Source organism: Hippopotamus amphibius, chromosome 5 (assembly GCF_030028045.1).
Source record: "Hippopotamus amphibius kiboko isolate mHipAmp2 chromosome 5, mHipAmp2.hap2, whole genome shotgun sequence".
Taxonomy (NCBI): Eukaryota; Metazoa; Chordata; class Mammalia; order Artiodactyla; family Hippopotamidae; genus Hippopotamus; species Hippopotamus amphibius.
The window spans coordinates 58,647,832-58,792,010 of NC_080190.1; positions in this window are offsets into that span (position 1 = coordinate 58,647,832).

Consider the following 144,179-nt stretch of genomic DNA (forward strand, 5'->3'; position numbering starts at 1 on the left):
CCCTCTCAAAGAACCTTGCGCGCCTTCTCCGCCTTTCTCATCCCTTTGGAATAATCATTTTAAGAAAACCACGCTGCTTCCTCTCTTCAGCCCCATGGAGGTCTGCGCGCTCACCGCCCCTGGCGTATTTGATGAGTGCCCCTCCCCTCCTGCCTACCTTCAGGGACATTGGAATCATACTCCAACCCGTAACAAGATTAATGTTGTAAAGACACGCGTGCGCCTCAGAGTGGGATTGGGGCTGCTGGTCTTTGATAATCTATTCAACTCATTTGGTTCCATCGCTAATAGACAGCCAAGGATTCTGTGATGACTACAATATACATTAATCAAAGGCACGTTATGCTCAGAGTTGAAAATAACACTTCCCTTTCTTCCCCTTTGCAGAAAAAAAAAAAGAAAATAAAAAATGTTCTTCTATTCAACAACTAGGAGAAAGGTATTTAGATCTTCAGGAAGCAAGCCGTGAGCCTCCTTTTGAGAGCCTGAGCGCTGGTTCTGGAAACAATGAGAAATTATCATTAAAACGCCTTGGTGGTCAGATAAGAACAAGGCTGGGGATCAGGGTGACCTGGGTTTGGAAGACAGCGTCCGTCCATAACATGCACCAGATTCTCGGAAGAGACTCTGACCACACCGGCCACTCCCCTCCCCCCTGCCAAAAAAAAAAAAAAAACTGTCAGAAATTCCTGGATCAACAATCTCCAATGATCTCAGCATTGACAAGGTCTGATGGTACATATAACCAGCTCTAGAGGATCTCCAGCCATACATTCAAAAAAGGCCAACTGGACCCTTAGCCAATTAGGAATCAAATGAAATGTACCAAGTACTGATTCTTTCTACTCCCCTCCAAGGCCTGGAGCCGTTCACAGTGACAGGCAAACGTGAGCCAGGAGGGAAGGATTCAGGCCACGAGGGAAGAAGCCCTTTAAGACTTGGGCTCAGAGGACTTGATTTGGGTGCCAGCTTGGCCTCTGAGGCACAGAACTGCATCACCTTTCTGAGGATCAGTACTGTCATCTCAGCAATGGGAAAAACAGTGCTTACTAACCAAAGTCATGGCAGCAAGGAGTGTAAAATACTCTGTAGAGTGGAACATGCCATATAAACCCAAGGCATTGTTCCACTGAGAGGACAGGAGTGTGGATTCCAGGTCTGAGCAAAGTGCCTGGAATCAGAGGGCTAGGCTTCGGCTGTTGACTCTGTCTCTTGCCAGCACTTTGACCTTGAGCCAGTTATTTTACTCAGTTTTTTCATATTTAGGCTGAGATAATAATAGTACCTACCTCCTAAGGTCATGAGGGCCGTTAAATGAGTTAATATACCTAAACCAGTGAGACGATGCACAGACTCAGCAAGCTCTGAGTAAGTGTTTGCCATCAGCACTTTAAAATCTGCAGTAGGATTAAAAAAAAAGAGTACACACACTCACACACACAAACCTGGGGTCATAAAGCCACTTTGTTACAGCAGGAACCACATCTGCCTGGCTCAGTCTCCATCCCCAGCGCTTAGCGTGATGTTAGAACACAGGTGCCGAATAAAAACTGTGGAATACACAAACATCACATGTGACTCAGAACTTCCTGGCAGCTAGGGCAAGGAGGGAAACATCTTGAGTCATACAATTTTCACCTATTGAGAAAAGGAAAGACCCACATCTCATCTTTAATGGATACTAACTCTTTCCTAGCACTGATTTTTAAAAAGGATGTATTACATGGGTGTTGGGTTGAGGACTGCCAAGCACTCTCAGGGACCGTGCCTTCCATCCCAGTTAACTGGAGGATGCAGAAATGTCCTTCACCTGACTTTGGCTGACAGCTGGACCACAATATTAAAGTATATCTTAGAGCAAGATCTAAATAAGTAAGGTTGAGAGAGGCAGCTTCTTTGGCCATTTTCTTAACATAAGAATCAAACTTAAGCATTCTTAGAGTCTGCTACCTCCTTAAATAATCTGATAAAAAATAACTAAGGCCCACTCCCCAGCAAAAGGTACCTGCACCCAACATTTTGCACACAGCTATGGGGTAGTTCATGGGGCTCCTAGATTTCTCCAATCTATTAACCCTCTAGGCATCTATGAAGTGTAGACAAGAATCACTTAGAAGAGTTGTTGGAGAGACGGCCCTCGAGATACCATGTGTGAAAATGGCCTTTCAGCTGCACAACGATCAGAAGTACAGGCCATTGTTCTCCATTGTTTCAGCTGGGCTCTGAGCCAGGAGTTGGCTCCAGGCTGAGCTCTTTGGCAAGAGCCTGGAGTGTGGATAGCTTCTATTGTTGATTGAAGGAGAATCCAAATAGTTTAGATCTAAACAGGGAAGTAGTTTAGACACCCCCTTTCTACCACCTACTCAGGGAGTCAGGTCAGGGGCGTAACAACCTGACGGCACAGGCATCTTCAAAAAGCAGTGCTGGGTGGTTGTCTCCAGCTGCTGGCACCAGGAAGCAAGGCAAAGCCTCTTCCAGAGCAAGACTACCTCACTGTCATGGGCCTCAGCCGGAGAGCCATGCCTCAGAGGAACCAGGGCTTTCCGATAGCTATGACTTTTTTTACTGTTTAAATTTTATTGGAGTATAGTCGATTTACAATGTGTTACTTTCTGCTGTGCCACAAAGTGAATTGATTACACATATGCACATATCCACTCTTTTTTAGATTCTTTTCCCATATAGGTCATTACAGAGTATTGAGGAGATTTCCCTGTGCTATACAGGAGGTCCTTATTAGTTATCTATTTTATATATAGTAGTGTGTATATGTCAGTCCCAATCTCCCAATTTATCCCTCCCCCCTACTCTCCCCAGTAACCATGTTTGTTTTCTACATCTGTGACTTTATTTCTGTTTTGTAAATAAGTTCATTTGTACCCTTTTTTTAAGATTCCACATATAAGCAATATCATATGATATTTGTCCTCTGTCTGACTTACTTCACTCATTTGACAAGCTCTATGTCCATCCATATTGCTGCAAATGGCAGCAATTATTTTGTTCTTTTTTTATGGCTGAGTAATGTTCCATTGTATGTGGTGTATACACACATACACACAGTGGAATATTACTCAGCAGTGACTTCTGATATCTTGGCCAGATAAAGAGTTGAAGCTGCTTCCAGATCCCTGGGTAGATTTTCCTGATGAGATAACTGCTACCTTTCCCTGTGGATGTGGGTCCTGCAGCTACCAAAAATGAGGGTCAGCTTGGATATGGTATATGTTTCCTGCCACTTTTTCTGACCAAAGTGAGATCAAACAAGAAACCTGCTTTGGATCCTCTCTGGAACACTGGGGGATACTGGCAACCAGCAACAAGGAGCCCATGTGAAGGTGCAGAATACCTTTCTGGCCTCAGCACTGCCCTTCTCCCCAGCAGGTACACACACTCCTGCTGTGCTCCAACTACACACGCCGCCCACACTGCCACTCTGTGCCTTTGCACGTGAAGCTGCTTCCGCCACGTTCATTTGCCATCTCCCTTCTCAGATGGATCGCATCCTTCTCACCTTTACATCTGACCTGCTCTGGGAAGCCTGCAGGGGGTGTCCCTGCCTGGAGTCCCAAAGCATACCCTGCCTCGCTCGCCAAGGGGGATCACATTGTTCCCTTAGAGTTGGTTCCTCATCTAGAATGTGGGGACACACGACAGCCCCCATGAGGAGTTGTGCTGAGGACTATACCCATCAGCACAGGCTAGACGGTCAGGGCGGCATCCTGCACAGACGCCAGGAGTGGCGCTTACCATGACCCCAGCAGATGTAAATTCTCCCGGCACTTTCCCATCCTTTATCTTAGTTCATCACCATCTCAGTTCTTGAGAATGACGTTTGTGTAATATTGAAGCTGAGTCATCTAAAGGGAAGCAACATGCCCAAGGTCACAGGGAGAAGAAGCAGCAGTACCAAAGCCCCCAACCCAGCTGATCGCACGGCTCCTCGTCTGTTACCCCTGCACCTAGTCCTGGACATTGGACCAGGGACCCTGAAAGATTGAATGGGAAGAGGCAGGCTCCTAAGCGGGAGTGTTTGCATTTTCCAACTGCCTGCATGTTACCAGAGGGAGATTTTGTGACAGCCTCATTAACACCCTTCCTCCTTACAAATAGCGTTGCCACAGCGAATCTCAAATGAGTACACAACGATCAGCCCTACCATGGAGGTGTGACTGGGCCCACCAGCCAGTGACAGTGTTATGACATGAACCCCCTCACGGGACACATCCCCATCCCACATAAGGGGCTGAATACAGTGGAGCCCATTGAAGGACCCTGGGAATGTCCACCAGATAAGAGAAAGCACAAAGCTTGCCAGGACACAGTTGCCTTACAGAATGAATGGGTGCAGAGGGTAAAGGACCACTTAGACCTCTGTGCCTGTTAAAAAAATCCCAACCTCATTTAGGAAAGCCAGAGCAAACCTATATGGCCACCTACAGAGGTCTTTGCTCTGCCGAGAGGCTGCTGGTTTCTTTATGAACCTGAGCAGGTTGACTTTGGCATCAGTGTCTGGAGCAACAGGAACTCAGCTTTGGGTTGGAGGGTCAATGTTTATCTATCAACCTATATTGGGTTCAAAGCGAAAGTCTTTATTATATACCACCTTGGTCGATGTTTAACAAGGCATGTGTTGGATCTGGGAACCAAGTTAAACCACCTCTAACGTTTTGGCCCAGACCTATATTTAAGAATGATGATGGGATAGGACTAAACATTACATTGCAATTCCTTACATGTGTTAGGAAGTTTCAAACTACACACCATTTTCATATCCATGTTCTCTTTTGAATCTGAAGGCAACCCTGTGTGAATCAGAGCATGGATTGTACTTGTCGAAAGGATGAGAAAACAAAGGTGCAGAAAGAGAAATGATGTGTCAAAAGTCACAGAATAACTGGAAGAACTAACAGAACTTCCACATCCAAGACTTTCTTTGCAAATTGTCCTTCCACTGAAGGTCTGTCCAGTGATAAACAACACCTAGAGTCAAGCTGGAGCAGGACAGTCCCAGGGGAGGTGTGGAGGGATGAGGGTGACTGCGTCCAGCCTGGCCCTGCCCTCGGACCCCAGAAGTGCTGACGGCAGTGTGGAGATGAGTACCCCTTAAGTCTCCTAGCACCAGCAAGTGGTCCAGTGCCCTCTCCTTTGCTCAGACTCCCTACCCAGCCTAGAGCCTGGCTTGGGCTGGGGGTGCTGACCGGTGCTCCCCCCTTAGGAAGTCTGCCTCTGAGAGCAAAGGTGTGCGGACAGCTTGAAGAAGTCCAGCAGCCTAATATCGCCCCAGTTATCTTTCACACACATACAGTATGCGTCCTAGTGTTCCAAATATTACGTGTGTGTTCATTCTGGAGCTGCACAATTGCCTTGTGAAGGCAGCAGTGTAGTGATTCTAATTCCCACGGGGGCAAGTAACCTGGCCAGCCACAGATAGGGTGCAAATAGCCAGGTCTTATCCTGTATCCCCCTGCCAGTCATGGTTTATATTTGGCCAGTTGCCTCCCTGCCTGCCCCTCTATCCAGCAAGCATTTACTTCTGAACATAACTAATCACCTTTGATCACCAGGAGAGAAAACAGAAACTGGTAATGAGGCTTTCTGATTTGCTGATATGATACGTGTCTTATCCCCCAAGTCCTCCCACTCACTCCCCTTCCCAGGGGCTCTGGCAGGCTGTACACATGCAAGATACAAAATGGACAGCAGCAGGTCTGAGGGGAAGCCTCCTTTATTTGAACCAGCACGCCTCTCTGCCTCACTGCAGCCTTCCGCACCGCTCTTCTCTAACCACCTGGCTGGACTATGCCGCTTAGACCAGGGGACCAATGTGAGCAGTCCTACTTCCTTTCCCTTGAACCAAAGATGGACACGTCTGTAGTCCATCACCCCTTGTGACCACCCCATGGGCTGGAAAGCAGGGACAGAGAACAAGAATAGTGACTGGGCCTTCTCTGTGTTGACACTGTGTCAACGAGCAAAGTAGCCACTCTATGGGGCAAGAGAGGAAAAGACGACATGCCCCACAAGGTCCTAACTGTTAATACACATGACCCTGCACACTAGAAAGCACACTAGAAAACATGGCCCAGTGATTGTCATGGGCTGAAGCCCATCATCAGAGCAACCCTTCCACCCACCATCATTTCCCCTCCCTCACCATCGGTGAGAAGCTTGAGGGATAAAGTGAGTGCGGAAGTTCCCCTCTCCAACAGCTGAGAGCCCAGAGTACATACAATTAAACACTGATGGCACAGACCAGCTGTCTAGAGAATCTAAGGCTTCCCGGGGCAGGAGCCAGTATCCTCAGCCAAAGGAATATGGTGCGCACGGTTTAGGAACTGCTGGGCAATTGCTCCTAGCAGGTATAGCCTATTGACTTGCCTTTCTTGTTTATCACATCTGGGTTTGGAGAAATAATAGCCAGATGTTCAGAAAGCAGTTTTCCTCATTCTTTATAAAGTAAAACAATGTACTGTGGTCAGATGTGAATTTGTGTGTGTTTAAAAGCTGATGCTGTTGGTTCCATAAATGTTTAAAAGATGTTACATCCTATATGATTACACTCAGGACCATAAACAGAGCCCAAAGCAGTAAAGGATGGAAGAGGAATTTCATTCCCCACCTAGCACTTCATTTTCCCTGCTTACTCCACTCTCCTCTCCCCCTGCCTGCTCTATCTTGGTCCGCATATTGTTTCTGCCTCTCTTCCCAAGCTGCATTATATGAAATCTTTTCAACAAACAGGCTACTTTGAGTTTCAGTCTCAGCTCAGCCATCAAGCGGCTGGGTGACCTTGGACAAGTCACTGGCCACCATCAGACTCTCCTTTGTTTCCAAGGTAAAAAGCAAAATGCTGCCCACAGCACTGGCTTTCCAGGTCATTCGAAGGACATCATACCCCAAATTTCTACTCACTAGAAGATTCCATACATTGATTCAGTGGTTCAACAAACATTTATTAAGCACTTATTTGCAATGGGTATTATTCTGAGATGAAGGGGACACCATCCAAGCAACACGGTCATGAGAAAATTTTTTGATTTCTTTTTCCAGAAATAAGAGCTCCCTGGGAATGTCATTCCTCTGCCTAAGACCCTAAAGTGGCTTCTTGCTGCCCAAGGGCAAAGTCCCCGAGGGCTGGAGATGGAGGCAGGAGCCATTTTCAGGAAGTCACCTGCTTTCTCTTCCAGTCCTACCTTGAGCTGGGTTTTTTCTCCCCCATTGCGCACCAGCTGTCCCCTGATGACCTCCTCCGGGCACCACGCTTCTCTGTGCCTGTACTTTGGGCTCTCCATGCTGGCTGCTCCTCTGCTGTCAGCTTATATGTCAGGCCTTCTCCTCTACTGGGTGAGAGAGCCTGACTGCAGAGCTTAAACACCAGGAGGGCAGGAGCTGCATCTGTCATGCCTGCCTCCATTTCCCCATCACACAGTAGGTCCTTGTGCATCCTTCCATGCAATGACACCTGGTTCCTATTATCTCCCCTAGGTCTCCTTCATTTGGGAGAAAGAGTTTCACGTGCAGAGTCCCAGAGCAGGAAGGGCCATGTGGCCCCCAGCCCAGGGGAAAGACTCATCTCCGCAGCTTAGAGAAGTGCCCGCACCACCCGCCGGAGCACAATCCTTGAACTCGGGCTGAACCCTGCTCGGGAGCATCATCCTGGGAAAAGAAACTGCATTTGCATCGATTCTCTGCACAGCCATTCTCTTTAGGGCTATACATTGTTCCTTCGTGACACGCGGCCTAGGGAGCAGCGGCAGCCCCCCTTGCTCTCTATGTAAATACAGGCTCCTTGAAGGATATTTATTGGCCCGCAGAAAAGATGCGGGGGAATTTTGTTCTCTAGGTGAGTGATAAAAAAGAGCAGCGAGCGGATATGTTCGCCAGCTTATTTACCACAAATCTCTTATTTATGGCCTCATAACCTCCTGATGGCCTGGTACTCTCCCCCCACACCTGGTTTTCTTCCCAGACGGAGAAAGTGCTGAGCTGAGGACTATTTGTCCAAGGTTCCTCTCTGCTTCTAGTTTCAACAGCTGGAGCCGGACCAATTGATCTCCCCATGACTGCATGGATGATGAGGGCTGCAGGATGAATCCTGTCCTGCAAATCGTGTTGAGCTTATGATGGCCGTGGTCGTGGTGACTGGGGTCTAGCCCATAGTTCCACTCGATGAGCATTCTCTGAACACCTATTGTGCCCAGCACTGTGGATGCTGCCAGGAATGGCAAGGAAAACAGGCTCTGCTTCCCTCCCTTGGGGCCCTTTCTCCAGTCTCCTCCCAGCCAGTCACTTCAACAGGCGCTTTGCATGTATTACACGAAGTCGATCCTCTGAGCAACCCTATGAGGATGCGACGTGTCCCCAGTCCAAACCTCACAGCCTCCCGAGGGCCCGTCTTCCACCGTCCCTCCGTGGAACTACACCACCACCCAGACCCCTGATGGAGTGCCTGCCCAGAGGCCTCCCCCACAGGCAGCCCGGGCTCTGGAGGTGATGCCTCCTCCCCACGTGTCCTCCCACTTCTGGGCTCCAGGCCTGCTTGCCTGTGGCTTGGTCCAGCTCCCACCATGCCAGGCTGGCACTGCTGCCACACAGGCCTCCTGGCTCAGGCACTCCGCTCCTGATTGGCTCTTCCCTTGGGGTCCCTGAGTGGTCTTTTCAAAGCACACACTGACCAGGTCACTCCCTTGCTAAAATCCTTAGATGAGTCCCTGTTACCCATAGGACAACATCCAAACGCTTGGGGTAAATCCCAGCAGACTTCTGATGAGCAGGCCCACCTTTGGCGTGGCCGTTTGTGGTTCCTAAGCTCTGGGCCTACCGGATCACTTGGGTTCTCTGCCCCTGTCTCGCCTCTTCTCGCCTCTTTGCCCCTGCCGAGCTGGGCCTTGTTCCTGAACACCACTCCTCCCCTCCCCCAGCCCAGCTATCTTCTACTCTGAGGTCAGGACCCGTTTTCAATGCCACCTCCTTCAGGAGCCTTCTCAGACAACCTCCCTGCAGATGGTCAAGTGCCTGTGTTCATTTCCTGGGGCTGCTGTAACAAAGTGCCACAAGCCAGGTGGCTTAACACAGCAGAATGGTCTCCTTTCACAGCTCAGGAGGCCGGAAGTCCACGATCAAGGGGTGGACAGGATTGGCTCCTGCTGGAGGCTCTGAAGAAGAATCCGTCCCATGCCTCTCTCTAGTTTCTAGTGGCCGCCAGCAATCCATGATGTTCCTTGGCTCGTAGACCCATCCCTCCAGTCTCTGCCTCTGTTATCACATGGCCTCCTTCTCTGTGCTCATGTCTGCTTTCCTTCTCTCTCTCTTAAGGACGTGTCATGAGATTTAGGACACACCCAGATAATCCAGGGTGATCTCAAGAATTTTAAGCTAATTACATCTGCAAACAACCTCTTTCCAAATAAGTTCACATTCCTGGCACAGGAGTTAGGATCTGGTCATGACTTTTGAGGGCCACTATTCAACACATTACAGTTCCTCTCCTCTGAATTCCCCCAATACCTGAGCAACACTCCTCCTGGGCTTTCACCTCACTTGGGGTGGAGTCTGTAGTCTAGTTTCACGGCAGAGGTGAGCTGGCCTGTGGGCAGAGACTTTCATTTCTGCCTCCCTAGCACGTGGCTCCTGGCTGGCAGCAAGGACACGCATAAACAATGAATGGGTAAATGATGCACTGGGTTTGGTCTCCCCATGGTGCTGATGAGAGCAACAGAGGCTCACAGCAGGGAATAAGACGCGCCTAAGACCATGGAATGAATTATGGCAAAGCCAGGAATATGTTACCAGGACCTTGGTCTGGAACTATTTCCTTGGCACCAACTTGGACCAGAGCCACCCTTAGAAAATCTCGTGTCCCCATTGCTTAGGAAACGCAAAAGATCTCCACATCCCCCTCCTGTCAACAGGCTTCCTCCCCCCCCCGCCCCTTTGATCTCCCCCCCTCCCCACTCCATGTGCCCACTCCTCCCCCAATCAGAAACACATGCTTCATTTGACCTCAGCTATTTGTGAAGGAAAGTGACTCCCCAACTGGTGGATTTCCTGAAGGTCGAGGGTCTTAGGGCCCCCACTGATCTGGAGTCCTGTGGGAACAGTTTCTAGGGTCCAGGCTGTGCCCAGACCAGCAAGCTGGGAGGCCAGTATTGTGTGAGACTGGAGTCTCCCATGGAAATAGCTCCTGGAAGGGGCAGGAGACCCCAAAGGGGCTGAATCTCCACCAGGCACCTCTAAATCCCAAAGAGGGGGACTTTCTTCACTGCTCATGAACTCTGCAGACAGGGACAATGAGTGCATTTCACAGGTGAGGAGCCTGGGGTACAGAAATGCGAGCAAGGATGAGGCAGAAGCAGATTAGACCCCCAGGCAGCCCCACTCGAACAACTCCCACCCCGCTTCCCACGGGGCCCCTCCACTACCCTGTGCCCACCCAGAAGCCCTTCTGATGTGAAGAAACAGGTCTGTTTGAGAGGCCCCTGGCTAGGTCATCAGCTCAGACATCACCCCCAAAGGGAGGAGAGATTCCCTCCAAACACACCCACTCTAGCTTTCCTTTCTGACCCATCATGGCCCAAGGAAGTCCCCCGTCTGCTCTGCAAGCATAATAAACGTTCCCCATGGCACAACGAGTGCTCGTCCTTCCCCAGCCCACCCCTACCACAGGGTTTTCTCTGGTTTGCTGGAAGCCTCCAGGTCAGCTGAGGAGCAACGGAGAGGTGCCCTGACCAGCTTGGCTCCATCACTTGGCTGCATGCCCCTGGGGAGACCACTCAACCTCTTTCAACAGTTTCCTTAACAGGGAACAACAGGATAACAGTACCTACTCCGCAGGAGTGTTAGGGCAAGCAAATGGAATAATGTATGCAAACGGGTGGGTCCCACTGTGTGCCTGAGTACCAAGCCAGCTGACCTCGGAGGCACTCAGCAAGCACCATCTCCGCTAATCCTCCAGCAACCCTCTGATGAGGTGCTTCTCTATCGCCCCATTTTCCAGGTGATGAAACAGAGTCACAGACAGGTTCGGGACTTGTCTGTGAGAGCATAGCCCTTCGGTAGAAAGGCGGGAACCATACTGCTATCTTGCCTCGCTGTCCAGTGTACATCTCTTGCTTTTCTCTTAAGCAGGTGCCTAGCACTGCCCTTATTGAGCATAAACCATTTTTTCAAGTGCACAGTCTGGGTCAAGTACAGAGAATGCAAAGATGAATATGACATGGCTGTATATTCTCCTGACAGTGAGGGGCATGGACACGAATGGGTAATTACAAAACTGTATAGGATGTGTGTGTGTGTGAGAGAGAGAAAGAGAGAGAGAGAGAAGAGAGGAGTGTGCACAGAACGGGAGAGCTGTCTCCACATTGGGAGGTCTGCATGCAGCAGTAGGGAGGAGGAGTTTCTTGCAGCAGGTAATGCCTGGTCTGAGAGGGGAAGAACCAGGAGAGATGAGCTGGGTGACAAGCCTGGGGGACAAAATTAGGATATTCCAGGCAGAGGGCCCTGAGTAAGCAGAGAAACTGAGCCATTCATTAAACAGCCTGCTGAGTGCACAGAATGACAAGGAGCTAGGTGTGCCTGGAATACAGAGTGCCAGGCAGAGACTGAGGGTGCTGTGGGTGGAGGTGCAGGCAGCTGGGCACCAGCCACGGAGGGGTTGCAGGACAGGCCTGGGGGTGTCAATCACGTGCTGTGGGCAAGAAGGAACCGCAGAAAGTTTTAAGCCGGGAGGAATGTGGTTATATTTGCATTTCTGGGGATTATTCTGGCAGTTCTGTGTGGATCAGGGAGACTTGATGGGAGGTGAGAGGTGGGAAGTCTGGGAGCAGTGACAGAAATGGAGGGATCAGCTTGGAAATTAGTGAGGAGGTGAAAGTGAGCAGGCACTGCCGGATTAGGGGAGGGAAGCTGGGGAGGGGATGATGCTAGGACAGTGTCCAGCTTCCTTGCTGGGGGTCCTGGCAGAACATTCATGAGCTGGGACCCAAGGAGAGCTGCTGATCTGGGCAATGAGGTAGTGAGTTTCAGACGCACTGATCCTAGAGGCCCGGAGCTGCCCAAGGTCAGGGATGGCGGTGGGGTGGGCGGGGCGGGAGGCTGGTTCTCGGTTCAGGAGTTGGCTGTAGGTGTGGACTGGGGGGCTCGCCAGCTTGTAGATAGAGGCTGATGTCTTGGGCAAGTTGCAGAGCAACAAGAGGAGACAAAGGGAAGGGAAGACCCTGCAGAAGACTAGCTTTCAAGAGGAAGTCTGTGGAAAGAGAACCCAGGAAGGGGGCTAGACTAGAGGAGAGAGATGAGGGGAAGTCAGGAGGAGAGGATGTCAACAGGTCAACTCTGCAGAAACCCTGCTAGGTAAGGACTGGGAAGTGTCCACTGGACTTGGCACTGCAGAGTCACTGGATTGAGGCCAAAAATGGATTTACTAGAGGTTGGGAGCAGATATCAGAGCAGGGGAGAGGCAGATACAGGAGACAGGAAAGTAGAGAACCACAGTACAGGTTCTTTTTCACCACTGGGGCAGGCGGGCAAAAAGAGAGTACCATCTGAAGAGGAGCATGAGGTCAAGCAGGGGCTGTTTTTCTCAGGATGGGACTTGCTCTTTGGCATGTCCATTGCATTAAGAGGAAGAAACCCACATAAGAGATGGGTTGACTACGTAAGGCAGACAAGAGATCATCGACAACAGCGGTCCCTGACCTTTTTGGTACCAGGGAGCAGTTCCGTGCAAGACAATTTTTTCCACTTTATTTCTATTATTATTACATCAACTCTACCTCAGATTATCAGGCATTAGATCCTGGAGGTTGGGGACTCCTGATCAACAAGACAAAGTTTGGTAGAGACAAGAGAGGCCAGATTCCATGAGGAATACAAAAACAGGGTACCACCCCTCACAGAGCACCTCCCCGGATGCCTGCCTGGCCATTCTTAGCAAGCTGGAACCCTTGTTACCCTCTCCTTGCTTTCATTTTCTCCAATCACTTTTGCTATATACCATTTACACTTCTATTCATTTGATGATTATTTTCCACCAGACGTCTGTTCCAGGAGAACAGGGATGTTGTCTGTCTTTTCCAAAGCTGTATCCTCAGCACACAGAACAGTCCCTGGCACACAGGAGGAGCTCAGCTAATGTCTGCTGTTGGATGGATGTATTGATGGAGTGGAGAAGGCATCCCACGCACAGCTGACTTTAGATCAAGGAGAAACAGGTCTAAATTTTGACAGGCGAAGAAGGTGTTAGGAGGGCAAGAGCAAGAAACCACAAAGGAACTGATGAGCATGGGCAGTTGGGGAAAGGCAAGAGGCCCAGTATTAATCAGTCCCATCCCTTCTTCCTTCCACATTTGTACAGCTCATACGATGGACCAAGAACTGCAGATGCAAAGGTGAGTGACACAGACTCTCCCTCTATAAGGAACTTATAGGTCAGTGAGGGACTGTCAGGTGAAGGTAAGATGCACGTCATATGGGTCACACATCTGATTTTAAAAAAAAAGAGTGAGGCCAAATTAAAAAGGTCTTCAATGCTGAGCTACAGACTTTGAATTTTATCTTACAAACAATGGGGAGCCATTGATGGTTTATAACCAGGGAAGCACTACAGTCATTCCTGTATTTCAGAAGAACTTTCAGGAATGGAAGAGGGTTAAGAACAAGGAAAAGGAGGCCCAAGGAAATATTCCTCAGTGGTGTGCTGGAGGCCCTTACAATCAGAACTGGCAGAACTGAATACTCCCATCTCTCCCCAGCTCCTCCTTCAGGGACATTACCACTGACACCCTGAAACTGGCCACAGTGGGAGGATTTACACCATGGAAACTGGCAAACAGTACACTCAGAGCTTTTTTTCCTGGAGTCCCGGTTTACCCACCCATCCCCCGTTAGTGCGGGTGCTAAGGAGGAAAGGCAGATGCACAGCACAGCACGGAACTTCCTGACAAGCTGGGGTTCTCTGTTCAAACCCCTCTAGGACTTTATCAACTCTGGCTTTCATCTCAGCTTCATCTTTTTTCTTCAGAAACAGACTACATTTTGCCTTCCCAACTTGGACCATTATGTTTGGTCCTGTCCTCTGGGTGGAACTGACAAAATCAAGGCAAAGTAAGAGGTTGAAAGGACTCGGCAGCCTTGAGATGGGCTCTGTTTTGTTTTGTTTTGTTTTGTTTTCATAGCTTAGAGACCTCTGGAGCCTGGGGAATGAGCCACTGAGCAGTGAGGGAACAACATGTTTCATCTTTGTGCAGTGTTTGCGGCCAAATTACCTGACCCAGAAGCGAGAGAACTGGAAGGGATAAAGCCACTGCATCAAATTGCCTCCCCCAGCCTCCCAGAGCTCCTGTCCTCCTGCATCCGACGACAGGGAACCGCACGCCAGCTAAGCCACCGAGGGCTGCCGACCACGCTCCAGCTGGGAGGTGGGTCACCAGGAAAACAGGCTTGGAGAGAGATTATCTCCCAGCTCTCTCCTCACATGTCTACCCTGGGGGTGCGGCTGCTTTGTTTCTGGGTAAAACACAACTGTGTCTCTCCAGGGTGGCAGAAAGAGGGAAGGGATTTGCAGGGATTCCCTAAAGCTATTGACTTACGATGTCAGTTACAATCTGAGAGTGGAAACAGGCAAGATGGATGAGTTATCACAATTTTGTGGAAATGCTGACTGTGAGCAGGAGATCCCATGCCATGTTTCACAGTGTTCGGACAAAAATTGCCTGTTCCTGCATGTGCAGTGTGTCAGAACCTTGTCCAGGTGTCTACATCCAAAAATAAAGCGCTTCCTGCTTTCACATACCTTCTCGCATTTCACCCTCTCATCCAGGCTGCAAGGGAGGCTCATTTCTGTGTTGTATGCTCTAGAAATTAACCAACAGATGCATGCATGTCCATTACTCCATCTTCATTGGTATCCCTACTTACTTTGTATTCTCTCTGGCTAGCTCCCCTCCCTTCTAATTTTTACCAACTTGTCTCTGCTTTAAATCTCTCCTCTTGTCCTGGGTCTGCCTGTCTCCTCCTCCTCACTGCCCCCACTCTGTCTCCTTTCCTTCCTCTCCCTTTTTCTTTGTGGCTCCTGAGCCCTTTTCTGACTCCTCTTTCTCCTCTCCTCTCTCTTTTCATTTTCTTTCTCTCTCATTCAGCCGTCCCTACCTCCCAAGGTCAACAAGCAACTCTGCGGAGATCTTCACTCGAAAGAGCTCACTTGGCTTTAATTAGGATCCTTTCAGAAACCCTGACCTCAGAGAAAAAACCCTGCACTCAAGCTGCAGATTTCCTCTGCTCCATCTTATCATCTTCCTCCTCCATGCCTTTAAGAGCAAAAATGCAATAAAAGAGATTTAGAATAGACATCTGGAGGAGGAAAGGACTGAAGGCATCCCACCTCCTCTTCCTCAGTTGAATAGATGGGAAAACTGAGGCTCCATGAGGGAGCATGGCACTCCAAGTCATGCAGCCAGTTAGAGGCAGAGCTAGCACCCCGGCTCCCCAGGCACCACCTGCATAGACATCCCCCTGGACCTGGACACAGAGGGACTCCAGAGAGCACGAAGAGAACACCTCCCAGGACCAGAATCTGCTTAGCAACAAGCGCTGACATTTTTCCAGACATGCTCCAAGGCATCCTGGGAAGAAGCTACAAAGTTAAACAAAAACAAACGGTGAACTTGGTAATTGCACACACTCCTATTTTCTTAACAAACCGACTGGATCTCATTAAGGGAGGCTTCTGAATGTAGACAGAGAGAACCTTGTCGTCACCCGTTAAATATGTCTAATTTCACACACTGTCATGTAGCTTTCCATCCAGCTGGCTCTCTGCTGAAAAGGAGTAAAAGATTGCGTCTTGGCCTGTTTCTTAGCACGTAGGTATCTTTCACAGGGAATATGAGGGACCCTGGTGTAATTGTTTAACACTGGTAATCTTGCATATTTGGCATCCTTGGCAGACTTTTAATTTATCTAAAACAGAGACCTGGCTGTTTCAAATAATGTCACCTGGCCAATGCAGACATGGCAGTTTATCTTACCTGAGTCCTGCCCCATCTCCTGTCCTCAGTTTCCCCAACTGTAACACGAGAAAGGACTAGAGTCTCCAAGGGCCCTTCCAGTGCTAAAGCTTTGTTGTTGCCCAGACTCACTCTACACTTGCCAAGATCTTGATTGCATAAAAATGTGGAGCAAAGTCTGGTTTTTGTTATGGCCTTTGCTTGCAGAGCCGTCTTCCAAATCAAGGACCTTCCTGATGCCTCTTAATACGCTTATACCTTAAAGAAAAATGGAAATTAAAATATTGAACCTCTGGGTGCACTCTGCTCCCTGTAATGAAATGTGCTTGGAGGACACGCATCCGGTTCAAGGACTTCATACAAAGTTATAATAACGTAACAGTAATAAGCTAATAGTCAAATGGAATTAATAACAGCAATGTGGCCATTTAAGCAGTGAGATGGCCCCATGTCGTGGAATTTTTGAAGCTAAACCCTCTTGAGTTTCTATAAGCTAATAGCAATTAGCTCCTGAGTTAATGGCAGCTGTGGTCATAATGAGATTGGAATTGATCATTTAGAAGCGGGCTCCCATAAGCTGGTCTTATGAGGCATTTCAGTCGTAAAGCACTGCCTTGACCCTTTCTTCTCATACCTTTCATCATGACCCCATCTTCTTTGAGGCTTTATGGACTCAGCATGCTCCTTTCCCCATGCAGCACACAGCTCACCAGGGCTCCAGGGATGAGGCATCAAGGTGGGTTGTGCAGCCTGAAGATCAAGAATTCTGAGCCTTCGAAGGACAGAATCCACTCCTGCTATACAAACCTTCCCTTGGCAGGTACCCTCTTAGCAGGTTAGGTCCATCTTAGCTTCAGATTCTATTCCTGGCCCCACTACTTCTCTGAACTGGCCAGTGGATTAACTTCTCTGAGCCTCAGTTTCCTCAACTGTAAAATGGGGAGCATATTACCTACCCCATATTATGTCAGTAATAATGTAATAAGGAAATCTATAGAAAAGGTCTGTGTAGTACCTTTCATAGAGAGAGCCTCAATGAATGGCTTCTCTTCTGTATTGGTTAGCTTGTGCTGTGTAACAAATCATCCCCAAAACTAATGGCTTAATATAACAATTATTTTATGTAGCTTATGATTAGATGGGTCTGCTGGGTACCTTTTCTGGTCTGGGCTGATATAGCTGATCTCAGCTGGGCTTTCTCATGTGACTGTGATCTGTCAATGGGTTGGCTGGTGGCTAGATGGTCCACACATGCTGGTGGTTGTCAGGCTGTCAGTGTGGGTCAGAGGGGTAATTGGGCCACATGAATCTCATCCTCCAGCAGGCTAGGCTGTGCTTATTCACATGGTGGTCTCCGGGATCCAAGCACAAAATGAGAATGCAAGTCCCAATGCTCAAGCAAGTGTTTTATAAGTCTCTGCTTAAGTCAGTTACTACTGTCCGCTTGGCCAAAGAAGTCACATGACCAAGCCTAGAAACACTCTACCTCTTGATGTAAAGAGAATTCATTCAGAGATGGAAAGAATCTATGGTCATTTTTCCAGTCTCCTATACTTTATTTTCCTTTCATTAGTACTATTTACCTACATATTGTGACTGGTATGTAGTAGGTATTTAGTAAGTGGTTATTGAATGAATGTATTAATAAATGAATAAGTAGGTGAAACCAGCCTTCTAACAGTAAAACTCAGACTGCAAGATGTGACATGGCTTGCCGAAGACATCCTTGCAGTTTGGTGGTAGCAGTAGTACTCAGACCCCACTCTCCTGACCTCCAGCCAGACAATTGTTTTCTTTACGTGGGTGAGGAAATCAGTTAAAATAAGAGATATGAACATGCTTTATAAAACATAAAATGCACCAGCACTTCAAGATATTTTTGGTATGTGACTTTTCTGAGCATCAGTTTTCCTCATATATTCATAGGCATGGGCTGGTATCAGTGATCCTCCCACTCTGTTGTCTGGGGTGATTTGGAAGGTGCTGTGGTCCAGAAGTAGCTCTCTGTCTCATGTTTCTCCTGGGGGGGGGGGGGCAGGTAGTGACAATAAAGCTCCCTACGTCCCTCTTTCTTTGGATATTGCTGGAAATTCAGTACCTGAGTCAATATGTAGATCCTCCTTGAGCTAGCTCTGAAGAGTCTGAATAAAAGGTGATTAAATCACTTAGGAATCAATTTCAAAGCTGTTTCCCTTTCCTATTTAAAGAACACAAGTTATTTTCTCCTGAGGATGAAAGTCAGTATTTGAGTAAACTTTGGGCCTTATACCATCCCTATCAGAGCCCTCAAAATATGGCTGGGGGAAATGTGGCGATATTGAGGCAAATGCTAACCTTACCTTCTCATTGTAAGTCAGCGAAGGCTGCGAAGGGGGAAATGAAACATGCCTGTCTCTGGGTTTACCTGCAGGTACTTCCTCCCTCTTCCCATACGTCCTGGGATATTTAATCTGAAGGCACCTCGGGGCAACACACCATCTCCTGCTATGCCTGGTGCATCAGTCAGCGTAGTCTAAGTTATGCTGCAATAATAAATATCTCCCAACTCTCAGTGGCCTATGGCAACAAAGGTTTACTTCTCACTTACATTTTATGTCCTTTAAGACCAGCTGCAACTAAGTTCTACGCCATCTTTCCAGGCTAAGAGAGCAGCCCCTATCCAGGGCATTGTTAGTCACAGGTTTGGGGGAGTACAGAGTAGAACTCAATAGCTCTTAACGCTTCTTTTCAGAAGTGGCACAATCCACTTCTGTTCACATTTCATTGGCTAAATCAAATCAAATGGCCAAGCCTAATGGGGTAAGGAGGAATAATCTTCCATGAAAAAGACCAGCGAATATTTTAAACAATAATATAATCTAACACATATGGCCTCTGCATGGGTCTGCTTGGTGCTGGTGTTTAGACAAGGGTTTGTGTTTTCCAGGGCTGGGTGGGATAGAGGGAGAATGAGCCCCAGGAGGAGCATGGGGAGGTGGGAGGCCCACTGGCTTTTGCTCTGTCTCCTTCGGTCTCAGCAGAGGAAATTTTAACAGGCGCTTCCATGAAGCCATTTGCTCATGAACTCCACACATTTCCAGACATTTCTTCTTGAAGCAGCCCCAAGAATTGCTGGAGGAAAGCCAGCAGCCTGGGCTGTCTGGCCATATTCTGAAGAAAAAAAAATGTCTCCTCCTCCAAAGGTCACACAGGGTGGAGGCTGAGTGCTGTTTGGAAAAGGTGTGATGGGGCCACGTTCCATGTCTGGCTGTAGATCATCCCAGAACTCCCCTGCAACTGACCTCTGAGCCCCACACAGCATCAGAGAGCCTCAGACTGGAGGGCAATCACTTAAACATCTCAGCTCGGCCTCCTCAACTTGTCAGTCATGTGGTTTTTGACAGTCAGTTCCCACTCTGTACTTTTAATCAATAAAATGAAGATGGTAGTGCTCTTTTCATGGAAGAGAGTGGACAGCAGTTTGCTTTATGGTCCCGAGAGATGTGAGAAAGGTGCTGCATTTCAAGGCTGCTGTCATCATGTATCTCACAAGGACTCAGAATGGGAAAGCCTTCACCTCTAAGATCTCTTTAAAGGTTGGTTGTGGGGTGGGGAGAGTGGGTGCAGCCCCAGGGAGGCAGAGGTTGTAGCTCACATGAGGAACAGTGTCTAATAAGGCCAGAGCCACAGGGAGAGGGAACGGGCAGACATGGGAGATGGTGGTTCTCCATCATAAGACGTGAAGGTAGGGCTAGTGTCTGCTTCCCAAGGGTACTCTAAATGGTGGTAAGTGTCGGATGGATGTGGAGACAGAATGCCTGAGGATCACAGACGAAATGCAGGGCTTGAGGCAAAAATAGCAAGGCAGGGGCTGAGCAGTGCAGCCCCTCCTAGGAATGCATCTTAGGTGGGGCACAGGAAGATGAGGGAAAAAAGCAAGGCTTTGCTCCACTCCAGCATTTAATTTGCTATGTGAACTTCAGCAAGTTCTTTCCCCTCTCTAGGCCTCAGTTTCCTCATCTATAAAATTAGGGTTTGAAAGGCTGTAGGCTAGAGTTCCCTAAGCTGGAAATATCTGAACATATTCCCCATTCCCCCAGCCCCAAAAGGAGCAATCACTGGGGAGAAATGAATGTTGTCAGCCTTGCTCAGTCTCCTTTGGTGTCTCCAGTTGCTCTGAGCCTCCTCCTTGGTAATAATGGCATCTATCTTCAACTGTCCTCAGGCATTGTGTTAAGTACTTTATATACTTGGCTATATTTAATCCTCAACCACCATGTGGGAAAGGTAGTATACTCCCATTTTATAGCTCAGAATACTGAGGCTCAGCAAGGTGAAGTGATCTGCCCAAGGTCACACAGCTGGGAAGTAGCAGGGCTGGAATTTGAACCCAGGGCAGTGATGGGCTGTGTATCCTGCCTCGAGCCAGCACTGCTGCTTTGGTGTCCCAGCTAATCGTGGACAGGTTCCTCCCTGAGGACGGGTACAGCCAAGCTGCCTCTCTCCTCCTTTCTTCTGAGCTGCCATGAATCAGGAGAGACAGAGCAACAAAATAAACAGAGACGGATTGGAGCAGAGGGTTTCCAGTGGAATCATTTTGCAAAACTGCCTTTTTCTGCAAGCTGCACCTCTTAGGAGCTTCAAAGAGAAACCTGCTCCCAAGCAGGATCTTTTGCCTGAGCCAAAAGCCATTTATCTGGAATATTAATATGCCAGCAGCTGCCTGTGATGGTGCCTGCCGCTGAGCACACACTCCCAGCAAAGATTCCTCCTGGGAATGCTCCGGGAGGCTCCAGGAAGCTAATGGGCCCCCTGTGGCACATTCTAGTTACCTTTTGTTTGGCTTTCCCAGAGCCTCAGATGGGACCTCTGGGTAAGACTGGGCCTCTGGCAGCATAACCACGCCCACTGCACCGCAGGTGATGGGCCCACCTTTCTCATGACATCATGCTTGGAAAAGACGAGCAGAAAGACCCTGGAAATCTGACTCCCACGCTGCCTCTAGCACCAGAAAGAGTCAGGCTGGGGATCAGCCTCATCTTTCAGTAAGGGGCCGTGAATTTAGAGGAGGAGACCCAGCTTCCAGCCGTAGCTCAGCCACGCCAATGCTAGACAACCTTACACCAGCCACAGGGCCCTTGGACCACAGTCTCCTCACCGTAAATTGAGCAGGTTGGACTTGATGCTCTCTAAGAGTCTTCCAGATGGAACACATGCTAATGATGAGCTAGGAGCACAAGGAAGAGATTGAAGTCTTGGGTTCGAATCCCAACTCTGCCACAGGGCAACTTTGTTAATTTGCTGAGGCTCCTATGTCATTGTTGTGACACAAACGGAAATGAGATGATTGCTGCAAGGGCCAGAGGAGGTCCTGATCTGTAAAATCAGAAGGCATTTGCTGAAGCTGAAGCTGAGATTTCATTTACTACCTAAAGCCAATGTAGAAAATCCAGCTGGAATGATTCTACTTCCTCTGAGCTCCTCACTTCACAAGACCAGTGGTTCTTAATTAATCACCATGAACAATAATAAAAAGATGTTTCCTGGAATGTCACAGTGCAAAACATCTCCTCCCATGGGAATGTCTTGTATTCTGTAAGGTCGAGATCAGATGGCAAAATTTTATGACACCAACTCACATATCCACCCCTGCCAACTATGTGACCCAACCCCTGTCACAGTAGATCTCAGTAACTGTTGCCCTACTTTGCCCTTTTCGTGGAAATTCAGAGAAACTGCTCAGTAATGGTAATGATAGCAAACACTCACTGGCAATTAATACATTGCATTACTGTTCCAAGTGCTTTATATATTTAAATTCACTTAATGCTTACGACAACCTTGTGAGATGGGTACTCTTTCACAGAAAGAGTTTAAGAAATGCACCCAAGGTCACCAAGGTGCTAAGTAGCAGAGGTGGAATTTAAATCCAGGGAATGTGGCTTGAGTGTTTCTTACTCAACAGGTCAGTGGTTCTCAAACTCAACCATGCATTAGAATCACCTGGGTGTTGTTAAAATACAGAGTGCCGAACCCCAACCCCAGGTCTCTGATTCACAGGGCTAGGTGGGAACTGAGAACTTGCAATTCCAAGAATCTCCAGATGATGCTGGTCTGGGGACCACACTGAGAGCTAGTGCTTTAGGCCGTGCTGCCCCAGGGTTAAAGGGAAACTGAACTCCATGTGAACCTCAAGGTCTCAGGGGGCTCCTGGATTCCAGTCTTTCCCGAAGCGTTATCCATAGAAAATCCTCCCACAGGTTGCTGATCAGCATTATTTGGTAAAAAAGGGGATGAGACCAACAGTCAAGCATGTTTGAGAAATTTAGGTTCAATAGATTTAAAAAGGTTTCTTTGCTGTCTTTCTGCTTTGTGTTTGTTTGTAACATCTGAATGTACACTGACATAGTTCGGCAAGTCTTCTAAATATATTTGACCTTGGTGTCTTTTTTGCACAAAGTAGCTCATGGGAACAATGCCTAGCAGGACAGCCTTGGAACAACGCTGGCCCAAACTGATGTTCACCATCCCCGGTAGGGGATGTCTTGGAGGCCTTCTGTGGGAGGCCTAGAGTCCAAGCTGACTATTTTGGGTCTACTAAGATGGTCTTCCGGATAGACTCCTAGAAGTGGGTCAGAACCAATATGGATTATACAAGACAAAGACTCTACCCCTCTTCTCCAGCCCAGTGGATCCCACCTTATACCTACTGCAAGTCCCTGAAGCAAATGCTCTAACTGCAGGAGAATCCAGGCAAGAGAGTAGAGATGTTTAGGCACAACTCCATCTCAACTTCCACTTATTTCAAGTGCAAATGCCTTCAGGACTCAAGGTTGGCACACAGGTACCATTCTCTATGAAAGGGGAAGGACAGTGTTTTACTCAAATCACCAGGAAGAAAAGATGAGCTCCATTTCCCAAGTCTCTAATGAAGACGTACGCTCTTCCAGGAACTGGGAGAACACAGCATGGTAGGGAAGGCCTCCCAAAGACCAAATAACCCATATCAAGGTAGGCTGCAATCAGAGATCATGAATACTTGGAGGATGGGGAGCCACTTCTCACCAGGGATCAAGGAGACAGATGGTATTCTGGGAAGGAAGTGGATTCCCTCCCCATGTCATCCAACCACAACTCCTTCAGAGGTAATGAGTGCTAGGGTCAGTAAGCAGCAGGATCTGCAAACTGGGAGCAAATTCCCAAGGTCTGACAGTGAGCACAGAATTTCATTTTCTCTCTGGTCCAGGCAAGAGTTTGGGTCTCAGGGGCTGAGAACACCGAGGAAAAGATCAGAGCAATAGAAAGTCCTAGAGAGATCTCAACCTTTGGAGATGTCAGAAGACCCTCATAGGCCAGGCTGAGTGTTCCTGACAGTATCTGCTGGTCTTCCTGGCCACCTGAACTGGTGGACTGGGTCCTCACAATTCCTGTGGCTAAGGAGATAACAGGAGGATGAAGACAATTCCCCTGGGTGCCTCAACATGGGGTCTGCAATTTGGGAGCTGCAGTCGTCTGAAGACTTGACTAGGACTGACTGGGGGCCTGTTTTAAGATGACTTGCTCCCACTGCTGATGGCAAGAGAACTCCATTTCTCACTATGCAGATGTCTCTATAGGGCTGCTTGACAGTCCTCACAATAAGGCAGTGGCTTCCTCCAAGCTAGTGATCCAAAAGAGACAGCAAGAAGGAAGCCACGATGCTTTTTATGGCTTAGTCACAGAAGCCACAGTGTCCCTTTTTATATTCTACTCATTAGAAGCAAGTCCAGCCCCACACAAGGGAGGGACTGAAGCTCCACCTCATGAAGGGAAGGGTATCAGAGGATTTTTGGACTTATTTTAAAACTACCACATCATCTAAGGACAACAATTAGGGAAGGATTCAGAACATAAAAATGAATCAAAACAGAGGCTGTGGGAGACTGCAAAAGAGGTAGAGAGAGAGGGAGAGAAACAGCAGTGAGTAATTAACCCGTATATAGTTAAATTTAAATGGATAATTATAGAATTTCTTGGAATGTGTAATGAAAGTGCTAAATAAAGATCTTGAAACAGAAATGACACAATATTAGAGGAAAACCTAATAACTATCTGAAACTAATTATAATAGAACTATCTTGGGAAAAACTAGGACTTGGTGAGGGAGGCAAAGGGAATGAAGGTACAAGAAAAAGGGTTCTGCAGTTCTCATCTGTAGGAACAGTAGAGAATTAAAGGCCATACAATATTGGAGTGTGGAGAAAAGCAGTAGGGGAAATATTTGGCATTCTGTTTTCATAGAATAGAGAAGTGTGTATTTAATTATGAGTGTGGGGAAACAGAAGGAAACCATTAGTAGAACAGAAAAAATTGAGCTAAAGTTACAAAGGGGAAAGAAGAATGAAGAATAAGAAAAACTAAAAAAAAAAAAATAAGAAAAGAAAAAGAGAAGAAACAAAGTAAAATAAGTAGTAAACATAAAGCCAACTGAAGGAATAAAATTATGTAAAAGTATTGCTACACTAAATGTGAATGGACAAAATCTTCCTATTAAAAGATAGGGACACTCCAGTTAGTTTTTAAAAATCAACAGAAGGAAATTTAAAAGTTTTCTATGTGACAGGAAGACTTTGAATAAAGGTAAAGATGAAGAAAAACAGGACAAAGGTGGGGGCAGTCTCTATGGCACATTTGGGGACCTGAAAACCTGTCACTACTTTTGCCAGTACTGTTTCTTCAATAGTTCCTTGTCCTACTGCTGCCGTTAGTGTCAGAAGTGAACAGGTAACCAGGAAAGAACTCTGACTACTTACAAAAGGCTCACAGTTGTTAAAAACATCACAGAAATCAATACAACAGAAAAGTTGCAGAAAATTGCTTATTTCATTTCTTTCAACCCTAGCTGTGGTTGAGGATTGCTTCATTTTTAAATTTTCTAGCTCATCAAAAAGAACTGGAAGTTCAACATCACAGAATATAGCTATTCATTCATAGATATTTGTTACACAACTGCCAAGTGCTAGGCACTAGAGCAATCTTTTGTGGACACAGAAGTCAACAAAACAGAGAAAGCCACTGCTCTTGTGAGGCTTACATTCTAGTAAAGGTAACAGATAATATAATAATAATATAATAATAATAACAATAATAATATAATATAATAATGAAATACTGGTGGTGGTCAGTGCCATAAAGAAAATAAAAGCAGGGCAGAGACTGTATATTATTTTAACCCATCAAACCATAGGCTCATTAAGGGTAAAGTTTGTTCATCTCCATGCTTATAAGGCCTCAGTCCAGACAGAGATGGTGTGTGATAATTGAAGAGAAAGCAGATGTAGATAAAGAGCAAAGGTAGTTTTAGATTTCTGCTTATTCTTTATGTGACAGATAACAGGTAAGAGAGATCAATAAATGTTTTGGACTGGTGTGATCGATCTGAGCCTCCAGGAGGTTTGATTCATCTTCAGTGTACAGGATGAGTGAGAGTTGGGGGATGAGGAGTAGGAGGGGGTCCACACCAGAAGTGAGGACACCAGCATTCTTGAGCAACATCATCTAATAGAACTTTATGCAATGATGAAAACGCTCTATGCCCTGATGTCCAATACAGTAAAGACCCATAGTTCTGAAGCACTTGAAATAAAGTGACTGAGGTGTTAAATGTTTTATTTTAGTAAATGTAAATGTAAATATCCATATGTAGCTACTTGCTGCCACATTGGACAGATGGTTCTAGGGTGATACAAGCTAGATCCCGGGTGCTCATGGTATGACTAGAACGGGGAGCCAGTAGCGAGGTTAGATTAAGTTTAAGATCGTGGGAAAGTCACTCAACCTCTCTGAGCCTCAGTTTCCTTCTGAGAAAATGGAGATAATTAGACTTGTCTTCCATCTATGGAAACTTACAAACTACAAAGACTGTCAACTATTAAATGATGCCTTGTGATCAGCGTTTGAGTCTATATTGCACTAGAATTATAATTGTACAATCTTCTTAGGGGGCAATTTGGAGATGGATGGATAGATAGATGATAGATAGAGATAGACAAATACATTTATTTATTAATCTATTTATTTACTTTATATTGTCTCCTATATATGCATTAAAAATGTTCATGGCCTTTGACACAGTAAGCCTCCTTATTCAAATACTGTATATCCTACAGAAATAATCAGAAACTTAGGCAAAGATGTAGGCAGAAAGATGTTTATTAAAGTGTTATATATAGTAGCAAAGTTGGATGGAACCTAAATCTTCAACTATAGATTACCTCAAGAAGTAAAACTTCATCCATATATTAGAATACATACACTAACAAAATGGTGATGTCAAATAATATTTAGTAAGATGCTTGTGGAATATTATTGCTAATATTATAGCTCTATGTATTGACAAAAGGCTGAGAGGAAAGCCATTGAACTACTAGCAGTAGTGGCTATCATTAGGTGATGGGATTACAATTCATGTTTTATTTTTTCCTGTATCTTTTCATATTTTCCAAGCTCTCCACAATGAGCTTGCATTGTTTTCTTTTGTAATGAAACAGCAGAGGTGAGAAAAGATTATTTTTAAAAGAGGAAAAGCAACATTTTATTTTTAAAGAGATATTTCTTTTTGAAATAAATAGCACCACCAAAAGTGCCCAGATCTTGACATCACGAAGAAGACAACTTCCCAAAGTTATAGGCCAAGTGATCCTGGGCCTAAAACCTCTGTAGTTTCCAGAGGTCCAGAAATTTATTGTGGCCAGTAGCCTGGCATGAGTCACCTCTCTCCCTTCTCCCCAGCTGGGCCAGCAGCTGGGCTTCCGGGCAGGAGACCTGTCTGCAGGATGCAGGTGGCCTAAGGGAGGGTGAGAGTGACAGGAGACAAATCGCTTGGCATGTCCATCTCCACCTGTCTCCATCTGCCACCCCCTCTGACTTCCTGTGTCCCTGTGCCTCGCTATCCACGACTGCCTCATTCCCCTGTCTCTGTTCTCTGCACCTTCTAATTCCACCTCTCTCTTTAGCCCCCATCCCCAGGCAGCCTCTGCCTCCCCACTCTCCACCCCCTCCCACCTAAGGATGCTGCTGAGCTTGGCAGGGTGCTGAAGGTTCTGGGCTGGGACCTGTCGAAGGCCCGGGAGCTGTTACTATTACTGGGAGCTGCTTCTGTCAAAAGAGCGTTCTCACATGTCATGAATCAGAAGAGGGTGTCTTGCTTCCTTCTGCCTGATCTCAACAAATTCTACATATAGTCCCCACCCAGCTCCCCCCACCCCCACGTGCAAGGAGCAAGGCAGGAGGCATTCTGAAAGCTGTCCTAGAACATGTAAAGTCACTGAGCAGATAGAGTGGGGGTGTCACATCTGAATTCTGATGAGTGGAGAGGTCTGCCCTCACCAGCCCTCACCCACCCTTGCAGGGATGTCTGCACTGAGCGTTCTCTGCTGAAAACGTCTCCCTGGGCCAAGAACAGCAGGCCTTGGTCCGGAAGCTGAGCCACTCACAAGCACTCCCTAGAAGACCTGATGCTGGGAAGGAAGCTGCCAGGGCACAGGGCACAGCTGGGCTTGGAGGAGGGGAGGGATCTCACATCTGGGCTGGGCAACCTCCTCTTCTGCTGGTAAAAACTCAACCCCACCCACCTAGGGACCCCAGGAGCACATCTGCAGCTCCCCTGCTCCCCAAGAGCCGACTGACAGAGGGCCAGCATCAAGCTGGGGCTGCTCTATTTGGCAATTTGGGAAAAGAGGGGAGTTGCTGCGGAAATGGGGGAGTGGGGTGGTGAAGGGAGGGTGGCCCAGTGGGCAGACCCTTGTCTGGGGCAATGACAGGGTGGAGGCAGGTGGAGCAGGCCTCTTAGGTCCCAGGGGTTCTTCAAAGAACTGCTCCCCTGTGAACACAGTGCCACGTTCTGTTTTACTGGATATTATTTTGCTTTTCCTCTGAGGCATCTCTCCTCACCCCTTACCTTGCCTCCTGCCCATGAACTTGCAGTGATTCTGGACAAAGAGCTCCCCTCTCTTGGACCTTTAGTGTCCCCACCTGTAGGGTGATGGAATTAGAGCTTCATCGTCCTGGCCCCACAGTGAGGGCACGTCCCTGCCCTGGTCCCCAGGCCTTGCATTGCAAACACTGGGCTTCTGCACTTTGTTGGAGAAAATCTCCTGCTGGAGTGTTAGACTAGACGGTTCTTCAGTCTCCAAAGCTTCACCTTGCCCTTATTCTGATGAGCCTCCTCTGTGTCTCACCACAGTGCGTCTTGGGGGCAAAGGACCCCACTCTCTAGAAGGAGTTGTCATCTGTTTTAACCTTTGTTACTCCAACTGTGAAATGAAAGCAGCCTGGGCTAGAGGATCAAAGCAGGACTGAAGGTGGAGGGTTTGCCCCAGGGCAGAAAGCCACTGACTGTCAGCTGACTTGAATTCGAAAGTGCTGGGGCGAGTGACTTCTGGGTTTCCTTTCAAACAAAGTGAGGTGGTTCTGTGGCCCTGTGCGCTGGTGTGGGCGGGGGCGCAAACTGACTCAGGGAATCCTTCGGGAGGCTGTGCAGTGAAATGAAATTGCTCAAATCAGCTTTCACGCTGTTAAGTGGGTACCTTAAACATTTACTTCTCTGAGAATGGAGTGCAATAGCAGACACAGAGAAGCTATTTGTTGGATGAATTGAATGAATGAAACGATCACTGAATCAGTGAATCCACAAGCAGTACTAGGCATGGGGCTGTCATATCAAATCATCCAGGACTTGGGACAAATTTTGAACTGGAAGAAGATCTAGAGGAGGCCCAAGGCAGTCTCCCTGTCACAGACCAGCAAACTGTGGCTATGTGAAGCGGAACCTCTGGCCCGGCAGTCACACGCCTAGCAGATATCAGCACCAAAATATGAGGCCAGTATCTTTTCTCTTACTTGCTATCTTCAAGAGAGAACACGTTAACAAGACTCATTGTGTTGAGTTTTTCCAAATTTGCCTTAGAATTACCAGGACCAACACCTAGGAGAAGGTGATAGTCTTATGCCCCAGGGAGTTGGTAGCAACCTGGCACTGGATAGAGAGTTTTTAAGTTCTTTCTGGTCCTCTGGACTCACAAAACTCATCAATGAGGGCTTGGAACCAGACCCCTGGGGTGAGTCCTGGCATTACCCATTTAGAACCTGTGTGACCTTGGAAAGGTTCTGGAACCTCTCTGAGTCTCCAACTTCTTATCTGAAAAATGGAGAAAAATAATACACTGAGCTGTTGCAAAGATTCACTGATATAATTTGTAAGACCCTCAGAACAGTCCCTGAGTGAGAGGAAGTCCTCAATTACCACTGACAGCTAGAGCAGTGCTGCTCTGGCCCTGCGTGGAGCTCTGAACAATCGGTATGCTAAGAATCACCTGGAGAGCATTTCAAAGCAGAGCTCCCTGGTTCTCTGCAAGGGAACAATGGGGTCAAGCATCTGGATTTTTAACAAACACCTGTGTCTAGGTATCTAGACATCTCATGTTTCACACGAATCTGATGTAGGCACTCTCTGTGCCCACAGCTGAAAAACTCAGGTCCACACCTACACTCTGTATTGTGGTACGTGTTGCCTTCCCTGCTGGATGGAATTCCAGGAGGGCACAGACCAGGTGCACAGCTACATGGTTCTCACAGCACATGCATTATATGGTCGTCAGTCAGTTGAAAGGTAACATTCAGTCCCAAAGACTGTCACTAATTTCAGGGACCAGAGCCCCTGGAAACCAGGTTTTTAGCTTTCTAAGGATATAACACCCTGAGCTGTTTCTGCATCTTCTTCAAACTGGCTCTTGATGACATTGTCTGTTTCAATCAATGTGCAATGACTGTTCTCTAGAAGAGATGCCACATAATTCATCTTATAAGTTCAGTGCTAGAAAAATGTCATTCCTCCTGACAAATGTACATGCCTCCTTTTATCCTGCTGTGGTGGATTATTTTTCCTAAGTTGGTCACAAAAATATCTCCCATTCCACACGCTCTTCGGCAATGTGACCTGGCCCTCCAGCTCAGTTAGGATATTGAGTCAACTTCTTGAATCTGGGCAGGTCCTCTGGCTGCTCTGACCAAGAGAATCTGGTAGAAGTGAGGTTGTGCCAGTTCTGGGCGTGGCCCTTACTGGTCTTGCCGCTTCTTCTTCCTATCTCTGAGAAACCAGTTGCCATGTTAAAAGTGTAACTACTTTAAGACCCTCATGAGGTGAGAAGTCCAAATCCCATGGAGAGGCCCTGGAGGATGAGATGCACGGAGAGAGAAGCCAAGGAGCAATGATGTAGCAACACAGGACTAAAGAAGCCGTTCTTGGAAGTCAATCCTACAGTTCCAGCCACCCCACTTGAGGCTGTGCATCTCAGAGATGAACTGCTCAGCTAAGATGCTCCCCAAATTCCTAACCCATAAAATCTTGAGCAAAGTAAAATGATTATTTCAGGCCACTAAGTTTTGAGGCAGTTTGTTACGCAACAATAGAATCCCAAAGCATATGCTATGAGAATAGGTAACCATCATGTTTTCCTTTTTTCCTTGGCTGCCAGGAAGCTCAGAGCTAGATTTCTGACTCAACTATAGCAATCTCCCTTAGCTGTATGTATATAACATTTGATATTTTAACCCTATGATAATTAGGTTAGATTTGTATGTTTTATTATAAAACCCTCCAGCAGTCTTTTGATAAAGAAATGGGAGGATGTTGGGAATTTCATTGCTTCCTCCACCCTTTCTATATATTTAAAACCTCCCATGTGTCAAAGCTCTATTTAATTTCCAGAGCCGGCCCTGAGTATGAACTAGTGTTACTGTCCAGTGGGTCACATTTTCACCTCTGATTCCCTGTCTTGCCCCCATCCTTCTCTGGCTCTGGTTTATGAATACCTCTCACTCTCAACATTCAATCAACCAGTTTTCAATTTTCATCTTTACAAGTGGTCTCTCAAGGGCCAAAGAGCTTGAAATATCTAAAGAAATGGATTTCTTTTGAGGAGGTTCAAGTTGAATAGTCAAAGAGATATTTTTGGTCAAGGTCATGGTTATGGAATAAATAATACCTGAGGACAGTGCCATATGCAAACAAGACTCTGTGTGTCCTTGGGCAAATCCCTGAAGCAGAACTGATGATGGCTCTCAAGTACTGAGCAGTTAACACAGCCAGATCCTCTACAGGTCCACAATCCTTTGCACGAAATCTTTAGAGCCATACATATTTTGGAAATCAAACCATTATAGATTTTAGAAAGGTCACAGGGTATCTACAGATGTAGCTTATGTTACCTAACACTCCCAGTGGATATTGAGGTGTTATCCTATGATCAAACACATCAATAATTCTGCAGCAAAGAATACTCACAATAACAACTCTAAATAGTTTTACACAAGTTCAACTCAGGTTTTATTGCCAAGTGAGTTCAAGTGAGATCAGATTTTACTGCCAAATGAGTTATAAAAAATGCTTTCAGTCCTCAAAACTTTCTAATTTTGGCATTGTGGATGGAGTTTGTGGTTTCATGCTAAACATTTGCTTGTATTGATCTACTATCTCATCAAATTGCCAAATGATTAATACTAGTATTATCCCCATTGTATAGACAAGAAAATGGAGACTCAGAGACATTGTCACTTGGTAGAGGTCAAACAGCTCATAAATGGCAAGGCTGGGTTTAAGCCCAGACGTATCTGACTTTTAAACCTGGATTCTTAATTATTATCCTACCCTGTCTCCTTTGCTCTGTGCCCCCAGTCACACGAGAAGACACCTTCCGATAGAGGTCTCTGGGAAGCTAATTTATTAGGCTGAGGGATTGCTAGAGAAGAAGAAGGGAACAGGGAGAGAGCAATATCCTTTTACAAAGTAAATAAAATGTAACCTCTCCTCTCCAACCCCAGTCCTCAAGGGAAAAGCTGAGCAACTGGAACCAACATAGAAAAGAAGAAAGTCTTCCAGAAATGCTCCAGTTATTTTCCCCAAATTCTTTTGGCTTGTGGACATTGGACTTTTATCCCACTGCTGCCACCACATGTAAAGAAACAGATATTTTAAAATGGGCTTTGCTTTATTGAAAAATATAAGTCCCGAGCCTTCATCAAAACATATGCTTAGAAAGAACCCTGCGCTTAAGGCCCATAAAGATGTGGCTTCCAGTATCAGTAATGTCCTTCTCTGGCTCTAAGAATTGAGAATGTTTTCACCTTTCTAAAGGGCCTGTCTAGAAGAATCCCTTCTTGGCCTCTACCTCTTGGTCCACATGAAAGGTTGAGCCTGGAACAAGCCCTCTAGACCTGCAGACAGCCTGCGGGACAGAGGGCATGTGTGCTCTGGGCTGAGGGAGCGAGGCCTCACACTTCCCCATGGTCATTCATTCAAAGTGATCCTCTATGGAAGTGCCCTCTCTGGACCTCTCACCCTTGGTCCCACGGTCACAAAACAAGTCTTACCTCCCTGTCCAGTGTCAGGACAGACCTCTTTGGAGCCAACTGGGCTGTGGACACCTTTGTGCTTCAGCCTGTCAAGCAATCCATCCTAATTAGCTTTCACTGTCCAGACCTTATGCCGAAATGGAAAAATCTCCCTTAGTCCTTTCATTCGCTTGAAACAACATAGATTGTTCATTATGCAACAGACACTGTGTTAAGCATAGGGTATTCATTTCTTTATTCAATCATTTAAAAGACATTTATTGAGCATCTTCTATGTGCCAGGCAATGTACAAGGCACTCTGAATACAGGTGTCGATGACACAAAAAACAATCCCTGTCCTCGTGGAGCTTAGACCTTAAGTAAGTCAGGCATGGTCTCTGACAACCTAGAGCTCATTGTTTTGTAGAGAAACTCAAAATACAGTGTGATGTCTATTACAATTGATGTAGCACAGGACTCTGTAAAAATGTAGGTATCCAACCTGCCCATGGGGGGACATGATATAGACACGATATCTTTCTAGGGAAACGATAGAGGCAATAAATCTGAAGACTGAGTAAGGACTATGCTCAAGAGCAGAGAAGAGTGTTTGGGGCAGAAGCAATGTGTGCAAATAGAAGAAATAGCAGGGCTCATACAGGGAACAGAGTGTAGCCCTCTGAGGTCAGGGCAGAGGGTTTGAGGTAGAAAGGAATGGACTTGTGGCTAGAGAATTCGGAAGAGTACATCCCGCATGGCTTTTTCTGACAGCAGTGGAACTCGGAGCAGGTTACATGCAGAGGCAGAGGAGAAAGAAATGACTTATTTGTTATGATTGTTATAAGGCTTACCTCACACTCATGTGGAATGGGCAAGAGGGAACCTCCTGACACCTACCTGGACCCCTAATGTCTCCGGGGATACTCCACCTGAATTTGAGGCCCTGAAACGAAGCTGTAGGCTGCAAAGGTGGTGGTTGTGACTGAAGCTGTGGTGTATGCATTCCTCTAATCATTAAGATGAGTTTCCGAGCTGCTGGGTAGCTAACTCTAGTTGGTGTCAGGGTAATTAACCAAGCTGCCTGAACTTTATTCACAGCCTGACAAGGTGCACTCCTGGGACTTGTCACTGTGGTTAGTCGGGGGGCAGGGGACTTGACATAAGGCTGATTAGGGAGTGTTTTACACAGCAAGAAGCTCTCTGATCTTCAGCTGAGTGGGGCTTCCCCCTCCCATTTCATATCAGAGATGCCTGCGAGGCTAGAGAATAAAGATCATCCAGTCCAACCCCCTCATTTTCAGATGAGAGAACAGCCATTCTGAGCATGGCTGTGGTTTTCCCGAGGCCACACCGCCAGTGTGTTCTGGAGATGGGATTACCACCAGGTCCTTGTGTTTCTGCTCACAGCCTTTTCTCCATTATGTCCTTGCTTTACTTTTTTTAAAGGCTATTTCTTAAATCACTGCTTCTCAAACCTAGTGTACATAGGAATCGCTGGAGAACTTGTGAAAATGAAGATTCTGATTCAGGAGGTCTGGGTCTGGTTGAAGTTCTACACCTCTAACAGGCCCCCAGGTATTGATCCACAGACCATATTATGAGCTTCAAGCCACCCAAAGACCCTTTTTCTCAGAGATCACCTGCATTTTCAGTGAAACTGGCATGATTACCTATGCTTGTCATTTACTTGCTCCACCAGGCAGTGAAACAGGAAACTCCTGAAATCAGAATACCTCTGGTTAAAGGGTTCTCAGAGGTCCTACAGTCCAGCTCCTGTGCACACCTGAGTCCCCTTGTTCTGGTCAGGGCTCTTCTGCATTTCAACAAACCAATTCAGTTCATTCCACTAAAGCAGGGTTTAAGGGATTGCAGGGAAGCCAGGGCAGGAAAAGGCATCTCTGCTCACCTGCACTACTCCCAGCCCTCTAAAGATTTACGTACTCATCAGTTCATTTGTCCCAGAAAAACAAATAAATAAACAAAACCTGCCACCCAAGTTCTCAAAGCCATGTGACCTTCACACCCAAGTGCCTGTCATAGCTGGAAACTTTCCTTTCTACCGGTTGTTTCCTTTCTGAAAGGGGGAATCTGAGGGGCACAGCTCACCTGTTTGAGTCTCTTTTATTCTCTGCACCTTGGAAACACCTGCAACAAAGTTGTGGGACTTGACTAGGTGGTCTTCAGGGTACTCCCAGGTATTGATTCTCTGTGACTCTAAGGTTCTCTGTAACCAAGTGCTTTAGAAAAACACCTTTATCCTGCTCGCTGGGGAGGACATTCACTCAAAGGAATTGCATTGGGTACTGTTCTCTTATTAAATTACTGACTCTTAAAAGTAAATAATCTTTACTTTTAAATTCTAAGTCTTTTCTTAATTGAAAGAAGCTTGAAGAGAAGACAGATATTGCTACTCCCACTACCTCTATGCACATCTATAGCTCAGGCCTTATTGGGTTCCCACAGTCCAAGGTTGCCAGGGGATGTTTGTATATGTTACACAGGAAGTGTCATGGCACTCTCCAATGGGGGATTGTTTTTCAGGTTGCATTTAAGAAGAAAGGCTTCTTTGTACCACAGAGGGTTTAAACTTCCTTTCTGCAGCCCTCTGCCTTCATATTTCCACTGCAGCCCCTCATCCCCAGCACAAAGGAGAGTGACTGTCCTTCAGAAAGAACACAATTACTAGAAAAACAAGACAGAATTTTCAGCAACCAAAGTCACCCAGACATGACCAAGGCCTTCAGCTCTTCAGGTTTTGAAGTCAGAAGAGATGCTCCAGCTCAGACTGGGCTATATGGAACGAGGACACTGTGAGACACCTGAGGAGGATGCAGACGGAGCTAGGATAATGCCGTTAGATAGCTACATTATGGCTTCTTAAACTTCCAACTATTCAGAATTGAAAATCTAATGAAAGCTAGGGACTTCCTTCCTAGATAAATGCCCATGCATAAATATGGTTAAATGTTCCTTGCAATTTCAGCAGATTTATACTCACCCTAAGCCAACTCGAGAATCTACCCATGGCCCACCATACTTCAGGAGGGCCACTTTTTCTATCTGTAGCCGACCATGTTGGACTTGACGTTTAGATGCGGATGCTAGAGCCCAGTCAACAGCTGTCCCCCAGGATTATCTCAGGCTGTGCACACATGACACTCACATTGAATGTCCTTGGTCTTCACCATTCAACCAAGCATGGGAACATGTGGCTGGCTGGTGTTAAGAGAGCCAGGCTAAACAGGGGCTTCTTCACACAAACCGACTTCGCTTTTCAACAAATATCGTTCAGTGGCTGAAACCTGCTTTGGCCAGACATGTGTGTGTGAGCATCAGCTTACAGCAGGGAATAGCACTCAGCAGGCTCACAAGAGTGTGAAGGAAACCAGAGGTGGGTGGGCTGTGGCTGTGGCCAGTGACATGGTGACAAAGAGCTGAGGACTTGGATTTTTGTCTCTTTTCTCAGTCCCCATGAGCAATGGACTGAGGATCTGGAGACCTGGTTCTGAGTCTCACATCTGACACTCTGATGCCCAGAGGCAAGTCTCCTGATGCTGCAGGGTCTCAATTTTCCCATTCATGAAACAGGGAACAAGTGGGTTACCTGGTCTCCACCCCTGGCCTGAGTATGTCCTAATTCTATATGGAGAAGGACAGTATGAAACAAGATAAGAGGTCCCATTCCATCAGTTTCCTCCTTCGGGGTCTGGTCTGGGACCCCTGATACCCAATACCAGTGGTCTCTCTTACCCCCTCCCCTAAGCATGAAAGCTGAAGCTTTGTGGCAGGTAACACAACTTGCCTTGTATTCTGCACTTGAGTGCTCTTGAGTTTCTGCTCCCCAGAAAGATCAGTTTCTTGCCAATGTCATCACTTTTAGCCAGCAGGGACCTATCAGTGGCTCCATCAGGCACTGGAGGCCCCAGCCCCCCTTGGCTTTAAGTCTGAGCCCTGGGAACACTGGGGAAACTTAATTCTCGAACACCTTCCACTCAAAGAGCCACTGTTCTGCAAAAGCAGTGCTGGCCCCTGCATTTCAACAGCTTTCGGGTGGGTTTCCCACCCCAGACGTCGATAGGGCCCAAAACGCCTGTGAATGTGTTGACCTGACTTCAACCGCAGGCTCGGTTTCAAAGGGTTGGCTGAAATCTTAGCCCGCCCTCATTCCGTGTGAGGCTTGCTCCTGGAAGCCTCAGGCTGGATCTCAGTTACTGGGAAGGCTTTCCCTGAATGTGGGTTTTCACCCAGTGCCTCCCGATGAGCCACTTCTCGTGGCAGGATGCCCACCTCGTAGGGGAAGCAGCCTTGGTTCTGGGAATTTCTTGCCTCACCCCTCCTCCTTTCTGTGCCAGAGGTTGATAGGAAAGGGCACCAGATGTGCTGTTAGAGGAACCAGGGTTTAGCCCTGCCTGCCCTTCCTACTTGCCATACAACCTTGGACAAGTCATTTCCCCTCGTGGGTCTCGGTTTCCCCTCTGGGCTAATAGTGTCAGGTCAGCCTTCCTCATGGGCAGGAATAGAAGTGCTTTGTAAACAGGAAGCACTACAGAGTGCTCTCAGGGAACCCACTCAACAGGAAGCATTTTGGACTTTTTGCTATTTCCCTTCCTGTGCCTGAGAAATTATCAGGCACAGATTGCGAAAAACCAGTTCTGTCTTTGTAATTACAAATGTGCACACATCCCACTGAGCATCATTTTCAAAAGGCATATTAAGCAGCCGAGACCGCAGGGGGGACCCATGTAAATAGGCCTCCTCAGATCCTGGCAGAAAGGGCTCGGAGAACGCAGCGGTCCCCAGGAGCGGCTGGCTGTTCCTGCAATCCCAGCCCCGCCTCCTCGCAGCCCTGGCAGCTGAATGTTTATCTCCCGGGAGCAGAGTTCCGGTTCACGGCGAGGGGGTGGGATCCCGGTATTCTGCAGGATTCATGCTGCTCCAAGTCCACACCATGCCTTCCAGATTCAAATCTCCCAGACTAGAAGCTTTTCAGGAGCCCACCCCCAGCAAGATCTCCCAAAGCCCCAGTGGCGCCTCTGCAAGACTGGTCATTTACCACTTTGTATCATAAGTTTGCATGTCCACGTGTCACTTCCTATGTTGGACTAGAAGCTCTTGAGGGCAGGCTGTGTTTTCTTCCTGTTTTCTCCCTCATTGAGCCCAGCAAGCAGCCGGCATTTGGTACCTTTTGAACCGAGGAAGAAAGGGAGGCGGGGCAGAATTAAGGCTGCATTACGTCTTTTATTTATGTTATCTCATGTGACTCTCACACCAGCCCATGGGGAATGTTGCCTCTGCTTGGGCAGTCAGGACACTGATGCCCCATGAGTTTACGTCACTGGCTGAAGACCACAGTGCTCGCTGTGCTGTTGGGATTTGATACCACATCTACTCAAAGTCCTGGCTGTTCCTTGCAATTTCTTGTCCAGCCATCCAGAGGCAGAAATGTAGACTGTGAGGTGTGGGCAGCAAAGAGCCCACAAAACAGGGCAGGCTTTCAAGAGGCCAATTTCAAGAGGTAAATTTTACCTGCACAGTTTACAACAAAAGCCTATGAAAAGATGTTCAACATCGCTAATTAGCAGAGAAATGCAAATTAAACCAACAACAAGGTATCGCCTTGCACCAGTCAAAATGGCCATCATCAAAAAGTCTACAAATGCTGGAGATGGTGTGGAGAAAAGGGAACCTTCTTCCAGGGTTGGTGGGAATTTTAAATTGGTACAGTCACTATGGAGAACAGTATGGAAGTTCCTTGAAAAACAAAAAATAGAGCAATTATGAGATCCAGCAATCCCACTTCTGAGCCTATATCCAGGGTAAACCATAATTTGAAACAATACATGCACCCCAAAGTTCATTCCAGCAATATTTACAATAGCCAAGATGTGGAAGCAGTGAAAATGTCCATCGACAGATGAATGGATAAAGAAGATGTAGTATATGTATACAGTGGAATATTACTCAGCCACAAAAAGAATGAAATAGTACTATTTGCAGCAACCGAATGAAATAGCACCATTTGTAGCAACCTGGGTGGACCTAGAGATGACCACACTAAGTGAACCAATGGAGCCAAATGTCAACTAAACCCAGGGGTCCTGTGCTGACACAGGGCTATCAAAGCATCATGGCTATGCTATGCAGACCATCTCTGCTTTTTAGCAAGGGTTTTGGGGGCTATCGCCAGGTCTTCCCAGACCCCTAAGGAACACAGGGATGCAGGACATGAAGGGCAACACTGTGTCTGCGTGAGCTGCTGAGGGCCATGCTGGGCAGGCCTCTCCTCCCTCCCATGGTGACCTTCCACCTGACCGGCTTCACAAGACAGCTCTCCTGAACACGGGCAAGGGAGTCTCATCAAAGGTGGGGACACTGCCTAAGATATCCAGGAAGCTGCCAAGAGTCGAGACGCAGCACCACCATCTCGCTGCCACGGCAGGAAGGAAAGGAGAATGTAATTCAACTTGGGGGTGGTTAATGGAAGGCTTCCCGGATGATGGGAGGGTGAAGATTAATTCTGAAGCAGGCATGGACGTTATTCAGGATGGGAAGGGCATCCGAGGCAGAGATGAGGGGAAAGACAGCATCCATCATTCGCCGATGACAAACAGTCGGACCTTACTGCTGTAGAGATTAAAGGCAGTGGGGCTGGACGAGAGGGGAAGGGCAGGGGGTGGGGGAGGCTGGGGAGCGGGCAGAGGCCGATCGTGACAGCCCTTGTGAGCCATACTGAGGAGCTGGATCCCCAAGGCAGGGAGGTGTAAGGAGAGTTTTGAGCAAGGAGTAGTGTGCTCAGAGGCAGATTCTAGAAAGATCACTCTGGGAGCCAGTGGGAGATGTTGGTCCCTGGGAGCCGTCTTGGTGCTGTGGACAAAGGATGTCCCTCTAATGAAGCACTAATTGCAAACTGGTCAGTCATACTTTGGGATGCTCTGGACCCCAAGACCCTAGGTCCAGGTATGCTCGTAAGAGCATGGATGTCGACCAGGAAGCGAGGCCAGCCTGTCTTCTCGGAAAGAAGCAGTAATTAAAATGCAATCCTAAGACATCAAGGACCCCTCGAGCTCTGTTTATTTCCGTGTGCAGATCAAATCCTCAGAAAGAGAAGCCAAGCCTTTCAGAGCCTCTGCTCATGTCGGCCTGGATTGCTGCAGATCTTCGGGAAGCCCCTGATTGGGAAGTGTGGGTGACAATTTCAGAGGGATGGAATATGAGCTGGCCTAAGGAAGTGGGCACATGGGGTTGAAGGAGCTCTAAACACAACTGCACAGCTCAGCGTCCCCAGAGCTGCAGCTGCAGCCAATTCAACTCTGCCGGCATGGCAAAGACTGCCTACTGTGTGTGCAGAGACCTTTTGACACGTGGCTGTGGAACCAGCGAGCACAGGGGCAGAGGAAAGGGCCATTCTGCAGTGCGTGCCTTTTGGAAGGGGTGAGCAGCGCAGCCTCTTAGTGGGGATCAAACTAGGCTTCTCTACCTGCATTTATAATAAATTCTGCCCTGGAGTTCCCACTAGAGGAACCCACACATCAGATTCCCACCCCACTTACCCATTTCTTGCTGGAACAAAAATTCCCAATAATTTAGGATGCCATGAGGTGTAGGCAGCCTCTGAGATGGCCTCTGAGATCCCCATTTCATGTATTCACACCTGTGTGTGGTCCCCTCCATGTTGTACCAGGGTTGGTCTATGTGACCAATTGCACTCCATGGAAGTGAAGGCATGTCACTTCCAAGGTCGGTTATAAAAGACACTCGGCCTCTTGAGCATCCTCTCTCTGTCTTGGATCACTTGTTCTGGGGGAAGCAAGCTGCCACATCACGGGCAGCCCTATGGAGAGGCCACATCAGGAGGAACAGAAGCCTGCCACCAAGAGCCACCTGAGTGAGCCCAGTCCAGCTTTTAAATGACTGCAGCCTCAGCTGACATTGTGACTGCAATTTCCTGGCAGAGTCTAACCTAGAACTGCCCTGCAATGCTGTTCCCAGAGGCCTGACTCTCAGAAAGTTGGAGGTAATCTGTTACCTAGCAATGGGTAACTAATACACCTCAGAAGACGCTTTAATATCTAGAACATGGGTTTTGAGAGAGAGAGACCTGGGTCTGAGTCCACACCAACCTTGTGATCTTGGTCAAGTTACTTAACCTCAGTGACTAAGCATTTCCATCCCTAAAATGGAGGTGATAACAGTGCCTACCTCAAAATGCTGTGATGAACAGATCGGTTAACCAGGTAATGCAGTTAGCCCAGGGCCTGGTACATACTAAGCATTCAATAACCAGGACTAAACACCCTCACCACTTTTCCAGCCCCTCCTCCCAGAGTCTCTGCTGGAGACTCTTTCCCCCATCTCTCCACCTGTCACCCTCACCCATCCAGGCTTACACAGGTGTCTCCTTTGCTCCACCCCTGGTTCCTTTAGGTAGCTGATCTAGGTAGATGATCACTCCCTCTTCTGGGCTCCTACCACGCTTCAAGATTGTCCTGCTGCTTTTTCTTTCTTTTTTTGGAGAATTGAGGTTATTGCTGATTTTTAATGGTAATCATTATCATTTTGAAAACAATGAAATTTTTTAATTTTTTAATTTTTTTATTGGGGTATAGTTATTCTGGTGTTTTTTAAAATCATATTTTATTGTCATTTTTCTGGGGCTGCAAGAGCATTTATATCCTCAGGGACACACACATAGTAGGCATTCGGGAGAAACGCATTAACTGAATGGCTCTCTTGGCCTTAGGTAAGAACACCCAGGAGGGAAGGAGGGCTGCTCTGCTGCTGGCGCGAATATTCACTTGCAGCTTCTGGCAGCGATAATTAGGAGGATGTTTTTCACTCTCGTGTGTTCCTTTTACCACCACAGACAGCTCTTGCTATTTCATCCAGTGCCTTTTTGAATAATATCTTCTATTTGCTTTTATTTTATCTCTTTTCATAATTTCATCTCCCCTTTCAACCTTATCTTTTACATGGAGACAGCAAGTGCCTGTATAACTGAGACCGTAAATGCACACATTCATTAAAGCAGTTGACACAACTTTACTCCTTCAATTTGGGGTCCCAACCTGTCCCGGGTTAATCCCTTCATCTGAAGTCAATCAAAGGTGGAGACCCATACCCCCAAATCCTTGTGCCACCTTCCCCATACCTACCCTGGATGCAGATGACACCGCCCAGTGGTGGCATCATGTCACATGGCTTCTTCACCCCAAGACAACTCTGTTTCTCAGAGAGGAAGCAAGAGCTCCAAGAGGCATGGCCTCAGACACATCCCAGGCTCCTGCTCCAGCAGGACCACATGCTCCACAGCAGACAGAATGACAGGAGTCACGCACCATGGGCTCTGACCCAGGCACCATCTCTAACTCACTGGGGACACAGGACGCATCACCTGGCCTCTGTCACCCTCCATTTCTTCATCTGTTTGATAGGGACAATGACATCACCCTCTTGGGATTTGTTCACCCAGTATTTCTTGGGTGCAGACTCTGAGCCCTGCTCTGTGCGAGGTCCAGCATCTGCTTGGGGCAGGGGAACACTTCCCTGTGTTCCAAGGGCTTCTCAGCCTTGAGAGGAGAAGGTCTGTAACCAGACCCTCTGCAAGGAGACAGCGGGGGCATTGACTAGAGGTACAGAGGACACCAGAGAGCAGGGAAGAGGGTGGTGAAGGCAGGAGCCCTCAAGGAAGGCGTCAGGAAGTGGCGGCACCAAAGCTGAGGGCAGTCTGAAAGGCGGAGGAGGAGGCAGCCACGGAAGGTGGTGTGGGCACAGGGCTGAGGAACAGGAAGGTGGATTTGCATGTAAGCATCTGTCCGCGAGCGTGCGGGACAGAGCCAGCAGAGCAGACAACCGCAGTGTGGTATCCCAAGCACGCGAAGCAGGAGCGAGGAGGGTGAGAGAGAGGCCAAGAGTCTGGCACCCGCCAGAGCACAGGACAAAGATAACGCAGATGAAAGTGCTTTGTGAACTCTGATGTGCGGGCCATCGTTTGTTCCAGAACACTTTCCTTTCCAGCTGTCCATTCTCACAAAAACATGCTGAAGCCAGCAATTTTTTTTAAAAAAACAATCATCCTTCCTACAGATTTGCAGAGGACAATCAAGTACGTGAATGTTCACAAGTTGTCGTATAATCAAATGATTGGTGATTTTCTTTCTAATTTCCCTTTCTTCCCCCAGTTGTGTTTCTACTGATTTCATGTTTCAGGAACATAAACGCCACTTCTCTGTGTTTTTAGGAATAAATCGAGAGGCACCCACTTAATTCCATTACCCAAGAAACAAAATCACTCTCCCTCCATCCAGTCCTGCAATCCAATCACCTGTACAGGAGATGAGAAAGGAAATCATTCTGTTTTTCTTTTGCTTTTTTTCCTAACTGGTGGTATTTGAGAAAATTAAGTACGCTGTGTTTGATATTCAGGGCCCAGATCCTCAGACAGGGCTGGGGATTGAAATGGGAGGATGTTGGTTGGTTACAGAGGCAAGTATTTCATGGCATCCTTCAGCCCCTGTGAATGTCTTTGTAGATCAAATAATACATTTTGTCGTGACACTACCTTAAATATTTCCATTCAGGTAAGACTCAGAGCATTGTAAAGAGTCCCTTTTTATCACACATGTGGCAATTTCACTTTTCTTGTTGGGATTGTGAAAGCAGGATGCCTCATCCCAGTAGTCCAGTACCCTTGACCTGAGTCCTGGCTCTGTACATGGTATGACCTCAAGCATAGACTTGAGGTCAAGTGGGGACAGCTGCAGGCAGTAGAAAGAGCACTGGACTTGGAAGTGGACAGCCTGGATCTGAACCACAACTCTGCTGTTTACTAGCTGTGACTTTAGGCAATTTACTGAAATCTTCTGAGCCTTAGTTTTCTCATTTTGTCCAGTAGGTATAACAGCCAGCCCACTGGATTACTGCAGTAAGTACAAGAAAGAGATGGCACGTGGAAAGGGCTGAGATGGTGCTCAGCACATGGTGTGGGCACAGGGCTACATACAGTCACATGGTTTCAGCGCTGCTCAAAGATGCCCCGCTGAGGGGCACGTGGGGCTGACATCCCGCCTGCTGCTCACTCATACAGGGTTCCTTAAAAAAATTCATCCACCCAGAGAACTTGTGGATGCTTCACCCCCAGGGAACTTCTTTGTAATTTACACAAAAGTGCAATGCAGGGAGGGGGGTCCCTGAATACAGGAGGTGAATCTCCACTCCACTCCATTGGTTTCCGCTCCACCATCCACCTGCCAAAAATCATCCAGCCTCAGCTACAAATCTGTGCAAAAGCAGACTTGGCACCATGTCCTGAAGTAGCCCAGCTCAACTTCAGATGTCTCTGTTTAAACGTATTATCCTAGAGTTTCAGGTTTGCAAGATAAAAAGAGTTCTAGAGATGGATTGTGGTGATGGTTACACAACATTTAAAAATGGTTGAGTATATTTTAAATTATGTGCATTTTACCACAATTTAAAATAATATTTTTTAATGTTTAAAGTATTCAACTATTTTTAAAAAAGAGTCTAGCTCCATTTGGTGCTGCGAGGCAATTAACTGATACTTGGCATAGCAGGGGAGCAGGGACTTGCCCTCTGATAGTCAGAATTGAGTACCTGGGAGGGGAAGTATTTTCTGAAGTTTGAGCTGAAATCTGTTTTTACGTAACTTTTCTCCATGGTGGTCTTTGGGGCGCTAAAGAACAAATGAATCAGCCAATACTGTGGGCTCATGGGGCTAATTTAGTGTATTGGTTAGGTGAGGTTAGGGTATGTTATGCCGCTGGAAAAAAATCTTTGGGGCTTAACACAACAAAAGTGTATTTCTCTCCCACACTGAGTCTATGATGGGGGTGTGCGTGATGGGGAAGGGGGTACCTATCCAAGACCCACATGCAGGGAGCCTTCACTCTGTGACCACTGTTCCCAGTCATGGTCATTGGGGAGAGCCTGGGGAGTCCTGCATGGGCCTTGCCCTGCCACAGCCAGCAAGGGGCACCTTTCCCTCCAGTGGGTTTGTCTTTGGCCAGTCCCATGACCCTGCCCACTTACAAGGGGTCTAGGGAATGTGGGGGAGCAGATGGCCGGTCCAGGGAGCACTGCCGTCTCAGTGACTTTCATAACTGTGGGTTGATCTGGTTCGGATCTTAGACAGGGTGCTGTCCTCAGGCCCTGGTGCTGGCCTGGGTCCTGCAGGCAACCCTCCTTCCCATTGCCAGGACTCAGTTTTCCCACCAGAAAACAAAGTTATTAATTACCACCCTGGCTACAGATGGAGGATAGAGCTTGGGTGTTCCACTGCCCATGGTTCTCTAACATGTGCCCCTGGGGGCTTGAGGCATTTGAAAGCACAGCTGGGAAAGACCCCCAAAGAATATGGGAACGTGTGGAAAAGAGAAATCTGTCCAAGAAGCCAGGACCCCTTTTCAAATGTTTGGCCCTAGATCCCTCCGAAGCAAATTATGAGTATGAAGGGAGACCGCATTTCCGTTCCTATTTTACCCGAGCCTGTGACGCCTACGGAATCGCCCCACTTTTAATAGCGCCTGGGGTGGTAGGAAAGGCCTGGTCTGTGGCCACAGAGAGAACTTTTGTCTCCAGGGGTGTCTGACCTGCCTCCATCCTGAGGATTACTGTAACTTTTTAATTAAGGCAAAGTTTGTAGGGACTTTGCTCTTTTGATGTGGCAGCTGTAGCTGGAAAACAGGCCTACGTTTAAGACTTTACTGCCTGCCGATGGCTCCGCAGCCTGCCACCCACATATCAGAGCCCACACCCCATAAACGGCCCGAATCATGTTTCTTTAGAGCAGGGCGTGTGAGAGGGGCCTGGGACCACCATGACATGGAAGGACCACCTTTGCTGATAGTCTCATGGGGCCTGGACCACCCGAGGGTCCCCCCAAAATGGGGGTAGTGTTTTGAGGTGGCAGAGGAGTGGATAAGGTGACCTCTAGAGACCCATGACAAAGTGTTTATTCTTGACCTTGATGTTCTACAAGACCCAGGCAAGAACCGAGCGAGGAGGGACATGGAGCCAGAACAATCATTTAGCATCATCCCGTCAGAGCGCAGTTTCTGGCCCTGCTGAACTGGGGAGGGCAAGGGGCTCCTTCAGGCATCTTTATATCCCAGAATCCCACATGCAGCAGTCTGGCAACTTAGATGTGAACAGAACTGCCAACTATATCTTTGGGGAGAGTGATGGATAGAGTGAATTTTGAGCAGGTTGCTCTACTACATTCAACACCCATTTGGAGTCCCTACTATGTACCAGGCACTTGTCCTAGGCACTGACGATTCATCAGTAAATAGTAACCCTGCCCAATTAGAGCTCATATTCTGATGGATCTAAAGTTTATGGCAGTCACTGGGATGCAGCCAGGTCACACAGTTAACCAGTGGCAGACCTGAGACAAGAACTGGTGTTTGCTAGCTCCCATGAGAGCAATGCTTCTCAAGTTTTCCCCCATGGGGTGTCTGGAGGCAGACCCCAAAGCAGCCAAACACAGATGTGACATTTCTTTGACTTTCCAATGCTTTACTTTAAAAATTCATACAAATGTTGAAGTCTATGCCATTTCATATCCATGTTTGTTTTACTATAAAGTAATGGTGTACGTTACTTAGTGTGTGTGTGTGTGTGTGTTATATTTAAGTTTCCACCTTGTTGATCCTGCACCTCTGTATTTCTCTTGGCACACAAACAGGCAATCCTGAGGATCCACACATTTCCAGCTCACGTGGACTCTTCCAAATGTCTACAGGCCTTATGACCTGGCTCCTCTTTGCTTTTGTTTTTAAAATGTTGCATCATAAGCAAAGTTAAAAACAAATGGCATACTGGGGGAAAAAGTTTTGCAAACTATATTGCCTTGATATCCCAAACATATATCCTACGAATCAACGAGGAAAAAAAGACAACCAGCTCAATACCATCTACAACCGTTTACCCAGAAGGATATACAAATGGCTGTTAAACCAAGAAGGCTGCTTAACCTAATTCATAATAAGTGCAAATTTAAATTATGTTGAGATACTGATTTTTAGCTCTCAGATTGATGCAATTGCAAATGTTGGCTAACACACTGTGTTGGTGAACGTTGCAGGTCGTGTTCACCTGCTCCTGCTGTTGGGATGCAGAATGGCTCAGGTCCTGCAGATGGCAATTGGGCAATATTATAGTTCACATTCATAAACAAGATTCTTGTATGAGGTCAACCACTTCCTTTTGAGTGTCAGTTATATACTTAGCACTGCTAGAAACTCTGTGAGAATGATGAGATGTATACACAGAGCCTGACCCCAAGGAGCTTGTGACCTTACTTAGAGGCATTGGAGACAGGATATAGTAAAAATAACGATATTGTAACTCTTGTTTTATCAAGAACTTCTAAATGTAATAGGTCATCGAGCATCACAGAAATCCTACAAGGTAAGTATTTTTCTTTCTATTTTTTGTTACAGAAAGCTGAAGCAGAGCATAATTTGCCCCAGGTCACAATAAGGTAATCCCAGAGCTAAATAATCCCGGAGCGAAAGTAACCCCAGAGCTGGAGGAAGATGCTGCGATTCCCACATACTTTCCACCGGGCCAAGTAGCCTGCCCAAAGGACAGCCTGGCCACCAGCAGCACCCAGTGTGCGAAGCGTCCTGAGAAATGGTAGGGAAGGTGGACCAGCGTAGGGGCAGGTTGCTGGAGGTTAAGTTATGGCATCTGCATCGCTCTAACGTGAGTTTGAGGCTCCCTTCTATTACTTGCTTAGATGAGTTATAAAACCTCTCTGAACCCTAGAACTTTACTCCATAAAGTGCAGGCGATAAGATTTTTGTGGGGATTAACCGAGACAATGTCTTTAAGATACTTTACCTATTGCCTGCCACACCGTTTGCACTCATTAAATAGTGGTAACGAAGGAGGAGGAGCTAGTGGTGGTACTTAGAGGCTTGGTGAGCAGGGGCAGACCTGGAGGGAATTCAAGTTTGTTGCACACATGTGAGCTTGTGCATCAGAAACAAGAGGCTCTGCTCAGAATTGAGTCCCCGATGTTGCTCAAACACAGCCAGGCATGAACCATTCTGTCACCCTCAGCAGTGTTTTAGGAAGATCATGGCAGTTGGCCCACAAGACCAAGGACTCACAGTGTTTCCAGGCTGGGAGGACCGAGGCTCTCAGTGCTAGTCTGCTCAAACCCCTGCTTTTCACAGACGCAAAATGTGAGACGTCGCTCTGAGCGGCATCATTGCCCCCAGCCAGCCCTCGGCACACTTCCTCCAGCTCAGCCCAGGGCCCACGGGCCACAGGGGAAGCTACACGTGGTCTCGACGCTGGAGGAACAGCTCGGCATTTTGGAAACTGATTCCCCTTTACGCCCAGGTGTCCCAGAGTCCAACATTGTTGAGCTATTTAGAGGGAACGTCACATTATGGTTAGGAGAAAGGGGGAAATATCTTTCTTTATGACTTCCCACGGAGGGTTAAGCACTAATGGGGACTCGAGAGGCTTCTGGTGGAGTCGCCAGAATCGCACTAAGTCTCTGAACCTCTGCCTCGAGGTGAACTTTTAACTCCCAGAACGATCCCTCTTTTTTCCTCCCTGTCTCGGCTGCCAAATGGACTCCCCAAGTCTGCCCTCTGTGTAAAAACACAATAAAACCTTATACAATCAGGAAGGTATTCAAGGCTCGTAATAAATAATTGCCCCGTGACCAGCAGTTTGGATCCCCCGGCGCACCCTCAATGGGCCTTTTTTCTTTAACAGAACAAATAAAAGGCACAGATGCAGGGCCTCCCGTGCCAAGGCCGCAGTGGCCTCGTGCGGGCCTGCGAAGGGTCCCTGGGGGAGCGCCGTCCCCACACTAACAAACACACGCGGGGGACAGCGGGACAGCACCGTCCCAGAACGCTGCCCTGGGGACACCAACGCGCCTTTGGCCAGTGGCAGCACTTCCTTCCCGGGTGTTCCCGACTGCCCGTCCCCTTTGCCAGTGGGGGAGCATGTCCACAGAAGAATCACCATGGCCCGAGTAGAATTCTGATATTCCATGACTAACTGCTCTTTCCCCTCACGCCACCTTTGATACCTTTTATCCCTGTCCCATTTCTTCGTCCTCCCCTTCTTTCTCCCTGGTCCTTCCTCTCTCGCGCCCTCACTAGACTATAAGCTCTTCCCAGGCAAGGTCCATACCTGGTTATGCTCGGGACCCTGGCATCGCGCCTGGGCACAGCAGAAACCCAGGAAATGTCGGTCAGATCAATACATGACATGAAAAACACAGCATCGTTGAAAAATAGGAAGCGGAAGGCCACCCTACCAGACACCTGGATATTCTCTTCAAGGTCGATTTCGGTGCGTTGTGCAGCTTTGGAGGTCTTTGCTTCAATTCCCCAAGCGGTTGGTGACAATGTCCGCCAGCCTGGCTCTTCCGAGTGGAGTCCTGTGAGACAGAGGCCAAGGCATTTCTGAATCTGCCATTAACAGCACATGATGGCTGTGGGGGCACACCTGTTGGCACTGCCCACCCAGCACGCAGCCCCCTTCTGCTCAGAGCGCCTTGGTTTTCCTCTCTGAGACTGGCCCCCTGCCCCTCACATGCAGGTCTGGAAGCACCTGACCTCTGGCCAGCGTGGGCCCAGCCCCAGGGCAGCCAATCAGACCAGGTCTCCCAGGCATCTACATGCCCTTGCTAGCGATGAAAGGGCAGGAACTGGTGAGCAGTGGCACTCAAAGGAGAACTGGCCTAAAGTCCTTGTCTGCTCCACACTGGAGCGGCCTCATCCCTATTCTTTGCAAGATCTGGTACATCATTTTTTCCCTCTATTCTGTCTACTAACCCCTCCCCTTCCAATAAGTTCCTTTTTATATTTAGGTTGGCTGGGGTGGTTTCTGCTGCTTGGAACTCCAGCACCTAAATCCAGCTTTCTCAACCTCGACACAATGGACATTTGGGACTGGATGGTTCTTTGCTGTAGGCATCTCATTGGGAGCCAGTGTGGCAGATACCCAGTGACCAGTGGGTCACGCTGGTATCCTGATGCAGCCCAAGCTCTACACTGGGTTTCTCAGCCTCAGTACCGCTGATATTTGGGACTGGATAGCTCTTTGCCATGGGCACTGTCCTGGGCACTGTAGGATGTTGCTCAGCACCCCTGGCCTCTACCCACCAGATGCCAACTGCAGCTCCCTGGTTGCGACCAATGTCTCCAAATACAGAAAAATTGTCCCTGGGAGATAAAACCACTGCCGTAAACTGATTTCGTTGCTGAGAACCAGTCTGATGAGGCACTGAGTCAGAAGTCCGAGGGTCTGAGATTTATTTGGCCCTGACCCCTCCTCTACTTTGACCCGAGCTCTCTGAGCCTCCAGCCCCTCACACCATCCTCCTCCCAGGTCCACAGCCCAGCACCAGCGGGCACAAGCTTGAAGAAATCCAACGAGCTGCAAAAAGATGGTGTTGGAAGATACGTTACCACCTCACAGTGGCTCTTTACTTGTCAAAGAAGTTGAAACCGGCTCCTTAGCCAGCTGGCTGAACCTGATGATAACTAAAGAAAGTGAATAAATATCCTGACCAGTGGAGTCTGAAGTATCGACATTTCACTTATCATATTGGGTGGCATTCTACAGACAACAGAGAAATTGTTCTTGCGGGGACAGACCTGTCTTTCTTCCATCAAGTGCTCTTTTTGCTATAATGACTAGCATGGCCCGGGTGGGAGGCGAAACAAGGTGAAATTATAAACCTCAGAGATACGAAGGCTCAGAAGCTGCCCTTTCAGACAAAACCAAGCTCCGACCCTTTCTCACACTTCACATTGAAACCTCTTCGAGCTCTGATAAAACGTCAACTGACATTTTGTGCCTCCCTCCTCAGGCAAGGTCTGCTCACCTCCGTACTTTCTGAGACCACTTGGGCACAGGCCTGCCAAGGACAGTCTGGCCGGTCCAGCTCCAAATAGGTGACACTTCATATGCTGATCTTTGAGCTCCGTGCTTTACCGACGCGGGAAGAACAGCTCAGGCTAAAGAGGGGGACAGGATTCAGTGTGAGCTGGGAGTCCGGAGACCAGAGGTAGGCTCCAGCTCCACCACTCACACGAAGCTTGGGGAACACCTTTTTCTTTCCTCCTTATCAGGTTTCCCATTCACGAACTGGTGTTGGACTCGATCAGAGTCATAAGCTTATTTCAGTCTCTCTTTGTGAATCTGCACCCACCCCCAAGAATATGCCCTTGGTCAAACTCCAATAGACACACCATTTCATAAAATGTATGAAGGGTCTTGGAGTCCTCCACAGCCATGAAATCCAGGGTGAGGCCACCGGACCAGATGGTCCTTAAGGAGCCTGCCCTTTCGTGACCCTACTCTGCGGTAGCCCAAGCCCATGGTTAGTTTCATGCTAAGACAGACATGAATTCTAAACACATCTGGTTTGGAATTTCAGCTCCTTCTCTCATCAGCTCTGAAACACTGAACAAGTTCTCTAAATCAACTGAGCCTGTTTTCTTTGTTTATAAAACAGTGAGATAATATTCCCCAGTAGTTAGTTCTAAGCATTAAACTATGGATTATATGACACCTAGAAAATGCTTGATTCATTTTTGCTTTCCAATCCTCTTCCTCTTCCTCCCTTGACCCCTTATTAGTATTAAGTTCCTCTCAAAACAGGAGCAGAAAAGTAGTTCATCAGATTAGTTTGGTATCTGGGCAGGTCGAGGGGGAGGCACGATTATGTATCAATTACTTACAGAGAAAAGAACCCCAGAGGGCCGCCCCCCCAGAGATGAATTTACATCACAGGAAGCAACTCTTTTCAGGCTGTGTGGCTTTAGTTAATTGGCTTAACCTCTCTGAGCCTCCCATCTGTAAACAAGGATGAGGATAACACCTCCCTGATTGCCATCCACTCAGAGAATCTCTCCTGGATGCTAGGCACCATACTGAGCACTTCACATGGAGTCCATCACGACCATTAGGTCTATTGCGAAAATGTGAGATAACATACTTGGAAGGGCTTTATAAACAGTGAAACATGAGGCAGACACTTCATTTTCACCATGATCAGGGAGTCTCAAGAGCTCGATTTCTATTGTGAAAACAGGAGTGGCTTTTCCAACCAGAAGGTTAAGCACATAGAGCAGAAAGTGACAAGTGACATGGAGTTAGGACCATCTCAAAAACAAAAGGTGAGCACCAGCTGTAAGCTTCTTTCCTGGAGGCTTGGTGAGAAATACAAGGAGGACAGAAGGCAATGCGATCTCTTTTCCTGGGTGTTTCGCATAACATACGTCTCTCTTCACTGAAGCTCCAATTTACCCATTTCTCATTTAGCGCTTGATTTACTAGATGCTGCAGCACGACAGCCAAAACGCTGGGTGAAATGGTAAATCTAGTAATAAAATATCTAAATGATTTATAAATACGGTTTAGGGAGGCTTGGGTAGGTAAGGCGGCACACGGCTAGTCTAACGAAATCCCTGTGCTTCAGAAACTCTCCCCCAGACGCCTACATCCAATGCACAGAGCTTTTTGTCTCTATTGAGCCGAGCTGACAACTCCAACGTGTGCAAATACAGATTTAACAGGCAAACGTGCAGCCAAACCCACAACTGTAAGTGTTTGAAAAGGCAGATCTGTTTGATGAGCAAATAGTGCGTCATCAATAAAGACTTGTCGGGATGAAATGAACGAGAGCAGCTGTTACTGAACATCTAGCCTGGGGTAGAGAGGATGCAAATTGAAGAAGGAAAAGACAGTGGGGTGGGGGTGGGATGGGATGGGGGAGGCCTAAGCAGCGCTTTTAGAAAGATAATCCTGGTGGGACTTCCTAGGTGGCACAGCGGTTGGGAATTTGCCTGCCAACGCAGGGGACACGGGTTCGCGCCCTGGTCCGGGAAGATCCCACATGCCATGGAGCAACTAAGCCTGCACGCCACAACTACTAAGCCTGCGCTCTAAGCCCGTGAGCCACAACTATTGAGCCCATGTGCCACAACTACTGAAGCCCACGTGCCTAGAGCCTGTGCTCCGCAACAAGAGGAGCCCCCACAATGAGAAGCCCTTGTACCACAACAAAGAGTAGCCCCTGCTCTCTGCAACTAGAGAAAGCCCGCGCACAGCAACGAAGACCCAACGCAGCCAACAAATAAATTAATTACTTAATTAATTTTTTAAAAAAATGAAAGATAATGCTGGTGTTCCTGACCAATGTGGGCCACCTGGACTGAGTGGGGCAGCCTGTTCTAGAAGAAGGCCCTACCTGGAGGCACCTGGTGTCATCACCAAGGGCAGAAAGATGGTAAGGAACAGCTAAGAGAGGCAGGCCAGGCTTTGCAGAAATTAACATCTTCATTCATATCATACTACCTCTCTTACATGTGGACTCTTATAAAATGATACCATTGAACTTATTTACAAAACAGAAATAGACTCACAGACATGGAAAGCAAATTTATGGTTACCAAAGGGGAAAGGGAGGGCAGGGGTAAATCAGGAGCTTGGGATTAGCAGATACACACTACTATATATAAAAGAGATAAACAATGAGGGCCTCTGTATAACACAGGGAACTATATTCAATATCTTGTAATAACCAATAATAGAAAAGAATCTAAAAAGTAACATATACATATATATGTATATGTATATAAAATTGAATCACTTTGCTGTACACCTGAAACTAACACAACAGTGTAAATCAACTATACTTCTATTAAAAAAAAATTTTTAATAAAGTCTAGGGAGGAGCCGAAAAAAAATCTTAATTCACAACAGCCGAAAGCTAGAAGCAAGCTAGGTGTCCGTGGATGGATGAACAGATGAACAAACAAGAGGTGGCATAGCCATGCAATGGAATATTATTCAGCCCCCAAAAGAAAGGAAATCCTAACTCATGCTACAACGTGGATGACCCTTGAAAACAGTGCGAAGTGAAATAAGCCATTTACAAAAGGCTTACATGAGATCCTTAGAATCATCACATTCTGAGAGACAGAAAGCAGAATGGTGGTTACCAGGGGCTGGAGGTGGGAGAAACGAGGAGCTATTGTTTAATGGGGACAGAGTTTCCGTTTGGGAAAATGAAAATTTTCTGTGGATGGATGGTGGTGATGGTTGCACAACACTGTGAATGTAGTTAATGCCACTGAACTGTACAATTAAAATGGTGAAACAGTAAATTTTGTCATGCACATTCTCCCACAATAAAAAACATTAACATCTTTTAGCATTTGTCCCGTTCAGACTTGGATTTCAGTTGCCAGCATGTCAAGCTCCATCATTAGGTGATGAGTAACTTGATGTCAAGAATCGGATCTGACTTACCTACGAATCCCCCACTGCAGCTAATATACTGGTTCTCAAGATGCGGTCTGTGGGTCACTGGGGGTCTCCGAGACCCTTTCAGGATGTCCACAAAGTCAAATGTTTTTCACAATGTTACTAAACCGTGATTTGCTGTTTGCTATGATGGTTTGACAGTTTGCACTGATGTTACAAAAGTAATGGTGGGTATAATTTCTGGTGCCTTCACGAACTAAGGCTGTGGCACCAAACTGGACCAGCAGTCGTGTTATTCTAATACACTCGCAATTAAAAAGGAAATTGTAATTAAGAATGTCCTTGATGAAGCAGTACAAATTATTAATTTAATTAAAGCTCAACCCTTGAACACACATCCTTTAACATTTTGTATGACAAAATGGGAAGTCTTAAAAAGTACATCTGTTACATACTGAAGTACAATGGCCACCTCAAGGAAAAGCACTTGTGTGATGTTTTGAGTGTCAAGCAGAAGTAGCCACTTTTTTTTCATGGAACATCATTTTCACTTGAAAGCACAACTGACAGACAAACAAAGGTTATTCAGATGGGGGTATCTGGTAGGCATTTCCTCAAAAACGAATGAAGCAAGGCTGTCACTTCAAGGAAGACAACTGACCATGTGGCTGCCAATTCTAAAATCCAAGCTGCTGAATGAAACTTAGGATTTTGGACAACATATCTCCACCACTGTGAGCTTGAGCATTTCCGAATACTTACTGGATTACCAATACATCATACTCCAAAATCTCATGTAGGGAAAAGATTCATTTAAAGCTCAAGACAGATCAATGAATTTTAATGTAGCCAGGTACCAAAAGTTCACTAATATGGTTTCAGATTCCACATCACAACTCAACTTTAAGAAACTTCCACTTGTTGAGTTTGGGGGTAGTATCAAAGAAGACTATCCACAATTACCTGAAAAGGCTCTTCTCTTTTCCAGCTACAAATCTGAGTGAGCACAATTTTCTCCACATACTTCAACCAAAACAACACATCACAACAGACTGAATGCAGAAGCAGATACAGGGATACCTTGTCTTATAGCATTTAGCAGATATTGCATTTTTTATAAATTGAAGATTTGTGGCAACCCTGTGCTGTCAAATGATGGTTAGCACTTTTTAGCAATAAAGTATTTTTTAATTAAGGTATGGACATTGGTTTTTAAGACATAGTGCTATTGCACGCTTAACAGACTACAGCATAATGTAAACATAACTTTTATACGCACTGGGAAACCAAACAAATACGTATGACTCTTTATTGCAGTGATCTGGAACCAAACCCGCAATATCTCCAAGGTAAGCCAGTATAAGAACCCAGCTGTCTTCTATTAGGCCAGATATCAAAGAGATTTGCAAAGGCATCAATGCCATTCTTCTCACTAATTTTTTTTTCTGTTTTGGAGCACAGTTGCTTTTAATAAAAAATATTTATGTTAACTATTTATGTTAAATATTTATGCAATAGGTTTTTTATTGCTATTGTTAAATGTATTCTTAGATAAGTATTATTAACATTTTTCAGTATTCATTTTCCATATCAATAGACACAACCTACATAAGCAAAAGCTCTTTAGATTCCTCAATAATTTTTAGGAATGAAAACGGATTCTGAGATCCAAAAGTTTGAGATCCTCTGATCTAACACAAAGTCTTTAATACATGTCTTAATAAGAAAATAAGTGAATGGATGTACACATGAATGAGTGAATGAATGAGGATGCTGCTGGCAAAAAAATGTGGTTACAAGTGGTGTACAGGAAAGAGGTGGGAAGATGTGGAAATGGTCAACCAAGGTAGGAGAGTTAGTGGTTCTCGATTTGAGCATTTCACAAGTGGATAAAATTTTAAAACCATTTTGGGAACCCACACAGAATGGCCAACTTTTCATTTGGTCAAGGAAAAAGAGCATTTGGAAAAATAACCACAGTCTACCATCACCACTATTTTGTAAAAGTCAAGGCATTTTAACAGAATAAAAAGGAAGGATATAATCTTGGTATAAAGGGCAGTCTCTATATGGAATAAATTGAGCTTCGTTGGAAGCTCACCTTCTGGTCCTTGATTTTCTTGCTTTGCTCTGGACCAGTGGACACTTTTTCCCTGCACCAGATTTTGTAAGTATCAGCCTAAAGCAGGAATTTGTACAATTTTTTATAAAGGACCAGAGAGGAAAGATTTTACGTTTTGCAGGCCATTACGTTCTCTGCTGCAGCTACTCGACTCTACTATCATAGCGTGAAAGCAGCCACAGACAGCACATAAATGAATAAGCACGGCTGTGTGCCAATGCAATTATATTTACAAAACCCATGGTGGCCGGATTTGGCTCACTGGCCGTTATTTGCTGACCTTGATCTAGAGAGCGGGGTAGAGATGTGTGGGAGACTGGGGTGAGGCCATTCCTGCCTGGTCACCATGGACTTTAGAATTTTCAAGATGACCAGAATTACCATTTCCCTGACAAGTAGACCAGGAAAGTCTGCTCAAAAAAGCAGGCTGTCCTGCAGGGATACACTGAGCCTGTCCTTTCAGGCATCTGAGCAGTAGGAGGGTTGATGAAGTCATCAAGCCTCCCCTGGAAGAGCAGTGCTGAAGCACAGTGACACAGCCCACCACACTGCCATCCAGGGACAGTAGGTAAACAAAGAAATGGAAGAAAGGCAGGTGAGATGGTTTGTCCACAGTGACACAGGAGGTGAGGTCAGTGACAAACTGGCACTTGAACCAGAGCTCTCTACAGCATGTCCCCATAGTTCTAGCACAGGGACACTTTTATCTTGCTCCACACTCCCATGTGGGAAACAAACAGAATCTTAGCTTGATTTAGAGGTGCGTTTAAATGCCCCAATCTCCAGAAGACCCCAAATCCTTTCTTTCAGAACAAAGGGATGCATTTTTAGAAAGGGAATCTCCGTTGCCCATCTTCTCCCTTCCAGGATGTCAAGATTTGCCAGGCAGCCCTCTGCCAGCCACGGGCACATCCTCCCCCCAGCTGCCGATCTGCCCGTTAGATTAGGGGTGTGCGCATATGGTGGCAAAGGCAGGGAGAATGAGCTCCATCGTTTCTGACATGTGAGCACCAGAGCTGCAAGCATATGGCCTGGAAAGCTCTCCAGGAATTTCACGGGACATTTCATGCAAGTTGAGACTGAGGCATTCAGGAACCTGGATCCAGAGAGAAAAAAGAGAAACTGCAGAAAATATTTTCCTCTGAAATATTTATAACAAACGTGACAGAGAAGAGTTAATTTCTGTAATATACAAAGCTCCTTTGAATCATTTTAGAAAAAGGTGAAAACCCCAAAAGAAAATCGGAAAATGACACAAACCAATAATTCATAAGGTAACCACCAATGGCCACTAAACTAAAAAAGAAATTAATCTTTACTGGTAATAAACAAATGCAAATTGCAATGTGACACATTTTTACTTACGTTTTAAAAGGATAATACTTAATGCTGGTGTGAGTGCAGTGAGAAGGACAGTCTTTGCATATTGCTGGTGGGCATGTAACCGGGTCGGGGACACACCAGCTGGAAATCAATCTGGTAATACATACGGAGAATGATAAACACATTCATAATCTTTAACTCAGCACTCCCACTTCTACGAATACGCAAAATAAACTAACATCATCACTTCCCTCTGATGGAACATCTACCTCTATTAGCAAAATCCATACTGCTAATAACTTTTTCTGACAGTTTCACAAGTCATTCATTTTGAACTACAAATTAAAACTTGAATGCCTCCTTTTTTCCCTCCAAAAATGATGCTATAAACTCAAATACTCATATCTGCCTTTCTATGCAGGTATAGGTTTGGGAGATTCCCTGAATAGGATTCAGCATTTATTCTTGATTAAGTCAGCTCATCACTCAATCATTTGGATCCACACCTGTCATTCAAAACAGCCTCAGCTTCTCCCAGTTTAACGTCATCTGCAAATGACAGCCAGCCTGCCTCCCGCACCGTAGTCCACATTCCCAGGAGGCAGTGTGGCAGGGCACGGCTGAGGATGGAGCCCGGCAGCAGGCCACAACATACCTCCTTCCGTATTGTTTCTGATCCATTACCAGCAGTTGGAGTTGTTCAACCCATTACAAATCTGCTTTGTTTAACTGGGATTTGTACATATTCCTCTGTCTTGTCCACCCAGTAATCATGAAAGGTAATGTCAAACGTCTTACAGAAGTTCAGGAGGACAATTGCAAAGGGGACTAGGGGACAGTGCTTCCTGGGAGCAATCTCCCCAGCTCTGCCTGGCTCCGAGACACCAGCTTGTCTGCGTCCCCACCTGCCCAGAAGCCCTGCTTCCTCTCTCTCCAGCTGTCACCTCCAGCCTCCCCTCCCGGCCTCGCTCACAGCTCCCTTTGTCATCACTGTAAGTAGCTCACCCTGGCTGGATGAGCAGAAGCGCGTCTGGAACGCGTGTTCAGACTCAGGGATGAAAGACTTCATTTTACAATTTATTACCCGTACAACCTTGGACATGTCACTTCACCTTTCTGATCCTGAAATTCCTCACCTGTAAAATAGGCATAACACACCCTGTGCCACCCCCAAGGGTGTTTGTAAAGCTCAATGAGACAGCGGCAACGTGCCTTGGAAACCAAAGGCCCGCACAAGAAGACGTTAATTTGTCAGTGTACCACTAGTACTGCTAACAAATTGTATTTGTTCTGTTTGGTATAGGGAAAGGGCAAAGCTTCCCTAGAATGCTCCAGGGCATGTGAGGGGCGACAGGATCCAACCAGTGATGCAGCAGCCTGAGATTTCCTGGGGATTTCCTGAACAAAAGGGGTCAGATATCTGAGAAATGACCGGGCCATGGTTCTGGAATTCTCAAACGTGGGCCCCTCAAGAACGAGCCTAGCCCCCAGTCTCTGTAGATGTCTCAGAAGCCTTAGCCCTAGGTGGGGAGGGGACATGTCAGGGGTCACACCTCCAGTAAGTGGAAGGTGAGGCCGGGTCCTCTCACAGTGCCCCAAACTGCCCTCTGTCACCCACCTCCAACAACGCTCATTTGAAGGATCCAGAAGGAGGTTCTAGGAGATGAAGTTAGAAGCCACTAAAATACTGATTTAAATATATTTATATGCACACAAATAAAATCCAAAGGAACAAAGCCATCCTTGCAGCCTCCACCTGCCGCTCATCACTATTCACCTGGCTGCCTGTCACAGTAGATGCCATCCTGAAGGCGGTGGAAGAGGGAGGTCTGTGCAGCGCCTGTGTTTCCAGTGAGCCTGGCGACCTTGAATCTGCCCGGGAGACCTCCGGCCCCAGTCCTATTTCCAAGTAAGGAAGCTTAGGGTTGTCTTATTTCCCCCTTTTGCTCTCACACCACAAGGTAGGGACCTTGGACTGCTGTTTTGTCTGCTGTGTTTTTTGAATGAATGAGCTAGTGCCAAGGGTGAGCTGACCTTCCCAAGAACACCTGGTACCAGGGGCAAGAGTTGGGATGAAACTGCTCCCCGCTCCCTCCTGTCTCCTACACTCACTTTGAAGAATCACAGGATACAAACAGCCCCAAGAAGAGCACAACCTCCCCAATAGCCTTTGAATCCTTGCGTTTCCACGGGTACTTTTCTTGGCTGCCACACCCGGCATATTTAGCCGCTCATCATTCAACAAAGATTTGAGGAGTGCTTGTTTTATACAAAGCAGTGAGTTAAGGACTATCACATCTCTCACCCCCAAATCCCTTCCCACCTCCAGTTCTGAGGTGGAAATCCCACTGGGCTTGGCCACCTGCCCGTAGGTCTAACCAGGCACAACACAGGACTCCCGGCAGGCATGGTTGTTCTGTCTCTTGTCAAGCTCCGATTTTCCGGGGAGGATATTTTGATAAGAAACTCCCCCTGGCCTCAGATGCCAAACCACACATAGGGATGATGGTGCAGCTGTGTCACAGCTATTGGAGTTTCAGAGAGGAGGGAGTGGGATCCGACAGACCCGTCATAGGCTTAGCCACCTCCCGGGACTTGGGAGCATCAACATAGGTGCACTGAACTCCTCACAGTAACACAGCTCGTGCCACAGGGGCACCCCTTCCTGTAGCCTGGTTGGGGAGCCAAGGTTTAGCCATCAGCATCCTGCAAAAGGAAAGAACTTCAGCAAGCCTTCTTGTCGTAAAGAGGAAGAAACTGACGGCCAGTGGTAGTAAAGAGCTCACCCTGGGTCACAGCTGGAGCAGCGGCAGTGACAAGCGCCTAGACCTCTGGGGCATTTCCACCACTATTGTATCAAATGCCACCAGGACACACACGTTTCAGAGTTCATCTCCTGTATGGTTTCACCCCAAGTGATGCAAATCACTTCTCTCACTTGCGTGTGTTTGGGAAATCGTGTTCTTCAGTAAGGAAAGGATTGAGTCCATATGGGGACATCTTTAGGCTGGAATAGTATATAGCCAGGAAACCCCATATCTTCAGAGCGTATTTCAAGGCATGTGGCAATATTCATGATGTAATGTTAAATGAAAGTAGCAGGAGATCAGTTTATAAATGCACAAAGAACCCTAATAGTCTAGCTTTATACTACAGTATTTCCTCTATAAGGGCAGTGATGTTAAGATGCACCACTGACTTAAAAATATTTCAAGAAAAGGAAACATTAACTATAAGAAGCACACTGATTTCAGAAACAAGATGAAAAATGTGTATCCAAGAAGAAAGGAAATGTGACATAAATATATCACACAAATGTCTCGTGCATGTGTGTGTATGTGCTCACACACACGTATTAGACCAAGAATCACCCTAAGCATTAATACTGGTTATCTCTGAGGGGAGATTTTAATTTTTATTTTATCTATTCAGTATTTTTCAATTTTGTCTCTGATGTGGTGATACTAATTTTATAATCTAAAAAAATAAACTCTGCATGTAAAACATTAAAAGCAAATGTAAGAAAAATGCATATAACTTTTTGACTCACACAAGGATTGCAATTTCCATTCCTGTCTCGACCCTTTTTGAGCCCTTCTTTATTTTGTTATGTTTCTCCCCTCTGGTTTCTAAGCACAGTTTAACATTCCATCTCCCATGAACCATTAGAAGGCTGCCGTCATGCTTTCCCCACTCAGCTGCATTTTAATGGGATGCCCTTGGTCTTCAGGCAGCAACTCTTAGGAAAGTCAGGTACAATTTCTTGGTGCAGGTGCCACAGGCACATCTAAGATCCCACCCTGCGCTGTAAGCAGAGGTCTTTGTAAAAAATGCCTCCTGGGAGAAAACTGTTCAGACTCTCGTGCTAAAGGAATCTTTGCTTTCCTTTGAGAAAATGGTATGCTTCAGTTTTTTACTCTAAAAATCATGAATATTATCTTAACTGTATATTATTTCCCTTTGTCCCTACCTGCTAAGAAACTGCAAGTCCAATTTGAAACACGACTATGATGACTCTGTTGGTCCCTAGGGCGGGGCTTTGCATGCTTTTTTTCCCCTTTGGTTCTGATTCTTGAAATAAAATACTTGATTGTATTGTCGATGTTCTTTTGCAAGAAGTCACAAATCATGTGTTTATTTACTCTACACAACAGCACAGAGTAAATAAATACATGCACTCAGTGAAATCTTTTTCTGAGTTCACCTTGGACTTCTCCCTCCCCTGTATCCCCTGTATCCAACCTATCAACAAACCTTGTCAGTGATGCTTCTAAAATATGTCCCACATCTGTCTTCCCCCACCTCCACTGTCACCTTCCTGGCCCAAGGCACTGGACAGTGACAGCAACCTCCTGGCTGGCCTTTCTGCGTCTTCTCCCATCCCTCCTTTTTTCCATTTACTTCCTCAAAGTGTACCTTGGACCACTGAATAAAAGTTGCCCTCACCCACTCATCCTTCATCTCATCACCCTATTTTACTTCCCTTACAGCACTCAGGATGCTGGAAATAACCCTCATGTGTTCGCTTGTTTGTTTTTCTCTCTCCCTTTCCCAATCCCTAAAATGAAAGCCCATCTTGTTCCCTGCTGCATCTTCAGTGCCCGGGACTGGCTGGCACATTGTAAGTCCTCAAAATACGTTGGAAAAATGAAAGCCGGGCTCACCTCCAACATCCTCCTAGCCATTGGTACTTGCACAGGGCCCTAACTCCCCACACCGTGTTTGCATTTTCAAACAACGAACAAATGCCATCTTGGTAGCCTCTCTGGCTCTCAGCATGGGGCTCACCTAACCTGTGCACCAGCGGTGAGGGGGTGGGCAGCTGCCGAGATCCCATCCACCTCCTGGGAAGTGAGAAGGAAGGGCTGGGAGGGAAGAAGACTGCAGAGGCGATGAGAACCTGCCCAGGACAATCATCAGCAAGATCAGGGTCACTGTTGAAAGGTCCAGAGAGTCCTGCGGCCCCACAAGTTGTCCCAAAGGTTATTCTCCATCCCTTTGGATTACTTCATTTGCCAGACATTCAAATACCACATTAAAATTCTTTGCCCCGAAGGAGCAAATCTTCCCCAAAAGACATCACACACTCTCAGAGACTTGTTGCTGGAGATGAATTTTCTCCTAGGCAATAAGAAACCAGGTTCTTTTCTCTGGCTGTGTCCTCCCTACGAATTAGACACATGGGTCCAACTGAGGCCAGAGCTCATGCCTTCACACTCTCTTTTTTCCAGGAAGTCTTGCTGGCTCCCCAGCCTGCAGGAACCTCTCTCTGCTCTTCACTGCCTCAGCCCCAAGAAGGTCTAACTGGCCCCAGGAAGACATTGATTGGAGTGTGATGGTAGAAGCCCCCACACCTTTCAAAAGAGACTCTACCCAGTTATTCTAGGCACTGGTGACAATCCCTAAGTCCTCTTTCCATCACCTTCTAGTCCAGCCACCACTGTAAATCAAGGCCAAGGAATAAGCCCCCTGGGGAACCTATGGTTTCCAAACTCAGTATGCAAATTGCCCTGGTTTCTCCAGATGGATAAATTTATTGGGAGGTTGTTGGGGCAGGGATAGGCCGGGGGGGTGCAGGCCCTGGAAAAATGCCCCAACCTCTGTGCTCCAGGAATATCATCACTCAGAGAAAAGCCAGAGTAGCTTTTCTCTGAGTGAAGGTGTCCAGTGAAGGTAGTCCAGTGAAGGTGTAAAAGAGATAGGGTGGGATCCTGGTGGGACTGAGGCTTGGAGAATTTGAGCCTCAGAATTTGGTATGTGAATCCCAATCCCACTGGGGCTCCCCGCACCCTGCCCTCAGCCCCCAGACACCACCCAGAGCTCCTGGGAATCTGGGAAGGGAGCCCCAATCCAGGCTGATGTGGGGGGCAGAGGCTTCCAAAAAATTCTAGGAGGTTGGTCATAAACACTTATTTTGTCCCATTTTACAGCTAAGGAAGCAGAGGCAGAGAGGGTTATGCAGCAGCAAGTTAAAGCAGCCCATCCTCCAGCCTCCATCTGCCACATTCCAAGGCTGTGCTGAATCTGGGTATAAGATTCCCATTCCCTGCCCCCTTCCTGCAGGGCCCAGCTGAAATCTATGTCATACACATGTATGAAATATTTAAGCCTCTCCCGAGGAGCCTCGTGTCACTTCTAAATCAATTTATTCTAATCTAATCTTCATCTGCCATGCTTTTCTGGGCCAGCGCCATCAAGGAAACCTCTTGGCAGGTGAGAGAGACTGAACACACAGAACATTTGTTTTTTAACGGTCCCTCCACAGCCAGCAGTTTCCAATATGGCAAAGTCCACACAAACCATGAAATATGACTGGTCCTTGGAAATGACCCCTGATGCACTCCGAGATCCATGCAGATGGGTGCTCGCCAAACTGCGAGCATAAAGTTGTCAGGAGCCCCCGAAAGCTCTAACAAGCGCCGAGGTGAAGTCAGGAAGGACCAATGGCCAAGGGAAGGCCGGGAGGAATCCTGGCAGGAAGGCAAGTCGTAGCCAGCCACTGTGTTCTTAAGTGGACTTTTAATAGCTTCGGCCATAAATGGGACAGTTTTCTCCATCTCTGCCTGGGCTTCAACAGCATTCACTTTTCCCCAGCTCCTTTTATTTTGATAGCAACAGTCCAAAATGCAGAAACTGGACTTCCCTTGCTTTTCCATCAGGCTTAGCTGTGGAACTCCAGAAGAAAACTCCAGAAGAGGTTTGGCACAGGGCCCAGGAAGCCTCAGGAGTCCTCCGGTGGCTGCAGTGCCCAGACTGTAGTGTGCCAGGAAGGGGAGCGTGGAAACCTCTCCCACGGGACACAGGATCCTCCGATCTCCATCTGAGGCTTTCCTGCCACAAGGAATTGTCAGCTTCCTGCTTGTTGCCAGGCCCTCCCAGCCAGAATTCCCGCCAGGCCCCCTGCCCGGGGCCAGGGCAGGAAGTGCATGCACAGCTCTGCTCCAGGGGAGAGCCAACCTGAGAGCCTGGTAGAAATAAGCTGGGACTTTTGAGTCTGACTTTCCACCCTGGGTCAGCCCTGCCCATAAGTGATGGGGTTTCTCCCATACTTTTCCCACCCTGAATTTTCTGTCCCTGGGCTGTGGAGTGAGGTCTCACCTTGAAACCAACCTAAGGGAGTGGCTGTGTCTCCGACATTCACTTTTGCAGACTCATGGACTATCACAAGCAGTCAGGAATCTGCTGTCTCCCGTCTGCCTGGGAATTTAGTGTTGGAGAATGCAGGCTTGAACAGAGTTGAGTAAGGCAGAATGGTGTTCAAGTTTATCCTGGCCATATGATGTCAGAAAAATCAGTCTACCTCTATGTACCTTAGTTTGCCTATCTGGAAAATGGGTATAGTAATGATAATCCCTACCCAAGAAGTAAATGAGATTGTTCATGTAGAGCATACTGCATACTTCCATATACAGCAGTCGTTGCGGGTATCTCTTCATGGTCCTAGGTGTGATTCTCCTTTTTATAGGCATATGGAGGACATTTCTGCCTCTTACAGTCCGTGACTATTGGCCAATTGGCAGTGAGCAGAAGTGTAGGGCAGGTAAGAACAGGCTTGCTTTTAACAGTTTCTCCCCTTCTCTGGTGAGCCCTGAAGGCTCCTTTTGCAGTGGCAGCATTGCTAGATGATGGGGCTTTCACCAGCCTGGATCTCTGAGAGGGTCTGTGGAGCAAAGCCCTCCACCAGCTCCTCAAGGCCTGAAGTGTGAGCCAGAAACAAACCTTTATTTTATTAAGCCACCAAGACTGGTGACCTCAGTATAACTCAGTGCATCCTGACAAATACAACATCCAACTCCCCCCGCCCCTGAATCAGCACCAGGCCTAAGGTCTTCATTCTGCACTTCGGACATGGGGTTTGGACTTGAGATGCCCTGCATCTTCTCTCTCCCCCTCCTGATAGTCAGCTGCAGCCCTCAGCCACCCTCACCCCTACCGCCTCCCATCCCTCTGGCCCACAGTACTGAGGACTGTGGGCCAGACCAGGGTTGGGGCAGTAGGAGAAGCCAGGGATAGAGAAAGCTGTCTGGAGCTCCAGATGGATCTGCCCCCTTGGAGGCAGGTCTGCTTTGACTCAAAGCCCAGGGCGGCAAAGGTGCCCCATTCAGGCTGTAGCTGCAGCCTCCCCGGCTGACTCCCCCGGCTCCATGATCCTAAACTCTTTTCCAAGGAGATGCAGAGAAAGGTCACCCTAACATCGTGCTTCCTCTGGAGTGAAAATCTGGAAGTTAAAATAGGCAAAAATTTCCATAGGGTTGTAGAAAGTCAGAGCTGGAAGGACCATCAAACCAACTTCATTGTACAGAGTTAGGAAATGAGGACCAGTCTTGCACAGCAGTACAGCAAGGCAGTGACAGCCGTGAAACAGAATCCTGCTGTCAGCTTAGATACTGAACACAAACGTCATCAAATTTGATTCTTCTGGAATCTGGTGTCCCCTGGCCAAGGAGGCAGCCTCCACTGATCAGGGATGTCTATTCCTGGACACCAAAGATTCCTTCTAGACAGAGAGAGAACCCAGAGAGGCTGCCTGTATGGCTGTGCCTGCCTGGGTATCCAGCAGGTGGTGAGATTTCCATATATGTAGAAGGGAGGCCTCCTAGCAGGTCCACAACCCTCACCTCCTATCAGTCTCTACCCAGGCTCTGACCCTGACCCAAGTGCAGAAATGAAAGACCCCAAGGATCCAAGAGTCTGGGGCAGGCGGGGGCCTTAAAGGCTGTGAATGGATGACCACACCTGGGCCCTCTCCCTGAGGGATCATCCGGCCCCTGGCGAGAGCCCTGCTGTGATGCTGGGATGGGCAGCATACTACCTCCCACAGCAGTTGTTTCCACCTTGAACTTTGTCTCAATACTTGATGGTGTGTCTCCTTCTGCCCCAGATCTGCCCTGTGGGGACATGCTGAACCTCCCTATACCATGGCAGCCCTTCTAGAATGGGAAGCCCCCTGTGAGTCCTCCTCTCTCTGGTGTGAACAGTCCAACGTGATTATGGAACTTGGTGTCCTATCCCCTCGCCTCCCACCCCCGTGCTACTCAAAATGTGCTCCACCACGTGGGCATCACCTGAGAAATGCAGAGAATCAATTCCACCCCAGACCTGTGGGTTCCAAATGAGTTGGCATTTTAACAAGATCCACAGCTGCTTCCTGGGCACTTTAAGTTTGGGAAGCTCAGGCCTAGACATACCTCACACTGTCCACGTGCCTCTTAGAGGAGAGGACTCAGAACTCAGGTGCACAGGACAGGACTCCCACCTCTCTCCTCCTAAGGCTTCTTTACATCTCCAAGACCCTGATAACACAAAGGATCCTGGGTCCACTCAGACCCCTGAGTCTCCTTCATAGGAACTTCTCCCAAGCTGCATCTCCCCTCCAGAGTGGGAAGGAGGTGGTGCGTGCCGATTCTGGTATAGAAACTTCCATTGAGCCAACTTAATGATTGTTCTTTCAGCTGTGTCTGGTCTACTACTTAATCCACCAGTTTTCAAACCTGCCTGCACACCAGGATTACCTGGTGGGCTTTTTAAAAAATGCTGATGCCAAGACCACATGGCAGGAGAATTGAATAGACTCTCTGGTGAATGTTCTGGGTGACCAGCTTTGTTATCTTTCCTAGGAAATTCTAATATGCAGTCAGGATAGAGAGCCACTGGTTTAACACATTGACTAAGGAGTGGATTTCTTTGGTCAAAACTTAAGGCTCTAGGGTCCGTTGATGTGGGCAGCTCACTTATCACAGTGACCCTGAGTTCACAGCAATATATCTGTTAGCTATTGCCACAATACTGCTGTGTAACAAACAATCACAAAGTCAGAGAGGATGCATTAAGAAACACTCATGTAGATGACACATCTGTGGGTCAGCTGAGACAGCTCTGCCTGACTATGCATTGCCTGATCAAGGCTATAGTGGCATGGTGGCCCTCTTCAGATTGCAGCTGGGTTGGCTACGCTTCTCTTGGAAAGTGTGTGGGTAGGGTGATTGGCTCATATTAGTTTTTCCAGGACTTTCTTGATTTAGGTGCTGGGAGTCCCACATCCCAGGATACCTCACAGTCCTGGGAAAACTGGGACAGTTGGGCACCCTATCTGTGGTCAGCTTGGGTAGCCCTGCTCTCCATTCTCTCATCCTCCTTAGACCAGCAGAATAACCGGGGCATGTACCTTTCAAGACTTTGGCAGAAACTCAAGACAGCCAGCAGAAACAAGGGAGACTTAGGCCCAGACTGGCATGCTGTCACTTTCCATCACGTGTTAGCTTTGTCCACCATATTGGACAGAAGTCTCCAGTCCCAATTAAACTTCCTCCTATTAGATTTAGCCCCACTCCAGGCTGTCACCATCTTTCTGAATCTTTATTCAGGCATCTGGTACCTTGGCCAAAACAAGTTTCACAGCTGAGTCCAAAGTTAAGGGGCATGAAAAAACACTCTTCCCACGATGAGGCGATGGCAGGCATCTGGCTACAGAGAGGGGTGCATAATTGGGGCCAATCATTCCACCTCCCACAGGATTCTGGCTTCCAAATGCAGATGACCTAATTCCTTCCTGGCTACTGACTCTCCCCAGGGAGCCCAGTTCCAGGGCCCAAGACCTTCTCAACCCCAGTTTGAATCCAGCTCCTAAAGCACAGACCTGCTCCGGTACCCCATTCACTGTGGCTTCCACTCTGTCTCCTCCTTCCCCTCCTTCTGCTCTTCCTCTTACTCCATCAAGCATCTGGAAAGGGAGGGATGATCTCATATTAGCCTTGTCATCCATCTTGACCAGAAATCTCCTGGGCAAATAAACTTCAGCTTCCCAGACTCGGTCTCACTTCAGCCTGGCAGGATGTCTTGGATCCTGATTAACTATCCAATACATTCCCCACTGCCTCCAGCTCTGCATCCTGGGCCATGTTTTCTTGCGTATCCATAACCCAGATGTCAGCTAGGGCCTCTGAACCCTGAACACTGAGGCACTCTTGGCTGGAGCGCCCAACTCCAAGGTCTGTGAGCACACAGATCCCTGCCCTTGGTTTTCTCCCTCTCTCAATAACTTCATGCAGACATCTGTGAACCAACCTGGTGCCCACACACACAACCAATGAGTAATGTTAGGGAATTTGATGAAGCCATCAGGGGACGGGGCAGCTCACATCACACACCTCACTGTCCACCTACACAACACCCTGATGCCTGGCCCCCCACCGGCTCCCTTCCTTCCTCCCTGTCACCTGCCCCTTCCCGCACAGTCCTGCCCTGTACCTCCTATTGGGTCCTTCTCCCTCCACTAGGACCCACAGTGATCTAAGCTTTTGCCTCGAGGAGAACGTAGGAGAATGTGCCCCCATTTCATTGCATGTCAATCATTTCTGACTCGATTTTAGATCACAGGGCTCTTTCTTTTTCCAGCCACCCAGCAAGCATCTAGGCTCTGATCCTAGTTAAGTGCAGTAGAGCACAAAGAATGAGTAGGGCTTCAAGAGAAAAAATTTAAAATACCATCTTTGCTTGAAAAATTACGTGGGCTGATTCACCCCATATCCCTAAATGTATGACTGCAGGTTCCAGAAAATAGGAGAAAAAGGACTCCTGACCTTGTACCCAGCCTCGCTCTGCATCCCACTCACAGTCTGGTGCCCCCAACTGGTCAACCATGATGAGACTGTAGAGTTCCAGGGGCCCGTGTGGAGCTCGGCACCTGCTAATGGGATTCGGGTCCTGATGCTGACACTTAGCGGTTGACTGTGCCTGGTCACCTCCCTTACCTCTTGGCCCCCTGCTTTCTGCTGGGCTGACACCCAGTGAGCAGGAACATTAAGAAGAGTGCATTCAAGAAATAGCATCATCAGGGAGGGGCCTCAAACCCAGAAGACACTGCCCGAGAGTGAAGTGCTGTTCTTGTTTGTGGAGCTCAGAAAATGTCACTGATTTCGACACACGCCTCAATAAGTCTCTAATTAGGAAGGAGATCCACTGTCACGAAAACCACATGTCTCATCCCAAGCCAAATGGAATGGGTTTCTGCATGGGTCCCGCTGGTGGAAAATGAAGGGCTGCCTCCCTCTCTGGCAGAGATGACCTCCAGAGGCCCAGCTTTGCCACTTGCTCCCCCGGCTCCCTTTCTCAGAGCATGAAGGGGGCCTGGCGGCTGCAGGCAACACAACAAGAAGGCTGGAGCAGCTGGGCTTGGGTCAGGCGCAGGGGCTTGGGCTCAGCAGAGACAGCCAAATGCCCTGCCCAGCTGCCACCGCCCTGTGCTGGAGCCCTGCGCTGGGCCAGTCCCTGGTAGCCAGGCTGGCAGGCTCCCCTCTGCAGCTGTGAGGCTGCCACCTTCAGCTTGTTTTCCCTCCCCTCCCCTGACTGGCTCTCACTTTGCCTCTCTGCCTGTATCTCCTCACTCTCTGTTTTATTTTGTTCCTTTTCTCTCTCTGTCTCTGTCTCTGTCTCAGCCTACGTCCCCCTTTTTTTTTTTTTTTTGAATTTTTCTCTTCTTTTTTGTTTCCTGGCCTCTTTCTCTCTCTCTCTCTGGAGTAAAGGATGGAGGAGAGGAGATGGGACAGGGCTCAAGAGGAATCCCAGACAAAATTGAATTGGGATCTCATTCCCTCCCATTCAAAACTCAATCAGGAGGGGGATTGGGGGCCTGGGAGCAGGTTGAACTTGACTTGGGAGGACTATGGGGCCATGGGTCTTTTAGACATCCTCACAGAATGAGGCCAAGGCCCTGCGCTGTCTCCTAGGGCGGCAAGGGAAGCCCAGCAGTCACTTCTCACTGACGCCACAAGGATCCTCCCTGCAGCAGAGGTTCTTGGGGTCTTTCCTTAGACCCAGAGCCTGGGCTGGGGCTGGAAACAAGGATGACTGAGGCAGGGAGGCTGCTCTGATGGAGCACCATGCATGCAGGTAAAGGGTTAAATAAGCTGCTACACAATTCTATGCACCCTGTAGCCAAGGGGCATCCGGAGGGGAGGGCCAGGACCATGGGTCCAGCAACTCCGCTCACTGGGGAGGCAAAGTTGGAGCTAAGCCTGGAATAATTTAAAGTTCCCTGGGCTAAGGAGGAGGGAGGATATTCTAGAGTGTGTCTGGGAGTAGAGGGCAGGCTCCAGCCTAAGCACAGCAGGAGCATGGAGATGTGGGGGGAAAGCAACACTGGGAAGGGGATTAAAGTCTGTTCTGCACTGAGCTTCCTGAACCAGAGGCATGGGAGGCCCTCCGTTGCTGGAAGCCCTTGTCCTTTCGTGAAATTGGGAAAATGACCCTTCCCTCTCTCCTGCCTTCTGTGGAGGAGGGGAACTGGAGGAAGAGGCCATGTGGACAGTGCTGTCTGTTTGCCAAGCAGAAGGGGGAAGGCGTCTGCCTGGTCTCAGTGCTGGGTAAGGGCATCACAATGAGTAGTTGTGCTCATGAGACCATGGTGGACCACACACTGGGGCTGAGTTTCTAAGTTAAGAGCAGAACCTTATTTCATGTAATTTCTCCTGTAATGGGGCAGAGGCGGTAGTGGCTATGAGGCCAGGGGACAGAATATTAGTGAAGGATGAAATAAAGCGATGCCTCTGGCCATCGGACTTGATGCTCACTTTAGGGTCATTAGGTCACCCTGCCACGCCTTTCCTGAACCAGTCATGCATCCTCCCTGCTCCCAGAGTGCTCTGAGACCCACGATATCCAGCTGTCATTGTCCAAGTAGGGAAACTGAGGGCAAGATGGAGAAGGTGCTGGCTGAAGGTCACAGCATCTGCCAGAACTGAGTCAGGGCTCCCGGCTCTGCAATGCCCGTGTGCATCCGTCCACTCCAGGGGTGCTGCCACTCCTGGCTTCCCTGGGGGGTTCGAGGTGTGTGGCCCACAGGTGGGTCCTGAGCATGAGCTGGTGACCTGACCGCCATCCACGCACAGGAGGCGCTGGGAAATCCAATCGCAGGAGCAGAGTGGCTTCTGAAGACCATCTCTCATGCCCACGGCGGGTCCCCTTTGCCGCCACTCTCACTGCCACTTTGGACTGTGAGGATAGTCACCACTGCCGCATTCCAGATGAGGACACTGAGGCTCAAGGAGGAAAGGGGCCCTGATTGAATGCTGAGGCCCAAACCAGAATCTCTAAGCTCTAAAGCTGATGCGTTTTCTCCATCCTGTCAGACGTGTATAGGTACCTGCACTCGAACACTGCCACATAATATGGGCGCAGATGGTGTGTATGTGTGTGTTCTATATGAAACACAGGCACACACAGGCACAGGCACACGCGCACACACAATTGTTTTTAAATCTGTACTGCCTCTCCTTGTCTTGTGCTGCCTGGAAAATCAGTATATTGCTGCAGTCACTAATCCCTTTCATTTGGATCCAAGCAAATGACAGGATCAGTCTCCGTCACTGCCATGGCTAAACCCCAGGGCTCTCCCTGGTGCCTTGAATAAGAGTCAAGATGACCCACTTTCTCCAGCTATCCCCTGTCTCCGGGCTGCTTTGGTTGGGAAGCTGTCAGCCTGGTAAATAGCACAGGCTTAGCAGGCTGGTTCTGGCTTCCAAGCCTGCCCTCTTTTTGGCTGCCCAGCCTGGCTTATGGGACCAAGCCCCGGGGTCCTGCTCCAAATGCCAGGGTTCAGCTGCCCATACACAGACAGGACCTGTCTGTGCAGCGTGCCAGCATCCACAGAGCTGCTGTGCCCAAGTGCAGACCAAGGGCACTCACTCCCTCAACCAGCATTTCCTGGGTGTCCAGTCTGCGTCAGGCACATGAGCCCAGGCTGGGGGCTTACAAAGACGCAAGCTGTGCCCTTGTGAAGACCCCAGCCTGGAAGGGAGCTGGTCATGGAAACAAACCCAGAAATAAATAGCAGAACAAGCCCAGTTTTCTCTGAGTTCAGAGAAGGGAACATTTACTTCTGCTGGGAGGATTGAGGAAGGCAGTTAGGAAGTCTCTGGAGTTGAGAGTAGAATGCAAATTAGAATATGCCACATCAAAAAGGGAGGGGGGGCCCTCCAGGGGGCAGGGGCAGCATGAGCAAAGGCAGTGTAAACCAGAGTGGCAGGAAGGGCAGCTGGAGCCAGACTCCGACTGACCTTGGATCCCAGAGCGGGGGGCACCTTTGTCCTTCAGACCAGGGTCAGAGGAAGCAAAGTAGAGTTGTAAGAGGAGGCACTGCAAGGTCCAGACAGCTTATCAAGAGGCCCTGCTCTCACTCTGGACCACCGTGCCACTCCATACCTGAGACTTTTCCACCTCCCCGTGATCTCACTCCCCGCTGATGGTGCCCTGCCCCTCTCCTCTCTTTTCCTGGGATCTTCTTTCCCATTGAGTGTGGAACATTTTCTCCAGACAGCAAACACTGCTCAGTGTGAATGTAGGAAACTTCAACCTTCCTTACAGGGCCAGTTGCTGGAGGCAGGAGAGAGGGAAGGATGCTCAGAATTCACAAAGACTGCTGCCCCCGGGGGTACTAAGCCAGCCTTGCAGGAAAACAGACCCTAAAGCTAACCTTTGACTTTGGCCTCAAACCTCCAGGAGCCAAGGTTGATGGAGGGCTCTGCCTGCCTCTGTGTTACTAGGGCCCTCCGGAGCAGGGACCAGCTACACCTAAGACCCTCGATTATTCAGGGGATGCGCAGCCACCTCTGAGCCTGGAGCCAGAGTATTATCTCAAAGCAGGTGACAATAAAAGCTGCTCCTTTCTGCAAGTCCTCCTCACCAGGGCGGACAAGTAGACGTGGAAGTACAAATGGGAACAGGCTGGGAAGGCAGCCACAAGTACAGTCTCGGTACAAGTCCGCCTCCGTGCCTCCATGATCCTCACACACAAGCAAAGCCCTAGAGGTGCTCTGGGTCAGGGATCTCCAGTCCCAGTTAGGTGAGTGGCCATGGGCCCCATTCACCTCCCTGGTCTGGGGTGGGGGCGGGGGGTGCACAGGATGAGTTGCAGGTGCCCTGGAGGAGGAATCAGTTGATCTCTTACATCGGTTTGATGGAGATATAATTTTAGTATAATAAAGCACACCCACCCAAAGGTATACCGTGATGAGTTTGGATAAATACAACCACTCTCACAGTTAGGATTCAGAGCACGTCCATCACCTTCTAAATCTTCCTCCTTCTCCTTTGCATTCGATCTCTCTCTCTACCTCCAGCTCCAGGCTACCATGCTCTGCTTTCTGTCACAATAGATTAGACTTTCCTAGAGTTTCATAGAAATGGCAAAATATGCTATCGTTTCTATCCTTTTGTATCTGGCTTCTTAGCTCAGGACTCTGTTTTTGAGATCCATCCTTGGTGCCTCTATCAGTTACTCACTTCTTTTCATTGCTAAGTAGTATTCCACTGTGTGGTCAAACCACAATTTGTTTATATTCACCTACTGAGAGACACTTGCGTTGCTTATAGGTTTTTTGGCTTTTTTGAATCAAGTAGCTATGAACATTCATGAACAAAATTTTGTGCAAACACATTTTTATTCCTCTTGGGTAAATACTTAGGAGTGGATTTCTGGAGCATATGGTAGCTGCCATGCTGTTTTCCAAGCAACTGTGCCATTTTACATTCCCCCAGAAGTGCAGGAGATTTTCTGTTCCTACGCATTCTTGTCAACACTTGTTATGATCAGTCTTTTTAGTTCTAGCCATTCTATTGGGTGTATTTCACTGTGGGTTTAATTTGCATTTCCCTGATAATTAGTGATGTTAAGTGTCTTCTCACATCCTGATTTGAGCCCTGAGTCTGCCACTTGCCAATTCCACCCTTGCATAAGGCACTCATTCACCTCTCTGGATCTTAATTTCTGAGTCTGGAAAGGCTGAGTACCAATCCCTGCCCTGTCCCCATCCAGAGGCCTTTGTAAAGATGGCATCAGATAATGTACCCGTATACCAAAGTGCACTACAATATCTGCAAGATGTAAAGCTCCAAGTTGCCACTTCTCATAGCCCTCAGCTCACTGGTCTTTCATTTTACATTCATCATTTTGTTGTAGCAGCCTCCTTACTAGCTCTCCTGACTCTAGTCTTCCCTCCATTTCATCCTCCAAGTGGCAGCCAGGTGGTTCATCTAAAGCACCACCAGAACCTGACCTCTTGTGCTTAAAACCATTCCCAGGTCTTGCCACAGGATCCACTTCATTCTTTCAACTAATAACGTTGATCAAAACCTGCTACATGCCAGGCACTATTCCATTGCTCGGATTAAGGGCTAAACAGAGCAGACAGTCCCTGCACTTACAGAATGAAAACCCATTTTCCTTATTTTATAAAGGCAACAGAGGCCCCAGAGAGATGAATAGACCACCCAGAGTCACGCAGCAAGCTAGCAACAGAGCAGAGATTAGAACCAGAGGTCGCTCTACCACTTCCAGCAGCCTCCCTCTCCTTGCGTTGTTTTCTCAGAGCCTCATTGCCCAGAGTTAAGGGGAGGCAGCCTGCAGGGGACACCATAGACATCCACCCCCCTTCTTGTGGGGAGCCCAGGAGAAAGCTCCACTGGGGCCCTGAGCCCAGCTGCCCCTTTCTTCAGGTGCCTTGTCTTGAATAATTGCTTCTTGTCAGAGCCCAGACCTGTGACTCGTTGGTAAATGGTGCAGTTTGCTCCCGCCTCCCTTCCCTGAGGCACCTCTTGGTTTCCAACTTGTGAGATGCTCTGTCTGCTAAGAGAAGGAGCAGAGCGGCAATCTTGTTAGGTTGCTTGTGGCTGTCAATCTCTCTTTAAATGGGAAAGACTTGCACAGTGACATTTAGAGAGGGCTCTGCTGAAAATCCCAGCCTGCGTCCCACCCCCTACAAGCTCCCTTGGTTATTTCAGACCCGATGCCACAGAATGTCAGGGTTGAGAGTGAGACAGATAGAGACACCTGAGTCCAAAGGGCAACAGACTCACCAAAGTTCACCCATCAAGCAAAGAGGAGAGAGGCAACGAGGGACTCAGATCTTCCACCTCCCAGCTCGGTCTCTTTTCTGCATCCCATCGTGTCTCTCAAGAGAAATACTAGTGGTACTCTCACTGCCCCTGCCCCCCGTAGGACCCCAGATCCCTGCTCACAATCTGCCCCTGGGCTGGGAAGGAACCTCCCCCAGCGGCTTCCGCCCCACCCCCTCACTCCCCTTCCTTGTCAGGCATGTATCTATCCATCAGCATGCAGAAGCAGATCATAGACACCATCCTGGCTGGATTAAGCAGAGAGGGATTTAATACAAGGATTGGTGCTTACAACACCGTGGAAGGGCTGCAGCAGAGGCTGCAGCCTCAGCTCCCAGGAATGAGTCCCAGGACGCCACCACTGAACAGGCTTGCCAGAGGAGTTGCGCCCCCACTCCATAATCAGAAAGCTGGAGGCCCCAGTTGCTGTCTCAATGAGCCACACTCTCTCTGCTATTACCTGGAGACCACAGGCTACTGTCCCACATGCCTGCTCCAGAACTGCACTGCTTCAGAGCCCAGGACTGGGGGGGGCCTGGGATGGAGGTACATGAGCCCATCTGTGACATGAGTCCCAGGAGCTCATGGTGACTTCCTCAAGAAAAGGCTCATCCCTTTTTCTACGTTACACAAATCTCTTTGATCTACCTAGGTTCAAGCTATGGTGCTGAGCTTTCTTTTACTTATTCTCAGGCTGTATCTTGGGCTGTAAACTTGTAAAAGGAGATGAGGTGCAGGGCAGAGCTTAGAGAGAGCTTAGGAGAGAGCCAGAAACCTGGATTCATGCCTGAGCTCCTCAGAGAAGTACAGCTTAGTGGTGGAGAGCACAGGCTCTGGAGACTCCTGCCTGATGTACACCCTGGCTGCACCCGCACGCCCCTGTCAGCCCAGGTAAGTCGCTGGTCCTTCTCTGCATCTTGATGTCCATGTCCGTCATGGGGTGATAATCAGCACCCATACTGTCCTCAGAACAATGCCCAGCACTGCGAGAGCAGTTGGTATGGATGGATTCTGTCTCCCAAAAATTCAGGTTGAAGCCCTGACCCCGAATGTGACTGTATTTAAACATGGGGCCTTTAGGAAGTAATTAAGGTAAAGTAAGGTCATAAGGGTGCAGCCCTGATCCAGTAGGATGAGTTCCTTACAAGAGGAGACGCCAGAGCTCCCATATTCATGCGTATGCTCGCCATCTCTCTCTCCCTCCTCCGCCCAACAAGCACGCGCAGAAGAAAGGCCATGTGAGGACACAGCAAGCAGGTGGCTATCCAAGCCAGGAAGAGTCCCCACCAGAAACTGATCATGTTGGCACCGTGATCTTAGACTTCTAGCCTCCAGACTATGAGAAAACAATTTTCTGTTGTTTAAACCACCCAGCCTGTGGTATTTCATTATGGCAGCTCAAGCAGTCTAATACAGCTATCAATCAATGTAAATTACCATTGCTATTCCTAACTGTCCAGCTCTGCAATGTAACACAGATTACAAAGAGATTTGAAGTCTCTAAGCCTCAGTTACCTGCCCTAGATCAGGGTTCCTCAACCCTGGCACCATGAACATTTGGGCTGAAAAATTCTTTGTTGCAGGATCTGTTCTGAGCATCATAGGACATTTAACAGCATCCTCGGCCTCTACACACTAGACACCAGTAACATCCTCCCCCACCCAGGTTGTGACGATCACAAATGCCTCCATACATTAGCTTATAACCCCTGGAAGACAAAATCACCCCTGGTTGAGAATCACTGCTCCAGAAGATGAGGATAGTTTTATCTGTTCACAGCCCTGCCACGTAGACTAAACAAGGCAAGAGATGTGACTAGTTATATGTGAACTAGAGTCACCCCACCTCTAGAGTAGTAAGTAAAGTTAGCTCAAACCATACCTCATATCCTGTAGGTGGCTCAATGTCCTCCCCAACAATTCAGAAAATTCTTGGGAGTCAACATTCAGTTTCCTGCTCCAGTTTCATTTCTGAAAAATTACTGATGTTGCTACTTTTGTCTTTGCCTTTCGGGTGGTCCCTAGTGTGAAATATGGACCCTTTTCCTAAATTTCCTCAAAAATACCGCTCAAAGAAGGCAGTTGAACACATCACAGGTGTTCCTGGACATTCATGGTAATCACAGCCCAATTTCACAGACGACTTTGGTTTGTGTGTTAGCTATCCCCAAATTGACCCACCATGCATTAGTTCTCATGCCCACCGTGCCTCTCATCTCTGTCTCTTGGAGTCTCCTCCCAGGTTTCCCTTCTCAGGTTCCTCCGGGACTTCTGTATTTAGCACCCTCGCTAGCTGCCTAGGCCCGAGGGCCAGCCTCTATGGCCAGATCTTTACTTTCTCCGGAGGACGAAGCTGCTGGGGAAAGCGTCCTCCCACCTTCACCAAAACCATCACGTGCACCGCCCCCCCCCCACTACAAACATGGAGAGATGCTGGCTAAAATATAACAAGCAAATTTACAACCACATTGATGAACTTGAGAGCAAGAAGGGAAAATCCTCCCATGCCAGAAACAAAAGAAAATTCAAAGCCAGAGCAGTGAGCAGAAGCTAACATGAAATGGCCCACATGGGGTATAAGAACTGGATGAAACTGCTCACATTTAGTACCCAGGAGGGATGAGGAGGCAAGGCAACAGGCCTTGTGTACAAAAGAGGCTAGGGGTGATCTTTATGCTTAGAGCCAGGAGCCTGGGACAGCTGTCCATTCGGTAAAATAAAAACAAGAAAACCAACACCCACCCCCCTCACAAAAGTGGGCCCATCTCCCCAGGCCATGAGTGAGAAAGGAGACACCTGATGCAAGGCAGAACTCTAAATCTGCTCCATGTGCAATGTAGGACCCCAAAGCTACACCACTCACAAGGTATAAGACCGCAAGGAAAATATGTACAGCAAAGCCTGCCCAGGTCCAGGGAAATCCCTAGGGCTGGGGTGGAGGAGACTGTGAAACTGGAACCTCCCAGATGGGAAACAGCACTTTCTGGAAATGAGCTCTGAGTAAAACACAAGAAAACAGGTAAGGAAAGTGGAGCCCAAGACCAGCATCTCCCACCTGGTCTAACAAGAGTAATAGGAGGAGAAGTAAAGAGGATGGGGAGAGACAATATTTGAAGAGATATCAGCTGATGGTCCTCCAGAATTAAAGATATATGTTAGTTCTTACGTCAGAAGTGTAGAGTAAGTTCCAAGCAGGGTAAATATAAACACATACTCACATTTGAGGGAGAGGATCAATACATCTGAAGCTGATAAACCAAGCAATTGATGTAGAAGTATATTATGTGAAGTACAGATATAAAAGAACTACTACTACTACTACTACTGCTACTACTACTATACCCAAAGAAGACATGGGAGAAAGTGAGGTAGAGGAAGGAAACTAACTTGCTTTTTTTTTGTGGTGGGAAAACCTCTTAAGTTATAATTCCAGAAATAAGACATAAAAGAATATTGTATATAGTTACAAAGCAACCACTGAAGGAAATAAAAATACTCCATAAAACTTCCAAATTATTAGAGGGAAAACTAGTACACAAAGCAAACCATGGATATACAGACCATGAAGTAAAAGACTTTTAAAGGAAGCATTAAAATCAGAAAGCATAATATAAAGTAATATGACAGAACTGAGACCAAATGTACCCTATAATATCATTAAATATAATGGGATACACTCATCTATTATTTATTTTAAAAACTCTCATTTTTGGATCAAAGAGTGAAGCAACAAATATAAGCTTGTTGAAGATACCTCTGATTCCCCAATTCAAATCTTCTCAGCCTCTCCCCTGATTTCAGCCATCTCAGGGTAGATAGCTCTATGGGGCTTGGGCTGACTTCAAGCTGGCAAAATCTGGTTGCAGCAGGCATGTGCATCTTTTCTGTCTACCCCTGGGCTCCTCCAGTGTAAGTGGGAGCTCTCTGGGTTGACACATATATGAAGCTTGAAAGTGCAGGAAAATCAACCTCTCCAGGGAAACACCCACCCGATATTAAATGAAGCCCATCTGTGAAAAGGTGTTCAGCCCCATTAAGCCATCAGGGAAATGAAAACTAAGCCCCACGATGTGATATCATTTTATACTCATTTTAGGGGCAAAAATCATAGTCCATCAGTGCAAAGGGAAGGAGAGAATATGGAGCAACAAAGCCTTTCATATGTTACTAATGGATATGTAAATTTGTAGAATCACATTAGAAAACAACTTGGCATTATCTTACAAAATTGAATATTCCCATAGCAAGTCCATGCCTAGGTGTATTCCCAAGAGAAATGCTTGCAAATTTACCCTAAGCGATATTGATAAATATTACCATGGCAACACTCTTCATAATAGCAAAACCATGGAAACAATCAAATTATCCATAGATGGGATAATGGCTAAATACATTGTGTCACATTTACACAGTGAAATAGTATATAGCAGCCAAAATGAATGAATCAAAGTCACATGCAAAATAACACGGCCATATCTACAAAATATCATATTAAGAAAAGTAGGGGGACTTCCCTGGTGGCACAGTGGTTAAGAATCTGCTTGCCAATGCAGGGGACACAGGTTCAATCCCTGGTCCAGGAAGATCCCACCTGCCATGGAGCCACTAAGCCTGAGAGCCACAACTACTGAGCCTGTGTGCCACAACTACTGAAGCCTGTGCGCCTAGAGCCTGAGCTCCGCAACAAGAGAAGACGCCATGATGAGAAGCCCTTGCACCGCTATGAAGAGTAGTCCCCGCTCTCTACAACTAGGGAAAGCTCGCGAACAGCAACAAAGACCCAACGCAGCCAAAAATGGATAAATAAATATTTTTTTAAAAGTAGGTACCAGAGGTAATATACTGCCTGATACCCTTTTTATAAAGTTATTAAAAGCAAATACTAAACAATATAAGTTTTAGAAGAACATAAATGCAACAGAACTACATTGAAATAGGTCTGGACAGCTAAAATTATACTTAATGGTGAAAGACTGGATGCTTTTCCTAGAGATCAGGAACAAGACAAGGGTTCTCCTTTTAACACTTCAATTCAACATTGTACTGGAGGCTCCAGCCAGAGCAATTAAGCAAGAAAAAGAAATAAATAACACCATATTGGAAACGAAAAAGTAAAATAATTTCTATTTGCCTATGACATGATCTTGTATTTAGAAAGTCATAAGGAATTCACTAAAAACCTATTAGAATTGATAAATGAGCTCAGAAATGTTGCAGGATACATGATCAATATAAAAATCTATTATATTTCTATAAACTAGTAACAAACAATACAAAAATGAAATTAGGAAAATAATTCCATTTGCAAGAGCATCAAAAAGAAAAGAATACTTAAGAATAAATTAAACAGAAGATTGTAAGAGTTATACACTGAAACTTCAAAATACTGTTGAAAGAAAATTAAAGATTTAAATAGAAAAATAAAGATCTAAATTGTTGAAAGAAATTAAAGATCTAAATAAATGGAGAGACATTTTATGTTCACGGATTGTAAGATTTAATATAGATAACATGGCAACATTCCCCAAATTGATTTATAGAATCAACACAATCCTTACCAAAATCCTAGCTTTTTTTTTTTGGTAAGGGACTAAGAATAGTCAAAGAAATTTGATCAACCAATTATTTCTGGACTCTCAATTCTATATTCCATTGATCAAGATTGTTTTGACTATTTTCAGTCTCTAGCATTTCCATATGAATTTTAGGATCAACTTTTCAGTTGATTCCCAACCAGGTTACCGAGACAATAAAGTGGGAAAAATAGTCTTTTCAACAAATGGCACTGGGACAACTTGATACCCACATGCAAAAGAATGAAATTAAGCCCCTTGCTCACACCATACCCAAACATTAACTCAAAATGGATCAGAGACATAAAGATAAGATTTAAAACTATTAAACTCTGAGAAGAAAACATAGAAATAAATCTTTATGATCTTGGGTTAGGCAATGGTTTATTAGATATAATACCAAAAGCACAAGCAACAAAAGAAAAAAAATAGATAAATAGAATTTCATAAAAATTAAAAGCTTTTGTGATGCTAATGATAACATCAAGAAAGTAAAAAGACAACCCACAGAACAGGAAAAAATATTTTCAAATCATACATTAGATAAAGGACTTCTATTCAGAAAACCAAGAACTCTTACAACTCAACAATAAAAAAAATAATAATAATTAAATTTGCCAACTAAAATTGGGCAAAGGATCTTAACAGACATTTCTCCAAAGAAGATACACAAATGACCAATAAGCACATGAAAAGATTCTCAATATTATTAGTCATCAAGGAAATGCAAATCAAAAGCACGATAAAATACTTTACATCCACTAAGATGGCTGAAATAGAAAAGATAGGCAACAGTAAGTGTTGATAGGGATATGAAAAAATTAGAACCCTTGTACATTGCTAGAGGGAATGAAAAACAGTGCTGCCACTGGGGGCACAGTTTGGCAGTTTCTCAAAATGTTAAACATTGGGTTACTATATGACCCAGCAATTCCACTCTTAGACATTCAAGCAAAATGAAAACATATGTCTCCACGAAAATTTGTATATGAATGTCCATAATAGCATTATTAATAGAAGCAAAAGGTAGAAGCAACTCAAATGTCCATCAACTCATGAATGAATAAAATGTTATATAACCACACAATGGAATATTACCCATCCATAAAAAGAAGTGAAATTCTGATACATGCTACAGCAAGGCTGAACCATGTTATAAAAGGGCACATTTTGTATGATTTCATTTACATGAAATGTTCAAAATAGGTAAATCCTTAGAGACAGAAAGTAGACTAGTGAAAAGAGGGGAGAACTAGGAGTAACTGATAATGGGCATGGCTGTTCTCTCTGGGGTGACAAAAATATTCTAAAATTAGATTTGTGTATGGTTACACAATTCTGAATATACAAAAACTATTAATTGGTTGCACAATTCTGAACATACAAAAAGTATTAATTTTTACACTTTAAATTGGTGAATTGTATGGTATGAGAATTGTATCTCAATAAAGCCATTTTTCAAAAAAACAGATGGGGAAGCAAGAAAACATCAGCGAAAGATTTATAATGATGCATAACTGAGGTGAAAAGAAGCAGGAGGATGTCTGTGATAGGACCACAAAAGTGGATACAAGTTATAAAAGCTCTAGTTTTCATTTTGTAGTAGATTCACAAGATGTTTGTTACTAAAGGCAAATAAACAAATATACAACAAATAGATACAAAATAGAAGAGAGCTATGCATGGACCAATAATGGAGTGTGTCATAAACCAAGGATGTGATTGATCCACTTCTGAACACCTGTGGTCCAAGCAGAAAATTAAAATGAATATCTAGGAAATAGCAAACAGAAAGACATTGCCAACGACTACCCATGGGTACAGCTCAAACAGTGCCCACAAGAAACTTTACAGACTTAATTATTTTACTAAATAAGAACAAATAAAACTAAGTCAGTGCAAAAGTTACACAAAGAACAAAATATTGGGCATGAGGAAAGCAGAAGGAAGGAATTAGTAAGGATAAAAGCACAAATTAATCAATTATGAAATGAAACAGAGTAAATAGTACAAAAGCAGGCCCTTAAAAAAAGCAAAATCTAGTTTTTTAAAAAAGAAAAGCTAGCCAGACTAATAAGAGGAAAAAGGAGTGAAATCACAAATATACTAAAGTACAAATGAAAATGGAGACAATTTTTTTTATCACATACTACTTGGAATGAAGTATAGATAATTTACTTACAGTTAAGCCTATTTACCTTCCCCACTTTTAAATATATTTTTGTATTTCTTCTTCATACATTGATTACCACATCAGATGGTATCATAATTTTGCTTCAAATGTCAAATATGACTTAAACACATGAGAAGTAGGATAGCCTATTTTTACCTATCCAATGTTCTTGTTTCTTTTATAAAGTTCCAAGACGTCTGTTATTACTTTCTTTCTGCTTAGAAAAATTCCTTTAATCATTCTTTATGGGCAGGTTTGCTAGCAAAAATTCTCTAGTTTTCCTCCATCTGAGAATCTGTATTTGGCCCTTCATTCCTAAAGGATACTTTCTGTAGAAACAGAAGTTGCTGATGACAATTTTTCTCTTTCAATACTTGAAAAATGTCATGCTCTTCTGGCCCCCATGATTCTGAAGAGAAATTCTCTGTCGTTCAGATTGGTGTTCTCTTTATACGTTGTTTCTTTCTGGATATTTCTGAGATTTTTTTTCCTTGTCTTTAGTTTTCAGAAATTTAATTATCACGTATCTCGTTATAGATTTCTTTGAGCTTCTATTTGGGATCCTCTCTCCTTCTTGAATCTATACATTCATGTATTTCACCAAATTTAGGAAGTTTTTGGCCCTTTACTTCTTTGAGTTCCGTGCCCCTCCCCACCCCCACCCCCACCCCCAGGTCTTACCTCTCTCTCTTTTCTGGGACTCCAATGAAATAAATATTAGTTATGTTATTGTCACCCAAGCCCCTGAGATGGTTCCCTTTCTTCTCCAGTCTATTTTCTCTGTGTTGACCAGATTGGGTAAATGCTGTTGATATGTTCTCAAGTCCTCTGAGTCTCTCCTGTGTCATCTCCACTATATGACTGAGCCTACCCAGTGAGTTTTTACTTGTTATTGTATTTTTCACTTCTGTAATTTCCATTTAATTCTTTTTTATACATTCTATTTCTTTGCTGCGATTTTCTATTTTTTCATTTGCTTTAAAAGGATTCTTAATTGCTTGTTGAAGCATTTTTACGATGACTGCTTCAAAATCCTTGTCAGATAATTCCAACAGCGGATCGTCTCGGTGTTGACTGTCTATTCTCATTCATAGTATGGTTTTCGTGGTTCTTGGTATATGAGTGATCTCTTTATTGTATCCTGAATATTTTGGACATTATGTTATGAGTCTCTTTATCCTATCAATCTTCTTTGTTCACCAGGCAATCCCTCTGTGAAGGTGCAGCAGAGGGATGAGTGTGTCTAGTTTAGCGTCCTCCTGGGCCCCATAGTCACCAAGGAGTGGGAAAGCTGAGGGCTGACTCATACTACATCATGCTGCGGGCTGGGGGAGGAAGCTTCATTACCCCCACCCATGGGGTCTTGCTGACACCAGCAAGTCAAGGGAGGGAAGGAAGAGAATGGAAGTGCTAGGTAGCCCCGCCTACCACTACCTCATTCTGCCTAACTATGCGGACTGGGGGCCCAAGGCTCGGGTCCTCACTGGACCCCACTGACACTCCCCTGGTGCAGGAGGGGATCAGAGCACTGACTGCTTCCACCAGGCAGGGAATGGAAGACCAGTTCCCTGCTCCTCTGGGCCAAGACGATCCTAGCAGGAGGGTCAGAGCCCCACCTGGTTCTAACGGGGAGAAGTGGAAGATTACCTGTCCACTTGGCACCACCAGAGAAGGGATCAGAGTGCCCTCTGCTTCAGTGAAGTGGGGGGTGGGGGGTGGGTGGATGATGGGGTGGAAGTTCAATTCCTGGCTCAGCCCTGCAAAAACCACAATTGTGGTAGGTAAGATTTTTTCATTGACATTTAGCTGGAGTGAGACAAGTATTGCCAAAAAGGTTTTCTGTTGTTAGGTCATCCTTTTCCCAGTCCTTTGGCTAGGGGTGACAGTTTTTCTTGAAGCTTTTTTTGTCTATGCCCATTGGTGATTCAGGGTTGGGGGCTTCTGTGGGACCCTAATGGTGGTACATGAGAGGCAACAAGGAAACCCAAGGAACTCTCCCATGTTGTCCCCCAAGTCCCAAGGACCCATCTTCTTTCCACCTTCCAGAGTCTTTCTGTGCTTCTTTGCTGCAAAAGGGCAACAGTATTTTAGCTGTAAGAGGGAAGGCCTGGCAGGAACGAAACTGCTCTATCTTGACAGAACTGGAATTCAGGGTTTTGTTTTGTTTTTAATGTGGACTTTGTTTTGAAGAATAATCTACTTATGGAAAAAGGTACAAATCATAACTGCCCAGCTTGATATTTTGCACACTGAACACATCTGGGTAACTAGCACCCAGTTCAAAAAACAGAGCATGGGGACTTCCCTGGTGGTCCAGTGCGTAAGACTCTGAGCTCCCAATGCAGGCAGCCCAGGTTTGATCCCTGGTCGGGGAACTAGATATCATATTCATGCCACAACTAGGAGCCTACATGCCACAGCTAAGACCCAGTGCAGCCAAAGAAAAATATATAAATATATATAAAAAAAGGAGCATGGCTGCACCCTCAAGAAGTTCATTTTCTGCCCCTATTAATCACTACTCTTGCCCAAAGCTAACGTCTCTTGACCTCTCACATAGTAGATTAGTTTTGCCTGAGAGACCTCACCCTTTCTTCTAATAAGCAATAGAATAGTAACTGATTATTTGTTTTAGTCTAGGGTGAAGGCTGGATTTCAGCTCTGCCTGCACCTAGTCTGCCCTTTCTCCTTGGGAATAGTTAGCTTTTCTTCCTGACACCAAATACATGCTGCCTTTTCCAACATCAATTCTCTGGTTCTCCAACACCACCTGGGTATCCAATGATTCAACTCAATTCTGATGCTATCTGGAGTGAGCGCAGACCCCAGAGGTCAAGGGCTCAGTTGCACAAAGTGCTGTCACTTCAGATGCCAGTCGCAAGTCCCAGTACTTCTGACCAAATGCCTATAAACGTGGGGATTCCCACAACCTACTCCTTAGGTTTCAGTAATTCACTAGAATAACTCACCAGACTCAAGAAAATGCTTTACTTACGTTTTCCTGTTTACTATAAAGGATACATCTCAGGAACAGCCAAATGGAAGAGATGCATAGGGCCAAGTATGGGGGAGAGGGCAGTGGTGTGGCACCTCCATGCCCTCCCCAGGCATGCACCCTCTCAGTTCCTCAGTGTGTGCCACCTGCCCAAATACAGGTCTGGAGGTGGGTGGAGCTGAAAGATCCAACCCTCTAATTAAGTCTTGATCTTTCTTGACCAGCCCCCATTCTGAAGCTTTTTAGGGATTCCCAGCCGCCAGTCATCTCTTTAGGATACAAAAGACACTATTATTACTCAGGACATTCCAAGGGTATTAGGAGATCAGTGTCAGGAACTGGGGACAAAATCCAAATATATATTTAATCACACCACACCATGGTTCCCAACTAAGAGCTGCCTGATGGATCTCAAACTCTCATCTTTGTGTTGCAAGACTGGCGAAGCTCTGCTACTTTGTACAGCCTTTCTATGTAGGTTCTTAACCTAGTTTTTACAGGCTTAAACCTCCTCCGCCAAAGTCTCTGCCAAAATTGCTTTGCTTTCAGCAGCATCCCTCTACCTAGAGTGCCGGCCTCTTGTCTATACCCAGAACAAGCAAATGCGCCTGCCGTAAAAAGGATGAAAAGAGTCAGCTCACTTTTCCAAAATCATCCCTTCTCCAGAGCTTCAGCCTCTCTGCTTTTGTTGCCTCAGTGTCCTCTGACACCTTTCAAAGAAACTATGTTTGTATTTTTCAGCCATTATTGATGTTCTTGGTGAGACTGTGGTTTGCCACAAGTTATTTCATCCCACCAGGAAGATAATCCCATTGGTATTTCAGCTGCTCTAAAATTCTTCATTCATTAGAATAAGACAGAAAGTGACACAAAACAAATACCAGGTCAAACTTATTTATGAGTTTTGATGTAAAACTACTAGCAATATTTTCAAATAAAATCTAGCAGCTCATTAAGGGTATAACACAACATGGGAAAACAAGAATCATGGCAGGAAAGCAAAGATGGTTCAAATTTACCACAATAACAAGTAAGTTAAGGGAAAGGAAAAAAATATGTTTATCCATACAGATGAAATAACAATGATTATTGCAAAGGCAGCATCCAAGCATGGATAAAACTCAATAAAATAGGAATATTTTAACACTTCCTTTATATAATAAGACAAAAGTCAGCATTGTACTTAACGTATAAAGTTGTGAAAAAGAAATGTTCCCAGGATCATTATATTGTTTACTATTCTTTCAGAAGTAACTATGCATTGAAATTTTATTAGAGAAATATGTAAAAACGTAAAAATCAGAAAGAAGGGGTTTAAAAATTAGCCTTTTTGTAGATGTTATAATTTTTTATCTGGAGATCTCAAAAGAATAAACTGAAAAACTATTAGAAAGAATAAGAGAATCTGCGGAAATGGCTGGTTACAAAGTTAATATGTCAAATCAGTAACTTTCCTATATACAATCAACAAACACTTAGAAAATATAATGGGATAATAGATCCCATTTACCAAACAGGAAAAATGAACATATAAAGGAATAAACATAACAAGAAATTTTGAAGATCCGTATAAAGAAAGCTTTAAAATAGTGAAAGACATGAAAGAAGGCTTAACAAATAGTAATATATGAGGGTGAGTCACAAATTACCTGCACTCAGGTTATATTAAAACTCCTATAAATTCTACAACCAGAGTGGGAATAATTTTTGACTCACCCTCGTATATCCTTTTAGTTCATCAAAAATTCAGTATTGTAAACATGTCAATCCTCCTATAATCTACAGATTTAATACAATTCTAACAAAAATGACCATGTGATTTTTTTTCCCCCAACTAGACAGTGTGGCTTTTATTTTGTATTTTTTATTTTTGAAACAATCTCAAATTTTCAAAAAGTGAAAAGTGCCCTACAAAGAACTCTTATCTTAACCATTTGAAAGTAAATTGCTGAACTTATGGCCTATCACCCTTGAATACTTTGGTGTGTTTTGTATGTATGTATTCTTGTAAAAACCACAGTAGTGTCACTCTAATCAGGAAATGAGCATTTTTCATTACTACCATCAACTCCTCAGATCCCATTCAAGCTTTACCATTCGTCTCAATAATATTCTTTACAGCTAAAGGATATAGTTCAGAATAGCATGTTGCATTTAATTGTCATGTTTTGTTAGTCTCTTTCAATATAGCACTGTTCCTTAGTCTTTCTCTGACCCTGATGACCTTAAACTCTAAAAGGTTATAGGCCATTAATTTTTTTAGAATATTTCTCAACTTCGGTTTGGCTGCTTTTCCTCAGATTTAGATTACGCATCTTTTATATGAACCTTCTAGATGCAATGCTGTTTTCTTACTGCATCTTATCACATGCCACATAATTTCAATTTGTCCCATTACTGAAGATACTCACTTTGATTGCTTGATTAAGGTGGTGTCTCCAGGCTTTCCCACCATAAAACTACTTTTTCCTCTCTGTAATTAATACATATTTTGAGGGAAGATATTTTGAAACTAGATAAATAGTTCATTCTTCATCAAGGCTTGTATTTATTCAAGCATTTATATTAGTATGGATTCCTATTATATTTAATGCATTATAATCTGTAACTGTCATTATTTACTTTGGCCTTTGGGAGTCCCTTCAAGCTGGCCTCTGTGTCCTTTAGAAAAGCCCCTATCATTCTTTGAATCCTTTCTTATTTTCTGGCACAAGAGGCGCTGGCCCTTCAATCAATCATTTATTTCTCCAAGGACCCTACTTCCTTTAGTAGAGAATGGTGTGAGGCAGAATATAATGCCCAAAGATGTCCACATCCTAATCCCCAGAGCCTGTGACTAAGTTACCTTACATGGCAAAGGGACTTTGCAGACGTGATTAAGGATAATGAAATGCGGAGTTGATTCTGGACTATTCGGGCAGAATAGTTACAACGTCTTATTCACATATGGTCTTACTTATAAGACTTACTTACTTACTATAAGTAAGACTATAAGTCTTACTTACAGTCTTACGACTATAACTGTCATCATAAGAACGCTTACAAGTGAAAGAAGAAAGCAGGAAGTTCAGAGTCAGAGAAGTGAAGATGAAAGCAGAGGTCAGAGTGATGCGATTGCTGGCCCTGGAGATGGAAGAGACTGTAAGCCAAGGAAGGCAGGCAGCCTCTGGAAGCAGGACAAGCAAGAAGATGAATTCTTCCCTAGAGGGTGCAAGTGAACCGATGTCTGCTAGCCCTGCTGACATCTTGGGTTTTATTTCTGTGAGAACTATTCAGATTTCTAACCTCCATAATCATAAGACAATAAATAAACAACAGTTTAAAGTCACTAAGTGCATGGTAATTTGTTATAGCAGCAGTAAGACACTAATATAAATGGATGTACTCATTGCTGTTGGAGTGTCACTGCTCCCAGGCCCCTTCGGTAAACAGAGCTAGAATCCACACACTACACACACATTTACACGTATGTTTATTTCTATAGGTCAAGATCTAAAAAACCATGAACTCACAGCAATACCTTCAATTCTGTCCAATACCACAAGATCCATTCTAGTTTTCTCCCTTTCTCTGTTTGCAATTCCCTTCTCCAATAGTCAAAAACCTGGCTTTCACTATCCTTACGATTTTACTGCATTGACCTATCCCCCTGTATGTAACCGATCTCTTACTATGGCCACCTCTCCCTCCCTGCCTGAGCACCCTCCTCACCCAGCTTGGGCTCTGATTCCCCACGGCAGCCCATCCCCCTCCATGGATGTCCTTCTCACATTCCTTGAGCTAAACAATATGATCTGAAATTATATATGGAAAAATAAACTTGTCAGAAGCAGCACAAAAATTATGAAAGTAGGAGTGCTAAGAAGGAACTAATCCAATTATACCATAAATCTAGGATGATTAAGTATTAGATACTGGCACATTAACAAGGAGACAGACCAATGAAAAAGAATAAAAACTCCACTTTTTAGAAAGCCCACAAATAGGAGTTTAGTATATAGTAAATGTGACTTTCTAAATCAGCAGGAAAATGAGTAACACAATAAATAATTTGGGCACAACTGACTAAATACAAGAAAACATAAACTTCCTGGATCCCTACTTCATTTCTTAACCCAAAGTAAATTCCAGATAGCTTTAATTTAAGTTTTAAAATAAAATCATGAAAATGGTATATAAATCTTATATTGTTGATAAAACAAGTGATCTAGATACAAATACAGTATAAAAAAGATATATCTCACTAGCTGTAGACTTATAGAATATATGGAAAAGAACTAACATTTTTAATAAATAAAGATCACTTGTAAAGTAATAGGAAAAAGGTCAGCCACCAAGAGTAATATGAATGGCTTGTGATCACATGGAAAATTATGCTAAGCCACTTACAATTAAGTAAATAAAAATTTAAATCATGAAGAAAATTTTTCATCTACCAGCATAGAAAAAATTTAAAATTTTAATACACAATGTTGGCAAGAATTAGAGTATAAATTGATGCAACTATAATTTGACAGTTTCTATTTAAATTATTGTAAATACATACATACATATCACTTCAGCAATGCTACTTTTAGTATTGTGCAAAGATCAATATATACACTGTGCAAAGATAAATATACAAGAATGTCCACTGCACTATTATTTATAAGAAAAAAGAACACAGTGAACAATCCAAATACCCACCAAAATTTGACTACCAAATATATTGTGATATAACCATAAAATCGAATACTATGTACATGGTGATGCTCTCCAATGATACAGGCCCAGTGCCTTGGGAAGTCTTCCAAAGGTATAAGAAAATGTCCGCGACCTGAGGGAAAAAAATTCTTTTAAATGTAAAAAGAAAACTGCAAACTCAAAATTAAAGGTTCACTGGTTTATGAAACATGGCAACAAAAATCAAGTGTAACTCATCTCGTACATAAATGTAATGATGTTTAAATCAAAGAACAAAATGAATTATTTATCTATTGATTGATTTCTCGCTCCTCAGGGGCAGAGGTTTGAGCTTATCACACTCCCCCACTTAGGGCAGACCCTCCCCATCTGCCTGGCCCCTGAGCTTCTCTTGTTTTGTTTTTCCATCCATAATGGATTCCCTTCGCACTATCTTTTCTACAGTAGGAGCGCTTCTAACAAGTCTGATGTATCACTCTCCATTAGGTAGTGAATTTTGTGACTGTATGTGTTTAACTGTACATAAAAGTTAGCATGCTAGATACCCCATTCCTCTTTAACTTTTATTCACTCAGCGCTGTTTTTTTTTAGGATCTATCTATGTTGTTCTATGTAAATTTGGTTCACTGTTTCTAACGGCTGCACAGCATTTCCTAGTAAATCTATTCATTCCCTGGTGGTGGATCCCTAAATAGCCTCCACCATCCCACTCCCACAAACGTGCAGCAACAAACAGCATCCAGGACCAGTGTGAACACTGGAGAGGATTCTAGATCATGAAGTATTTGAACACTGAATTTTCCTATCACCAGACTGCTCTCCAGTCACATGTCCCAGAACAGTGGATTAGAGATCCCAGTTTCCTGTATCTTTGGTCAAACTTAACGATGGCCAACTTTTGACTTTTTGGCCCGTGCATGTGGATGTAGTCACGCCATGTTCAAATGTCCATTACACTGCTAGGAGGGATACACACTTCTTTGTCTCCTGGATTTCTCCTTTTGTGAATTGCCTACTCATATTCTGTGCCCATTTTTTCCTCTTAGATTTCTTATCTTTTTCTTGATGGGATACAAGGACTTTCTTGTACATCTTTGATATTGATTACTTGTCGGGTGTTGTTAATTTTGTCTATGGTGACATTTACTGAATACAAATCCTTAATTTTGATCTTGTCAGACCCATGCATTTTTTTCCCTTGTGATTGTGATTTTCTGGTCTTGTTTAAGACATCCTTCCCCATCTTAAAATAGACAAAGACATTTGCCTATAGTTTTATTTATATTTTATTTTTCCCATTAAGGTCTTTAAGCTATTTTGAATTCACTTTTATTTATGTTGTGTTTATGTTTATAGAGATTTAATTTCATTTTTCTCCACATAATAAATAATTTTTCCCACAATCACCTGATAAACAAAAATCTTCTCCCCAATTTGGAGGCACCTTTATCATTACCATTTCCACATACACGGGTCTGTTTCTGACATCTGGGTTCTGTTCCATTGCTTGGTTTTTATTGTCACTAATATACCTTCTTTCCACTGTTACTACAGAGTCGTGACATGCCTAATCTGTGGTAGGGTAAATTCCTCCTCTTTGATTTTTGTGTTCAAAATTGACTTCATTTTGTATACCTACACTCTTACACATAAATTTTTAAAGAATGTTATCAGTTGCTCAAAATTTGTGGTGAGTATTTTTTATTTGTAATTTTGTTGAATGTACAGATTTATTGGAAGAACACTGACACAGTTATAAAGCTGTCCAATCTATGAATAGGGTTCACACATATAACTGTGCATGTTTTCATTCACACCTTCTAAAAGCATTTTACATTTTTTCTCCATTAGGCCCTTATACAGTATTTTTAGGCCAAATTCTAAATATTTTGTAGTTTTTATTGTTGTGAAAATTATAATATTTTATATCTGGTGATTGTAGGAGAACATTATTCATTATAGTAAGTTGTGCTATTTACTTATTTACATGTAAGCACATGTACAGACTGTGTCTGAAACTATATCCAAGAAGTTTCTTAGGATTTTGCCTGTGGGGAGGAAGCTTTGGGGATCAGGTATAAAAGGGAGACCTACTTTTAATTGTATATACTTTGGGACTATTTGAATTACTCTTTCAATGAGAGATTAGAATATCTGCTATTAACATATTAGCGTATATATGTAAGTATAATTAATGTGTGTATACTGTATCTTTCTCTCTATATATATGTGATATATTTACATCTACATATATATGTGATATATCTATATCTGTATCAAGAGGGGGAGAAAGAGAAGAGATTCAGAACAGGTGGAAGTGAAAGTCTGCATACCCCGTAAGTTTTCCCTATTGATACAGAACGCATCACCAGCTACACAAAAATACAGCAGCCTGCTGTCTGTCATTTGCTTGAATTTAAGAAGCCTGCATCTTACTCTCACTTGAGCGACCCCTTTTGCTACCTAGTTCATTTTTTCCCAAATATTTCTGCATCTGGCAAAACAACTGAGCAAATGTATGTGAATAGGAATTACTCTCAAATCTTTTGCGTCTTCACAACCGCCAAAGAATTATTTGCATACTCTCCTTCTCTAATTGTCTCCATGTCAGAGATGAATAGTGTTTTTAATAAAATTTGTATCATACATGCACTTAAGAATTGTCAATTCACCTCACCTGTTAGAGTTTCACACTGGGGAATCTAGAATTCCAGTTCATACGTGCTGAGTGATATGTATGGTACAATACATGAGGATGAGGGCATGAGCTGAGACGAGGTTAGAAAGTGCTCATGGGTCATCTATTCTTTTGGAAATGAGTAATGGAACATCATTACTCTTAACTATTAAAAAAAAAAAAAAAGGACTGGACAGACATGACACCATAAAAATTCTAGAGGAGAACATAGGCAAAACATTCTCAGACATTAATCGTAGCAATATTTTCTTGGATCAGTCTCCCAAGGCAAAAGAAATAAAAGCAAAACTAAACAAATGGGACCTAATCAAACTTAAAAGCTTTTGCACAGCAAAGGAAATCATCAACAAAATGAAAAGACAACCTACAAATAGGGGAAAATATTTGCAAATGATGCTACAGATGATAACTCAGATGTTGATGACATTTGATAACTCAGATGAAATGAGCCAATTCCTTAAAAGACATAAACTACTGAAACTCACACAAAAAGAGAAATAGATTACCTGAATAGTCCTATATATATTTTTAAAATTTAATCCTTCTGAAAAAGAAAGTTCCAAAGGGTTTCACTGATGCATACTTCTAAACCATTAAGGAAAATATAATACTAATTATCCACAACCTTTTCCAAAAATAAAAGCAGATTGAATACTTCCTAACTCATTATATAGACCAGCATTGCCCTAATATCAAAGCCAGATAAATACATTACCACAAAAGAAAGCTACAGACCAATCAATATGTTAGATGAATATAGATGGAAAAGTCTCAAAAAAATATTAGCAAATTGATTCCAACAATGTATAAAAAGAAGAATGGGGGGGACTCGAGGGGGGGGAGTCAAGGGAGGGAGGGAATATGGGGATATGTGTATAAAAACAGATGACTGAACTTGGTGTACCCCCCAAAAAATAATAAATAAATAAATAAAATTAAAAAAAAAAAAAAGAATACACCACTACCAAGTGGGACTTATTCAAGATATGCAAGCCTGATTCAACATTTGAAAATCAATCATGCCATCCATTACATCAATAGACTAAAGAAAAAATTCATATCATACCACACGATGCCAAAACATTTTGAAAAATTCAACACCCATTCATGATCTTAAAAAAAAAACTCTCAGCAAACTTGGAACATTGGCAAAATTTCTCAACTTAATAAAGAATATCTACCAAAAACCTATAGCAAACATCACACTTTATGGTGAGAAACTGGACGCTTTCTCCCTTAAGTTTAGAACAAAGCAAGAACCTCCTTTCCCAGCACTCCTATTCAACCTTGTACTGGAAGTCCTTGCTGGTTCTATAAGACAAGAAAAAAAAAAAAGTGTATGTATTGAAAAGGAAGAAATAAAGTTGTCTTTATTCACAGATGTCATGATTGTCTAGGTAGAAAACCCCAATGGATCTACCAAAAAACTCCTGGAAAAATAAGTGGTAAAGCAAAGTCACAGGACTCAAAGTCAATGGACAAAGTCAATTGTTTTCTTGTATACTAGTACTGAGTGACTGCCTAACCATTTTAAAATTTCAAATTTTAAAAACACAGTGGGCTCAAGAACCTCTTTGCATATTATAGTTTTAATACTCCATAATGCTATATTCTAAAAATCCCATCGCTGTATATTCTACGTATTTGATTTTTTTGGAATCCCAGAAATCAGATAAAATTGTCTTGTATCCCTTGAGATGAAAATAAATTTGGCTGAAACTCCTTTCCACATATAGGGATCCCTGCCTCCTTCTTGGTATCTCTAGGAATTTCAGAGGAGTGTATTAATAGTGACTCCTTGGATTGCATGTGAAAGAAATATAACTCAAACAAAGGTCAAATACTATGAGGCTTAGGAAAGGACCTTGGATTTCGCAAGGGCACTGGTGACCTTGACAAAGTGATTTGAAAGGCTGAATGAGATCCTCCAGAGCTCAGTCTCTAATTCTCTTTTGTTTTCAGTTTACTCTCACTACCTTGGAAATCTCAGAGACAGGATTGAGGAAAGCCCTCATGTCAGGGTTTTTAAATTCCATCTATAAGCTGATGATTCCCAGATACAAGTCTACACTCTGGACTTATCTCCCGAATTCCAGACCTCCATACTCATTGCCTCCTTGATATTCCATGATAATAATCTATAATCCTGCCTCATGTTACTGCCTTCCAATTAGCCTACCCAGGTTGCAGGAAGCAGTAGCTTCCGAATTGTTCCATCTGCTTCCACCCTTATGTCCCTCACAATCTCTTATCATGCTAGCATCCAGACAGACCCAGAACTGCAAGAGCAGCTCCTTTCTCTGCTCAAAACCCTGCAGTGGTTCCTCATTTCACTCAGAACAAAGTCCTAATGAAAGCACAAAAGATGATGTAGAGACCCTATCTGCTTAACAACCTCTGTTGCTGCGCTGACCTCATCTATTACCTTCTGCATAGTAGTTACTCACTAACTATTTCTTGAAAGAATGAGTCAATGGTTAGGCAGGCAAAAGCAATCAACACTCCCCACGGGTGGCTGATAATTTTGCTAGTCACATCTGCCTGAAAGATTTTGCTTTCCTTGAATTAGGTTGTATATGGATACTCTTACACCCCCACCCAGAGGGAAACACATCTCCTTCTTTTGGTACACATACATGTACACACACACACACACACACTCACTCACTCACAAGGCAGGCATGACTGAAAGTAAAAAGAAGGATTTGGGATGACATCATATCACAGTAGTAAAGAAAAAAATAAAAGCAAATTTTAGATTTATCTTTTAAAGGAGTTCACGGTCATTTCTGGCAATGTATTAGTAGGCTGGCCTCCTCTCCCCCTTTCTTTCTCTTTTCCTCTCTCCCTACAACCAATATTCCTGATAATCTTTTTTGCCATGCAGTGGTTTAGCTTCTCTTTCTTTCTTCCTCTCTTTCCAACTCATACTGTTAGAGTTTTACCTTCTTCAACCAAACAAGCTACTACTATTTTATTAAACCAAGAGAGTCGTCTCCATGAGAGGAATTCCTGCATTGGGTATTAAGATAATAAGCCTTCTTTTCACCCCACCACACTTTCTCTTCAGTTCTAAAGCCAATGAGTCTGTATGATACTTCAGGTACTGTGTTTTTCTCACTAATTTTTAAATTGAGATATAATTAACAGATAACATTATATTAGTTTCAGGTCTACAACATAATGATCCTATATTTATATATATATTACAAAATGATCAACACCAGAAATCTAGTTAACATCTGACATCATACACAGTTACAAAGTTCTTTTTCTTGTGATGCGAACTTCTAAGATCTACTCTCCTAGCAACTTTCACACACGTAATACGGCATTATTCACTGTAGCCCTGTGTGTTCTAAAGTGAGTGACTTTGCAATTCTTTCCTTCCAAGTGGGATGTCTGGAGTGGCAATCCACACAGGTAGCCATCACAGGAACTGATCTACAGGTAACTGAGTGTCCACAACAGCTTTCCTCTTGCCTGGTGCAGCCCTCCGATGTCCAGGGAACCCCTTTATGTGCAAATTCTCTACACAGACAGTGTGCAGGAGAAGGGAAGGGCATGGGCCGTGGAGCCGGATGCCCAGACCTGAGTGCTGGCTCCGCGGGCCACTGTCTGTGTCAGATGTTAGGCAAGCTCCTGAACTTCACTGGCCACAGTGTGGTCATCTTTGAAGAGGCGGTAGCAACAGCGCCTACATCACAGAATTGCTATAAAGACCCAATGAAATAACACACGCAAACACTTAGAAAAGTGCCTGGTACATGGTGAGTACCCAATAAACGGTAACTATGGTGACCTGTATCAGCTCCTCAGGCAGGATTGGGATAATAATAAAGATTCATCACGTTTGGCAAAGGTGGGCCATCAGCCCCAGGTCCTCCCACACGAGCTTTGTGCTTTTCTCAATGCCAAGTAGCACATGCAGCTGACACCCCCGCCGCTGTTGTGCTGATTTCTCTGTGACACCTCTGCATGACCTTAGAGAAGCCGCTTGCCTTCTCTGGGCTTCAGTTCCTCCATCTACAAGATGAGCAGGTGGGACTACATTAGCTCCAAAGGTCCTGACAGTTTTGACCTTAGATACGTACAACCTGAAAGAAATAAAAACTGGTCTGTGCAATAGCTCTACAGAAGATATCTCTGTGCAGAGCCTGATGGCTTATTGGATGCCTCTAACATGGGGAGTTTGCAGGGCTTAGAAGACTCTTCTGGAAGAGTTGGCATTGCATGCAATAGTGCACATTGCCAGGCATGGTACTCTCTGGTGCTTCTCAATGTAATGTGCACCCGAATCACCTGGGGACTCCCAGGTAAGGGACTTAGTGTTACCAGGACTTGGCAACTGAGCCTGGATTGGGAGAGAAGGGGCGTGCTCTAAGGGGCTCCCTGGACTCCTGAACTTCAGAGCCCTTCTCATCAGGCCAGGGAATTGGACACTCCTCATAAACCCTGAAGCTCAGAAGCCTACTTCAAGACCAACGAGGTCCGTGCAGCAAACAAGGGGGTGAGCTGGAAAGGGCGTGCAGAGCCCAACACTTCCGCCCAAAGGCTTGCTGAAGGGATGGGGCCTGGGCATGGTGGGTGTGCACACAGAAAGCAGTGCATCCGCTGTGCACTAGCTGCTCCCTCCACTGAGAATGCTCTCTCTTAGGGGCATTCGAACATCTGGCTCTAGAAGTCATTTAATTCTAAGGTCAACCTCCACATGCTCAGTGACTTTCCTTAATGCCCCAGGTGAAAGTGGCTCCCGCTGTATCTGTCTGTTTTGCTGTCTTTATAGAACCAAATCATCACGGTTATCGAGTTGTCTACTTGGTGGTTGGTTGCCTGCCCCACTAACGTGTGAGCCCTGCATCATCATCAAATCCCCAAAACTCGGGACGGGGCCCCCCAGCAAGGAGACACTTTATCCATTCTTGTTGAATTAATTTTCTCAACAGTTATGTATTGAATACCTACTCGATGCAACTCACAAGCCTAGACCTGGATGAGGATAAAAGTGTTCATGGGAGCTTACCGCTCCCCTTTGGGGGTCATAGTCTGGTGGCAGGGAGGGTCTCATGCAGACATCATAAATAGGATGCAGATTCAGCTAGCCTGGGTCAGATTCTCTGGGATGTGCCTGGTGCTGTCACATTGTCACACTGCCCCTCTTATGTCATCCCCATAGAAGGACAGAATCTAAAGCTTGGTGTTTTGCTCAAGGTCATAAAGCCAGTAAGTGTCCACACAGACACACACACACACACACAATTTGAACCAGATCCCTCTGATGCCAAGTCCAGTGTTTCTTGCCCCTGGTGACCAGCTGCCACTAAGATAGTGTGAGCAGTCTGAGGAAAACAAAGTTTCACCTGTGCTGAGAAGCCGTCCTGGGCCATGAGTGATGGGTCTGGGGGGCCACCAGGGGCTCTATCCACAGTCCACTAAGACCCTTCCAAGCTCAGTGGTTCTGTGCATCTGTCCACCATCATGCCAACATCCTTGGACCCTGAAACATGTGGGAGGGACACTTCAGACCATGGGAACAACCTGGACAGTCGCTTAGAGATGGGACACACAGAATGCCCTGGGACCTGAGGGGCAGACCAGTTGGATGGGGTCAGCAGGTGTTCTGTTCACATGAAAGCGAAGCATGCACATGAGGCAGTGCAGAAAAGGGAATTTCAAAACTGGATCAAATTGAGGCAGGCTTCAAGCATCACAGGGCAAGTTCAGCCTTCACTGTAAAGCACTGGGAGAAATATGCAAAGCTACGTGTGTGTGTGTATGCGTTTGTGTGTGTGGTGGGAAGTGGGAGGTGGGGAGGCAGGAAGGGGAAGCTTTAATGAGCGTTGTGTTCTAACCTTTGAGAGGGAGCCATGTGGGAAGCACAGAGGTACATCTGGCAAATCAATTTCCCTGTCACTGCCCACTTGGGTGAACTTATTTATTAGAGGCTGTCTGAGGAATCCTGAGACTGAACTAAACTCACTGGAGAGTGAGGTCTGTAGTGGCAAGAAAGAGGGTGCAGTGGGACCTGTGCCAGGCAGGGAGCATTCTTGGCTCAGAGTAAGGAAAGACTCGAGGAGATGAGCTGGAAGGGTGTCTACTGCACCAGTCCAAGAGAGCAAGGATAAGGGCCTTTGCTAAGGATGAGGGGAGAGAGGGGATGGAGGGAGGGGGTGGCAGAGGTGATACAGCAGACACAGACTTGGGAGTGGAAATTTGAGGAAGGACTGGGCCGAGGAGCTGGACAGGGTACTTTTTCAGCCCCAGGGGATCCAGCTGAGGTCCTGCACTGCACTGAAAAGCTCCCTTTTCAGGTATCCCAGTGGCTCCTGGACTCCTCAGCCAGAGCCATGGCTTTCCCAGCTCTCTCTCCAGGAGTGGGGTCTAGCAGGGTGCGAGGCCTCAACACAGTGTGAGGAAATTGCCAAGGCTGACAGCTGCTGGTGCTCAGAGGATGGGGCCGTCAAAGTAATACTTCCTCCTCCACACCGGCTTTGCAAGAAAAACAGAGGTAATACTGTGCCATGTTTTATGAAATGGAAAATGTTTGCCTGAATTCACAGAGACCTGCTTGTATGAGTCACAGATGCTGGGAAATCTTGGATACTTTCTGTTCTGTCAATCCTATTGCAACTCGGGTTCTTTTATGCAGGATCCTGCCCATTGCACAGGCCAGGTCAGTGCAGTGTGAGAACTGAGCTACATCAGGTCACCCGTGAGGTGCAAAGAGCACTGAGCAGGGGTCAGGAGACTGAGACTCTGAGGCCAGTGATTTCAGGGTTGAAAGAAACCTAGATAATTCAGTCCATCAACATCCCTGTCAAGTGGTTCTCCAGCACCAGCTTACATGCCTCCAGGGACAAGGAGCTCACTACCTCTCAAGCACCTGGCTTCCTTCATTACACAGTTATAACTTGGATGTTCTTTCTCATGTCAAACAGAAACCCATCTTTACTGAGGTTCTATCCATCCATCCCAGCGCTCCCCTTCGGTGGGCTTCTTCACCAGAGTCACATTGCAGAAATGTAGAGGCAGGTCTCCACTCCTACCCGCACCACACCTCTGCTCACAGACTGGAGCCCAGTTCCTGTGGCCACCTACCTAGTACAGGAAGGGCAGACTCCTCACCTGCAGCGGTGACTGGCCCACTCATCCACCCCTTTCCTTACAGTGGGCTGTGATGGCTCACAGCCAGGCCACCTAGCAGGCTGTGTGGTGAGAAGCCAGTGAGACAGCAAGTCCATGAGACCTTCACAGCCAGGGAACCCACATCCGATGCATGCCCCATGCAGCCTGGGCTTGCCCACCTTATACAGAGGGAAAGATGAGAAGTCACTGCTGCATCACTGATCCCATCGGGGCAGGTTGAAGGCATTTAGAAGCCCTGTGCCCTGAAAAGATTACTTTCCTCCATACATCATATAACATGAAGTTAGTTCTAATCTCTGAAGTATATGCAAGGCTGTCCAACAATGTTATGATTTTTCATGTAAAGATTACATCAATGTTTCTGTGAAGTTAACAAACATCAAAGTTTTCCCAAAACGCCTTTATATTTTTCTAAATTTGTTTGTTTGGGTTTTGGTGCCCCTGCTTTGCTGGGGCCCTGTTAAGTTCTAACTCTTCTATTTAGTCAAAGAGTTTAAAACCTAGAATCAAACTGTGCATGACATATCTTAGAATTTAGAGCTCAGAACAGGAGTTCTTATCAGGATTCTTGGGCCTGGCTGAGTTTCACAGGGTCTATGAAGCTAATGAAATCAGATGCAAAATTGTGAGTTTATTTCTGGGGGAAAATTCTTCAGCTTCCATCAGATTATCAAAAGGTCTATAATATCAAAAAGCCCAGGACCGCTGACATAGATTCATGGAACTGAAGGCGCCCCTACAGAGATCTGAGTCTCCCAAAAACTAGTGACACAAATCAGTGCAACCACTTTGGGAAACCGCCTAGCAATAGCTCCTAAAGCCGGGCATACGTAGATGAGATGCCTCCACTCTGAGGTTCATCACCATCAGAAATGTGTACACAGACACAAAAAACAGCAAGTACAAGAACGTCCATAGCAGCTTTATTCACGACAGCCCACAACCTGAAACTGCCCAAATGTTCCTCTGTGACGAATGGATACGTAAACAGCAGCATCTCCATGCAGTGGTATGTCGTGCACGAGTGAAGGCCGGCAGCAGTTGCGTACATGATATTGATGAGTGTCATGCGTAACACTGAGAGGAAGGGGCCAGACACAAACGTGTGGATGATTCCATACTCATAAACTGCAAAAATGGCAGTACTAGTCCATGTTGTTAGAGGTCAAGGTAGTGGTCACCCTGCGGAGGGGGAAGGAGGTACGGGGGACTCTTGTTTCTTAATCTGGGGGCTGGCTGCATGGCTGTGTTCAGTGTGAGAAAATTCATCGAGCTGTATCCTTACGCTATATGCACACACTTCAACACACAGGTGAGAGAGACTGTGATATCTGCAATAAAATCCAAACTCATCAAAATGGCATTTGAGACCTTCCCCAAACTGACCTCGATTTTCAAGTGGAGGGCCGCCCAGCCTTCACTGCCTGGAGATGAGATGAGCTGGCTAAAGTCCTGTCTCCACCCTCTGACTGGGGCCTGGTGAATGCAAAAAGGCCTTCTTCTCCCTCTGACATTGCCCAGAGCCTGCCCCCAGCAAGTGCCCGGCCACATCCGCTGAAAAAATGTGTTGCTAATGTGATCCTTTCTTGAGGACATGGGAAAAGCAGAACCTGGGACTCCCGGGCTGACCCCGCCCCCCCACCCCCACCCCAGCTGGGAGTCACTGGGCCTTTGACCTCCTCAGATTACAGACAAGGGCTCAAATGAAATCACAGCTGGAAAAACACATTGTGCACCCACTGTAAATCAGCCTCCCGTGTGTGGGATTATTGGTATTGGTATTGTTGTGGCTAATGTAATAATAATAATTATTATTATTATTATAAATTAAAACAGCATATTCTGTTCCCCTGTGAGACCTATTTGGAAGCCCAGGAGGAATAGCGTGCAGACGACTTTCAATTTTTTCCAATTTGGCTTTAGAAAAATTCAGCATGAAGCGATAGTTTGGTCTGGGCAGTGATGCAGACATCACCCCCCCAAAAAAAACAGAGTAGGGGCTGGGGGGAGGGCTGGGAGCCCCACTTGGTTTTCAATCAAGCTGCTGCTGTGGGCCCAGAAGCCAGCACCTGATTTCCAAGGGCTGCAAAAGCTGCTCGCTCATTAGCGAGGGCCTCAAGTCTGGCTCCGAGGCTCAAAGTGGACTATTGTTCTCTGCTCTCCATGCAGAAGGGAGAGGAGGCTGGTCATTACCGGGCTCAGAAACTGGCCCTGAGTTGTCTCCGATGGATGGGCGGTAAGCTCACAGTCACTGGGGTGCTGGGGCGACTCTTGGCTGTTCAAGAGGCATTTGTTTTGGTGATGGATGTCAGCGGGAGGGGACAGGCCTCAGTCTGCCCTGTATGAAGGCCTGGAAGTTGCTTGTCTCAGGAGACACATCCCAGGCTCTGCCTTCCCTCCTGAACGAGCCAGAGGTGGCTCTGAGTGTGTGGGGAGGGAAGGAGGTGATGGGAGGAGAGAGGGACAAATGGGAGGCCCAGGCTCTGCCCCAGAGCTCGGCACAGGCCACAGTCCAGCAGGTTTACTCAAGGTGCCAGGCCCCCAGCGATGCCCTCCGTCTGATCAGAGCAATGAGAATTGCACTCAGGCCCAGGCACCAGGAGGGCTTCCCAGGGTCAGCTCAGGGGGAGCACCAGGTTATCAGCGCCGGGAGACAGAGAGGACAAGTGGGAGGGAAGAAGAGTAGGGAGGAGGAGGAAAAGAGGAAGAAAGGAAGGCAGAGTGGAGGGAAAGAAGGGGGAAAAGAAGGGAAAGCAGGGAGAGGAGGGGGGAAAAGGCTGGACTTCCAGCCCCATGGATGATACGACTTGAGACAACTCACTGACTCCCTCTGACCATCATTTTTTTTCGTCTTTAAAATAGAAGCTGGTATTTACTGAGCCAGATACTGTCCTACACGCTCTACATGCATTACTACATTTAATCCCATAAATTGGATGCCAGTCACCCCTACTGGACAGGGGAGGAAACTAAGGCACAGTGAGGTGGAGTGATGTGCTCAGGGTCTGGCAGCTAGTAACTTGCAGGGCTGGGACTCGGCCCGGGCCCAGGCACCCTGGTTCCAGAACCCCCACCTGCACCACGGCTCCACACCTTTGGCAGCACAGGGCTGGGGAGCAGCCTCCTGCCTCTGCCCAATTCTCCCCCACGGTGCTTCTGCCACAGAACATGAGACCACGAAGGGGTTCCCAGGGTCCTATGAGCAGAGGGGTAACCATACACGCTGGGCTCTTCCGCATCCCTCTGCCCTCCGCCTGGAGCGCCCTCCTCTGGCGCCCGCCTCTCTCCCTCCTCCTCCCCCTCCAGGACTCCGCCCCCCGAGGTCCCCTCTACAAAGCCTTGCCTGATATCCCGGGCTCAGGCTCGTGTGCCCGCGTGGCCCTTCCTCGCCTTCTGACAGTGCCCTCACACTGCAGGACGGTCATGTGTACATCTGGTGCCCCCACCGGATTAGAAGATGCCGGAGCGATGGCTCCTGTCTTGTCCTCTGTAATATCCCCAGCACTAGCACAGCAGTGAATTAATGACCACATGCCCAAGGTCACAGAGCTAGGGTCAGAGCCCCAGGCCTTCAGACGGCCAGTGTCCATCAAGCTGCTCCTCTCTGCCCTCTCCTGGAGCCACAGAAGCAACATCAGATCCCAGAAATGAAAGGAAAGCAGAAGGTCATCATGTTCAATGCCCTGGGTTTGCAGATGGGTAACTAAGGCCCAGACAGGGCAAGAGCCATGTCCAAGCCCTCTTGATGGCCTGCCCACCCTTCTGCAATCTTGTGGAGCCAGAACCCCATGCTCCCTGCAGGGGGCTAAGGAAGTGCCTGTGTTTGGCTGCAACTGTGTGGTTTTATAGAGGATGCGGCTAGAAGTGGTCCCCACTCGGAAGGCTCTTTGCCCATGGGTAGCTTCATATGAGAGTGTGTTATCAAAGCATCTGACCTGGACTGAACCAGTGGCCAATTACAATTTCCCATGGTGGGCTGGGCTTACTCAAGGCAGACAGGCTGGTGGGGAAAACAACAGTGCATGGCATGCGATCCAATGACTATACCTGTTCACACCTGGCATGTGTCCACGGATCCATTAGCTGTGTTACTTGCTGGCTCTCCTTCAACTCTGACAATAACACGTTATTATCCCAGTTTTGAAGATGAGAACAAATACAGTTCAGAGTGAGTCAGTAAGCTGCCTGAAGTGACACAGCTCATCACTGGGTAAGGAGGGATGTAAACCAGGCCTGTCGACTGCAAGCCCATATTCTTCCCACCTGACAGAAATCCCCACATTCTGTAAGAGAGACACTGGCCCGCCCTTCATCTGAGCATTACAGATCACATTGCCATGAAGAATTCCATGAGCTTCCTTGTACTCTGATAAGAGTCTCCACCATTGCACAGATGAGGAAACTGAGGCACAACAGAATGGGTGACAACTCCTTTTGGAGCCAGCAGTCAAAACTGAGACCCCAGCAGGTTGAACTGTGTGTCCCCACCGCTGGCCAACCTCTCCTGCCCACAGCAGTATCGGTAACACGTACCTCCAGTCCATGTAGAACCAAGGCAGTGACTTGCCAAGCCCATTCCTGGGGAATCATCTCCCCCAGGAACTGTTCACCAAGGCTTCCGCTTCCTTGGGGCAGACAATCTCTGATGGGTCCCTACCTCTGTCCCCTCCCTCACCCTCACCTCCCAGAAAATGGAGCTCAGAGCTCTGTAACTGTAGCTCCTGTTTGTGTAACTCTTCACGTGTGCAAACCACTTGCACACACATTCTCACTGAACCCTCAAAAAGCCGGGTGACAGAAGATGCAATAACTCCATTTCATGGATGAGGCTGCCGAGACCAGAGAGGTTAGGCCATGTGCACAGCCGGAAAGTGATAAGTGAAGCCTGGCTTCTCCAAACCCATTCACATCCTCCTCCCCTTTCAACCCACTGCCCTGCCCACCTCTTTGGGGGTCCTCCCTGGGTCATACAGCCCCCTCCGAACTTCCTTCTCAAGGAGAAGAACCATGCCCACTCACTGCTTCTACCGCACCCTATAGAGTTACCCCTGACAGCAGCCACGGCCCAGGAGCTGCCCTTTCCAAGCAGGGACCTCCCTGAGAGATACGGCTATTCCCACCACGAGCCCCGGTGCCAAGCGCGTAGCCCATTGTAGGAACGATGGGCCGGATGTTGGATACCGCCCCAGACCCCTGTACCTTATTCTGCTGAGAACATCACAAGCTTCACAACAACTTGCCCCTGTTTGGAAAAAAGCCGCTCCTCGGAGTCACCCATGAACTGGCTCTTCTATCAAGCAGGAAAATACTCCTGGTCAGCCAGGGCAAGGCACCAATGGGGGCTGAAGAGGCGTGAATCCCCATCCGAAGCCCTCCCTTCATCTCAGAGGGGCGAAGCGTCGCTACCACTCTCAGTGATCATTCGTCCAACTGAAAGCCTGTTCACCAAGACCCAGTAAGGATGTGGATGCCCAGCAGAAAGCCTAACCTGGATGGAGGAAATGCTGTGTCAGAGAGCCACAGAACCAGTGAGCATGGAACAGCAAGCCAGTTTCAAGGTCCCCTGGCAGCATCACCAAGAGTACATGCCATGGAAATATCCAGTCTTCCAGTGTTAGGTAAAGAGAAATGCAGATTCTGTGGACAATTGGCTTAGGGAAATCCTTAGCTGAATAAAGCTAAACAGGTGGCTGTAGGACTTTTCAGAGCCTCTAAAATGCCAATGTGCCTCACAGCCCTCCAAGACAAGGATAATGTGCGATATTTTCTAAACGTGCGGTTTTTCAGAGGAATTCAAAAGAACAATATGGAATTCCCTTTAGAAAACACTGCTGTGGGTCCTCTGAGGAGGAAGAAAGCAGGACTAGCTATGTGGGAAGGTGGCCTTTAAATTCTGTACTTAATTGATGGTGCTGGGACAGGTGACTAAGAGGAGGTCATATATTACCAAATGAGGGTTCGGTGTTTGCAAAAATGCAGCATTAAAAATGCACAGGCTCTGTTCAGGGAGTAAGGATTCCCCTGAACATATCCTCCTACAAGCTGGCATCCCCAGAGCAGCCCCATTTTTTATTTGGTTTGCATGTCTGGCTTGCCAGTAAGATTTTATTTGACCAAAGGGTTCTGCGGCAGAAGGGGACATCTGTTGTTTTTCCTGTCCAACATTCATCCTCCCTGCTTCTGGTAACAGAACTTCCATTTTCTTTGGGGAACACACTCAACCCATGTGGTTCAGGGGCACTCCAAGCCCCAAGCTTCTGGCCCTGCCAGTCAACGTATTACATCTCTAACACCATCCGACACCCACCTCTGTGATTGGCTTACAGGTGGGCAGATGATCAGTGGTCCAATGAGACTAAAGCCAGCACTTGTGCTGGGATTATTAGGAAAGAGGTTCGCTTACTGCATGGGTTCCCGAAATGGGAGCTGCTGGAGGCTGTCTCTGCCACCTCTTAGGGAGAGCTTGTCTGGAAATGAAACCATCACAAAGGCAAACAGAGCCTAGAGATGGAGTGAAACAGATTTCTATCAACATCCTATGGGTCCCCACTCCCAGCCACCCCTGAAGTTTGACTGTACCTCTGGGGCCTGAAGTTTTTAGTTACCGGCAGTAATAAATTATCTTGTTCCTGAAGCCAGTTTGAACTAGGATTCTGTCATTTGCACTTCAGAGAATTAACAGCTGAAACCTGTACAGATTCTTTTGCTATTAAACAAATTATTCTTCACACGTTATTCATTTAGTCATTCAGAAGAAGATATATTAGGCACATATCACATACATGTGACCTGTACAGGTAAGGCTGCCATGTGCAGCCCTTCAGTTTGTGCACTACACAACTCCTCGAGCGGTTCCCTTTCACGTGGTGGCACCCTGGGGTGACACAGTGCAGAAACCTGGGGTCTTCGGGATACAAGAAGATATAAATCAGCCCACAACCCAGAAGCATCCATGTCTCACTCACACCCACTGTCCCCACCACTCTCTGGATGACAACCACCTTCCTCCTCTCCCTGTGGAATCCTTCCCACCCTTCAAAGCCCAACACAACCGCCACCTCCTCCAAGAAGCCTTGCCTGATTGCCTCACGGATCACAAAGTGGTGACCACAGAGGAAAACAGAGGGGAGGAAAAGTACATCAAGGATGAAGAAACGGCCTGGGCACCTGAAATCCGAGCCAGCTAATGCAGCCTATTTTTCTAGCACTTTCTCACAGCAGGGCGGAGGTAGGAGGAACAGGTTCTGAGCACTCTCATGGGATGATCTGCAGAGGGCCTCCCGACGCCCCAGAGCGCTGCCCTGAGCTAGGGAGGGACAGCTGTGCTCTTGTCTACACCTCCAGAGTGACAGGGAAGGCCTCCCTGTCACCTGCGCCACCATAACCCAAGCACTCATCAATTCTGGCTGCAGTGCCTGTACTCGCCACCTAGACAGGAGCTAATTCCCCAGAGCACCAGGCTGCATTCTTCTCATTTCTGCCTGTTTTCCCCATGGTTGGGGGGGAGGGGTGGTGACCTGTCGGGGGCAAAGATGTCACATCTGGCTTGTCATTCTCCTCCAGGTTTCACGGCGGAGGGACTCTCCCAGTCACCCAACCTGCATTCCCCCAAGACCCCTCCCTCCCATCCAGGCTCACCAGCTCGCTTCTGGGCAAGACAGAAAACACCATCCCAGCCCCTGGGATTTGTTGCTTTCCTTCCCCTCCGTCAGGGCACAACATGCCTCCGGTCCAGCTCCTGTTCCAGAGCCTTCCAGACTCCCTGATGTCTGCATTTGCATGGAATCAAAACTTCCACACCCCCCTCCCTCCCAGCTCAGCCCTTTCTTCAAACCCCCAACCTAGGTAAATAGAGAATAACCCTCATTAACATTTCATAGATGTTGTACATGATACAAAAGACAATCTACAAAGAAACAAAATGCCCTTCTTGTGCGTTATTTACAGCAGGCCTCTTCTAACCTAATTATCTTTCTCCTCCCCCGCCCCATACTCCCCCCTCCCAGTGCACTGCAACTTTGCAGGCGTTTTATTAAAATGAACACGTTGTTGCTGCAGCCCAGCTCCCTCTCTTGCAGGCCCGGCATAAATAATTTATCTGAAAGCTGATTTGGTTGGCTACGCTTCTATAATTGAAGGCCGTCCCCCACAATTTATTGGCGAGCGCCGGGCCCAGCCACTCAGAGCCCCGACCCCAGATGGAGCAATTCAAAGGCCCGCCGTGGGCCCCTTCAAAGCCCCGGGAGGCCCCGCTCATTGATGTTGGCTCCCGCCCCGCCTCCCTCTGCAGCCCTCAATCTGTCAGGAGACCAGGCTGCCAGGCTCTTCCCCAGGCGAGCATCCTCAGCTGGCCGCAGACTGTCCTGCACCACAGATGCCTGTGGCCCACAGTGCAGCCCTGCTTCTGCGTCATCCAGCCTGCCGAGCACCCTCTGTGGCCAGCGTGTGCCGTGAGTGAGCCCCAGGGGGCACAGGATAGGCCCCAGGTCTCCAGACACTAAGGAGAAGCAAGAGAAGAGCAATCTAGACGTTGAACTCATGGCCTCGAGTCTTAAGTGGGCCCTGTACTGCCTGGTAACGCCCCAGTGTCTCCCTCCTGGCTCACGGAGACTCTCCCCTGCAAACCGCCAGCACCCCTCCCCCTCCTCACTCAGGGGAGGGCTGCGCTGATCGAGGGAACTTGCCCTCCAGCCTACGCCATCCTACCTTGTGACTGCTCCCAGCTAGGACAACTCCTCCACTTGCCCACCCAGCCCCATCCATCTTGCACTTCTCAAGGACAACACTCCAGCAAGCCTCCCCGCATTAGCCTGTGTCATCAGTGTTCCTCTCTCTCCTTGAATTCCTATCAGGTGGAAAGAGGAACAAGGTGGTTAAAGTACAGCCTCAGGGCCATACAGCCGAGGTTCAAATCCTGGCTGTGCCACAAAATTGTCGTGTGACCTTAGGCGAGTTACTTAACCTCTCTTACCTTGGCTTCCCCATCAGCAAGTTGATGAGGGAAAACAGGGACTACCTCACAGGGCTGATGGTGGATTAAGTGAGTTAATATGTATGAGGCACTTAGAGCAATGTTCATCCATGGAAAGTGTTCCACCGGTGGTGGAGGCTCACCATCCGCATTATGTCAAAACTAAAACTGCTCTTAGATGCAGAGAACGGACTTGAGGACACGGGGCGGGGAGGTGGGGAAGCCGGGAAGAAGTTAGAGAGTAGCACTGACACACACTACCAAACGTAAAATAGAGAGCTTGTGGGAAGCTGCTGCATAACACAGGGAGCTCAACTCGAGGATGGGTGATGACTTAGAGGGCTGGGATAGAGAGGGTGGGAAGGAGTCACAGGAGGGAGGGGATATGGGGATATATGTATAAATACAGCTGATTCACTGTGTTGTACAGCAAAGACTGGCACAACTGTGTAAAGCAATTGTATTCCAATAAAGAGCTTAAAAAAATAAAAAATAAAAATAAATAAAACTGCTCTTTACCCCATCTCCCCTCCAGCTATTACCCCAACTTTCCTGCTATCCATTCATAGCAAAGGTCCTACAAAGAGGCGTCTGTCTGCCCTGTCCCCAGCTATGCTACCCTCATTCTCTCTTAAAGCCACTCTGATCAGGTTTTCCCACCCCCACCCTGGCTCCAGAGCAGTTCTCCTCGCTGCCTGGGTCAGCGCTGTCCAGTGGAAATATAACACAAGCCACAGACACAATTTTAAATTGTCTAGTAGCTACACTAAAGGAGTAACGAGAAAAAAGAGGTGAGATTAATCATAATAATAGATTTTATCTAATCCAATACAGCCAAAATACTGTCCGTCCAACATGTAAGCAATCTAGAAATTATCAGTGGGATATTTCACATTTTTTGTTCCAAGTCTTCCAAATCCAGTGTGTATGTAACGCTTTTGGCACATCTCGGTTAGAACCAGCTACCTTTCATGGGCTCCATGGCCAGATGTGGCTAGTAGCCACCATACTGGACAGTGCAGCCCTAGGGGATCTGCTCCATCCTCATAGCATGAATGCCCTTGGTACTACCAGGACTCAGGGATTTTTTCACCAGTCTGGACCTCTCCCTCAAACTCCACATTCTTGGATCCATTTGGGTGCCTCAAAGACATTTCAAACACAAAGGATGCCCAAAGAACTCTTCTAAAGACTTCAGAACCACCCTGGCTCCTCTGGTTCTCTCAAAGCCCACATTCCATCCAAATCCTGTGGGTGCACCTTAAAAACAGAGCCAGAATCCACGCCTTGATGCCTTCCTTCCTCTCCTCTGTCCATGCTCCCACCATCATTCCCAGGGTTACTGCAACAGCCTCCAGCCTCATCCCCCTGCTCCCCCCTCGGCCTGTGATCCATCCTCCACTCTGAGCCAGAGGATAGTTTTAGAACAGAAGCCAGATGCTGTGCTTCTACCACCCAGACCCCCAATGGCCTCCTCAGCTCCCTCAGACCAGGAGCCACAGCCCTGCCTGGCTCCCTCCCCCACCCCTTCCCATTCCTTGGACAGGGATGGGCCAGACTCACTCCCCACCCACGGTCACTGCACCTGTCCTTTTATCTGTCTCTAATGCTTTCCTCCCAGACATCTGCAGGGCTTCCTCCCTCCCTGCCTTCACGTTGCTGCTCAGATGTCATTTTCTCCCAGCATCCTTCCCTGTCCACACTATAGAAAACTGCAAACCCAGCCCCACATGGTACTCCCTACTCCCCTTCTTTGCTTTCTTTTTCTTCATGGCATTTAATGCCGGCTTATGTACTGGCGGTTTGTTGATTGTCTTTCCCCATATTAAAACATAAGCCCAATGGAAACAGGTCTATTTTGTCACTGCTGTTTTCTCTTGCACCAGAAGAGTCACTGGCACATACAATGTGCTTGATAAATGCTGTGGAATAAATAAATGAGTGAATGCTTGGGGTAGTAAGGAAGGAGGGAAGAGTGAGACAGAGGCCTTTTTACCAATGGAGATAAGATCATAGCTATCCTTGCTCTACCCTCTACCCGTAGGGTGCACCTTCCCCAAATGTCTTGGAAGCTCAATCAGCATCTTCAGGAAGATAACGAACGAATACTCCTCCTGAGGTGTCAATCCCTGGCCCGCCCAGTCCACTCCACCGCATGGAATAATGGTAATAATTGTAACCACCAGCACTGAGATGCTTACTGAGGGCTAAGCACTGTCCGTGCTTTAACTCATTTGAGCCCTTACAGCAAATCTCTATCATGGCCAAGGCCAGTAGCCGGGAGTATCTGAACCACACCCCGATGCCATCATCCCCCAAAGAGGGGTCTGGAGTCATCCCAGACCCCCCAACAATCAGCCATCTGCCCAGTCTGGGTCCTGTTCCTTGATTTGCAGCCCTTGGACCAACCACATAGAGGGAATAGTAAATCTTAGCTCTCCTTGCTCCCCCCCACCCCCAGCCCTCCCCAGAATCCCATCCAGCTCACCTGGAACCCCACTTAGTCCTTGCTACGCCTTGCCCTTCCCTGGAGAGCTGACCTTAGCCCTCTGGTTGCTGTTTGGAATCTTGTTTGAACTAAAGGCAAGCCCCACCCCTTTCAATTTCATTTCAGAACCAGGACCCATTTTCCAATCTCATGATGACATTCATCACACTTGAAGGTGTGCTACCTCCATCTCCCTGCAAGGAAGGACTCTGTCCCAGCTGCTGGGGGTGCAGCCCTCAGCTGTCAGCCCACTCGGGGCTGCCTGAGCTTCAGGGAGCTGCCTTGCCCACCCTCACAACCCTCCCAGGATGCCCAGTACCAATGACTGACGGAGGTAAGGTACAGAGGCGGCTGGTTGAGCCCATGAGGATGACACTGGTGGGCATCTGCGCTCAGAGGATTCTGGGACTGTCAGGACCCTCACCAAGCCTGCATCGCAGCTCGACTTCTCCCCAGCCCGCCTCCTGCACTCCCTGCCTCAGGCACTTATCACAAGTGCCCTCTGAGATGCATTCCACACAGTAAACCACTTCTCAGAGACTGCTTCCTGGGGAACCCAACCTACGTCACCCACCCCCCACCAGATCCAACTCACAAATTCTCCTGAGCAAAGCTAAGGGGCAGTGGGTGGGCCTTTCCCCTGGCCCCAGCACACAGGCCAGCCAGGCCCTGCCACTTGCACAGGTGACTCTTGGCTCTGACCCCTTCCTTTTACCAGAGGCTGACACAGGCTGAAGGCTGCAGAAGCAAAGATCAGTAACAACTCTTAAAACCTACCAACCTGGCCTTTGTCGTTATCATCTAAAATTCAGGGACCATGATACCCGAGGCCTATGGACACTGAGGGCCCAGAGATAAGAGGTGGCTGTCACTTTGCCCCAAAAACAACTGGCCCAGGCCCTGGGAAGCCCCTCTTCCTCCAGCAGAGAATGCTGCTGCCTTTCGCCTTGACAAGAGGTATCCTCTGACCCACAGAGATGCGGGAGGCCAGACTGCAGCATGGCCAAGCAGGTCCTAGGGGCCACGGTGAGTTTACATTTCTAATGAGTGCACCCCACCTGCTGGAGGAGAGGCTTACACTGGGGGAGCCAGTAAAAGGGTCTGCTAAGACCAATCTGAGTGCGTAATTGCATCTGGGAGTCTGTCCAGTCTTCTAGATTTTCTCAGGAGACAGCACAAGCCTGTGTTGAAGACAGAACTAAAGCCAGGAGAATTTAGACAGGGCCCTTGGTGGACACAGGGCAACTTTCCGCAGCCCAGAAGTCCACAGAGAGGACTTCCATGAGACCAAAGGGCCACAGTCTAGGGGCAAGGCACAGCTAGGCCAGGGAGGCCTCAGTGAGTTAACTCACAAATATTCACTGGGCATCTACTGTGGGCCAGCAGGTGCTCATGGGAGAACTGCTCAGGGGAGAAGAGATCAAGGTACCTCTGCAAAGAGCAGGGCAGGAAGCTGGGATTCCAGAAACCATGGCCAATTCCCAGAGCAGAGGTGAGCGCAATATATAAAACACAAAGAGCCAGAGAGCAGGCCAGGTCAGAATGCTGAGTGAGGCAGGCTGCTGTTCCTGAAAGCCCAGGCCCCCGGGAACCCTATACCCAGTGATACAAGGCCCCTGTCACTCAGGACCAGGAACAGCTGAATACAAGCTCTGGGCAGCCCCGGGCAGGACAGATACTCTGGGCATTGGCTATCAAATGAGGAGTGACACAGAGTCCCCAGGAGCACGACGGCATCCTTAGGGTGCCACCTTAGGGACTCCCTGTTCGGTCTTTCCCCCTCATTCACCTTCTACACATAGTAGCCCATTTTAAAAAATTAAAGCATCCAGTAGCCTATAGGACCTGATAATTGGCTTGATTCATGGACCAGTAACCCCTCAAGAGCAAACAAGTGTCTCTCTCTTTGTAGCTCCAGCAACGAGCAGGGTTTTCTTGAAGCTAAACAAGCATAGCTGGACTTGTATTCACCTGCTTGTTCCTGAGTTCTCCTGGGATGCAGTGTTGGACCAGAGGGCACTAGTGTATTCTATGCACAAATACTGGAAAAGCGCTATTTCAAACAGCTTAATGATCATTGTACATGTGCCCTGAGCAAGGCTGCATGAATAAAGAAAATGTCACATGTCTTTGTTTTAGCTGCTATTCTATCAACTTGGCAGGTCTCATAAGCATGAGCCACATGCCAATTAGAATCTCTGATGGTCAAGTATAAATGTCTTTCATAAAAACGAAAGAATGAGTTCATTATCGCAAACTCTCTCGCAAAGAAGTAATCTTTTAAAAACTTAAGATCCATGAGTAGGAGGGAGGGTCGTTAAAGTGCGCCCTCCCTAAAGATTACTTCCTTGCATTTGAATAGAACAAATCCAAGGGCAGAGTTCCCTGCGTCTGAACTGGAATTCCCCTCTGGAGCCCAAACCCCAGAGAACCTTGGACATCACTCTGTTTGTCAAGGCTGCAGACACAGACACACATCAAGCCTGGAGGAGGGAGGATCTCAAGAGTGATGGTGTCCGCAGGGGCAGCTGAGATAAGATGAGGAGTCTTTATGGCTTCCAAAGGGAGGAAGCTCAGCTACAGTCTCCCTGGCACCAAGAACTGGAGAGGTCAGTGGTCAAGGGCCCGGGGAGACAGCTGCTCTCTGAAGACGCTTTCCTAATGATCTGTGCCTCAGCTACAAAAAAATACAGGCACAAATCCTGTGTTTCTAACACAGTTCCAATTCCAGGAAATTTCGTTCTCTTTCATCAGTGAAAGTATGTATGGTGCATATGCATACATGTATATATATGATACACATATATGCACACATGCGTGTATACTATTATGTACATACTTGCATATATACATATACTATGTACACGTGAGCACATACGTACTCTTTCACTAAAGGAAGTCTATTCTATACATACTGCATATATACATATATACACGTATACGCATATACTTGCATATATAGACACATAAATATGTGTGTGCATATCTATACCCATATACACATGTGTGTGATTAAATATGATTTGAGTTATAGACTCATATCTGTCTTTTCACCAAACAACTAAGTAGACATGAATGAACCCATCAGGAAAATTCAGTTGTCAGGATCCTTGCTCAATTTTCACTTGGGAAAGTATCGCTTGTCATATGTGGGGGTTTGTATTGTCCAGAGCTAAGCAGAGGTCATTGGGGGCATGGCAGGGATGAATCTAGGCTGTTCTACTTTCCCCAGGACTCTGTTCTGTTGCCAGGTATGTGTGTGGGAGAGGGTGGAGACCGGAGGTGCAGGTCCCAAGACCTGAGTCCCTCAGGGGACTGCGTGTTCCAGGAACAGCCTCAGTCCTGTGCATCACTGCCTTGTGGTGCCTGTGGGGTCAGACAGCCCTGCCTTCCAGCCGCATCTCCTCACTCACTAGCTGTGTGCCTGGGTCTCAGCTTCCCCATCTGTCCACCGAGGACAGTCATCCTGACCTCATGGGGTGGTCAGCTGAAAATGACCAAACCGCAAGAGAATTAGTGGTGATGATCAGATGAAGTCTAGAGGGAGGTGTTGACCCACAGAACATAGTGGGTCAATGAAGGACCTACAACCGAAACCTACCCTTGGATTCTCAGACCAGAGCTCTTTTAAATGTACCAGGGATTTCAAAGTGGGATCCACAAATATACCACTAGCGGTTCCTCAGTGGTATGACGAATTTTTTTAATTTGATATTTTCATTTCAAAACTGGAACAATGTTAGTGAGACCCTATTGGGGTTGATGTGGATGATCATGTAACCAAAGGAAGCCTCGGGAATTCAGAGCTTGAGTTTACATTTGGGTTTACGATCACGTTTTTGCAAAATGAAGGCCAAATAACTTCACGGGTTGCTGGGCAAACAAAGGTTTCGTGATTGTTCAAATAGAGACAAGAGGAGGGAGGACTGAGTCATCAAACACTAGAGGGGACATGGTCAGGCCACGCGCAATCAGCTCTGTGCCGAAGGGGGGCAGAATCCTAGTCACCACTTCACAAGCAGGTGCCAGAGCGAATGCCATTTGGTTATAACAACTTGCAAGACAGTGCTAGCAGTAAAGGTGCACGAATGGAACTGTCTTGCTAAATGGGATACATTTTATATTTTTAAGTTGTTATATTTTCAGGTGCTCTCTTCAATCGATGGGCCCACCAGAATCATAGATCTGTGATTAAAAGTTTCTTCATTGTAACATATGAGAAATAATAATATTGATAAAATTTCTATATTAAAATACTAATAATATTGACAATCACTCTAACGATGGCCCAGCATGTTCAAACATCAAAACAATCTAGTTGATAATAAGCAGAAGTTAAAATGGGAACACGTCCTTCTACTATTAAAGCCAACATTGGTTATTTTACTTTCAGCAAAACATCATCTGTCACATTAAATTAATGCCATTAATTTGAATTTTAATAGTTTTGTGGTTTTGTTTGCATTAAATTTGTAATTGTGCTTTGGTTTTATAGCTGTGTAAAGCACGAGGAATTTATACTTACTTTTATGTTTGTATATATTTAAGTAACGATATGCTCAAAATAATTTTAGTCAATGCTGGGGGTCTGTGATAATTTTTTCCCTTTAAAATGCACATATTAGTCAGTTTTAAGAATCACCGAGCCTGCACCATAGCACACGGCTCAATGCACAAGAGTGATTTAATTTAAAAAGTCCTGGGTGAGGTTGGATTTGGCCCAATGCATTGTGGGACAATGGTGCGGGGCAAAAATTCCTCAGGAATTTAGACGTGAGCTTTTCAAAGTGCTAAGCCGGTTAGTCCTCATCTCAGATGCCTCAAGGATCCTAATAGGCTAGTGATATCTTTTTTGGCCTCTTTATGCGGTTCCTTTCCTAAACAGGTGGGAGCAATTTCATGCAACTTGGTGACAAGATGTAGAGCACCCAGAAACTCATAGCCTGAATCATATATGACAAACTTTGCACACATGCGCTTTGCTGGAGGAAAAGGTCCACGGCACTCGCCAGTGTCAGGCCCACGCTTGCAACATCCTTGGAGGATGGTGACCAACACCAAGTACAGAGGGCGGTGGCTGGGCACCCCTGCGCCTGACTCTGCTGCAGAGCTGTCTTCATTACCCTCCATTCCCATGTGAAAGCTAAGGAAACAGAGGTTTGGAAAGGCTGGGTCGCTTACCAGAGACCCACAGCTGAGTAAGGGTGAGCAGGGCTTGAACTTGTGTCCCCGTGACTCCAGAGCTTGAGCTCCTAGCCCTTTGGCTCCACTGCCTCCCTCTCTCCCAGTGGCTGCAGGTGAAAGCAGAAGAAAGCGGAGACTGGGGCCCCTGTGCTTAGGAAGGAGCTAATCTCATACACATACAGGACTTGCTCGTCTGTGTAAAGGGTGAGAATAGCAGTCCTTCAGCTGAAGCCCCAAAGCCAGGGGCGGGGGGTGACAAATACCCCATATTCCGAATGGGAATTGCCAGAGTCCCTCCCCCAGCTTTGTTGAGAAGTGTCCACCATGTTTCACTAACTCCTCACTCCTTCAGCCCATATACAGCCGGTTTAAGCAGAGAAAGGGGACTTGCGTGAGCACGAGAGGGCAATTCTGCTATGTAAGGTGCCATAGCGTTGCTGCTCCCTGCACCTCTGTAGCTTTCAGCAGGGGCTCTAGGGAGCCTCTTGTACAGAGGCGGAGACACCAGTGCGTTCCCCAGTTGGAGGCCCACGGTGCTGAGGAAACCCCAGGCCCATCCCCAGACAGATACTTCCAGGAGAGTTTATCACACATTCCCCCTGGTTGGGATGGAGGGCACCTCTCTTAGTAGGGACTGAACCTGTCCTGCCAAGAGCGCTCAGGATAAGAGCTTGTCTGAAGGACAGTAAGGTCAAGGGCAGCTACACAGCCTACAGGTCCCCTGGGCTTGTGGAAAGAGAATGTGAGTTTCTCCAGGGCCAAGAGGAGGCCACAGGAGGTAACTAGGTCCTAGCACTGTGGTGGGGACCACCCCAGAGGCAGCAGAGGACCACCAAGGGAACACCTGCACCCCACAAAATACCCAGCATTGAGGTGCCCGCCTAGACAGACACCTTGAAAGTCAGGAGAGAATTCAGGCAGCCCTGGCCATCTGAAAAAGATAGGGCCCCTCTCCTCCATCCCCCCCCCCCCTCATTTTGCCTGGGCCCTGGAGAAACCAGAAGCAGAAAGATGGGTGCATTCATTTCCTAGAGCTGCCATAAGAAAATACCACAAAATAGATGGCTTTAAAAAAAGAGAGAAATCAGTTCTCTCACAGCTCTGGAGGCTAGAAGTCTGAGATCAAGGTATCAGCTGGGCTACGCGCCCTCTGATGGCTCCAGGGGAGAACCCTTCTCTGCCTCCTCCAGCTTCTGGTGGTGACTGGCAATCCTTGGTGCTCCTCGGCTTGTAAACGCATCACCGTTCACATAGACATTTTCTCCCTGTGTGCCTTCAGGTCATCTTCCCTCTGTGTGTAGGTTTCTGTATCCAACTTTCTCCATTTTAAAAGGAAACCAGTCACATTGGATTAAGGCCCATCCTAATGACCTCATTTTAACTTGATTACCTCTATAAAGGCTCCATTTTCAAACAAGGTCACATGCTGAGGGAGTAGGTGTTTGGGCTTCAACATATCATTTGGGGAGGCCAGCAGAGAGAGGCCACAAGTCAACCCATAACAGCAAACAAGGAAGAAGAGAGAAAGAATGGACAACCCATCCCCAGGCCACTGCAGGGCTCCACCCGTCCACGTGGTCAGGCCTGAGCTTCAGGGAAGGAGAAACTGTGACCTGGGTGTAGAGGGAGGCGGTGCATGGGCTGGGCTGGGCCTTTTCAATATGTGAGAGTAAAATCTGTTCTGTGCCTGAAAATGATTGGGATGCTCTGCTGTGTGCCTGCCATTTCATCAAGGGGATGGAAAGGAGATCCAGCCTGGCATGCTGGAAAGCACCGAAGGGAAAAAAATAAAGCCATTTCCTGTTCGTACCCCATCGAGCTCAGCCCATTCAATATATGGTTATATATACAAGAGGCAACTAGGGACCAAGGCAGCACAATATAACACCAAGTGAATTAAAGCAAGTGTGTGTTAGAAAATGCACAGAGAGAAAGTACTAAGATAAGGAGGAAAGACTCAGTGGGGTCCCTGCAAGAGACAGGTCCAGATGGGCCTTCAAGGAAGGGGTAGATTCTGCCCAGTGTGCAGAGAGACAGGTGCGGGCAGGACCCATGTGAGCAGAAGCCCCAGAGACAGCCCCTGTGCCAGAGCTGGAGACGGCCTGGATTCCACCCCAGGAAGGGCTGCGACCCTCTTAAAGAACTTTCATGTCCCCCATCCTGGGCGGCGGATGCAGATTTTATGTGTCTGCAGGAGGCTAAAACTGTCTTCAAACACAAAATTATAATGATCAGATGTCTGTCTCGGGGATGGGAGCATTTCCTTGAGCTGAAAGAGCACGCAGACAGTGCCAGAAGTGGATTATAAATAACCCACTACCACTTCTTTCCTTCCTACCACCGAGGCTCCCGGCCCTGAGTCTCTTTCTCCCACTTGGCAAGAGCCCAGATTGGTTTTAATTAACAGTTTTGCTTTCTCAGCTGCATGCATCCAGGTTTTTTCGGATCGAAAAGATGCGTTTCTGCCTCCTCTTGTCTCTGGGCTTTTGAGCAAAGCAGAGGCCCTTTGGGGTCTTAGAACGTTGGAGAGAATAGAAGGGCACCGCTCACCTGTCCAGAAGGAGTGTTTAGAGGGAACTACCCCACAAAGAGGAGGCCCGGAGCCTGAGGTTTCTCAGAGAGGTTCTCGGCCAGGTGCTTACCTTCATGTCTGAACTCAGTGGGTCACAGGAAATCAGTGGCAGGGTGTCTCTAAATGAAGTCTCCCAAACTAAGACCCCGAATTCTGCTGTGATCAGACCCGACCTGACCTGGAAGAACATATCTAGCCTCTTTTTTCAACCTGATATGCCCTTTCTCCCTTTTAAGCCTGCTAGGCAGCTTCAGCCAAATGGGTTGTGTCCTGTTCATACCCACTGCCCTCGAAGGCCCCACCCTCCACAGCTGGCTCTGGCTTTTCTGTAAGACCCTTCTCTTACTCAGGTTCCCACGACCAAGTCTAAGCCTCCCCCTGAGACCAGCACTCACACAGCCAGAAGCTGCCTCCCTGGACCCAAGACCCCGTCTCCCGAGCAGACCCAGCATCTTTATCTGTTGTCCTTCCTAAGGATTCTTTTCTATTGGCCATCAGAGCCTTGTTTCCCACACGAGGTGCTGCTGCAGACATGGAATGCCTTTTGCACTACAGAGGGGGGAGGCGGTTAGGAGGAAGTGAAGTAGCGAGCCCTGATTCTACAGCCCCCTCGGGAGAGTAACCAAGCATGCCTACTGGAGGCTCTAAAGGTTCTTGCATAGGAAACACACTTAACCCCATTTGACTCAGTATTTCCCAGGCTCTCTGACCATGGAAAACTCTGTTCCCATAACATCTATGAACGGCCACCAGGCGTGGTGTGTGGTATGTCACAGACCCCACTTTTGGAAGAGCCACATGAGGGTCTGCAGTGCAGCACAACCCACCCTCCCCTGGCAGGTCCCTGAAGGTGGGGAGCAGGGCTGGGGGCGGGGATGGATCCATGCCCTGTGTCTGACTGGCCTTTCCCCAACACCGTGCCCTGCACCCACGCAGCGAGCAGATGCGGGGAGATGTTAGCTTGGGTCCTGAGGTAGAAAGAAGGCATGGGCTCCCCCTCTGCCTTTTAAGCCCACTCCCCAGTACCTTATCATGTGCCTCCTCCCTTCTCCCCAGTCAGAAGTACACTGAACTTCACCAGAAAGGCGGCCAGTTTTTAGTAACCACACAAAAGCTCCCAGATGATGTGGTGTAGTGAGAAAATTGTGAACTCTGGGACCACACAGACCAGATCCTGCCCTCCTCACTTGGACAAATTACTTCACCCCTCTGAGCCTCAGTTTCCTGATCTGCAAGTGAACCACTGTCACACCAGCTGCACCAGGTTGGCACGAGGTCTACCAAGACACCCTACGAGTGGGAACGCACCCCAAGTCTGGCACAGGGTGGAGGTGGGGCCCACACCATGCTGTGCGTGACTCTAGATCCTGTCTATTGGCAGATTTCCTTTCGTGGCACACGGTGGGTACGCGTGTGTCTTCAGTAGGCCCCTCAGAGTCTCACTTAAATAAGTAACAGATTTGGTGGCTCCAGAGATGAGGTGGGGCCCTGTCACAGGGGTCCTGGTGACTTTCTGGGGAGCTCCTCCTGTTTGCCAGGCCTGCTGGAATGGAACAGATCGGAGTTGCCATGGGAGCACGTCTGAGCGCTGGCCGAGGGGGACACGGCTCTGGGATGGAGATCTGGAGGAGACGCTGGTTCGGCAGCTCTGTCTCCCTGGGCCCCACGTGATTGCTCCCTCGAGCCTCTGCCTCTGTCTATGTGTACAGTGTTCTCCAGGTAGAACCTTTTTCACCTAAGCCCTGGAGGTCTACCTAATTGCCTCAGGGAGAGGATGAAGCTGGAGGAAACAGAGACTGGACATCCCTTTCTAGTGTGGAACTCCAAAGAGCCATCCCATCAGGAAACCAGAAGGACTGATGGTCTCTGATAAAGGTTGTGGAGGATACACAGTGAATCAGAGCCAGTGCTCCCAGCTCCCATGTCTGGGTCTCCCTGGACACAGATGGGAAGAGGGAACTGTAGGGAGTGATATCAGCAGAGTCATCACTAGGTCCCAGGGAGATGAGCCCTGCACACCCTGATCCTCCCACCCCCACCCACCACCACCACCAAGGCAGCAAAACTCCCACATAGATTCACGGGGTCAAGAAGACAAACGCCTGGGCCCCGTGGCCCAGGAAGAGCTGGGGAGGAGGAAAGGTGCTAGAAAATAAGTGGCTGTGGGATATGTCTAGGGGGATGGGGCCTCAGGCAGCTTCACAGGTTTTCACACCCCCGTGGATATCAGAAGCAGCACATTTGTTCTCTGAGTGCCCAAGCCTGGTGAGGAAGAGGCAGAGGACATTGCCAGGCTGCAGGTGGCTTACAGACGGTGCAGACACATCCCAGCCCCGCCTATGAGGAACACACCTGAGGCCCCGTTGCCTGAAGGATACGTCCAGGAAGCCAGGTGTCCCACCCACCCCATCACCTGCATAAGCTCCCAGAACTCACACATCCTAAGGAAGGAAAGGGCCGCAAATGCACAGGGCCCTGTGCGTAACCCCTTGGTGGAATGGGAGCCAGACACAGAAATTGAAATGTTACAGGGAATTTGAGGGAATTCCATTTCTGGCACACCTGAGCATGTGACCGATGCTCCCAGCCACTGAACCTATTCCAGTTTCAGAACCATGCCACCATGACCATCAAAGACACACAGATCCAGAAGGGGATGTGCCAGGGACTAGCTGGGAGCACAGAGCACTCTCTCTGTCACTGTCTACCTCCCGGGAGCCTGGAGAAGAGCAGCAGCTGTTTTCTCCAGGGCCTTGCACTGCAACCTCACTCTACCTTCTGACTCCCTGAGCTTGGGGCTCTGCCCCCATCGGGTCACAGGTGTTGTGGATGAAGTGAGATGCTACGTAATGTTAAGTCCTTAGTGCTGTGCCTGGTACAGAGTAAGTGGCCCTTGGTCAGTGGTGCCTATTGTCCTTACGATCCCAGAAAATACCCCCGTGCCTCTCCCTCTCCTTGGCATTTGGCTCACCCTGCCAAATGGGCCACCACTAGTCAGTCTGACTTGTGCTTGGCAGGTGGTTGCTAACGTGTCTCCTCTCTCCTGGCTGTCATTTTCCACAGAGGACAAGTCATGGCCATCACAGACCCCATCCACAGCACCTGTCAGCAGGGAGGGAGAGGGGGCTTGAGCAGATACAGACGCGAGCCCCAGTCGGCCCATTCGTGGGCAGGACCGGTCGCCTCTGGTCCCTCGCTGTCACCCACTGGAGGATGGGGCCTGGAAGGACCTGCAGATGGAAGGGTGCTCACACTGGTTCTAAAGATGGGAAGGCAGCTGGGAGGAGGTAGGGGTGTGCCCCTGGCCACACCCGGGACAAAAGCAGAGCGCAGGCTAGAAGCCAGGGCTGCCAGTCCAGCCCACCACCTCTCACCCTGGCTCGCCTCACAGAGGAGGAAGAGGGAAGCACTGCTGAGGCCTCATGTCTAATGACGGTATCACTCACTTCCTTGGATCGAGTCCCAAAGGGGTGGCCTTGGGAAGTCAGGAGGCGGCAAAGCAGCCAGATAATCCTCCCGCCTGCTCTCCAGAGACCAGCACTGAGCTAATGGGCTCAACCCTGCCTCCCGCCCCACGCCCCGCAGAGCAGCAACAGAGACCCTGCAGCTGCCTGGCAGCCTGTGGGAACTGGAGGCCTCAGGAGGCCCCAACAGGTGGGCAGATGGGAGCGACACTGTCCCCACCTGTTCTGCAGGTCCCGCCATGGAAATTCCACCTGGGAGGGATGTCACCTGTTTTCATGAACACTGCCCATGGGCCTGCCCTGTGCCAGGCACAGAAGGGCTAAAAGGAAAGGAGAGGGGGCCCTGCTTGGGAGCCCCCCACTGGGAGGCCCCGTTTCTGTAGATGGCTACAGCATGGGCACCCCCTTTCTTGTTCTTCTTTTTGCTTCCCCATCCTGTCCACGTGCCGGTCCTAACCATCTGACTGCCTCAGTGTCCTGCAGCCATCTGCACACTCAGGGCCACAGTATCTCGTGCCTTCAGGCGAGTGTCCACCTCGCCCTCCTCTCTACTCATCCTGGCCTGCACACACCTGCCTTTGTCAGGGGGCCAGAAGTCTGACATCCAGGTGATGTCTCCCCCTGCACAAACACAGACACTCCAAGGAACCCTAGCCACCCACCCTTGTGGCAGTGATGGAGCCCAGATCATCCAAACCTGGGGAAGGCCACGTTCTCCTCCAACCCTCTGCTCCACTCCCCATTCTCAACAGGTGTTACTAATTTGGTTTTAGCACATAAAGCTCACGGCTCTGGCCTTTGCCCCATCCCTCTAACAGTTTTGCTGCCTGGGATAGATCATGCTTAGGCCTCCTGTGAGCTTGAGGATACAGAGGTAGGATGCAGAAGAGGTAAGATGCAGAAGAGGTAGGATGCAGAAGAGTGTAACTATAGGGAAGCAAGGCATTGCCTTACAGGTGATAGGTAGACCTTGGACCACTGATATCAGCCTAAGGTATACAAGGCAGTGACACACAAGGGAGCATCAACAACAGTGAGAAGGAGTCAAGTACAATCAGACTCAACAACCTAGGGACATCTCACAATTTAATACTGAGACAGAAGCCAGACACAAAGGAGCACCGAGATCCCTGGGGTGCTGGCCACATTCTGTTTCCAGATCTCAGTACCAATTACACAAGCGCATTCACTCTGTGAAATTCCATCTAGGTGGACACTTGCTATTCATGACCTGTTCTGGAAGTATACTGTACTTGAGTAGTAAGTCTATAGAAAAAGTGGTGAACCTGCAGCTCTGGGCTCCTTGGGCCTGGCAGATCCCCCACTTTGTGCAGGATGTGCTGAGTTCTGTACTTCAGGTGTACTTCCAAGGTAAGGATGCACAGGGACCCATGCTCACCCCTGCATCCTGCTCTGGGTCCAGCCTCGGCACTGCCTGCTTGCTGTTCAGCAGCAAACCCAGGTGAGAACATCCACAAACTGAGTCCAAGTGATTCTTACCAGTTCTTTAACCTAGACCTGGCAGCCGGGCTTAGCTCACCAGCAGGCCAACCTCAAAATCTCAAAGGCAGGACTGCTTCCCGTGTGTGAGGATATGCCACTCAGCTCCGCTTTAACCATTAAACCAATTAACTATATTAATCTCCCAGGACTCCGTGCCCACTCTTGTATAAAATACAATCTGTCCAAACCCCTTCCCTTTCACAGGCGGGGAAACTGAGGCCCAAAGAGGGAGAAAGGAGCTTGCCCAAGGTCATTCTGTAACTCTTCTGCAAGCATGCCAGGGTTCTCTTCAAGGGCTCGGACTGGGTCTCTCATCCCAGCAGCCCCCGTGGGCCCTGCACACGATTGCCCTTCACTGATTGGGAGTGGGGTTATTTACAGGCTCCCTTCTTTTAAAAGAAGACTTCTTAGAGGGCACAGCTTAAGCCACAAGGGGCTCCTCATTGGCTGGATTCTGGGCATCCTGGAGATAGCTGTGAGGAAAGGGCACTTCCAGGACATTTAAGAGGGCCCAGGCAGGCTGGCAGCCTTCATCCCTCTCTGCAAGAGGCAGGCACAGACATCATCAGCCCCGGACTGTGATTCGCAAGATTGCTCAACACTGCGTGCTGCTGTCAGAGGGAAGGAAGGGCGGTCCCTCCCCGCCCTGTGCTCCAGCCCCCAGTGGCCCGGGAGAGGACGCTCTTGCAGCAACCACCCAGGGGCTGGTGGTGAGGGGAAGAAACGGGGAGACACTTTGCTCGTTGCCCTTCCGAAGCAAATGAGGCCCAACGCCCTCTCTCCTCTGCTTCTCACTGCTGCTCATCCATCCACCCCTCGCCCACTCTTGGCTCCATCCTTCAGGCCACACTCAACAATTACTACTCCTTCACTCACTCATTCAGTCACTGGCTCATTCACACCTTCATTGAAGGAAGTGCCATGGGCCCATCTCTTCTTCCCATCCCTCTTCTTCATGCCCTATGATGGGCATGACCACCTACAGGTATGCCCAGCTCTCCCCCTTCCAGGCAGGCAGTGGACTTGCTGGGCCCCTTGTGGAGGATGATCAGCTCTGCCCGATGGGTCACCAGTGGAGTTGACATGTGTCTCCTCTGAACTGGAGCCTTTAATTGACAGCAGGAGGCCCCCCGCCCCCAGGCTATTTAATAGATTTTTTTAACCTTTTTATTTTATATTGGCGTATAGCCGATTAGCAATGTTGTGATGGTTTCAGGTGCACAGCAAAGCGACTCATCCATACGTACGCATGTATCCATTCTCCCCCAAACTCCCCTCCCATCCAGGCTGCCACAAAACACTGAGCAGAGTTCCCTGAGCTATACACACCACTTTGTTGGTTATCCGTTTTAAATATAATAGTGTGTACATGTCAATCTCAGGGTATCTTTTTAACTCTGTCCCAGGGACCAGTGACATTCCAGACAGTGGATTCTCCAAGGAGCCTGGGTTCAGAGTGCAGGGTGCATGGAGCCAGGGCCCAGCCAACTGCAGCAGCCACAGAGGTGCCCAGCTCAGATCCCCTTCCCGAACTTGCCATGAGAGCAGAGCTGATGGGCAGCTGCCAGCCATGCCTGCTGGGTCACATACCGTGTTCCTGTCAGGCCACACCTGCTTCCCTGGGGCTGTTCCCCCCAGATGGCTAGTATCCACGTCTGGGATGCTAGAACTGGGCCATTCCTGTCCAAAGTGGGATTCCACTGATGGGCACCTTGAGGTTTGGGGCTGCCCATCAGCCTGGTCCAGGCTTTCTCTGTCCTACCCTGTAGTCGGGCTCTTCCTGCCCAATCTTTCCTTCCCTCTCCTTCCAGGTCTCAGACCTGCGTCATAGCTGCCAATTCTTCCCACTTCCTCCCACCCCATCCCCCTTCGTCTTTCACAGGCACATCCCCTAGTAAACGCCTATCCAGTCTCATCCTGGAGTCCCAACCTGAACATGCACCCAAGCTCACAAAGGACACGTAGTGCAAGCCAGAACTAACCCTCACTGTTTGTTCATCACTGCAGCATGACCTAGCCTTACTCACTCATAAATTCTCTCCTCCGCCACTCAGCCTACGCTCCTCAGCAGGTGTTTCCCACCTATCCCCCCACCCCCTCCCATTCACTGAATCCACGCTCACATTCGCACACACCTATCATGTGCGCAGCTCTGGCTCTTGGTGTGGAGGCTCCCGGGGTAGCCCAGGTTCCTGATAAATGTGAGCCTCCCCTGTCTGCCCCACTCCCAGCCCTTTCTAATGTCTATGGGACACGGTCAAGGCGGAGCCAGTGCCTGACTCCATTGAGCAGAGCACAGGACATCCATCCTCTTAGACATAACCACCCAGGTGAACACTTAAACCATGTCAACCCCGTCCCAAGCAGCGAAGGGACCTCACCTTGTGTTGGAGATGGAGCAAGCAGATGTCGGTGCAGACGCCGAGCCAAGATTTGGAAATGAGACACAGCAGCCCCTCATTACATCAGCCCCTCATTCCCCGACCCCTTCCTGCCTCCAAGTGATGGACTCATCTGTGGCCCCACCACACATGTCATGGCTCCGTGTCCTTCATCAGCCTGTGAGGTGCATTTTTGTAGGATGAGTATTAGGGAATCCAGCCACCTTCCCAAGGCCCTTGGGACCGGGATACCCCTTCTTTTTGCCATCCTTTCCTGGGGGTGATATCTGGGGTCAAGGGGATCAGTCATATGGATGACTCCTGACCCTTCTTGCCCTGATCCATCCTCCAGATACCTCCAGAACAGTCCTCTAAAAGGCCCACTCATATCCCACTAAGAATCCTCAAGAGAAAGAGCTTAAACAAACAAACAAACAAAAGAACCCTCAAGAGCTCCCCTCACTTTAAGGAGAAAGCTTAGAAGGATGGCTCACAGCCCTCCTGCTACAGGCTCCCCTCCTGCCTCTTCCCCTGCACACATTATGTACGTCCCATCACCCCAGCTGCCTCCCTTTGCCAAGGGAACACAGACTTGGTGGACTTCTGCTCTTTTGACTTTGCTCCTTCCTTCCCTCTGTCTGAAGCACCTTTCCCTCTGCTTCTCCACCTGACACCGTCCGCCTTGTTCCTAAGGACACCGTTCAAGGGTGAGTTTCTTTGTGACCCTTTACTCAACTGCCCTGAAGTGAGTGCACTGATCTGGCCCCTGTGGGGTGTGGTTAGTGCTGGGACAATGCCTTGCTTCCCAGCCTGGCTGCCTCCTAGACATCGATGTTGACAAAGAGCTTCGCACTTGTCATCAGCCTGGCTTGGTGTTGCCCGACGGTCCTATGACCTTAAGAAAGTTACCCCACCTCTTTGAGTCTCTGTTTCTCCATCACTAAGGTGAAAATAATGACACTAACCACCTCACAGAGTGGTTGTGAGGACTGAGGAAGATAAACAGTATATACAATCCTGTTTTAGTTCTGTGTTTAAGTATGCATGTCTGTAGTCACAGGAAATGCTCTGGAAGGATATATACCACGGCATGAACACTGCTTGTCTCTGGGCGGGTGAGATTTATGGGGATCATTTCTGCCTTTGTTTTCCTTAGTTGAGTCTTCTGCATATATATTTTTAAATAATAAGCATGAACTGCTTTCATAATGAGAAGAATACAAAAGAAATATATTTCGGGGGGGGGCGGGGATGAGTAAGTGAACGTGCCTGGCTGGCAGCAGGTTACCTGCCTGCAGGAAGGCTGTGGGTTCATCTTCCTGTCTTTGGGCATCCTCAGCACCTCCCCTAGTGGCTGGTACCTAGTGGGCACCCATGAACTCACCTGGTCCGACTTTCTTATTTAGAAGATGGGGAGCCTGAGGTCCAGAGGGGGAAGAGATTCACCCAAAGCCATGTGTGAAATGAGTCTCTAAGGAGGGGCTGAACCCCAGATGTTAAGCTCCCCAGCCCAGGATCTTCTCCCACTGATGGGATGAGGCCGAATGGGGTGACTGATAGAAGCCCATCAGCCCCTTTCCTCCTGCACCACCTGCTCTCCGACTGGGTCATCGGGCCCTGTCCTGGCCAAGGTTGGGCTGGTACTAGCTCTAGAATGACTGCAGCCCATGTCTGAACCTGACATCAAGCTCATAAGACCCACCAAGGAGTTGGAGCACATCCACGGGTGCAAAATCACTGCGATGTGATGAGGCTCGTGTCAGGATTGGAGACCCCAGAGGAAGCAAAGGCACCACACCACAGGGCAGAATAAAAGGGACTCCAACTCAGAGACCCAGCCCCGCCTTGTCCTGCCCCCACTGCTACCTTCCCTTCTTCCTCCTTTCCCTTTTCTTCCTCCTCCTCTACCTCCTCCTCCTCCTTCTCTTTCTCCTCTCCCTCATTTTTAAATTAACCTCAGGAAGATCCACTTATAATAAAGGTCAGTTTTACAAAGTTCACATAAATACCCACATTCGAAAGTAACATTTAATTTTCAAGGGCAGCAGAACAGCTCTCTGGTGACACTGAAACAGGAGTGGCTGGCGGCTCTTGCCCTAAGTCTCTAATTCCCCTTTCATGATCAAATCCTAGTAAAACATCAAGGATTTCCAGCATTCAGGGGACGAAGACCTGCTTGGATTCTCTATTTTTTCAATCCTAAGGAAATGGAGCCATTTTAATATCAAGACCTACCCCCTACCCCAAGCCTATCCCATAAAGTTGAAGATGGCTGGGATGGGGTAGAGAGTGCTAGAGCTGGTGGGGAGGGGTTCTCTAATACCTGGGTCTTGCTGCGGGAGAGGAGGCCCACATATGTGGATATTATACATACTCGATCATCTCCCAGTAATCCCAGAATTCTAGTACTGCACACCTTGAATGTAGTTGGATAAAATCCTGGCATCCAAAGGTAGGGGAAGCACCAGAGTCCACCCTATGGCACTAGTGCCCTTTGTATTCCTTCTAGCAGCTTAAACCTGCCCCGAGTCCAGCCCTGGAGAGCACCAGCACCCACGGCCCTGCAGAGGAAATGCGGGACGAGAAAGAGCTCCGTGTGAGAGCAGGTGTCTCGTAAGCAGGGCATGTTCCATTTAGAGCCCTTCTCTTTTTAAAAGAGAGAGAGAGAGGGAGGAAAGAATATATATTAATATTAATTATAATATGATTATATACATATATAATTAATATATTAATGATAAATATTGATATTATATTATTTTGCAATGCATTGGTATAAAGATTTCATATTTTAATGATATACTGAAAGATTTTCTTCAATCTAAAAGTTTTTCTTTTCTTCTGTTGTAAAAGAAATGTGAGCATTTTGGGGAGCACCTGAGAGCACCATGGGCCCCAAGCACCGTGCCCACTGTTGGAGCAGTGGTCCTGCACAATCCTCTTTGAGGCGCCTGGGGCTACATCCATACCACACCACAGGCTAGGCTGAGACCCAGCGCGGGCAGCGAGGAGGAGCCAGAGCTGGGCTCTTGTCCGAAGGTGCCTGGCCCAGGATGGGTGCCTGGCCCAGGATGGGTGCCCGGAGTCGGCCCTGCCCCTCGGCGGAGTGAACAGAACCTACTCCACCTACGAGGCAGGCTGCCTGCCTCCTGGTTCCTCGCCAGTGACCCAACCCAGAGTTGGAGAAGCACGCTTTGTGTGGCTCCTGGCCGCATCGCTGACTGGTTCCAGGGCTTTTTCTCCCGGGTCACAGCGGGCAAGGCCAACAGGGAGCAGGAACCACAGCCCCTCCGCAGGCTGTCCCCGCACGCCCCTGCCCTGCCCCAGCCCCTCCCGCTCCGGTCCGGTTCTCCCTCCAGCGATCCCAGAGCAGTGCTGGGAGGAGAGGCCTCGGTCCCTTCCTCTGCCAAATGCATGGCTGGACAACATCAGTGGTTTTAGACTTTTTTTCCTGCCACAAAGCCTCTTCTTCCAATGAATTCCTATGTGGGAACCCAGTGGATAAAAAGAGTAAATAGAGAGCTGTCCTGGTTGAATCAGGGGCACACTCCCTAAGGGGCTCCCTCAGGACTCCACAGGCCCTAGGGGACACTTTTTGAAAACCACTGCACTGGATAATCTCTGCGCCCCAGAGTGGGCAGGGAAGGGCCTAAGTCTCACACCTGGTGGTCGGCAGAGTCCGCCTACTGCTGGGCCGGGGAGCCCAAGGCTGCGGCAGGAGTGGGAAGAGGAGGCCAGCGTGAGTTGATAGGGCTGGGGCCCCAGAGGGTGGAGCAGGGGGAACTAGAGAGGGTGAGACCTTGTTCTGGGGAGTCCAGAGGGTCTGACCCCCTGTACACAGCAGTCATGGGTACAGTGGCCATGGACACAGTGGTCACGGACAGAGCAGTCATGGACACAGAAGTCACCCACACAGAGGTCATGGACACAGGGGTCATGGGCATAGTTTTCATGCACACAGTGGTCACGGTCACAAAAGTCACACACACAGAGGTCACGGACACAATGGTCATGGGTACAGTTTTCGTGTACACAGCGGTCATGGACACAGAAGTCATGCACACAGAGGTCACGGACACAGGGGTCATGGGCACAGTTTTCATGCACACAGCGGTCACGGACACAGAAGTCACGCACACAGAGGTCATGGACACAATGCTCATGGGTACAGTTTTCATGCACACAGCGGTCACGGACACAGAAGTCACACACACAGAGTTCAGAGGCACAGTGGTCTTGCAAACAGCAGTTGTGGACACTGCACTCGTGCACACAGCGGTCATGCACAGCCCACGGGGCATTTCTGCTGAACGCATTAGCAGACTGGCGGCAAGTCCCCACCCCTCCTTGGGAGCTTTCTGGCAAGCTAATCCTCGCATAGCTGGGACATTAAATCATTGCTTCTTCGGCCTGTGGGCTGCCCAGGTACATCTGGCTTCATTTAGTTTCCCCCATCAAACAGAAACACATGTGGGTCCTGGTGTGCCTCTGAGGTGGGAGTCTGTGTGTCAGGTCTCCTGGCGTGGGCGCGGCTGTGGGGCTGTGAGGAGGGATCGAAGGCATCCTTTTCAAAAGTGTGGTTTTTGGCACACGAGTGTCCTGTGAGATGCTAATTAGGTACTGTAGAAAAAAGGTTTCCTTGGTCAAGTGAATTTGGCAAACTCTGCAATGAACAAAAGTAAGCAGAGAATTGTGGGATTTCTCAGAGACTTTCATAGGTGACCCTAAGCAGAGGAGAGAAAGTACATTGTTTCTCAAGCATCTTCTGCTGGGGTATCAGGAAGAATGTTTTCTGGCTGCAGGTGATAGGAAATCCAGTTCTAAATAGGTTAAACTCTCCCGGAAGGTATTCACTCATGAAACAGGAAATCTGAGGTGGGCATCAAACAATGTTTCCAAAGCCAGAGCCCCTCCATCTGCCCCTCCGCTATCCTCAGAGCATTCTCCTTGAGGTAGTTACCCTCATGGGACCAAGAGGGCAGCTGCAAGCCCAGAACTCACATTGTGTGGACACTACACCCACCAGCAGCTGAGGGAGATGCCCTCCTTCCCAGATGTGTTGATGAGTGACGTCCCGAGACCTTCCTTCTCATCTCATTGGCCACAGCTGTGACACGTGCTCCTGCCAAACCAGTGGCTGGTTGCTTTAGAGCCATTGTTCCCAAACTGTGGGCTAAAGCACCCCAGACCACCACAAAAAATTCAGGGGTGCTGCAGGATATTTAAGTTTTTCAAAGGAAACAGCAATACTGGCCACCACATGAGCTACTAGTTTGAGTTACTTCATAGTTTCCACATTAGCTCACACTGCATTCCTCTGCTGATATTATAGCCTTGAGACGCAGTTTCTGGTGGTTGCTGGGATTAAAATCAAGCCCTGAATGAAAACCAATGTGGAATGGAAAATGAGGATGGTGATGTCCAATCCAAATCCAAAGTTTGAGACATTGCGCGGTGCCCAACAGGTGCACCCATCCCCTTAGCACGTGTTTTTGTAGTTGTTTAAAAATAAATTCAAATGATTACCTTTTCTTTTCTTTCCATTCATGTACATTGTTTTTGCAGTTGGCTAATATGTTGTTCCAGCATAAATATTAAGTTGTCTGAGCCTAGCTAAGCAGGGACACTGTGAAAAAAAATCACCAAGGCAAAGGGCTGGTGAACGAAGTTTGGGAACTTGTAACTTAGTCTTATCATGGTTTACTCCTTGTGACAGGGGCCGGGGCTAGCTCACCTGAAGCCCATGAAAGGTGTGTATCTGAGCAAATCCTCATAAAGAAAGAGGGAGGGGTGTGTGTCAGGAATGCAACCATCGATGGCTGCTAAGCTGGGGCACCGTTCCTGCGTCACGCAAGGAACTGGTGTGCAGCAGAGCACACTTCCAGAACTGCTGATCCAAACAAGCAACTCTGTCCTGTAGGTTTCTCTCTCCCCTCTGTAATGTCACCTCCTGGGACCCGGTGATCCTTCCCCACCCCCTCCAGAGTGCCTGTGACATCCGGGGAGCTCCAGGGGCAGTTCACTGCAGCAAGTCTCATCCCCCATCCTTCAGCCTCACCAACTCTACTCTATCCTCCTTCCTCCTTCCTCCTTCCCTCCAACCACCAGAGGCAGACTGAGACCTCGCAGCCCCCCAGACATGCTCAGACACCACCTCCTGTCTTCCCTCCAGGCCTCGACCAGACCCCTGTGTTCTGAGAGAGGCCACACGCCAGCCTGTGCGGACCAGACTCCTGCCTGAGTTTGCAAAGTATGGAGTGTCTGCGGGGGCTCCCCTTAGCCTCCTATGTCAGATCGAGCCTGAGCACCTTTGAGCATCCGCTACTGGTGGGGCCTGGCTCAACCCTCATGCCCGGCCCCGCTACTTCTCCACCGCATCTCTCCCTGCCCCCACTGCACCCAAGCTGCTGGCCTCGTTCCTGCCCCAGGATCTTGGCACCTGCAGTTTCCACAACCTGGGATGCACTGTGCATCCCTGCCTCCCTCTCACCCGAAACAGCTCCTGCCCCACCCCACACAATTCACTGGTGTTGACATTGCTCTGTTGTATCATGATCTCAACGTGAGCGCATCCTGTTTATTCCTTTTTCGCTTGTCTTGGCTGCCTGCTTCACTAGAGAGGGACCCTCATGAAGACAGAGCCCCAGTCCAGACTCCACCTGTTCCCCTTTCTGGAGCAGCACCTGGCACTAAACAATACCTATCCAGTCTCTATTCAATGAATGTCCAATCCACACAACAGCGCTAGGAGGTCAGAGTCACATCCCCATTTCACAGATGAGGCAGGTAAAGCCCAGGAAGTAAGGACACGTGAACCATGCCACAGTCTAGACAGGCAGAGCTGGGTCTCTTCCTCCTCTCCCACGTAATCTGGGAGCCCCCTCCCCACTGTCCAGCTGACCCCAGCACCTTTGGTCACTTTTACAGGGAAATGCAGAGGACACGCCAAAGGGGCAAAACATTTGGACTCCTGCAGCCATTCCCAGGCCGAGTGCCCTCACAGGTAGTGTTCAGGAAACCGGCAGGTTAGGCCTGACTCAGCCACTTCCCTTCCTGTGGCCTTGGCATACACATACCCCCCCTCCCCCACACTGTGGGCCTCAGTTTCCCCATCTTAGCAATAAGGGTGCCAGCTTGACTTAGTGCATCACTGGCTTCCCCTCCTGATACCAGATCCCCAAGTTCAAGAGAACACAGGGGATTGGCAACAGGAGGAAAGGAGAGGAATCTGCCCCCCGCAGTCCCCTGATATCCCACTGTCTTATCTTTTCCCAGGGCCGTTCCTTCACTCTGCCTGGGATCCAAGAACCAGCCGTGCTTGGTTCCTACCCACTCAACTACACCTCCTTGCAGGACAAGGTCATACATGAGTAGCCCCATTTACCAACAAGGACCAGGAAGGCCAGGGGGAACCCAGCTTTTCTAAGGTCACATGGCGGTAGGTTGCAAAGCCAGAGTCTGAACCCAGATCCGGGGCAGCACCCGCGAGCTCTGACTGCCGCCGTCTGCGTCTGCTACCAACCCCTAGGCTTCCCCACATCCTGCACGCCACGCTGCCCTCTTTGAGCCTCTCTGGATGCCAAACTGTCTGAAGTACGGACCATTTTCCCTGTAGGTGGTATCAGACAGAAATATTTCCCAGCAAGTTATTTCTAGAGCTCCTTGCAAAGGCAGAGCTCTGAAGAGTTTTCTTAAAAAAAAAAAAAAAAAAAAAAAGAGTACTTCCACGAGGGGCTACAATGAAAGAGGATGTGGAGCTCACTGGGCCTCGTTCCTCACTTAAACCCAGAGCCAGCCCCACCCACAGTTGTCTCTGCCGGTCCCCAGGCCCCTAGGCCAGATTGATATAATTTTGGAAGCATTGCTGGCAACTCAGACGGTCCCTGCATCTGCTTTGCTGAGTGATCTGGGCTTCCTCTGCGGGTGGGGGGATTGCTCAGCTGTGTCTGCTTTTTCTCTCCTTCTCAGACGTGCTCTGCCCGGTGCAGGGCCTTCGGGGGCTGCAATAAACCTATTTCCATATCCTCTTTAGACCCTGGCCAGGTGGACAAAGGCCCAGTGTGTCCATAGCCCAGGGAAGACCCAGTGGTCCTGCTGCAATTTCTGTGTTCTCAACAAGGTCACCCCACAATGGACACTGCACTAAGTCATCAATCATGTCAGCCACAGGCTCTTCCCTGGCCTGATGAGCCAGCTGGTCACCACAGAGATTCCCGGGGAAGGAACTAGGGCCAGAGGCCAGAGTCTGGGTTTCCAAGGCTGGCTTGACTACCAAGTGCTGTGTGACCTTATACAAGTTGCTTAAACTCTCTGTGTCTCCAAGATCATTTCCTCGTTTTACTGGAGAGGAAATAAATGTGCCTTGCTACTTGAAAAATACAGTGGCTCCCTGGTAGTCTGGGAATGGGGAGGTGGGGTCAGGGAAATGACACTGATTGTGTATTTTCCCCTGGACTGGGCAATCCCAGGGCGTGGCTGGGCTTCAGCATGGCTTTCCCACCAAGGCAGGGAGCGCTTTATCATGTGCTGAGTCCCGGAAGAGAAGCCAGAGACAAGTAAGGGGATGGAGAGAGGCACATACACACCCTCCATCAAGGGCCACGAGGGAGCAGGATGGCAGGACAGAGGCAGGAAGAACCCTGAGCCTGTCTCCAAACCTCTGGCAGACTGTCCCCAAGCAGGGGTCCTGCAGGACAAAAATAAGGTAAATGTGCAGAAGCTAAAAGGAGGCAGATGCTCTGCTCCACAGAAGGAAGACCTTTCTAGCACCTGCACAGGGTGGAGTGGGGGGAAATAACCAGGGGTTTGTGCCCCCATGCTACCTGATTCCTCACATGTGCAGGTGGCAGCTGGACGTGCTGGCACACACGAGGTCCACAGCAAATCGGCCACCACGTGACAGCTGCCGTGGCAGAGGGCTCCATGGACAACGCTGATGCAGCTGTAGGACACTGCAGAGCGGAACATGTCACCCTGAAGTTTCTCCCCAAGACCCAAGAGTTTGCGGGTACCTGGCCCAGGCAGACGGTGCTGTACCTCCTCTCCAACTGCTGAGTGACAGCGCTCAGACTCCAGGCAAGGGAGCCACAGATGCTTGGAACTAAACACACCCCCACCCCCAACTCTCAGGAGGCTTTTCCAGGCCACATGCCCTGCCCAGGCCCTCAGAAGACATTCAGCAAGTACATTTTATGCTGCCACTTGGGTTCTACGTACCTGGCTTCGTCAGGCGTGAGAGAGATGCTGTCCCTGTCCTGGGAAGCTTTCCCTGCGTGGTGACATGGATAGTTACAGGTGGGGGGGGGTCTCCATCTAACTGGGGCAAAGAAGCAGAGCAAGTGAGGTCAGAGTCGGCAGTGTCCACCCCCAGCCGAGGGGGGCGGGGGCGCTGGGAGGCCCCAAGCCTGGCAGGACTGGGGCTCCTCACGCCATGTCCCCCAGCTGATACACAGAGAAACCAGGCTGTCAGGCTCCAAAGCCTTCCGCTGGCCAGGCTGCCTCACGTCGGAAACAAAGCCCCATCAGCTGTGGACTGGATGGGGCGGGAAGCAGGAGCAGGTGGGTACGCACCTCGCCCATCACCTGGGGACAGGTAACTCCCAGGCCTTCTCTACATGGGTTCTCCAAGTCACACCTCTGGGACTGGGCAGGGCGCCTCTGCCCCATCGTCTACAGCGTGTTCAGATCTCCCACATCTCCCCCACAGAGCAGGCTAGTCCCCTAGAGAGCGAGGATTTGCATTCCGGCTCTACCAGTCATTCGAGGTTTACCAGCCTGACCTCCACCTCAGCCTCCCGTCTGTAATACAAATGTGCGAAAACCCATGTGGATGAACTGGAGGCTTACAGGAGGGTCCAGCCATGCCAAAGACCCGCCTGAAAGCCAGAATACATTCAGTAGGTGCATAATAAACACACCCTCGCACACTCCCTGCCACCTGTCCAATGATGGGGAACTCACTCCATTTAGAGGGCTGCACTTCCAAGTTTTCACACGATTCTGATAGATATTGACATCATCTGAGCATAGAAAGAGGCCTCTCTTTTCCGTCTTTGGCACAACATACACTCCTTAAGGACAGTCTTTCATGACGACCCTGCAAAGGTGCCATGATGAGACAGGGCTCGCCTCCTGTGTGAGCCCCCCACTGCCCCAGGCTAAAAGCCCCTGGATCCTACCGTCCACCATCCGAGCATGTGGTTTCTAGGACCCGCACCAGCCTGAGCACCTTCTTTTGGACTTAATATCATGTGCCCCCTCCACCTCCTCCACCCTGCACCCCCACTGTGGGCGAGGCTCTCATCCCTGACCGCCCCCCACACTGCTCCACCCACAGCCTGCCCAGGGCCGAGGAGAGGGCAGGGATGCCCTGAGCAGGACTGGGGAAATGGTCCCCAGGGGAAGCTGGGGGACTCCACTGCAGCCCCAATTGCTGGGAAGAGGGACTGTCCGCTCTGAGAGCCTGCACACACTGCCCAAGTCTGGAGCCTGGGCCCCGATTCTCCACACAGCCATCTTTCTGAGCAGCCAGATGCCCCACTGCCTGCCTGCCTGCCTGTGCTTCATCAGAATTCAGCAAAAGGGACATCAATAAATAAAGGAAACTCTGCTTAGCTCTTTCCTCCTAACGATCGCCAACATGCAGATGCTTAAAGAGACATTTTTCCAAAGGAACAATGGGTGAAAATCATCCAGGCCAGGGAAGAATTTGCTGTCAGATATTACTGTTAGTTGCATTTTTAAAAAAAAAGCCAAAGCAGGGGGGTGGGCGGACATCACTGAGATTGCACTCAGACCCAGGAGGCCTCCTGCATCTCAACTTTTGTTTATTTGTTTGTTTTTGTCAATACGATAGCATCTGAACTTTGTAACACATTCGCTCGCTCACAGCTAGAAAAATTCCCCAGTCGGAGGGCAGTGTTTGAAAACACCATCTTCTTAATTTCTTTCAGCTGGGCCTCCATTGCTGGCTCTTTGGTTAATATGGAGTCTTTATTTGTGATCTTGTCCCCTCCCCATCTCTGTGCAGCCCATCAGCCATTGGGCATAGGGAATTGTTCATGCTCAAAGCGGTTAGCAATGGCACAGGCCAGACTGGCTTCAGACAAACGCGTCACTTGCCTTTTGGGCAGAGCCCCTCAGACCCTGTTAGGCCTTCTTGAGCAGAACCCCTGCGGCCACATAGATAACCCTCAGAGAAGACTGTGCAGGACTGAGAGTGTGTTTTCCCAGGGGGCACAGGGCAGGACCTTGGGTAGCTGGAGGGCTGCTTCTGGCTCCTCACTGCATGCTGTGTGACCATGGCAATCCTCTTTCCCTCTCTGGCCTTATTCTGCAGCATTCAAGGGCAGGGTTGAACTGGAAGCAGGGAAAACATTGAGAGGGAACAGCCGGGACCTCTTTGTAGGGGGAACCTCTGGTGACCTAGAACCATCCCTACGCAGGCTCTCTCATGCAATGACAGCCAGCGGTTCACTCAGGCTGACCTGATCCATCGGTCTGAGACGAAAATGGGGGTCCCACAAGAGCAGGTCTGACTCATCAAACACCCAGACTTTTCTCCATAGGCTCTGAGGGCACCCATCCTGCCCACCAGATGGTGCTGAGCCAGGGGCTAGCGTGAAACAGGCAGCCTGCCCTCCATGGAGGTTGACGGTCCTTGGCTCTCACTGCGCCCCCCCCCCCACCTTAGTGGTTGCTGATGAAGCAAGAGAGGCCCAGAGAGGGCCTGCCGCCCCCCTGCCCAAACCACAGGACTGCCAGGCAAAGCACAGGGTGCCCAGGTAAGGCTTAATTTCAGATAAGGAACAAGTAATTTTTTTTTTAGTATTACCATATCCCAAATATTGCAAGGGATTAAATAAATTTCAGTTTATCTGACACATGAATTTACTTGGGAGTCCCTCTTTTGTTTTTGTTTTTGCTAAATCTGGCAACCCTACCAGGGCACAGCAGGCACCAGATCCGGGAGCAGAACTCAGGCCCCACCCTCAGCTCTTACCTCTCTCCCCAGCACCCCCCATCCCCTCTCCTCCTGTATCCTCTGCAGGGAGCAGGTCGCTATAACGACGCTTGGGAGGAATTGTTCCCATCCTCCCCAGCAGTCAGTTCTTAAAACGCTGGAGCCAGAAGTGGGTTCTGAACAAATCCAATGGCTCTTTATTCACCTTGAATAAATGATGGGGCCCTGCCAGAGCCTAGAATAGGTTCTAGCATGCTATGAGCATCAAGAAAGGTTTATGGAGTGAATGAGGGGATGGATGGATAGAGGGGCTGAGTTTGCAGTCCCTGTAACTGGCTCTCGGGAGTAGAATTTATAGAGCCACGGAGGATGCTCACATGAGTGGAATTTTCTCACTAGGCACAGCATTAGGCTGCCCCATCCTGCGATCCTCCTGCCTCCCAGGCCTCAGGACTCGGGCAGCACATATATGGGTTCCCTTCAACAAGAGTCTGACCACCATGAGGGGGCAAAGCTCTACCATGAGCCAGTCCTGTGCCCGAGCCCCTGCCCATCACCCCCAATGCCTCTTCATCCTGGCCCAGCACCCCTTTCAGAGTCCATAGAGCCAGTGAAACAGAGAAGGAAGGGAAGCGAAGGTTGGGAGTAAGCACTGGGCCATGTCCTAAAGTGCCAGCCAGATGGCCATCTGTGCAGCTTGGCCTCCCCAGGCCTGCAGGGGAAGGAAGTATGAAACCAACGCCAGATGAAGGTAGGGATCCAGCCAAGTGCCTCTCTGCAGGCTCCTCCAAGCACATGCCACTTCCTCACCCAGCAGACATGCACACACAAGCACGTATACACGCTACTCGGTCATCTAGCTGGTCGACACTGATGGGTCTGGGGGAGGGCTAGTGCTCTGCCCAACCCACCCAAGATCAGAGTCCACCCTGCAGAGGCACGAGGAACGCTCAGAGGATTTTGCAAAGTACCTACTGGGCCTTAGGCACTGCTCACCGTGGCTGGAGGTGAGTCAGACATGGGAGAACAGGCCCCAAAGACAGGATGGTGTCATGGGATAACCCAGAACTCAGGAGTGGGAGAGCCTGATTCTTTCCGGAATCATCTGAGCTCCCAAGAGAAGGCCACAACCCTTCCTCTTTCAGGCCTCAGATGCAGCATCTGTAAAATGGAGACATCCCAACCCCTATTCTATGCACCTCATTAGAAAGGAAACTCCTTGTAGACTAGAAAGGACCAGCAGAACTCACAATCTCTGTTTTCTGTGTATGCTTCCAGGATTGAAAGGAGGCTTTTCTATTTTCGTTAGGTGTGCTATGTCTCCACACAGCCCACGGATTATGCTTGTGCAGACAGTCAGGGCAAGAAGAAAGATACTGAAGTTGCTACAGGCTGGTCTCGTGAGTCACACCAGCCTGTCACCTCCCTCCTTCTGCCTACTGGACCTCTATTAATGTAGCCCCTGACTCTCACAGAACTTATTGTCAGTTCCATCTCCATGTCTGTTTCCCATGCTCTGCTGCTAGCATTGCAGCCCTGGCCTGAGTGGGCCTGGGGCTTCATGGCACCCTGTTCCCAGGCCTGCACAAATCCTCTCTGGGGGCACCTCCAGTAGGCCTGGCTGAACCACGTTCCTGGGCCAGGAGAGGATTAGAGGCCCCCACTGAGCCGGAGCTTGGGATTTGGCACCGAAAACCCCTCCCTTTCAGCTGGGCAGAAAAGAGAGGGAGCAGAGCCAACAGTCCCAGGGCTTCCTGAAGAGACTTTGCACCAGAAGCCTCCTGTTTCCTGAGCTTCTGCTGATGAAGCGCACTTCCCTTAGCCCTGGGGTGCCCAGTTCTGGGAATAGGCCGCCTTGCAAGCAGGCACCGCATGGGGGCCCGGGGCCAGGCTGGGATGGCAGGGACACGGCTCCCAGCTCACCACCCACCCAGTTTGCCCAGTGGCCCCTGACAGCCCTTTCCTTCCTGAGGCCTTGACTTGCTCAGCTGTAAAATGGAACAGGGAAATAGGGCTGCCCAGTGAAATTCCAGAATTGAATGGGTCTTAGAGAAGCACATTCTACGTGGGGAAGGGGTGTCGGGAACTACACCTCGCCTCTCACTTCTACCGCCCTTTCAAGGTGCTCCCTCTCTAAGCTGGGCCCTCGCTGCCCCAAGGTGAACTCTGGGCTTTTGTAAACCCTGCCTGCAGGTCCAAAGGACAGAGGAAACAACCTGAAAGGGCCAAGGCTGGGACATTGTAAGCAATAAAACAAATAATGAGAGCATCAAATTATAACTCATTCATCAAATAAATATCCACAGGTCCATATGGTTATAAATAAATAACCGAATAAATAAGTAAACGGGGGCAGCTCTTTCTTATGAAAGAATTCCAATTAATATGTAAAATGGATGAGGGAAATTTAAATATTCACCCTTACAACGCCACAGTAATCATTATTACTGACAAGATGCTAAAATAATGGGTAAAAATTTGAGGAGAAATAGAATATTTGAATTATCTCAAAGTATCTCCTCCAAGATATTTATTAATACAAAGGGCAAAAAACACACCCAGTTATCTGCAGTGGAGAAACCCAGGCAATCCCTCCTTCACCACGTGATCAAGGTTAACATCACCAGTAAGGGGACATATTGACATCACATGGCACCTGATAGGAGGCACTAATACAGGTGCATCACGTACGTGGTATTCTTGCCAAAAAAAATATAACCTTAATCTAATCATGAGGGGAAAAAAAATCAGACAAATGCAAATTGAGGGGCATCCTACAAAATAACTGCTCAGTACCTGACTGGTCAAAGTCATGAACAGCAAGGGCACACGGACGCACTGTCACAGATTGGAAGGAACTAAGGAGACATGACAACTAAATACAACATGGGGTCCTGGATTAAATTCTGAAACAGGGAAAGGACATAAATGAAAAAAATCAGTGAAATCTGAAAGAAGTCTGTAGTTTAGTAATAGTATTTCCCAAAACTAATTTATTGGTTTAATAATTATAAATTATATAAGATGCTAACATTGGGAAAAGCTAGGAGGGTACACAGAAACTTTCTGTACTATATTTGCAAATGTGTATTTCAAATAAAAGTTAAAAATAAAACATCTGCCCATATTCCATTCTCTGGGACTCTTCATTGATGTCTATCAGTAGATCCCAGTGTTTTCTCCCGTGGGTCCATCCTGTAATAAACGGTGGCTCCTCTGTGCCAGGTGTTTTACATATACAATTTCCCTGAATCCTCATAATGACCCATTATGTATTAGTAGCCCATTTTACAGATAAGGAACCTGAGGTCCAAGGTCACAAACTGGAGAGTAGAGGACTTCTGCACACAGAGTCCATTAGAATGCAGAAACTATAAACGATGCCTTTATCCAAATGCAAGAGCTCACAGAGGAGGTTGCAGACATATGACAGGGCATCAAGGACAATGCCCTTTGGTCCTTCAAAGCATGGCATTCAGATGCCACTTACCTAATCCAAGCACAGGGCTGTCCTCTGACAGTCGGGTAATGGGTAAGATCAACCCTCTAAGCTTAAGTTAAGAATTGTTTCAGTACAAATCCCAGGTCTGCTACTTAACTATCCTGTTCTTTCAAAAGTTACTTAATCCGTCTGTGCCTGTCTCCTCCTGTATAAAATGAGGGTAATGTTTAGTGCCTGTCTATAGCCTGGCTCTGAGGGTCAAGCACTTAAAACAGGTATACACACTTCATAAGTATCAACTATTACTTTTTGTTTTCACTCACTGCATCTGTCTTCAACCACCTGTAAAATGCCAGCTTGATGAGTGGTTTTGTCTAAGCTAAACAGTGAGTCAAGGCCCAAGCAAAAGCTGAGAGTGTGCTGTGGAGAGAGGAGCAGAGAAGGGAGCTTTCTGGCTGTCATTATCAGCCCAAAATCAGACTGGGTAATGGCCAAGAATCATCTAGGGGTGTTATGTAGTTAGAAAAATGTCAAGGCAGGAAAGGAGCCCTGGAATAATCCAATTCCCTATTATCTTGCACGTGGTCCCCAGGCAGAGGCATCTCACCACTCCAGGTATGACCAACCTAGAGTTAATTTTAAAAAGAGAAAGAAGAAAGAGAGGGAAGTGGAGGGAGAGAAAAAGAAAAAAAGGGGGGGGAGGGGAAGGGAAAGGAGAGGAGGGGAAGAGAAGGAGGGAAAAGGGGAAGGAAAAAATTCTCACCTAAGGATCTCACCAAGGACTCCTATGTAGAATCCCTGAAATTTTGAACATGAATCAGTAAATCTCAGAATGCTACTCAACATCAAAATCTAGGTAATATTTGCCTCCTGCTGGCTCAGTGAAAGCACTATTTTTTAATGCATAGAATGAGTGAAACCAAGCTGAGGACACCCTTGCTGATGCAAATCTAGAGATGGAATTGACAGGAGCACTGGCAGAAGATGCCCTGGGGTTCTCCAGAGCACTGAAGTCTGTGCAACGGCAGAATTCTCATCAACTTCATCCAAACCAACCAGTGACGCACACCAGGTCTATACGTGGGCACTACGGTGGCAACAGGCTGATTTAAATGACTTTACGACTGCAGAAATCCATAGTTTTGCATAGCTAATGAGTTGGCCTTAGCTACTATGTTCTGAGGATGTACATCTTGCATTCAAATGCACTGCAGACCTCTTGCCACAACTGCAAATACCTGGATGTCAAGAGACAGTCCTCTGGGAGGATGTAAGGTATTTGGTTGGCCAAAAAGTTCATTCGGATTTTTCTGTAAGAGTTTACGGAAAACCCCGAACGAACTTTTTGGCCAACCCAATGCATATCCTGTACTCTGTTTTAGGTGGGCTTTGCAACAGACTGTGATCTCACCTACATTTGCTTCTAACCATTCTTTCCTTCAGTGGCCTCAGCTCTAACTTGGGAAGTTTGGATGAGGTCAGTGGCTTTCAACCCTGGGTGCACACCACAACTAACTAGGAAAATGTTTTAAATGCTAATGCCCTTACTCTGACCAATTAAGTCAGAATATTTGTGGTGGGTCACACTCCAGTATTAAATGGTCTACCAAATGTGTAATTTGGAGTCCCCAAAGAAAAAGAACACAAAAATTATTTGAAGAAGTAATAGCTGAAACTTCTCTAAATTTCATTAAAAATATAAATTGACATATCCCCCAAATTCAACAAATCCCAAGGTAGGACAAATACAAAGAAAATCACATCAAGGCATGTCATAATCAAGTTTATGAAAGCCAATATTAAAGAGAAAATCTTTAGAGAAAAAATACTTATCACTTCCTTATATAGGGAAACATAACAAGAAATTACAAAGACTACTCAAGTGAAACTATGCAAGCCAGAAGACAATGGAATGACATCTCTAATGTATAAAGAGGAAGGAAAAATGACTATCAACCTAGAATTCTATATGAAATGACAATATCCTT